Source organism: Orcinus orca, chromosome 9, assembly GCF_937001465.1.
Source record: "Orcinus orca chromosome 9, mOrcOrc1.1, whole genome shotgun sequence".
Classification (NCBI taxonomy): Eukaryota; Metazoa; Chordata; class Mammalia; order Artiodactyla; family Delphinidae; genus Orcinus; species Orcinus orca.
The window spans coordinates 59635656-59779834 of record NC_064567.1 but is presented as its reverse complement, the minus strand read 5'-3'; the positions used below and the strand labels follow the sequence as shown (position 1 = coordinate 59779834).

General features: G+C 37.3%; 1 protein-coding gene and 1 long non-coding RNA gene across 9 annotated transcripts; one reads left to right on the top strand and one right to left on the bottom strand.

The window, feature by feature from the left end:
- Nucleotides 1-55893: 55893 nt before the first annotated feature.
- LOC117199823 (uncharacterized) lies at nt 55894-64595 on the bottom strand. Its single transcript, XR_007479245.1, has 3 exons — nt 64420-64595; nt 59261-59339; nt 55894-56023 (listed from the first exon to the last, which is right to left on the bottom strand). It is a non-coding gene; the product is annotated as an uncharacterized LOC117199823 (long non-coding RNA).
- Nucleotides 64576-105131, top strand: SEM1 (SEM1 26S proteasome subunit). Of its 8 annotated transcripts, none has more exons than XR_007479231.1 (4): nt 64579-64772; nt 81717-81810; nt 86364-86462; nt 87584-87785. XR_007479231.1 is itself a non-coding variant. In XM_049714837.1 (4 exons), the coding sequence occupies exons 1-3, from the start codon at nt 64697-64699 to the stop codon at nt 86415-86417; spliced, it is 210 nt and encodes a 69-aa protein (XP_049570794.1). In that variant the 5' UTR covers nt 64579-64696; the 3' UTR covers nt 86418-86462; nt 87584-87785. The 8 variants fall into 8 exon arrangements, 6 of the variants coding, with proteins under 6 accessions (XP_049570791.1, XP_049570792.1, XP_049570794.1 ...); XR_007479232.1 differs by having other exon boundaries at nt 87324-87638; XM_049714837.1 differs by having other exon boundaries at nt 86378-86462.
- Nucleotides 105132-144179: the final 39048 nt, after the last annotated feature.

Sequence of the window (144179 nt, the reverse complement as noted above, 5' to 3'; positions counted from 1 at the left end):
AGCTTGAAGCTGTTATATGGTGGAGCTTGTTCTCTCTTGGGCCTCTGCCTTTGCCATGAGAAGAACATGCCTCGGCTAGCCAGCTATTCACAGAAAGATGGGGAACAGAGCCTCTTGGTTGACATATAGACCTGCATTTTGAACCTGAGAAGCCCAGTAGATCCCAGCCAGCCTAGGGCAACTGATCTCCCCCTGATTTGCGTATGCATGAGCAAGCCTAGTACAGATCAGCAGTTGACCTACAGATGTGTGGTAAATATATGATTATTGTTGTATGTCACTGAGATTTTGTGATTGTTTATTATTCTGTGTTATTGCAGCAGTGGCTAACAGATTCACTCCTAATTCTCTCTCTCCTCTCTCTCCCTCTCTCTCTTTCTCTCCTTGTCTTTCTTTATCTTCTTCACCCTTGAGAAGTGTCCCTCCTCAGCTGGTGCTGGTCCCTTAGTTATGTCAGCTGTCTGCTAGACAATAAATCCCAGGTAATCTACTTTTGAAGTTTATTACATCAAAGGAAAGGAATCCACATAAAAGGATTTGAGCAGGCAATTCTCATTAGCAATACCTCTTTTCTAACAGGCATTTTTGAAATGTTTTTATTATTCACGTGTACATATCACTATCACTGTGATTAATTTTCACTATAACACCATATAAGATGAATCAAGGTATATAATAAAAATGATATTGAGGGTAACTGACTTGTAAGCCATTTGTTATCCCATATTATGGTATTTTCTAGGATATAATCAATTGTGAGAGGAGTCTCAAAAAATCTGGACTTCCCTGGTGGCGCAGTGGTTGAGAGTCCGCCTGCCGATGCAGGGGACATGGGTTCGTGTCCCGGTCCGGGAAGATCCCACATGCCGCAGAGCAGCTGGGCCCGTGAGCCATGGCTGCTGAGCCTGCGCGTCCGGAGCCTGTGCTCCGCAACGGGAGAGGCCACAGCAGTCAGAGGCCCGCGTACCGGAAAAAAAAAAAAAAAAAAAAAAATCCAAGCCCCCACATGCAATATATAACATCTTTTTTTTCCCCTGATCTCGTTTGTTCTTTTTTTTCCAGCCTGTCTATTATGGAACAGTTTGCCAGGCACAGAGTTACCATTCCCTTTTCTCCTTTACCACGTAAATGTCAGTTGAAAATGTGCCAAGTTCCAGATACAATAGAATCATAATACTACCACTGTGCTTCTGGATTAATTAATCATAATGAATGAAGTTTTTCGTGATTTTGTATGCCAAGCCTGGAAGCATAATTTAATTTCATCTTTGACTTCTGTAGCCTGAAGCAACCACTTAAACTCAGCTGTCATAAAGCTTTTGGAGGGAGATCAAAAAACACTAAACAATAATAAAAAAAGATTGCAAAAAGGCATAAGAGGAAGTAGAAAAGAAATCTTTAAATATATCAAAAGAAGGGCATATATGTATGTATAAAAGAATATATATATACATATATATACATACATACATATATATGTATGTATAAAACAAACAATACAATATTGTTTGTTTCCAAATATGAGAATAAAATGTGATGACACTACCTTAAAAAAATCTTTGTTTTTTTCCTCCCAAACTATCTGGAAATAGTGTTAGACATAAAAAAAACCCACACTGGAACACTGAATGGGAACACTGAGAGCCTCAGTGAAGACTAAACTAATTTGAAATCTATCAGAACTTATTTTCACCTTCAGAACCAGTAAATCATCATGAAACCTCTAAGTTACCCCTGTAACATGGACTTTTAGTTCTGTTTTTGTTTTGTTCTCTTTGTTTGTTTCTAACGTAAGTCCCATCCCCTTGAGGGCTCTCTGTATATGAAGTCAAGTTGCTTGTGGTTTAATTTATAATATATAATATTCACTGTTTTCATTTATTGTGAAAATTAAAATGACCATAAAGAAAAATATAAGAATCCTCTGTAATCCCACCACTTTGAGATATCCCCAGCTAATGTTTGGGTGTAAATAAGTTCATTCTTTGTTACCCAGGGTATGTGTGTGTATGCCTGGTGTGTGTATAACAGAATCAGATCATGGAGTACACATTGTTTTTACTTTTAATAAGATAGCAGGAATATCCTTACTTGTCATAGTGTTCAATGCCCTCCTTTTAATGGCTACCTATTTCAGTGATGTTTCATAGACTCCCAAACTGCTCAGAAATAAATAAATAACATTGATGAACATCTAGCAAGAGAGGAGAGTACTAGAATAAGCTCAGTTTGTGCTTGCAAAGACTTTGAGAATACATCTTGGATCTCCAATATTATTTGAATGACAACCACAGAATTTTAAACTTCAAGCTCATTCACCATGATTATAAGTCCCTGAAAACTAGAAATTCATAAGCCTGGTATTTCTGAGAAAACAGTTCCACTTTGAGGATGTTTTTCTGTATCCTTTGAGAATGATACCTCTGCATTCTTTGCCGCTTTGCTGCTGACACCAGTTAGACACGGCTTTCAGTAATACTCTAAGCATCCACCCGATCCCAGGCATCCATCCCATTGTGACATGACAGAAGCCTAGCGATTTAAATGAACATCTCCATGCTTCTTAGCAGCAAAGAACTGGAGAGAAGCAGTATTAAAGCAGTTGACAATACACAGAAAACATATTGAATAGTCAACACCTTCTATTCACCCGTAGGATGATTTCTGGGCAGGATTAGTAGGGAGGAGACAAGAGGGAGTACGTGTAAGTTTAAATCTGCAACAAAAGAGATGAGGCAAAGAAGCATGAGCAAGATGGGATGGGAATAATTATTTGATCAGAATGATGAAAATATAACACAAAAGCCACAGGAATCTATCAGGGTTGAAGGGAGAAAATGTGAAAGAACCAAATGAGTTTCATTATAGGAATAGGCCTCAATCCAGAGATTACAGGTGCTTAGATGGCAACTGGGGACCCCCGGCAAAGCAAATCCATTTAATCTTTGATTACCACCTCTAGCCACAGTGGAATAACTGTGGATTTAATTTGAGGTTGAATCTACGACTTCAGGAAAAGTATTTGTTTGAATTTTCATCCCATTTAGACTTTTAATAATCATTTTATAAAATGGTGTCAACCCTGCCCAAACCCATTCTCCACTGATGTTAGCAGACAAAGCACTGTATATGGTAGACATTTACTCATACTTTTTTAAAAATGGAAAACTAAACATCAGACTAGTTATAGTTACATATGTGTTCAATTTTCCAAGAAAAAAATTCTTACTGGTTTGTAAGTTGGGAAACAATCATTGTGATGACACTTCCCACCCATCAACCCCAAAGTAGCTGTGAAACAATTCATTGTTCATTTGATGTAGCAATTTTCACAATACAGAACCCAGTGGAAATCTGGAACTGCTTCCCAATGATACCTACCTTATGACTCTAAGAAACTTAAAATAAGTCCCAAAGGACACTCTTAAGGATTAGAAAAGTCTTCCTCTGCCCCAGGATGAGATTATTTACTTATACTGAGGCTTCAATCTGTTTCCAACAGAAAATAGCAGCCAATAGTGCTGTTGACTGACTAGCTAATTGTCCTAATGCAAGGTCTTTGTGCTATAGCACTTGTGTAGACATTTCTCAGAGATGACACCTGTAATCGAATAGAAAGCCCATGACAATACTTTTCCCCATGGCAAATACTTGGTAGCAACTCTGACTCTGTAATACCATAAGACTTGGCAACAAAGTCTACCAACAGAAATCTACTCTGGTCTCATGCATGGTTTGAGGGGCCACTTCTTCCCCGTTAATCAACCTACAGAGGCCTCTCTTTTTGGAGCTTCCAGAGAATTGGGCTTTTTATTCTATTTCACTTGAAATGGAATTTTACCCATCTAAGTTCTTCAAGGACAGGTGCCATAGTATAGGTTTTCCAGCCACAATGGTGGGCGTGGGCTGACTTGCTTACCATGTACTCACTGTGATTACTCAATGATGCTAAGACTTAATGTGATGCCTCCCTTCAGCATCCCTTTCTCTGCCCATCCTGGGAAAAGCATTGCTTGTTAGATGCTAGATAAGTTGCTCTTTACTGTTTCTGTCAGATATCATTCAATGAGGGACAGTAATGTGCCTATGGAAATACAGTGAATTGCCTGTTTCATGGCACTAATCTGAAAGCATCCTTGAATTCAATTCAACAGGCTGACTGCCAGATGGCTCTTGAAACCATGTAAGAAAAATGAAAATGGGATTCTTATCTGGGAAGTGCCATACTATAAACGATGAGCATGATATGCTGACTGACCAACTGACTGGTAGGTGGATTATGTTAACACCTGAAAAGCAGAAAGAGATTTGCTGAGAGGAAAAAGAACAACATTTTACTTATTAAATTTGCCTACTTGTAAGTTGCCTAGTTTTTTTAAATAGAACTTTTTCCATTTTGTTAAAAAGATAAATGGTCTTAATCCAAACAAAACTGTAAAGTAGTTAAATTTATCTCTGTCACTCATCCCCTTTCTACCCGCTCAGAGAAGCCACTTGTCCAGATCATGTTTATGGTTCTCCCACTTTATCTATGCCCCGCCCCATTAAACGTCATTTGAGGGAAGAATTTGATACTTTCATTCACATGGGATTGAAAAGAATTCCACTAGAATGTGAGCTTTACAAGGGCAAAGACATTTTTTTGTCTATTTTGTTCACTGGCACATTCCAAGCACCTAGACAGGACCTGGCACATAATACTCAGTAAATACTTGCTGTTGAATGATAAGTCTCAATGCTTTTCCTGACCCAGAGGTAACTGCAGTTTTTATTTTATATTCTCGTGTGTGTGTAAGAAAGAGGAAGAGGTCAACTGGGCTACCAGAAGCCGAAGACTTGAGATATTTTGAATCTCATACCTTTACAGGTAAAAGTAATGTGTACAAGACAAAATTGTGAGAATTCTCTCTTCCATGGCCTGTTCTCCTGCTCCTGTTGAGAGGAAGGAATGGGCTGCCTCAAAGGTACCCCAGGGAGAAGGTGAGGCTATGTTGTGGGAAGCTGCATGGAAACCATGCTGTGTGCCTGTTCACACCCAAGAAAGAAGATCGTGTCTGAGATTGTAGCAAAGGCTGAACACCTTTAGTATACCATGACCTAGTAGAGCTAGAAGCTCAATGCAAATCACTTAGAGGATAAATGCAAGTTTCCTGGAAAAATTCTTTAGTACCACCTAGACCGTTAATTTCTGACACTGCCTAAGCTTTCTTGGTTTCTGACTCAGTTTCACTCTGAAGTCTGAATTCTAGAACAACATCAGACAGAGCTCCCAATGTATCTATTGTGACTCCCTTTTCCCCTCCCTTGTCTCTGCTTCCCAGATTATAAATATAACCTGACTCTGGTCATGCAGGTGTGACGCTGTGCAACATATTCCAGGGTCTTGGCCCTGCTCTACCTCAGTGCAGGGGGCAGCGGGTAGGTTTAGGAATGTGGGGCTTTTATCTCTAATTCCTAAGGAAAGAATACTCAAAATATTTAAAAATTTCATTTTCTTATAATTATTTGTACGATTATCAATGATTTCAAATGTAAAAGGAAAAATTTTTTTTTAATATTAATTAATTAATTTTTGGCTGCTTTGGGTCTTCATTGCTGCGAGAGGGCTTTCTATAGTTGCAGCAAGCAGGGGCTACTCTTCGTTGCGGTGCATGGGCTTCTCATTGCAGTGGCTTCTCCTGTTGTGGAGCATGGGCTCTAGGCATGTGGGCTCAGTAGTTACGGCACACGGGCTTAGTTGCTCCGCTGCATGTGGGATCTTCCCGGACCAAGGCTCGAACCCGTGTCCCCTGCACTGTTAGGCAGATTCTTAACCATGGTTATGTAAACAAATCTACTATAATAAAAGTTAATGCAACAGAAAAATTTAGGAAATACTTACAGAAATAATTTATAGTATATCATCTCTTTGCAAAATCTTCCCCAACCCCCAAAGTGGAGTGTGGATTTGGTCTACCCAGCATCACTCCTCTTGGTCACAGAACAATCCTTGCCTTTTGGGGGAGCTTCCCCTCCCCTACAAAGACTCATGAATAATGCACATGGGTCTGGTCCCTCATATGACCCTAGCAGACCTCAACACATCACTTCCCAGGGGGATTCTGTTGTCTCCCTCCATACAGTTTCTCTATGAGCTGAGAATATGTTTTATCTTTGTTTCCCTAGTGCTTAGTACAGTGCCTGGTACATAGTAGGTATTCAATAAGCATTTGTTAAATGAATGAATGAATTCAGAGAGAGTACCAACTACTTAGTAAAGATAGTGTGATGATGTTGTTAAGTTATAGGAAGAAAGCAGAATTATTTCATTCTTAATTTTCCCTTCATCTTTTTTGGCAAGAAAAATGATTTCCAAACAAAGTGGTAGATATAGACTCTAGAGCAGTGATTCTCAAAAACGTGGTCCCTGGACCAGCAGGATCAACATCACCTGGGAACTTGTTAGAAATAAAAATTCTCAGGGCCCATCTCAGATGCCCTGAATCAGAAACACTGGGAGTAGGGCCCAGGAATCCGTGTTTTAAAAAGCTCTACAGATGATTCTGATAACGCTAAAGTTTGCGGACCACTGGTCTAGAGAGGTAAGAGAAGTAGTAAGATAAAAGAATATAGTATCTGTCTATTTTAATGAGTGAACATGTCTGCTCCTAGATATTTTATGCTCCCAGGATGCTGAAAGAACTGGCAAATGTGGTCTCCAAGTCAACATTAATTCTTTTGGGGACACTGTAGAAAGTAAGTGAGGGCTCTAAAGGGTCTTGATTTTAAAACAAGGATGAAGATGATCATTTTTGGAAATTACTTACAATGTGAAGTTGATTTCTGGCAAAATAGTAATTGTTTGCTAAACAGACAATATGTGAGCATTTGGGAAGTGATGTAGGAGTCTAGAACTCAGTCTGGATTAACTAAGAAAACTGATGCCTCAGTCATTATTTATCTTTTTTTTTGGATAGGGTTAAACACATTGTTAGTCTATAAACCCACTTATTCTAGAAGTAAACATGCCAAAGACTCTGATGATTATTGTTCCTCTGATCACACTTTATTTTAATCTTTTTTTGTACATCTATCTTCTCTACTAGATTACAGGCTTCTTTGTCACCCCAATGCTAGCACAATTTCTGGCACATAATTTCACATTCCAAATGCTTATGTAAATTGAATCAAAAGATATCCTTGGGTAGAAGATAAAAAATATAGGCTGGATAATAATACATTTAACTGGAAATATAGCCAGGAGTATTAATGAATGCAATTTTATGTTTGGTACCTACTAAGTGTTTGATAAACAATTGTTGAATGAAATTATGTCAACCTGAAGCTAGTTGAATGTCACAACAATTTTTGGTCTGGTATTACTCAATATTTATACAGTAACCTGGATATAAAAGCCAATTTCTTCAATAGCTTAATGTGAAAGATGACAGAATATTCAAATTTATCTCAACAGGGAGAGACAAAGGTGGGAAAGAGAAAAAGCAGTACCATCTACCTGATAAACTCTTATCTCCTTTCATTCTTATTCTAATTCCCTAAGAATATTACCCTCTTCTCTCAAAATTCCAAAACCCAAATCTTAGTCCTCCTTCCATGAAAATCCTACCCAACTGGACTTTTTAGGACTCTATTTTAATAAATGAAGAAAGCAAACTTCTGAGACTACTCTTCCTAATTTTGGGTTAAGGAAGCCCAAAGATGTTCATCTTAGCAGCTTGCCCACCACCTAGTGCCATATCCATAATAAAGTCTCAATAAATGTGTGACAGATGAAGGAAAACACTTTCCGTTTGACTACACAACCTCTTGAACCACCAAATGATTTCTTAAAACATTTTAACAATCATCACCATTTTTTCTTATCTTTACAGCCTTAATACATTTATTTCATCAAAAAGCCAGCTAACTTTGGGGAATCTAGGCCCCAATACGTTAGAGAACAGGAATGATCTATCTCTGCCAGATATAGAAGGGACTCAGAATCAGGGGTTTGCAGTTACAAATGAATACAAGCTTCTTGGTGTTGAAATGCATTTACAGTTGGCAAATCATTGCTCCTTGTTTTTAGAATAAAAGTTTCTTTAAAAGGCTCAAAAAGCTTCTTTGACATCTACTAGCTTGTAAAAAACACCATTTTGATTATTTAAATTTAAACGAATCAAAAACACATGGGTTAAATTTCCCTTAAAATACATATGGTTTTCAAAATGAGACGAAAAGGTGCTTGGCAAAAAGCAGCTTGGGTTTTATTGAACCCAAAACTTTTCAAAAATAGTTTAAGCTGCTTGATGGGCCCAAACCATGCTTATTTAAAATATGATTAAAAAAAAAAAAGAAAGCCAAAAAGATATTTAATAAAAATACTCAAAATATAACTTTTTATAAAATATTTGTAATAAACAGTTTGACTTTAAGAGGGTTCAAATAATTCACTTAATGGATTCCACAGACCTATAAAATTCTTTGAAATTGTGACCCAGGAAAATTACATTTGGCATAATACCTTCATACCTGTTTTCTTTTCGTGAGCTACAGATCATCCTTAACCTCTTTAAAGAATGGCAACATGCATTAACAGTGGAAACATTCTCAGGCAATCTTGACACTTTGTGAAACTGTTTGTAAGGAGTTGTTATGGTTTACTGCCATTTTTTCAAAGCTTTTTTTTTTTTCCAAAGAAGACATTTAATTAATCCAAATTGCTTGGCTAATACCATCCCGTCCTCCTTATCCTTCTCCACTGTTCCCTTTCCCATCCTGTTCTTCCCCCTAACCAGAGAGTCTCTAAGAATATTTTCTCTAGGAAAATATGTATGGTGTTAATTTCACAGATTCATCAGAACTCGGGGAGAAAAAAATGCCTCTCTTTTCTACGGTCAGTACCATTATCAGTCATTCATTTGTCTAAGCATAATTTATTAAGTATATATTATTTTCAGTGTTGGGCTAGACCTACTGGCGGTACAAAACTAGGTACAGTCATCTAATTTCTTACAGGGGTTACTGGATGAACCACATATTCTCAAAAATGGCAAAAAGTTAACCTGGAAGTAGACTCAGAGTTCTGGTCTTTTCCACCTATCAACATCATCCTCTCTTTCACCTTCCCCTGCCTCTCATCCTCCCAGTTGAGGTTACTGTGGAGGAGAGAAATCTTTTTAGAAATTTGAGACATGTACCCCTAGGGCTAGCCAACACAAGTCCCATATTGCAGAGAGGATCGCTACACATATGTGTGGGTGGCTGGGTATATAATGTATTTATGTTTGTGTGGGGCATATATAATGTACACGTGTGTATGTATCAGCTTAGCTTAAGTTATGCTGCAATAGCAAGCAACCTTAAAATCTCAGTGACCTAGACAAAACAAGTTTTTTTTTTGCTTATACTATTTATTTGTCACTAGCCACCTGAGACTCTGTACCCTACGGTCTTCATTGTGGGTTCCCAACCCAACTGAAGGAACAGTTCCTCACCTGGGACATTCCCTGTGGCAGAGTGAAAAGAAAGAAGGAAAAGCCACCAGATGGCTCTTAAAAGCTTTTGCTCAGATATGGCACGTATCATTTTCACCCATGTTTAACTGCCCAAAGTAAGTCACCTGATCAGGTTTGACATCAACTCACATAGGAAAGGGACATTTTGAAGGATGATATACCTAACATACCACATGTAGACCCAGTTACGGTGTCAGAGGTAAAATCTGACCAAAGGTATATCTTAGGTCTATTCTTCAAAGGGTTTGCTAATTTATATTTTGAAACTATATCACAATCTCCTTTCAGGGTTAAGTGAATGAAGTACTATTGAGCTGGTTACCAGACACTTTTGTACAGGGAAGGATTTCTTCTTGGACAGCTGCTTTCCCCCTAGTATCTTCATTGTTCCCTAGCATAACGTTGCTGAATGAGAAGATTTTCTACTTGTCATCTACAGTATCCTATTAGTCTTTCCCTTAAGAAGCTTAAATTTGAGTCAACAATACCGTAGACTAAAAAAATCTATTTTTGCAATGTTGCTAATTTAAATTTTCTGCTTGAGAATCATTATTATGCTCAGACTGAACTTATTTTATGTTTACATTAATTTTTAGATACTTCTATGAGGTTCTTTTTCTAAAGCAATGAAAAGTATCCTTTTTTTTTCCTTTTCCCATAACTCAACAAGTCTTAACTGATTTTATTCATTTGCCTTGGAAAAAAAATTCATGTTTTGGATTAAACCAAGCATGGAAAATCTTAGTCTCAAAGGAATATTTGGGAAGATGGCTATATAAACAAAAGAGCTTGGGATTAGAAAGACTTTTAACATTTAACAACAACAATGTCAGCTTCAGGGCCACAGAATAAATAAAGAGAACATTGGTTTGTTCTTAGTGATGATAATAATAAAAATAGCTAACAATATATGCAACAGTAATAATAATAAGAAAATAGCTAACTTTTATTGCACACTTACCATGTGCCAATACTGGGTATATTATCTCATTTAATCCTCACATCAGTCATATGACGTAGCTACTATTTTTATCTGTATTTTACAAAAAACGAAACCAAAGCTTTAAGAGGTCAAGAAATGCAACCAAGATCTCCAAGTTAATACTATATGGCTGAGTAGATCTAACTAACTCTAGAATTTGAAACTAATCACTGGGATAGCCCAGTGGTTCTCAAGAGTATTTCCTAGAGCAGGAGTGGCAGCAGCACCTGGGAACTTGCTAGAAATTCACATTCTCAGGCTCCACAGCTGACCTAGCAATCAGGAATTCTAGGGCTTGGTCCAGTAATCTGGCTTTCAATAATACAAGCTTAAGTTTGATACACACTGCGTTATCCTATGCTTCCTCCAACAATATTTTTTTTTTTACCAAAAACTTTGTCTTTCTTCTTTTCACTTTTTTATTGAGATACAGAATACATATAGTAAAGAGTATGAAGTACACTCTTTCCTGATTTTGGAATGTCTAAGAATTTTTGTTTGTTTGCCACTTATTATGGATGTTATGTTGTTTAGTGTTGGATTTTGTTACCTTTCTTTAAAGAGTGCTGGATTATTTTTGATAGACTGTTGTTACTTGCATTTTAGTTTGATCGTTATGAGACTTGTTTGTAAGAATTTGTGGAGTGGGTCTAGAGTAGCTGTTTACTGTAGGGATAGTTTAGCCCCTACTACCAAAAATGTGACCCTTTTGTGATCTCTATTGAATACTCCAATTAACCAGTGAGGAATCTCCAGTTTGGCTGACAAAAACAATTTCAAGCCCTGTGTGAATTTTGAGCAGTTTAGCTTATGGCTCTGTTGCTCTTTTCCTGAGCTCAGAGAGTTTTATCCTATGTGTGCAGGTCTTAGTGTTCAGCAAAAAACCAAAAGAAATTCTATGTAGATTTCAGAAGCTCTTTTTCTGTTTAGCTGCCTTCCTGCTGGCATTCTCTGCAACTTCTAGCCACCTCAGAATCCCTGAGCTCTGCTGTGTTCTCTTTGACATCCTTCTTCCTGTTCCACAATTCAGAATGTGCCTCCAAGCAGTAAGCTGGGGTGATCATATGGCTTAGTTTATTTATTTCCCTTTTCTTTGGGACCACAGTCCTGTACTTTCTGTTGTCCAGTGTCTAAAAAAAATGTTTATGTATTTTGTAGAGTATTCCATGTGCTTTACATGAAAAGGTAAATCTAGTACCTGTTACTCCATCATGGCCACTAGTGGGATTTCACCACATCTTTTTAGAATGGAATTGTCAAGTTGATTTCAAATTTTTTTGTAAAATCAAAGGATTTAGAATAGCCAAAATAATTTTAAAAAAACAACAAAGTTAGACTTAACACTACCTCATTTCAATATGGTCTATTAAGCTACAATGTGGTATTAGAATAGACTATGTATTCTCAGTGTGAGTGATATCACCCCTAAGAGGGTGGAAATTAGCTCCTGGAGGGAAATATTCTTATTCTTTTCATGTAAAAAGCATATATATATATATATATATTACATAAATATATTTCAGATATTAAAAATCCATGAGGGAGAGGGGCAATTAGGAATAAAAAAGTCTAGAAAGACTCCTTAGGAGGGTAATAATAAAAAGAGGTTGAGAGACACTGAAAAAGACAATTAGATAAATGGAACAGAGGAGAAAGTCCAGAATAGACTCACACATAGTGGTCAACTGAGTTTTAGTCAAGCCACCAAGAGGAAAGTCTTGTTAAAAAATAGTGATATAACTACTAGATACTCAAAAGCATGCTTAAGGAAGAAAATGAACCTCAACCTCTATCTTAATCCACTCACAAAAATATACTCACAATGGCTCATAGTTCAAAATTTAAAACCTAGAAACCCAAAGCTTCTCTAAGAAAATACTGAAGAATATTTCCACAAACTTGGGAAAATAAAAACAAAGATTTTTTTTAAGGACACAAAAGTACTAACCATAAAAGAAAATACTGATAAACACTTCATGTCTTCAAAAGACACACCATTAATAAAGTGGATAAACAAGCCACAGACTGGGAAAAATGTCTGCAACATACATATCTAATCAAGGGGTCATATGCAGAATATATATAGAGGACTTATAAAAATAACAATTAAAATAACAATAGTGATTTTTAAATGAGCAAAAGACTTAGACAACCACTTAATAAAAAGGCAAATATATTTTAATAAAAACAAGAAAAGATGTTTGATAGCATCAGTAATCATGGAAATCTAACAAAACACTCTTTTACCCTCACTAGAATTGTTAAAATGAAAACGATTAATGATTAACAGTAGTAAATGTAGGCAAATGTGTGGAGCAACTAGGACTCTTCTGCATTGCTGGTGGAAGTGTAAAACGGAATGACCTCTTTGTAAAACTGGTTTTCATTTCCATATAAAGTTAAACATACATTCATAATATGATCCAGCAATTCCACTCAGGTATTTACCCAAAAACAATGAATACAAATGTTTATAGAAGAGGTTCTCAACTGAGGATGAATCTCACCACTCCAAAGCAAGAAACATTTGGAAATGTATGGAGACATTTTTGATTGCTACAACTGGGGACTATTACCATATAGTAGGTAGAAGCCAGGGATGCTCCTTAAAAACTTATAGTACACAAGACAACCTCCACAGAAAGGATTTTCCACTCTAAAAGTCAAAAGTGCTGAGGCTGAGAAATCATGGTCTATGCAAAAACTTGTAAATGAATGTTCAAAGTAGCTTTATTCATACTAGCCCCTAACTGGAAAATCCCAAATATCCATCAACAGGTGATTGTATAAATAAATTGTGATGTATTCATACAGTGGAACAGTAATTGGCAATATGAAGAAGCAAGCTACTGAAATATGCAACAATATGGAAGCATTTCAAAAATATTTTGTGGTGAAAAAAGCAAGACATAGAAGAGTATGATTCCATCCATATATACGAATGTATAGGAAAGACAAAACAGAGAGCAGATCAGTGGTTTCCAGGACCTAGAGGTGGAGAGTGGCAATTGATTACAAAGAGGTCCGAGGGAACTTCTTGGAACGATGGAAATGTTTTATATCTTGATTGCGGTGGTGAACACACTGGAATATACTTTTTTCAGAATTGTTGAAATGCATGCTTAAAATGAGTGCATCATATTGCATGTTTATTTTGCCTCAATAAAGTTGGTTTAAAATAAAAGTCTGCAAGGATAGTATAGTATCTGTAGATCAATTTGGGAAGAATGGATATCTCAAAAATATTGAGTCTTCTAATCCATGGGCATGGTTTATCTCTCCATTTATTTAGTTCTTCTTTAATTTCTCTCAGCAAGGTTTTGTAATTTTTTGAGAAGTTTTACACATCTTTGTTAGATTTATTATTAGATAGTTGATATCCTATGATGCTATCATAAATGGTATTTAAAATTTTTTCATTTTCCAACTGTTCACTGCTATGTCTGGTTGCTTTTAACTTAGAAAGCCCTGTAGAACTACTGATATGAAGGGGAAAAGCTTTAAATAGGTGTAGCAGCACAATTCCAAAAGCATGAATGAAGAGAACTGGTTTTATTTATAGAAAGTAGTTCCAGCAAGTATTATGCATTATATTTTCTATAATGTCTGCTAGGTTTCCAGCACATTTACTACCAGAGCGTATAGGCCAAAGTGTATCACTTACATAGTGAGGCAGCCTCATTTAGATCATGACATTTTGTGTGGCAGCCATGGAGGTTCCCTGCCTTTATCTCCCTTCAAGAAATGCTTCCTGTTCATCTGCGAGGAATGCAGTTAGTAAACAGAGTATCCGTATCTCGAACCAGGTATCTGTGCTCTGGAGCTCCCTGCTGGGTTGGCCAAGACTTTGTTGGATTTCTATCATGGTCTGAGGCTCTTCCTGCTGACTTGGGCTTCCCCGGGCCCTTTTCCTTGCAGATGTATCAGAATGGTATCTCAGTCTGAAGGCTTTCCCTGCCCAAGTCAGATTCCTCCTCCTCGTGTCTTGCACGTGGATCCTTAGCTCTCTTCCCAAAGACTACATTTTATTTTACCGCGAGTCAGTTTACAGCTGCATAGCCCCCAAATTAACATCTCTGCCCATCATGCTAAAACACCACTCTCTCATTGGCTGGGAACACTGTTGAGTTTTCAAGCTCTCATTGTAAGAAGGCTTTTTTTTTTTCAAAAAAAAAAAGTACTGCCAATTCTTTATGCTTGGTTTGAGTTGTAAGGCTGAGATTAAGAAAGGAAGAAAAAACATAGTATTTTTCTTTTCAAAAGTTCTTTCTTTAATGGAATATGTTGTTTGAAGGCTTTTGTCCAAGTCTCTGGGGTCTACAGAGGTAGAAGATTTCTGGATTTCTCATCTCTCATTGGTTTTCTGAAAATGCCCGAGACGTATAGTGGTTCTTATTTAGACTCTAATAACATTGCCATGCTTTCCTTCTATTCCTGTGTGGTCTTTTCAGGAAAGAGTAATTACCCTGTGGCTTCTCTACTACCATTCATTCATTCAACAAATATTTATTCAACACCTACCATTTTAATGCATATTTAATGCTAGGCATTTTAATGCATATTTTATTCTATTAGACAAAATAAAACTAAAGAGAAAAATTAAAGCAAAGCACAATCATTGTGTGAATTTTAAAACCTGGAATAAAAGAGATTTTTTGTTTTGTTTTATAGCAATAGGTCAAGGGAAGGTTGTATAAAGTGGGTGGTAGGGAAAGGGAATAGAGTTAGATAATCTGTTGTTCTTTTAATGCTTTGTATTATAGTAGAAGCATCTACTTTGCCAAACTGCATCTCAAACTTCACCTATCCAAAATGGTGCTCCTGATATGCACACCCCAAGTCTCTCTCTTAAAAAATACCCCATTTTAGTAAATGACAAATCCATTCTTTCAGTTGCTCAGGTAAAAATCCTTAGAGTCATTCTCCACTCTTCTCTTTTATATTTCATATCCAGTCCATCAGGAAATCCTATGGACTAAATTCTACCTTCAAAAAATGCCCAGAAGCTAACCACTTATCATATTTCCCACAATACTCTAGTCCAAGCCACCATGATTTCTCTCTTGGTTATTGCAGTATTCTTCTAACTGATATTCTTTTTTTCAATTTAATTTTATTTATTTACTTATTTATTTTGCCTGTGTTGGGGCTTCGTTGCTGCACGTGGGCTTTCTCTAGTTGTGGTGAGTGGGGGCTACTCTTCGTTGTGGTGCGTGGTTCTTCTCATTGCAGTGACTTCTCTTGTTGCGGAGCACAGGCTCCAGGTGCATGGGCTTCAGTAGTTGCGACGCGTGGGCTCAGCAGTTGCAGTGTGTGAGCTCAGTAGCTGTGGTGCATGAGCTCAGTAGTTGCGGCACGCGGGCTCTAGGGCGAGTGGGCTTCAGTAGTTGTGGTGCGTGGGCTCAGTAGTTGTGGCTTGTGGGCTCTACAGCCAGGCTCAGTAGTTGTGGCATACAGGCTTAGTTATTCCACAGCATGTGGGATCTTCCTGGACCAGGGATGGAACCCATGTCCCCTGCATTGGCAGGCAGATTCTTAACACTGTCACCAGGGAAGTCCCCTAACTGATATTCTTGTTTCCGTTCCTGGCAACTAAAGCTTACTCTCAGGAGTACCCAGAGTGCTCCAGGGCTACTCCTCTGCTGAAAATTCATTGCCTCTCCGTCTCTGAATAAAAACTGGAACCAAAGTCCTTCCAGTGACTTTCACGGCCCTACATGATCTGCCCTCATTTTCTCTCTGATATCTCCTATTCTACTCTTCACTCTCTTCTACCCCACTGATCTCCTCAGTCACGGAGGATGTACCTGCCTCAGGGCCTTTGCACTTGCTAATCCCTCTGCTTGGGCTGCTCTTCTTCCAAAGATCCACCTGGTTTTCTCCTTAACTTTCAGGTTTTACTCAAATTTTGCCTTATCAATGAGGCCTTCTCTAGTCACTCTGTCTAAACTTGCACACACCCTCAAACCCTCTGCCCCCAAAGATACATCCTATCCTTGTTTCTCTTTCAGTTTTTTTCTTAACACTGATATCTAGCTAAAATCCTGTATATTTTTACTAATTTATCTCATTTACTTATAAATAAGATTGTAAGCTCCATGTAGCATGAATTTTTATCTGTTTTGTTCAGTCTTGTATCCCCAGCATCTAGAACAGCTTTTAGTACATAGTACGCACTCAAACAATTTGTTGAATGAATGAATCTTAAGATAATATAAGCAAAATTCCAGAATGGAATGTATTTTGCTTTTTTGCTGTTTCTGTACTGCAAGTTCAAAGTCATCTTTTTGTTGTTATTTTTAAACAAAATGAGAATCAGTGCTTTATAAAGCTTGTATGCCTAGCACCTTTATTTACATATGTATTTTTAAAGGGCCTCACTTGAACCATATACTATACTTAGAAGTCCTACTTTTAAAGGTCTCTATAGAAGGAGATTCCACAAGTCTCTCAGTAACTCTACTATTTAATTCTCATTATCAGAATCTTCTTTTTATTCCAGCCCATCTGCTGTGGTCTAAATGTTTGTGTCCCCTCGACATTCATTTATTGAAATCCTAATGCCCAATGTGTTAGTATTAGGAGGTGGGGCCTTTGGAGATACTTAGGTCATGGGAGTGGAGCCCTCATGAATGAGATTAGTGCTCTTATTAAAAAAAAAAAAGATCCCACAGAACTCCCTTGTCCCCTTCTGCCATGTGAGGAAACAAGGAGAAATCTGTAACCTGGAAGAGGGCCCTCACCCACCCATGCTGGCACCTTGATCTCAGACTTTCAGCCTCCAGAACTGTGAAAAATAAATTTATGTTTTAATAAGCTACCCAATCTGTGTTATTTTATTATAGCAAATGGAATGGACTAAGACACTATTCTAAGAATTTCAGGCCTCTGTTTTGGCCTATTCCTTTTGTCTGTTTTCAGTGAAATGGGTAGAATTGGCACCTTTGTAAGTTAATCTCTTCTCCAGATTGAATCATTCCAGTTCTCCTAACTCTTCCTCCAAGTTTGGATTCACCAGCTCCCTAGTCAGCAACTTTGTGGCTCTTCTGTCAATTGTGCTCAAGGTTGGTATGCTTTTTGGTGAGAAATTCTCTCTTGGGCACAAGCTTTGATAACTCAAAGACCACTTCAGTGAGACAAATGGAGAAAAACACACACACCCCTTCTTATCTGCCACCACAAACTGGCCCCATAATTAACACAATGCGTGGACTTTGCTTTCTATCAATTTAGGATAAATATCACAAAACAGCTCCGTCTACACCAACACTGTCCTTGCTCAGGCCCCCAGCTTCTCCTGATCTGACTTCTGCAGTAGCCACCCTAATAGTTTCCTTTTCTCATCACAACCCCTTCACGTGCTCCTCCACACGGACCACCATTACCTCAGAAAAAATCTAGAGTCTCAGGATGCCACAGAAAGCATTTCTTGATCTGGCCTCCATCTCCCTGTCCAGCTTGACTCATCACCTAATCCTCCCAGGCCTTGTACTTTCGATTCTGCTTACTGAACTAACTAGAGTTTCCTGAGTACACCACAACCTCACAATTGCTTATTTCTGTTTATGATGTTTCCTTTGCCTAACTGTCCTCTCCCAACTTATCTACCTGCCTACAACTCTTAGGGGGTGGGGGAGGGGGGTCTTGGAAGGGACTCAGTATAGAATATCCCTCTTCTCTATCTCAGTTCTGAATAAATTGAAAAATAAAGTAAAAAGATGAAGGAGTTGGGAGATAAAAATAGTAAACAGATTACCCTTGGAGCTCAGACTGGAGGTTGCGGCTTTTAGGTGTATGAACCCAGTGAGGATGCTCATAAAGAACACCAGAGTTGGGCAGCTCACCAGCCCACGGCAGCAGCACTGGGTAGGACTTAGCCTTGCCTGGTGGCCGAGGGAGAGCCTTCCCCAGATGCACTGTTACATGTGTGCCCTGCAGGCTGTGGATCCCAGCAGGAAGAAGAGAGAAATTGAGCTTGGTAAGCCCAGTGATTTTTTGTAAACTTTCCAATTAGGCCAGTCATTTCCTTCTCACTAAGACAGGGTAAGTAAAGAGGCAGAGAGAGGCCAGGAATGTGCTTTGAAACATCCTTCCACATGGACACCAGAAGTGGGAGAAAGGCAGTCCTGTATAACAGTCTTCAGGCCTCACTTCAGTGCTTACTCCCATGTGTATCCTTCTCTAGCCTTTACTTAGAGATTTAGAGGCTCTTTTCCCTTGTCAGTGGTTCTCAACCAGGGGTAATTTTTTGCCCCAGCGGACATGTGGCAATGTCTAGAGACATTTTTTGGTGTCTCTACTAGGAGTGGGTATGCTACTGGCATTTAGCCAGTAGTGGCTAGGGATGCTGCTTCTGCTAAACATTCAACAATGCACAGAATAGTTGCCCCAATAAATAATTATCCGACTCAAACACTCAATTGTGCCAAGGCTGAGAAATCTTGCCTTAGGCATACCCTGTCCCTAGTTTGTGCTCTCCCACCCTTATCTCCTTAGAGTCCCCCAAAGCAGGTATTATGTGTTTCAATTTTGGATTTCCAGTACCTAGAGGTGATCAATAAACATTTGTTGAAAGACTTAATGAATAAATGAGTCAGGCCATAAAAATTAAAACTGCAAGGAAATAGTCAACCAAATTTCTAAATGATATAGAGACCAGTTATATACACCCCAGGGCTTTGAATCTGAAGGTGGAATGCATTTTTCTAAAATTCCGTGTAAAATGATGTATGTTCATATTTGCATTTTTCTGAGTAGATAACCTAGATTTTATCAGATTCCCAAAGAAGGTTATTGCTCCAATAATGTTAACAATCACATTTAACACACCAGTTAAAAATTATACCTTGATAATTAGTGTATCAGTCCCTCTTTCTAGGAAACGTCTGGCTGTACCTGTCTGCCATGAAAGGATTACCTTGTGGTTCTGACTCATTATACTGAAACTTAAGAACCACAAGTGCTTGTTTTTATGCCCAGAGCCTCCCGCCTTTGACTTTCTCATTGTTCTGTTATTGTTCATGACCCTTAGGTCACATTTGCTGTGTATTGTATCCTGAGCGTTTCCTTAATCAATCTCCCTTTATTTTTTCTGTATTTCTAATTATGCATTGAATTTATGAGGACCACATTCGAATTTAATAGGGAGACTAGAAATTATCTGTCCAAAGCAGTCATTTTACAGATGACAAAATGAAGGCCCAAAAGAGATAGGTCAGTTGTTCAATATCAGGGAAACTGCAGGGATCAAAAACAGATCTGTTTCCTGGTTTAACCTGTTTTTTAGCACATAACCTTATGTTTTAACTATCATGACATCATACTCATTGCCCATCTTGATTCTTAAGAAATTTTAACTCTTGTATGTAATAGAAACTGCCTGCCATTTCCTGAGATTTGATCATAGCAAAAGAGAGAGAGACAGAGAAAAAAAATAAAAGAGGACTGACAGACAATACAATGACTGAGTAACAGTTACCTTTGAAGGGGTTCCCTGTACATTATGTCTTAACATAGAGTTCTTGGAAAATAAGTGTTGCTGAGGATGTTCTTTTTTCTTAGGTGAAAACAGAACTTAGCACCAGACCACTGTAGGTCCCCAGGGCTGACTATGCATTGAGGTCTGGCTTGGACAGGTCTAATGAGCTGGGGTCTTATATCATGAGTTCCAGAGGACATGAAAGGCGTGCACCTTCATGACGCCAAAATGATCACCTGGTAAGGAAACTGGCATCAGGGGAACAGAACCTCCTCTCTAACAGGAATGGGCATGTATCCACACATCACCTTCTTTCAACCTGGTATTAACCCTGCAATTCAGAAACTGTTGCTCTGCCCCATTACAGACATATACGAAGGATTTCTGGTGAGAAAGAGGAAACATCTCTTAAAACTGGTTGCTTTTTATCATTTTGGCCACCTAGTAGCTGTGTAATCTTCAGCTAAACGCCTTCCATTTCTAAGCCTTGGTTTCCTCATTTGTAAAAAAGATGATAATGACGGCAACTGCCTTATAAGGTGCATACAGGATGCTTAGCTATTGTAGAGAACGCAGTAAGCTCTTACTAAATGTTAACTATTAACATTTGAATATTTTTAATGGTATTGTTTTAGAGAGTAGAAATACTCTAGCTAACCATTATAATTTTTCAGTTTCTTAGGGAGTTAAATTCTGCTTGGAAACTGAGCTTTCTCTTTCAATAATTTAGATGAAACATCTCCTTGACATTTCAGATGAGAACTTTACCACTGAGCAAGAGGAAAAGTTTGGGGTTTAGTTTCATATTCGCAATTTACTAATCAAAATTGCTGTACCCGATTTTCCAATTGGCCTGTACAGAGATTCAATACCTGGAACAGATACACTTGACTAAATTAATTTAAATTTATCTTTAGTTTTACAAGCTACCTTCAGCATTTAATATTATTGATTCACTAAAGTTGTTCAGAGTAACTGATGTGGGGGTATGGTGCTGACTGTGCAGAGAAATCTGCGTAAGAAGAGGAAAATAAAAGCACAAACCAGCTCAACTGCCCTTATTGATCTGACTAGTTGTTAGACACAAAAATAAACCCTTCCAGTTAAGGCTTTAAAAATAATTTTTTCTGGCATGGTTCTTTCAGGGTGTGTGTGTGTGTGTGTGTGTGTGTGTGTGTGTGTGTGCGTGCGTGTGTGTATGTGTGTGTGTGTGTATGTTTACATACTATATTTTGAGATTATGGGAGAGCCTGTATGAACAATTAGAGAATAAGGCATTGGGATTTATTTCTTTTGGACTCTGGAAGCATGGATGTATTTACTATTATACTCTTGGGTTCCTGGCTCTATGCATATATTCTTTCTTGTTTTATATCTTATGTTTCCCCTTTCGACACCAATACCCACTCCATTCACCAATAGACATTCTAATTTAATATGTCCTTTGATATGCACATATCTTTGAAAACTGCATTAATATGTGCATTGCTTTTGTCACTTAACAGTATGTTTTTGATATCTATACATCTAGAGTATGATTCTAACTGCTGTATGGTATTCCAAATATGCATTTGCTATATTTCATTTATATATTCTAGTAGTTGCACCTGGGTTGCCTCCCACTCTTATCACATACCACCTCATATGTAACTATCTACGGATCTGTGAGAATATTTTGTGAGGTATAAACTCAGGAACAGGACTTACAGGAAACTGAATAGACTATATCTATATACTTTTTACATAAGTAGTGACAGACTACTCTCCAGTATGGCTCTTCCTGTTTCCATCCCTACTTCTAGTTTTCCGCTTGCCTGTTTCCACCTAGACCTTACTTGATATTATGTTACTTCTAATTTTTGCCTCTCAGGTCAGTGAAATATGATATTAAATAGCTATTTTAATTTTCTACTTTTCCCTGATTATTAGTGAGGTTGGGCATCTCTTCATACATCTATTAGCTATTTGGATTTTTCATTTTGTGAATCACTTCTATAGCCATGGTTCTTTTTTCCCCCCAGCATTTTTGTGTTTGTAGTTACCATAGAAGCTCCCAGTTTATTCTAGTTTTAGAGCTAGCAAATATTTTCTTCCAGTGACCTGTTAGCCTTGTTTATGGTGCCCTTCACTAAACAGAAAATCTTAAATTTCGTATAGTTACAGCCATCAATTTGGGGCATCCAAGACGCCATTCCTTAAGATGGAGTTAGAAAATATTCTTTTACATTCTATATATTAGCTTTATAGTTTAACCTTGCACTTTTTGGTTTTTCATTCATTTGGAGTTCATCTTTGTGTATGGTATAAAGTAGAGAGCTACTTTATTCTTCTTCATGTGGTAAACCAGCACAGCCAGAATAATACGTTAAAATTTTATTTTTCTCTACTGCTTTATAATGCTTCCTCAATCATAAACCAGGTTTTATACATCTATGGGTCTGTTTATAAGCTCTCTGTTCAATTACACTGGTATCTTTGTCTGTTCTTGTACCAATACCACATTGTTTTTATTGCTAAGGTCGGGAGTGTATCTTAAAGCCTAAGGTGAGTCATCCAGCTTTGCTATTCTATTTAAAAATTGTCCTAGTAATTTGGGGACTTTTATTCTCCCATACAAATCTTTTTTTTTTTTTTTTTTTAATTTATTTATTTATTTATTTATGGCTGTGTTGGGTCTTCATTTCTGTGCGAGGGCTTTCTCTAGTTGTGGCAAGCGGGGGTCACTCTTCATCGCGGTGCGCGGGCCTCTCACTATCACGGCCTCTCTTGTTGCGGAGCACAGGCTCCAGACGCGCAGGCTCAGTAGTTGTGGCTCACAGGCCTAGATGCTCCACGGCGTGTGGGATCTTCCCAGACCAGGGCTCGAACCCGTGTCCCCTGCATTAGCAGGCAGATTCTCAACCACTGCACCACCAGCGAAGCCCCCCCCATACAAATCTTATAATCTAAAAACATACTGCTGGAATTTCACTAACATTTTCAGGTCAATATTAAGAGAAAAAATGTTATGTTGTCATTTTATCTGTTTACTCAGATTTTCTTTTACATTCTTAATAGAGCTTTAAAATTTTCCATGAGGTCTTGTGTATTATATAGTTAAGTTAGTTCTAAGTACAGTTTTGATTGTTACCATAAATGGTATTGCCTTTCTATTAATATTTTTAGCTTATTATTGCTGGTTGAAAATTTTAAGCTGATTTTGTTTGGCAAACTTGCTGAACTCTCTCAATACTTCTAATACTTCAATACTTTGTTAACTCCTTTGAGTTTTTTTAATGTAGACATAAAAAATGGCAGTTGTTTGTTCCATTCTAATCCTATACCTATTATTTTGTCTTCTAGCACTATCGTATGGCCAGAACTTCTGGTGTCATATCAAATAATGGTGACCATTGCAGCTAACCTTCAAATTTCTCTATAAACTATAATGTTGGTTATAAATTCTAGTAGATAGGCTTTATCTAGGGAAAACTTTTCCTTCTAATAACAGTTTTTAAAATAGTCCTTATCAAATTCTTTTCCCACCACTGTTTGAATAACAAACTTTTTTTCTAGTCCCTTAATATATAGATTCTATGTTAAACCACCTTTGTATTCTCAAGAGAAAAACTTCTTGATCATGATACTATTGTTTTCTTAAAATACACTGCTTGATTCTATTAGCAAATAATGTATTTAGAATTTTCTCACCTATGTTCATAAGTAATATTGTTTCTTATACCGTTCTCATCTGGGTTTGAAATCAAGGTTTTACTAGCTTTGTAAAATGACTTAGGCTGCTTTCCCTCTTCTCCTATTTTCTGGAATAACTCATATAAAATGTAACAGTTCTTTAAAAATTTAGTAAAACTCTACTGTAGAATTGTAAAAATGCTTTTATTACCATAAAATTTTAATTGTGTTAGTCTATTAAACTTTTCTATTTCTTCTTGGGCCAATTATACATTTCATGTTTTTTCTCTAAATTTATATATTTTACCTAGGTTTTGTTGTTGTTATTCTCTATTTCATTGCTTTTTCAACATTATTTCTAATATCCTCACTTCTCTTTTTTTCTTTGAGTTTACTTTGTTGCCCCTTTTCTAGCTTCCTTGGTTGAATTTTTAGCTCATTTGTTTCAGACTTCCTTGTTTGCTGATAAATATATTTAAATCTTTTGAGTTTCCTTTATAGTCCACATTAGCTATGTTTTGATTGCCTTCTAGTTACCCCCATTGGTAAGGGAGGGACTCTCCCACCCTGAATAGTATGAGATGGCCAAACACTAAGACACCTGACACTGGATATATGAGATTGACAGCAGTGCTATCAGTCACATAAACTCACAACCCAGGAGAAGAGGATACTTCATACCATGGAAGGCTACAGGGGCTGTACTCGGGAACACAGTGAACAAGCAGGGGCTGGGGGAGTCAGGCTTTGTAGTATCAAGAGGGAGTGGTGACCCTTGGTTCCCATAGGAGGATATGATTGGCTTGCTTAAATAATTTATGGGCTGACAAGGGAGTGAAGCCAATTTGGTTGAGGATCAGTCCAGCTGATAGGGAAACTAGCCAGGTGGGGAGCCTTTCCCAGTGCATCATATTTAATGAGAGTAGGGGAACTCATGAGTAGGCCTTTTGAAGTCCTCTCAGTTTCAGATGTCAAGGCAGCACATAATATTGCATCTTAATTTTGGGCCTCACACCACAAGCTATGTCCCAGAAATTTTGATATGTAGTGCTTCCTATGTGTTTATAAATTTTCTTATGATTGACTCTTCAACCTAAGAGTTATTTAGTTACATATATATATATATATTTAGTTAGCTTGTTAGTTTATTTGGTAAATATGTATATATACATATATACAGACACATAACATTTTTAAAGGTATTATTTTACTTTTTTCTTAACAACCAAATTTATTTCTTTATGGTCAGAAAATGTAGTCTGTGTAATGTTACATTTTTGGAATTTTTTTGAGGAATTTTCTTTCTTTATGACATAGTCACTTTTTGAGACTGTTCCATTTGTGCTTTAAAAGAATATGCAGTTTGTGGCAGGATCAAGATGGCAGAGTAGGAAGACCCTGAGCTCACCTCCTCCCACAAACACATCAAACCTACAACTACATATAGAGCAACTCTTGCTGAGAATGACCTGAGATGAGCAGAACAGCTCTACTACAGTCAAAGCTATAAAGAAAAAAACAAATAGAGTCTGGTAGGAGGGAAGTGAACTAGTCAGGACCCACAGCCCTAGTGGGTGACCCAGAAGAGGAGGCGGATATCACAGGCTAGGGGATTCTCCATAAGGACTGAGGGGTTTAAGCCCCACATTAGGTACCCCAGCCCTGGGGTCTGACACCAGGAAGACAAGCCCCCTTAGTTGGTTTGAAAACCAGTGGGGCTTACTGAAGGGCTGTAAGAAACCAAGACTCTGCTCTCAAAGCGCATGCGCACAGACTTCCTTGTACCCAGTCCCAGTGCAGGAGCATGAGATTTAAAACTGCCTGGTGCTCTGGCTGGCCTGCCAGGACTGTCCCAGCACGTATCAGCCGGCACCAGGCTCCTGCTCCAGCCCCTCCTGCTCCAGTAGTACTCTTCACTAAGGCAGAGACCACCATTGCCAATGCACATGCTGGGGAAGGAATTAAGCCAACCTGGGCCCTGGCCCTGCCTCTAGCCAGGGCAGAGACCCAGAGCCAGCTCAGAAGTGTGGCTTCAGCCCCTTGGGCCTGGCCATGCCCCCAGTCAAGGCAGAGACTGCCATTAGACACAGGAGAAGCCCAATAACCTCAGGGCTCCTACTCTAGCACCTTGGGCCCTGGTCCTGCCCCGTAATAAGGCAGTGACTGCCACTGAGCCTAAGAGAAGGCCCAGCTCACACCTGGCTCTGGCTCTAGTCTATCCATCTCTAGCCCTACCTCCCACCAAGGCAGCAACTGCCAGAACATCCCTGGAGAAGAGGTGACTTGTGCTCACTCCAGATCCAGCTCTCCTACCAAAGCTACTGGGCACATGCAGACCAAACAGGCACGTTCCCACACAAAGACAAGCCTTCAAGACCGGGACAGGTAACAATTTTGCCTAATTTCATAGAGAAAAACAAGAAAGTCAAACAAAATAAGAAGACAGAAGAATATGTTTCAAATAAAAGAACAAGATAAAACTCCAGAAAAAAACCCTAATGAAACAGAGGTAAATAATTTACCCAATAAAGAGTTCAAAGCAACAGTAATAAAAATGCTAACTGAATTTGGGAAAAGACTAGAAAAACACAGTGAGAACTTCAAAAAGGAACTAGAAAATATAAGAAAGAACCAATCAGAGTTGAAGAATATAATAACTGAAGAGAAGAATACACTAGATGGAACTAACAGCAGATTAGATGATACAGAAGAACACATAAGTGATCTGGAAGATAGTAATGGAAATCACCCAATCAAAAAAGCAAAACGGGGGCTTCCCTGGTGGCGCAGTGGTTGAGAGTCTGCCTGCCGATGCAGGGGACACGGGTTCGTGCCCCAGTCCGGAAAGATCCCACATGCCGTGGAGCGGCTAGGCCCGTGAGCCATGGCCTCTGAGCCTGCGCGTCCAGAGCCTGTGCTCCGCAACGGAAGAGGCCACAACAGTGAGAGGCCCGCGTACGGCCAAAAAAAAAAGCAAAAGGGAAAAAAATTTAAATGAAGATACTTTTAGGGACCTCTGAGACAACATCAAGTGTACTAACATTTGCATTATAGGGGTCCCAGAAGAAGAAGAGACATAGAAAGGTGATAGAAAATGTATTTGATAAAATTATGGCTGAAAAGTTTCTAAACTTAATGAAAGAAATAGATATCCAGCTCCAGGAAGCACAGAGAGTCCCAAATAAGATGAACCCAAAGAAACACACACCAAGGCATATCATAATTAAAATGGCGAAACTTAATTTTAAAGGCAGCAAAAGAAAAAGAAAGAGTCATATACAAGGGGACCCCTATAAGGCTATCAGCTGATTTTTCAGCAGAAACTTCACAGGCCAGAGGGGAGTGGCATGATATATTTAAAGTACAGAAATATTTTATAATAACTTTATATGGATAATAATCTATAAAAATACCAAATCACTATGTGTATACCTGAAACTAATATAATATTTTTTCAACTATATTCAACAAAAATAATAATAAATAAAAATAAAGAATATGCATTTTTTGTTTGATGGGCATAAATTTCTGTACATATCCATTAGCTCAAATGTATTGGTTGTTTAAATATTTTGTTGTTGCTTATTTTTGACACTTGGAGGATCAATTACTGAGAGTTGTGTCTTGAAACTCTAGCTTGCTAACTCTACTTTCAACGGTTTGAAATTTGCCTGATAGGTATTGTTCTAATCTTTCATTTTCAACTTTTTTTAATCTCTTCATTTTAAATTTCTCTCTTCTTACGAACATGCTGCTCAGTTTTGTTCTCTTTTTGAACCTGAACATTTATGTCTTTTGATTGGCGAGTTTACTCAAATTTATTGTAATTATTATTCTACTAGGACTTATTTCTATAACACAATTTTGTGTTTTCTTTATTATTATTTTTGTGTTTTATTTCTTTATTCCCCACTGTATCAGGTAGCTCTTGTGCCCTGCTTTACATACTCTCACTCTACCTTTTACTCCAGTCTTTCTTGTAGTGATCAACTTTACAGGGGTATGACCTAATAGTACCCTGACTCACCTGCAAGTTGTATCTCTTGCTTCTTGCTTTCTGCTCCAAGGCTTATCTGATGCTGCAGCATGGCATGAGCTGTTTATTCACGGGCAGACTGAAAGTGTGAGTTTGCAGCTCACAGGCAATACACTCCCTTCTTTCAATCCTTGGGAAGGCAGACAATTGCAAGGAACATTTTCCATAGCTCCTTAGAGGGTCCCACGAGGACCACTCTTTATCTGTCCACAGCTCCATAATCCATCCTTACGTTGGTTTTTCCTCCTTTCCTTCTGTTTTGCTCCTCCAGTCCCCTACTCCTGCTCACTGCAATCACTTTCCCAAATAAACTATCTATATGTAAGCCCTTGTGTCAGATTCCACTTTCTCAGGAGTATCTAGGCTAAGACTCCTAACTTGCTTTGAAATATGGAATTTTCTTCAACTAGTTTGAAAGTTATATACTGTATAGTTTTATTTTTCATTGATATTTATTAAAATGGATGCTTTCCTCATCAATTTCATGAGCTAATAACATCTATAACTGCCACTCTCTCCCTTCCAAGAAACAGATGTAATTTAGCTTATGTTCACTTTTCTCTGGTTGCTCTGCTCCTGGCCATTTTGGTATCACACAAAATTTTGTTTGGAATTATTATAGACATATCTTGTTTCTCTTCCTGATTCTTGCATTTTAATATGAAATCAAACTTTACTCCCTATACAGATATAGAATCCTGCAATATCTATTTCTCTTCCTCTGTAAATATTTGTCCAAGAGTGTATTTAATGAGAGTCTTATGTTATATATTTTCTCAGTCTTACCTCACTGAGAATATAAAACCCAAAGTTCAAAGATCTTTTTCTTTAACACTTTGTGTTAACCAGTAACACAAATATTACTCTATTATCTTATTCCATCTAGGGTTGCTGTTGAGAAGTTAGATAATAATAATAGCTAACACTTACAGAATGCTTACTATATGCAAGCATAGTATATATATTATATATATATACATATATATATATCTTAGAATATTCTAAGAAATTTATATATATTAACTCATTTAATGTCAATGACAGCAATCTCATTCTTGTTCCTTTGTAGGTATAATTCCCTGTCCCCATCCCCTACCCCCATTTTGAAAGCTTGTAGAATTTTTCTTTTTTGGTTGATGGTCTTAAGGGTTACTATATTGCTGTTAGGTTTGATTTCTTTTTTCACATACTCTATTTATCAGTCCATGGGTCTTTTTTTATCTAAGGTATTATATATTTCCTGAAAAATTCTAGTTTATCATTTCCTCAAATATTTCCTTTCCTCCATTTATTTGGTTTTGGTTTTGCTTTTTTTCCAGCTTATTGATCTATAATTGACATATAACATTGTGTGAGATTAAGGTATACAATGTGATGATTTGATACACTCATATATTGTGAAATGATTTGCCACAGTAAGTTAGTTAACACATCCATCACCTCACATAATTACCATTTTTTTCTTTTTTTGTGGTGAGAACATTTAAGATCTACTCTCAACAACTTTCAAATATATAATGCAGTATTGGAAACTATAGTCACCATGCTGTACGTTAGATGACCAGACCTTATTCATCTTATAACTGGAAGTACCCTTTGACCAATATCTCCCCATTTCCCTCACTCCTCCAGCCCTGCAACTACCACTCCACTCTCTGTTTCTGAGGGTTCAGCTTTTTTACATTCCATATATAAGTGAAGTCATATATTATTTGTCTTTCTCTGACTTATTTTACTTAGCATCCATGTTGTCAAATGGCAAGATTTCCTTCCTCCATTTATTTATTCCTTCTTCCCAAGACCCCTGTTATATAGATCTCAACTTTTTAAACAAATTTCTATCTTCTGTATCTCTTGCTTTCCCAGCAAGAGATTTACTTTAACTCTCATGTTTTGATGCCCGAAATTTCTTTCACTGATTCATTCTTACAATGATTTGTGCCTGTTTTGTGTTCCTAATAATCTCCCTTATTTCTTTGAGGATTTTATTATGCTTAAAAATCTTTTCTTCCCTCTGGTGCATTAATTGTGCTTCATCTAGTGCAGGTTGTTCAGTTTACCTTCTTTTAAAATGCTTGCACCTCAAAAAATTAATACTTTAGCTGGTAATGTTTCCAAGCTGAATGAGCAAAAGCCTAGACTCTGTCTAATACCCATCAGAATGCACTTGGCCTCAGAGAAGAGATACTCCTCAAGGAAGAAGGTCTATGGTGTTATGTCACCATAGACATAACATGGTGTACGTCACCCTCCTATCACTCACTCTGCTTGCTCTGCCATCAACTAGGCAAGCTGCTTTGAAATCTTCCTATGCCTTGGCCTATGGCACTAATCTTTGTCAAGAGCTGCCTCCCTGAATTGCAATCACCTATCCCATGGGAAATAAGAAGGGGAGAGGGAGGGAAGAATACTTAAGGGCTGGCCTCTTGCACGTGATTTTTATTAGTGTCCACCAAAGATAAAAAGCTCTTCCTCAGCTGGCTCTGATCCAGAGCATAGAATGGTCCTCTGCTTTGGGCTACCACGCCCCTCACGCCTGGGCCTAACTCTCTTCTGTCCTCCCAGGAGTTTCTCACAGTTTGAATGTCAGGTTCTAGGATTCCTCAACCTTTTTCTTCTCTCTTGGCATCCCCAGGAGTGGGTCAGGGGACTAGAGCTAGCTCCCTTTCTTAACAGAACCAGCCAAGCACTTTCTGCATCCTCCCAACTGTATCCCACTCCTCACTTATAAAATGTATTTAAGAAAACATTTCTGCTCAGAAATATGTTAAGGCTGAGTCTTTCATCCAGAAAGTTTTACTTCTACAATGATAGAAGAGGGTGTCTCACAGACTTGAGGTGGCAGTTTTGTGTGAAGGTGTTGAGCTTTTAGAAAGAATATAACCAGGGCAAGATGGTTTGATAGGCCTTGACAAGTACATATACCTCAGCCATATGTACTGGCTTCCAATAACTCTGCAGAGAATTTTTCATTCATTCCCCCCTTTCTTTCCTTCTTTTCTTCTTCTTCTTTTCCCTCTCTTTCCCTCCCTTCCTCCTTCTCTCTCCTTCCTTTCCATTCTCCCTCTCTCTCTCTGCATGTAAAATAATCAGAAGCTGCTTGCCCACAGCAATGTGAATCCATACAGTGGGACTCAGGTAAAAGCAGATCTGTAGCAGGAAGTTTGGTGGAAGGGCAAAGAGAAACACTTTGGTCAGAGGATTACGTCTAGACAAGGGTGACTGATTTGACTCCAAAATCAGTGTTGCAATGTAATTTCCCCAACAATAGGTGATTCTTATAAGCAAAGCAAAGCAAAGCATTATATGGTTCTTCTTTGCTCTTCTAATTTTAATGTCCCCTCAGATTTCTACCACTAATGTGCTTCTTGCCAGAAGCAAGCCAGAATGGTTGAGTAAAGACAGCTGGATTAGTCACTCCAAATTACTTAATAGTTTACAAAAGAAAAAAAATTACCAGAAACCTATAGTCAATTTTTGTTTTCTCCCAAAGTGAAAAGGTGCAAGGGACTATTCAGAAAATGTTATTTTATTTGTATTATACATTTATGTAAATTCACAAGAATAAATGTTTTCTAATGACATCATCCTCCCTCTTTTTTTTTTTTTTTGCGGTACGCGGGCCTCTCACTGTTGTGGCCTCTCCCGTTGCGGAGCACAGGCTCCGGATGCTCAGGCTCAGCGGCCATGGTTCACGGGCCCAGCCGCTCCGCGGCATGTGGGATCTTCCCGGACCGGGGCACGAACCTGTGTCCCCTGCATCAGCAGGCGGACTCTCAACCACTGCGCCACCAGGGAAGCCCCCTCCCTCCTTTTTAAGTAGATAATTAATTGACGGGTACACTTTCCAAAAGAAGGATTTCACCAAATAAGGGCCTTTGCAAATGCAAATGCACAAAGCACACACTTACTGAATAAAAAAAAAAAATCTGCCCTCAAAGAGAAAGAATATACCTAAGTAATTGCTTCTTAGAAATAATAATGTTATTCGTTTACTTCAGATTTTCTTCTTCAGATATCTCAATTCATTTGATAAAGGAAAATGGCTTTTAAAGCTGTTCTTTTGCATTTTTGACATCTAAACTTATTTCATTATGGCCAGAACCTATTTCAACCTGTTAATTTGTCCTTCTAAGTATGTCATAATCATTCCCTCCCTGCTTTCTATACCACTATCACATCCTTATCCCCTGTATCAGTTACTATTGCTGCATAACAAAACACCCCAAAACTTAGTGGCTTAAAACAAGTATTTATCATGTAAAGTTTGCAGGCTGCCTGGGGTTAACGGAGGCTCAATTGTGCCCTAGCTCTCTCTCTCTAGGCTAGCCAAGACACGTTCTTCTCTTGGTGATGGCAAAAGCAAGTTCAATCACACAAGTGCTTCTTGAGTCCACTAACATTCTATCAGCCAAAGCAAGTCACATGGTCAAGTCCAGAGCCAAGGGGTGGGAGATACAGGGTGGGAGAGAGAGGTAGCAAATGTTTAAAATAGTAATATAACCTACCACATCCATTTATGTTATGGAACAGCAACCTTTTAGCTGCTTTTGATGAATGTAGAATCATCCTGTCCAATGTTTCCTGTATGTATTTCCCATATTCATCTTCCTTAAACACTACTTTTATCATGTCACTCATCTGTTCTGAAATCATGAATGGGTCACAATTTCCAACTACACTGTATATGAAGTCTTCTTCCTGTCTTTCAAAACCCCTTATAATTTGGCCATTCTTCATTTCCTCAACATATATCCTCCATTCTAATGAAGCCAGACTCTTCAGTATTTCATGAACAGCCTTTTCCTAGTCTTACTTAGATACCTTTATTCACAACAGTTCCTCTCAGCCCAAAATGCCACCTTCTCTCCCCAGTCCTAATTACACCTCCTTCACAAAGTTCCCTAGGTAATTTTCCCTAACTTGTCTCCCTTTTTTGCTATTGAATCAATGTGTTATTTCTCCCAGGGGAAGATTTATTGTTCATTTATTGATTCAACAAAGTTTTACTTAGTATTTACTAGATGCCAACATTATAGTAAGTGTTGGAGATAACACAGGGAAAAAGACCCAGTCCCTGTCCAACAAGACAATCCCTTTAGGGAATATTAGAATGTGATAGAGCTGTAGAGAGGTGAACATAGGCGGTGTGGGAGTAGGCAGGACAGGCATTTAATCCTGTCTTGGGGGACTATGGAAAGATATTTGGAGAACAAGTTGTCCATGGTTAAATCGGTGTGATGAATGAGAGTTATTAAGGTGAAAAAGGAGTGGGAGAAAGCATTAAGGGTAGAAGGAACTAAGATGAGGAAGAAAGGGCCAGAATATCTGGAGGGCTGCCCACAATTCAGTGTGGCTGAGGCACTGAATGTGAGACAGAGAGAGGGACATAAGGCTGGAGAGGAAAGCTGTGTATAATATGAGCTGAAACTCATCTTGAAGGCAGCAGGGAATTAGGAAGTGTCTTAAGCAGGGGCATGACATAATCAGATTATTGTTTGGGGTTTTGTTTTGTTTTTAAAATTGAGATAGAATTGAAATATAACATTATATTAGTTTCAGGTATACAACACAATGATTCAAAATTTGTAATTATTGTGGAATAATCACTACAAGTCTTGTTAACATCCATCACCACACATAGTTACAGTTTTTTTTTTTTTAGGATGAGAATTTTTAAGATCTACTCTCTTATTAACTTTCAAATATACAATGTGGTATTATTAACTACAGTCACCATGCTGTATATTACATCCCCAGAAATTGTTTATCTCATACCACGCTGTATATTACATCCCCAGAAATTGTTTATGTCATAACTGGAAGTTTGTACTTTTTCACTCCCCTCACACATTTTGTACTCCCTCTGGCAACCACCAATCTATTCTCTGTATCTATGAGTCTGGGTTTTTTTAAAAATTCAATTCTATATATCAGAAAGATCATATGGTATTTGTTTTTCTCTGTCTGACTTATTTCACTTAGCATAATGCCGTCAGGGTTCATTCATGGTGTCGCAAATGGTAGTATTTCCTTTTTTACGGCTGAATAATATTACACTATGTATATATATAATAATATTTTATATATATATATACATTTTTTTCTTTATCCATTCATCCATTGATGGATACTTAAATTCCTTCCCTGTGTTGGCTATTGTAAATAATGCTGCAATGAACATGGAGGTGCAGATATATTTTTGAATTAGTGTTTTCATTTTCTTCAGATAAATACCCAGAAGCAGAATGTTGAATCATATGGTAGTTCTATTTTTCATTTTTTAAGGAACCTCCATACTGTTTCCCATAGTGGCTGTATCAATTTACATTCCTACCAACGGTACACAAGTGTTCCCTTTTCTCCACATTCTCTCCTGTTTTAAATCTTTTAAAACAGACTAATTTTTTAAAAGATCACCTTGGCTCCTCTGTGGACCATGGATTAAAGGGAGACAAGAAGAGAAGCAAGAAGACCAGTCAGGAGGCTGTTGTAATAATCCAGGAGACAGATGAGTGTGGATCAAACTAAGGTGGTGGAGAAAAGTAGATGATTTCAGAGATATGTGGAAGTGGATTTAATAGGACTTGGCTATTAAATGAAATAAGGCTGCAAAGCAAATAGTGGTGCCACTAGTTTGGGGAACCTGAGAGGAAGAAGAGGAGAGATGGAGAAGTGGAGAGCAGGGCAGAAGTAGGATGAAGATGTGGATGATGAAGGGCAGTCAGGAGAGGGTGCCACACCTTGATGCAAATTAAAGAATGATGCTTGCAGATATCACCAAGCAGGCATATAAGGAGGACGTTGCCAGTACCCCTGAGATCACTCCACACAGGTGGCCATCTAGCCTGCTCATGTGGTGTGGTGGGGGTGGGGGGTAAATTCAAGCTGGAGTGGGCCTAGGAGGCATGCTTCGCCCATTGTTGCCTGAGACACAGATCAGCCTGGTTGTGGTTACTACTGGCGGGTCACAAAGTTGCTGAAGGTAAGACTATGGGCCTTTGTGCATTTCTCTCCTTATTGGACTTAGAATAGTGATAGTTGTTAACAATTCCTCATTCCTTCAATACATACCCACTGGTGGGGTTCCTGAGAGATGCAGCGCATCCCTACTCATTTGATATTGCCAAACTAGTAAGACTCCATTAAATAAGAAATGAAAGAATTAAGTCTGAGAAAGTTAAAGTCAGTTTTGCATTAAAAAATTACCTTCCTTGTCAGGAAACTGAAATTAATATTTAACCTGTGTACCTTGAGAAACAAAATTTCCTTTACTGGAAGAACAATGAAAATATATGTATTGGATCTTAAAAACAAAGGCAGATTTATAGAGTTTTATGTTAATATAAGTGATACTGGAAGGCTGCCCCAAAAGAAAATAGTGCCCATAGGAATGACAGCTACACAACTCAAGGGAGGCAACTGTGTACTTGACGGCTTGCAGTGTATTCAGTTACTGGGTAGATCAGCAACTCAAAGTCCTCAGCAGTGCAAAGGGGTATTAGATCACCCACCACCTCCCCCCTCCCCCAACCAGGGCAGGATTCTTCCCTCTGGTATGTTCATAAGGAGTCTGTTCAGTCTCGTTTTAAAGGTCTTAAGCTTGGAGGTTTTAATCACCTCCTTTAGAAGAATCTTCCCTCCTATCATAGGAAATATGTCCTTAAGGGAAATTCACTGATACTTAACCCATATTTTACTTGTTATAATTTCCTATTACCCTAATTAAAACCTTCGTCTGAGCCTTTCCTTGTGACTCATTCACCAAGTATCACCTCTTCCTCTGTGGTGTTTTTGCCATTCAGATCCCTTGCATGTGGACAGTTATCCTGAGTCTGTAGTCAGCCTTAATAGTTAGGAAATGTTTAAGCCTGTAGTACTAATAAATCAGCTCAAGGTATAATTAGAGGCTTAACTCTGTGTGGAGAAGATGTAACCCATTTGTTAATAACATCACTTAGGTCTTTTGAAAACATTCTTGCCTAAAATTACTGAGTCAAATTAAGAATGAGCCTTAAACAAAATGTCAAAATAATGGCCTTCTAGGACAGTATGAGCCCAATTCCTTCACTGAAAATGCAGCTAAGAATGCTCTGTAGCTTTCTGCTAGTTATTCTAGAGGCAAGTTGACTCAGCTTCTCCAAAGTTGATTAAAATTAAGATGTAATTAAAATTCACTGATGTGCTAGATGCTTTTATTTAATCCCCACATTACACTCATTTTACAGACAACTATAACAAGACTAAGAGATGTTAAGTAACGTGCCCAACGCCACACAGTTGGAAGTGACAGACTCAGGGTATAGACTCGGGTCTTTTGATTCTAAATCCTGAGCTCTTGAAGTGTCATTCACCTAACTGTGAGATGATAAGATGATTACTTAGTGGACTTGAGTTTCTCCACCACACCAGAGGCCTTATCAAAATACCTGCTTTGCATTTTCTGTTGTGCCATAAAGCATATGGGCATTAAGAACAAACATGTTTATGGATGTATAAGAGCCATGGAATTCATATTTTCCACCTTGTAGTAATCCATGCCTCCTTGCCCAACCTACTTCACAATACTCATTTTGTATTCTTGTATATAGCCATTGCCCCTTTTTATAGATCAGGTGCTCCAAAAACTTTTCCCAAAGATCACAAAGTAGAAAGTGTCTAAGTTCAAAATCAAACAAGTCTCTCTGACTCCAAAGCTCTTCCTTTACTTATTTGTTGAAACTGAACTGAATGAAGGAAGCCCTACTTTGCTGTCTTATTAGGGATGTTGTGGGGAAAATAACCAAAGAATGATTGCAGCATGTTTTGCAAAGTAAAATATGCTAGTGAAGAACTGAGAGTATCGACCTCAGGAATTGTGCACATGATGAACTTTAAGATTCACTAAAACAGTTTCTCTGTTGTGTAATTCCTCCTCCTATCACTGTGCTAAATATGCAATGTCATCTCTTATGTATTGTAACCTGTGCAGCTAGTTCTAATTCTACCACTACTCAGATAAATTATGTTTAAAATTGAAGTATTTTTTTTTTTTTTTTTTTGGCTGCATTGGGGCTTTGTTGCTGTGTGCGGGCTTTCTCTAGTTGCGGCGAGTGGGGACTATTCTTCATTGCAGCATCTTCTCTTGCTGCAGAGCACGGGCTCTAGGTGCATGGGCTTCAGTAGTTGCAGCACGCGGGCTTAATACTTGTGGCTCACAGGCTCTGAAGTGCAGGCTCAGTTGTTGTGGCGCATGGGCTTAGATCCATCGCATGTGGGATCTTCCCAGACCAGGGATCGAACCAGTGTTCCCTGCATTGGCTGGCTGATTCTTAACCACTGTGCCACCAGGGAAGTCCCTGAATTCAATAATTTTTAATGAAGAGATCATTCTGTATAATTACATAATATTTCAAAAGAGCATGTAACCTGACAAACACTACCTGAGCCAGGTGATCAAGGTCAACATCAACAGTCGTAAGTTATGTTGATACCACCTTTGATGTCATGGGATGAAAACTGCACTTTATCTCTGTGGTCTTGCTCCCAAAGATGGTAAATCCCAGTCTAATCATAAGAAAAACATCAGAAAAGTCTCAAAGAGGGACATTCTATAAAATACTAACATAGATATAGATACAGTAAGTCCCCTACATACGAACCTTCAAGTTGTGAACTTTCAAAGATGCGAACGTGTGTTCGCATGTCCAACCACGTAAGGCGTGAGTGAAATTGCAGCTTGCCCTCCATCTCCTATTGCTGATGATCCTTCAGCTTTACCAACTCCCACCTCCTTTCCCTCCTCCAGTCAGTAACCCTTCTTGCCTGTTCACTTGATGCCAGCCCCATATGCCAGCTGCTGTACTGTACTACTGTACTTTTCAAGGTACTGTACTGTAAGATTAAAAATGTTTTCTTTATTTTTGTGTTTGCTTTTTATGTATTATTTGTGTGAAAAGTATTATAAACCTATTACAGTACAGTACTACATAGCCGATTGTGTTAGTTGGGTACCTGGGCTAATTTTGTTGGACTTATGAACAAATTAGACTTACCAACACACTCTCATGATGGAACCCGTTTGTATGCAGGGGACTTACTGTATAGCTAAAACCAAAATACTTAAGTACTCCTCAAAACTGTCAAAGTCATCAAAAACTTAGAAAGTCTAAGTAATCGTCACTGTCAAAAAGGAGCCTAAGGAGACATGATGACTAAATGTAATGTGATATCCTGGATGGGATGCTGGAACAGAAGAAGGATATTAGGTAGGAATTAAGGAAATCTGAATAAAGTATGGACTTTAATTAGCAATAATGTATTGATAATGGTTCATTAATTGTGACAAATATACCATACTAAGGTAAGATGTTAACGATAGGGGAAACTAGCTGTGGGGTACATGGGACCCTCCATATTATCATAATTTTTCTATAAATTTAAAACTGTTCTAAAAAATAAAGTTTACTTAAAATATAACTAAAACAAAAAAGCATGGAAGTAGGATCTTGCTTTGAACAAATTTGTTAAAATGTGTATTCTCCCTCTCTTGTTCTCATGTTTCTTTAAAAATTCTAAGGACACAGAAAGAACAGCATTTTTTTTTTAATTCACAGGAAATAAGTTTATCATGGAAGTGTAATAAATTAGCCTTTTCCCATCCTGCCATCATAAATAGAGATTAAGAAATTCAGGGCTATTTTTCTTTAGCTTTATTATTGATTAATTATGATCTTAAAAAAGCCATTTTTCCATTTGTAAAATAGATAAAATTCTATCATGTGGGAGGCTTATAAAGTTTAATGAAATGAAATAAACAGATAGTCCATAGAAAGAATTACTTTAGGGCTAACATTCGAATATCAGAGCTTTTAAAAATAATCAATTTTCATCCATTTCAACAGCTGACCAGAAGACTTGACTTTCCTGTCAACGAAGAGGCCTATAATGATTTTACTCCTTTGTTGGATTTTCTTCACAAAAATGAGCACGCACTTAAACTTTGCTTAAATACCAGGACTTGCTGACACAAGCCGGGGGCAGAATTGCATAGACAATCCACACCCTGGCTCCTGCTCAGTTTTTAAAATCCAGGACACAGTGTAACCCAGCAAGTTGCTGTTTCATGAATCAGCCCCTTGATGTGAGGGAAAAGTCCTTGGCAACCTGGCTGTGCTGTTCTAAGGTAAGAAAAGTGATTGCCTAGAGAGAAGACATCAAGGCCACCACACGTACAGACTTGCTCTGCCCAGGACATGGGGAATTTTGTTTTCCTTGGAATCAGCCCCAGAATTCAGAATTAAGCTAATTACAGCCTGCTTTTCTAATATCCTAAAAATGCATACTTTTCATAAGACCCTAGGTACTAGCTTTCATATTTGTGCTTGCTTTGCCTCTGCTCCCCATCCCTGAGCCCTTGGAGTTAACACACCATTGCTTGATCTCATCAGGTAATATTAGGAAGAGTGAGGCAATCAGCTGTTCAATTCAGTCACAGGTGTGAGTGTGGAAACAACCCCATGTGTAATCAGAAGTCACAAGACAGTAAGGGCAACTACAGGTTCTGAAAGGAGACCTGATTAGGTCTATGCCAGAAACTAGGAAGCTGGGGTAGGAATGGTCATCAATTCTGTGGTGTCTGTTTTTCTTAGGGTTTCTGCTATCAGTGCCTGATTCAAGAGAATCTCACCAGGTGTGACCAACCAACCAATTACCTCCAGTCTCTGGCCCAAGGAAATTTACAAGTGCTCCTTTTTGTCCCTCATGTAGGCCTGTGAACTCATGCTGATAAAGACTTATGACTTATGGTAGCTACTGACCAGAATTTTACAGAAAATAAATTCACCAAGCTCTGTGGCTTGAGTTTTAATATTACATGACTTGAAAGTTATAAGACTGAACTCTATAGCCTGCATTTCTTTTCTCTTTAATACTGTTCCTACCTCATCTTTCCCTAGAAACTCCTCTCTTCTCATCTGCAAGACTGTTTGTGAGTGAATCATGTACTCTCTCCTACGTTTCTGTGAACTGTATATATATGGACACCATTTCTGCTTTAAAAGTTTAGACTAAGTACTACAGGAATGATGACAACAGAAAAGAATATAGCAAGCATGGAGAAAGTTGTAAAAGCTAATAAATCATATAAAATTCTTCCAGTCATAGTCCCTTTGGCTACGATGACACCCTTTGGCTTTCAGTCCTTATTTGCAACAGTGAAGTTTAGAAGCAATAATAAGGAAAAGTGTTGACTGAGTTCCTATTTGTGGATAATATTTATTTTTCAGGAACTCTCATATGTGTGTTAAACAAATTCAGTGGGCATTTTCACAACACAGGAATCAACCCCCATGAACGTATTATTGGGATACTTACACCCCTTTCCAGAATTCTCTGAATGCTTAGGAGTTAATCAACATGCTAAAAAGGAGAATTTGACTTCAAATTTTATTTTTATCATGTGACTCACAAAAGTAAATAACCAGAATTTTATTAAATATAAATGTGATTGTGAAACAAATGCACAAGGCTCTGTGGCTTGGTTTCTAATTTCATTGTCACCTCTCTACCCAGCAATGTTGCATGGACTCAAAGTTACTCTAGTATCTTCTTCCTCACTTAGTCCTTAGATCCAGAACTCCATCTAACAGAGGCTTATGTTCCATAAAGTCACCAGAATAGTTTATTAATTTATAATGCAAAATATTTACACTAAGAAAGTTAATATTTTCTCTAGGTATAGAACTCATGAGCTAAGGACAACCGCGGGTTTAATGACTGTGCAGCCAGGAAACAAAGCAAAGAGAATGTTTTGAAGCTGAGGATAGCTTGCTGAAACTTCCTCTTACAGTTGAGACATGACAGAGTTCTATCTGCCCAGGAGCCTAAACAATCCTGTCAATGGTCCAGGAGTACTTAGTTTAAGGACATACCAAAAAATTCTTACTTCACAATTTTCGTTTTTCAGATGCCTTATGAACCCACACCTTTTGAATTCTACATTTTCACCCCCATTGCAACCCTCTTAATAACATTTGGATAATGTGTTTTACATTCCATTTACCTGACTTCCTGTAGAAAGGAAGTATCTATGTATCATTGTATTCATTGCTGTCAGTCTACAGTAGAACTCACCTTTTTTTTTCTTTTTCATTTATTTTCTAGCATTCATCTTATTTTGGCCTGTTTTGTGTACCCAATTCTCTAATAGCATATGAGAGTAACGTACCACATTTCAAATTTGTATTTATATCATCATTTGAATGGGTACCATAAGCACAAATGAGCAAAATGGTGTTATAAAAATCACAAAGAAGCATTATCTAGGACAAACATTGCTCTGTTCCTCATCCTATAAGTGTGAATGGGAGAATTAATATAGGATGACATAATGGTGAGGATCTTAGCACTTTAATATGTAACAATAAGTAAGGGAGTACAGTTGAACAAACCTATCTTGTAGTCAGTCATTACTGACGTGAGGTTTTAATTCAGAAGATGTTTGTTTGTTCTAAATACAATGCTTACAATGCTTTGATAGACTAGTAGGAAAGCACTCAAAGAGGAAAAAACAGTATTTTAATTAATATTAATAAATATATTATAATTAATATAGCCTATGAAGTATTTTTACCTAAATTTTAAGAAGATCCTAGAATCAACAAATGGTGCTGGGATAACTGTATATCCACATTTTTTAAAGAGAATGAGGTTGGACCCTTATTATACACCATATACAAAAATTAACTCAAAATGGATCATAGATGTAAATCTTCACAACCTTGGATTAAGCAATGGTTTTTAGAGGTGACTAAAAAGCACAAGTGATAAAAGGAAAAATAGCTAAATTGGATTTAATTAATATTAAAAACTTTTTAACAGTAACTATGTAGATGATATGTTAATTAGTTTAACTGTGGTAATCATGTCACAATGTGTATATATATCAAATCATCACGTTGTGCACCTTAAATATACAAAGCTTTTATGTTAAAATATACAAATAAAAAAGATTTAAAACTTTTTGCTTCAGTGGACATCATCAAGAAAGTGAAAAGACAATCCACAGTATGGGAGAAATTGCAGATCATATATATCTGATAAGGGACTTTTTCTCAGACTATATAAAGAACACATCACAATAAAAAAGACAACTTGAAAAAGCTTTTAGCAAAATTCAACACCTATTTATGATAAAAACTCACCAGAAACTGGGCACAGAGGAAACATACCTCAACATAATAAAGGCCATATATGACAAATCTACAGGTAACATCATAATCAATAGTGAAAAGCTAAAACGCTTCCTCTGAGATCAGGATCAAGACAAGGATGTCCACTCTCGCCACTATTATTCAACTCAGTTTTGGAGGTCCTAGGCATGGCAATCAGAGAAGAAAAAGAAATAAAAGGAACACAAATTGGAAAAAGAAGAAGTAAAACTGTCACTGTTTGCAGGTGACATGACACTACACATAGACAATCCTAAACAGGCCACCAGAAAACTACTAGAGATAACAATGAATTCAGTAAAGTGGCAGGATACAAAATTAACACACAGAAATCTGTTGCAAGTCTGTACACTAATAGTGAAAGATCAGAAAGAGAAATTAAAGAAACAATCCCACATACCATCACATCAAAAAGAATAAAATACCTAGCAATAAAACTACCTAAGGAAACAAAAGACCTGTACTCCAAAAACTACAAGACACTGATGAAAGAAATCGAAGATGAAAAGATATACCATGAAAAGATATACCATGTTCTTTGATTGGAAGAATCAATATGGTCAAAATGACTATATGACCCAAGGCAATCTACAGATTCAATGCAATTCCTATCAAATTACCAATGGCATTTTTCAGTGCTAGAAAAAAAAATCTTAAAATCTGTATGGAGACACAAAAGACCCTGAATAGCCAAAGCAATCTGAAAAAGAAAAATGGAGCTGGAGGAATCAGGCTCCCTGACTTCAGACTATATTGCAAAGCTACAGTCATCAAAACAGTATGGTACTGGTACAAAAAGAGAAATACAGATCAATGGAAAAGCATAGAAAGCCTAGAGATAAACCCACGCACCTATGGTCACCTAATCTATGACAAAGGAGGCAAGAATATACAATGGAGAAAAGACAGTCTCTTCAATAAGCGGTCCTGGGAAAACTGCATAGCAACATGTAAAAGAATGAAATTAGAACACTCCCTGACACCATACACAAAAATAAACTCAAAATGCATTAAAGACCCAAATGTAAGACCACACATTATCAAACTCTTAGAGGAAAACATAGGCAGAACACTCTATGACATAAATCACAGCAAGATCCTTTTTGACCCACCTCCTAGAGAAAGGGACATAAAGACAAAATTAAACAAATGGGACCTAGTTAAACTCAAAAGCTCTTGCAGAGCAAACGAAACCATAGACAAAATGAAAAGACAACCCACAGAATGGAAGAAAATATTTTCAAATGATGTTTGCAAACTTTACAAACAGTTCATGTGGCTAAATATCCAAAAAAAAAAAAAAAAACCCAATCAAAAAAATGGGCAGAAGACCTAAACAGACATTTCTCCAATGAAGACATACAGATAGCCAAGAGGCACATGAAACAATGCTCAATATCACTAATTATTGGAGAAAGGCAAATCAAAACTATGATGAGATGTCATCTCACACCAGTCAGAATGGCCATCATCAAAAAAATCTACAAACAATAAATGCTGGAGAGGGTGTGGAGAAAAGGGAACCCTCCTACACTGTTGGTGGGAAGGTAAATTGGTACAGCCACTATGGAGAATACTATGGAGTTCCTTACAGAACTAAAAATAGAGCTACCATATGACTCAGCAATCCCACTCCTGGGCATATATGCAGAGAAAAACATGGTTTGAAAGAATACATGCACCCGCTTGGCTGCATGAACACAGCCTGAACGGAGGTAGGACACCACAACTAGCCAGGAGGGAGTCCGGGAAAAAGCCTGGAACTGCCTAAGAGTCAAGAGACCACTGCTTCAGGGTGTGCGAGGAGAGGGGATTCAGAGCATGGCCTAAATGAGCTCCAGAGATGGGCGCAAGCCATGGCTATCAGTGGGACACCAGAGACGGGCATGAAACGTTAAGGCAGCTGCTGCAGCCACTAAGAAGCCTCTGTGCAAGCACAGGACACTATCCACACCACCCCACCCAGGAGCCTGTGAAGCCCACCGCTGCCAGGGTCCCGTGATCCAGGGACAATTTCCCCGGGAGAACGCACAGCACACCTCAGGCTGCTGCAAAGTCATGATGGTCTCTGCTGCCACAGGCTCACCCTGCATTACGTACCCCTCTCTCCCCACAGTATGAGTGAGCCATAGCCCTTTAATCAGCTGCTATTTTAACCCCATCATGTCTGGGCGGGGAACAGATGCCCTAAGGTGACCTACACGCAGAGTGGGGGCCAAATCCAAAGCTGAACCACAGGACATGTGAGAACAAAGAAGAGAAAGGGAAATTTCTCCCAGAAGCCTCAGGAGCAGTGGATTAAATCTTCACAATCAACTTGATGTACCCTGCAACTGTGGAATACCTGAATAGACAACAAATCACCCCAAAATTGAGGCAATGGACTTTGGACCAACTGTAGACATGGGGTTTGATTTCTGTGTCTAATTTGTTTCTGGTTTTATGTTTATATTAGTTTAGTATTTAGAGTTATTATCATTGGTAGAGTTGTTTATTGATTTGGTTGCTCTCTTCCTTTTTTTTTAATATATATATATATTTTTTCTCTTTTTGTAAGCGTGTATGTGTATGCTTCTTTGTGTGATTTTATCTATATAGTTTTGCTTTAACCAATTGTCCTAGGGTTCTGTCTGTCCATATATATTTTTTTAGTCTAGTTTTTAGTGCTTATTATCATTGGTGGATTTGTTTTTAGGTTTGGTTGCTCTCTTTCTATTTTTTTATTACATTTTTTTAAATTTTTAATAATTTTTTTATTTTAATAATTTTATTTTTTTCTTTCTTTCTTTTTTTTTCTCCCTTTTCTTATGAGCCGTGTGGCTGACAGGGTCTTGGTGCTCCGGCTGGGTGTCAGAACTGAGCCTCTGAGGTGGGACAGCCGAGTTAAGAACATTGGTCCACCAGAGACTACCCAGCTCCATGTAATATCAAACAGCGAAAGCTCTCCCAGAGATCTCCATCTCAATGCTAAGACCCAGCTCCACTCAACGAAAAGCAAGCTACAGTGTTCGACACCCTATGCCAGACAACTAGCAAGACAGAAATGCAACCTCACCCATTAGCAGACAAGCTGGCTAAAATCATAATAAGTTCACAGACACCCCAAAACACACCACCGGACATGGTCCTGTCCACCAGAAAGACAAAATTCAGGCTCATCCACCAGAACACAGGAACCAGTCTCTCCACCAGGAATCCGAGAAAACCCACTGAACTAACCTTAGCCACTGGGGGCAGAAACCAAAAACAATGGGAACTATGAAACTGCAGCCTGTGAAAAGGAGACCCAAAACACAGTAAGTTAAGCAAAATGAGAAGACAGAGAAATACACAGCAGATGAAGGAGCAAGGTAAAAACCCACCAGACCAAACAAATGAAGAGGAAATAGGCAGTCTACCTGAAAAAGAATTCAGAGTAATGATACTAAAGATGATCCAAATTCTTGGAAATAGAATGGAGAAAATATAACAAATGTTTAACAACGACTTAGAAGAACTAAAGAACAAACAAACAATGATTAAGAATAAATGAAATTAAAAACTTCTCTAGAAGGAATCAATAGCAGAATAACTGAGGCAGAAGAATGGATAACTGACCAGGAAGATAAACTAGTGGAAATAACTACCATAGAGCAGAATAAAGAAAAAAGAATGAGAAGAATAGAGGACAGTTTCAGAGACCTCTGGGACAACATTAAACGCACCAACATTGGAATTACGGGGGTCCCAGAAGAAGAAGAGAAAAAGAAAGGGACTGAGAAAATATTTGAAGAGATTATAGTTGAAAACTTCCCTAACATGGGAAAGGTAATAGTGAAACAAGTCCAGGAAGCGCAGAGAGTCCCATACAGGATAAATGCAAGGAGAAACACGGAAAGACACATATTAATCAAACTATCAAAAATTGAATACAAAGAAAAAAATATGAAAAGCAACAAGGGAAAAGCAACAAATAACATACAAGGGAATCTACAGAAGGTTAACAGCTGATCTTTCAGCAGAAACTCTGCAAGCCAGAAGGGAATAGCAGGACATATTTAAAGTGATGAAAGGAAAAACCTACAACCAAGATTACTCTACCCTACAAGGATCTCATTCAGATTCAACGGAGAATTAAAAATTTTACAGACAAGCAAAAGCTAAGAGAATTCAGCACCACCAAACCAGGTTTACAACAACTGCTAAAGGAACTTCTCTAGGCAGAAAACACGAGAGCAGGAAAAGACCTTCAATAACAAAGCTAAAACAATTAAGAAAATGGTAATGGGAACATACATATCGATAATTACCTTAAATGTAAATGGATTAAATGCTCCGACCAAAAGACACAGACTAGCTGAATGGATACAAAAACAATACCTGTATATATGCTGTCTACAAGAGACCCACTTCAGACTTAGGGACACATACAGACTGAAAGTGAGAGGATGGAAAAAGATATTCCATGGAAATCTAAATCAAAGAAAGCTGGAGCAGCAATTCTCATATCAGACAAAATAGACTTTAAAATAAAGACTATTCCAAGAGACAAAGAAGGATACTACATAAAGATCAAGGGATCAATCCAGGAAGAAGATATAACAATTGTAAATATTTATGCACCCAACATAGGAGCACCTCAATACATAAGGCAAAAGCTAACAGCCATAAAAGGGGAAATCAACAGTAACACAATGATAGCAGGGGACTTTAACACCCCACGTTCACCAATGGACAGATCATTCAAAATGAAAATAAATAAGGAAACACATGCTTTAAATGAAACATTAAACAACATGGACTTAGTTGATATTTCTAGGACATTCCATCCCAAAACAACAGAATACACTTCCTTCTCAAGTTCTCATGGAACATTCTCCAGGAGAGATCATATCTTGGGTCACAAATCAAGCCTTGGTAAATTTAAGAAAATCAAAATCATATCAAGTACTTTTCCAACCACAACGCTATGAGATTAGATATCAATTACAGGAAAAAAACTGTAAAAAATAAAAATACATGGAGTCTAAACAATACACTAATAAATAACGAAGAGATCATTGAAGAAATCAAAGAGGAAATCAAAAAATACCTAGAAACAAATGACGATGAAAACATGACGACCCAAAACCTATGGGATGCAGCAAAAGCAGTTCTAAGAGGGAAGTTTATAGCAATACGATCCTACCTCAAGAAACAAGATACATCTCAAATAAACAACGTAACCTTACACCTAAAGGAACTAGGGAAAGAAGAACAAACAAAACCCAAAGTTAGCAGAATGAAAGAAACCATAAAGATCAGATCAGAAATGAATGAAAAAGAAATGAAGTAAACGACAGCAAAGATCAATAAAACTAAAAGCTGGTTCTTTGAGAAGACAGACAAAACTGATAATCCTTTAGCAAGACTCATCAAGAAAAAAAGGGAGAAGACTCAAAATCAAAAGAATTAGAAATGAAAAAGGAGAAGTAACAACTGACACTGCAGAAATACAAAAGATCATGAGAGATTACTACAAGCAACTCTATGCCAATAAAATGGACAACCTGGAAGAAATGGACAAATTCTTAGAAAAGCACAACATTCCAAGACTGAACCAGAAAGAAATAGAAAATATAAACAGACAAATAACAACCACTGAAACTGTGATTAAAAATCTTCCAACAAACAAAAGCCCAGGACCAGATGGCTTCACAGGTGAATTCTATCAAACATTTAGAGAAGAGCTAACACCTATCCTTCTCAAACTCTTCCAAAATACAGCAGAGGGAGGAACACTCCCAAACTCATTCTACGAGGCCACCATCACCCTGATACCAAAACCAGACAAAGATGTCACGAAGAAAGAAAACTACAGACCAATATCACTGATGAACATAGATGCAAAAATCCTCAACAAAATACTAGCAAACAGAATCCAACAGCACATTAAAAGGATCATACACCATGATCAGGTGGGGTTTAACCCAGGAATGCAACGATTCTTCAATATATGCAAATCAATCAGTGTGATAAACAATATTAACAATATTAACAAACTGAAGGAGAAAAACCATATGATCATACCAACAGATGCAGAGAAAGCTTTCAACAAAATTCAAAAAATTCATTTTTGATAAAGACCCTCCAGAAAGTAGGCATAGAGGGAACTTCCCTCAACATAATAAAGGCCATATATGACAAATTCACAGCCAACATCTTTCTCAATGGGGAAAAACTGAAACCATTTCCACTAGATCAGAAACAAGACAGGGTTGTCCACTCTCACCACTATTATTCAACATAGTTTTGGAAGTTTTAGCCACAGCAATCAGAGATGAAAAAGAAATAAAGGGAATCCAAATTGAAAAGAAGAAGTAAACTGCCACTGTTTGCAGATGACATGATACTATACCTACAGCATCCCAAAGATGCTATCAGAAAACTACCAGAGCTAATCAATGAATTTGGTAAAGTAGCAGGATACAAAATTAATGCACAGAAATCTCTTGCATTCCTATTCACTAATGATGAAAAATCTGTAAGAAATTAACGAAAAACTCCCATTTACCACTGCAACAAAAAGAATAAAATAACTAGGAATAAACCTACCTAAGGATACAAAACACCTGTATGCAGAAAACTATAAGATACTGATGAAAGAAATTAAAGATGATACAAACAGATGGAGAGATATACCATGTTCTTGGATTGGAAGAATCAACACTGTTAAAATGACTATACTACCCAAAGCTGTCTACAGATTCAATGCAATCCCTATCAAACTACCAATGGCATTTTTCACAGGTCTAGAACAAAAAATTTCAATTTGTATGGAAATACAAAAGACCCCGAATAGCCAAAGCAGTCTTGAGAAAGAAAAATGGAGCTGGACGAATCATGCTTCTGGGCTTCAGATTATACTACAAAGCTACAGTAATCAAGATAGTATGGTACTGGCACAAAAACAGAAAGATAGATCAATGGAATAGGACAGAAAGTCCAGAGATAAACCCATGCACATATGGTCACCTTAGTTGTGATAAAGGAGGCAAGAATATACAATGGAGAAAAGACAGCCTCTTCAATAAGTGATGTTGGGAAAACTGGACAGCTACAGGTAAAGGAATGAAATTAGAACACTCCCTAACACCACACACAAAAATAAACTCAAAATGGATTAAAGACCTAAATGGAAGGCCAGAAACTATCAAACTCTTAGAGGAAAACATAAGGCAGAACAGTCTATGACATAAATCACAGCAAGATCCTTTTTGACCCACCTTCTAGAGAAATGGCAATAAAAACAAATATAAATATATGGGATGTAATGAAACTTAAAAGCTTTTGTACAGCAAAGGAAACCATACACAAGGCGAAAAGAGAACCCTCAGAATGGGAGAAAATATTTGCCAACGAAGCAACTGACAGAGGATTAATCTCCAAAAGTTACAAGCAGCTCATGCAACTCAATATCAAAAAACCAAACAACCCAATCCAAAAATGGGCAGAAGACTTAAATAGACATTTTTCCAAAGATATACAGATTACCAACAAACACATGAAAGGATGCTCAACATCACTAATCATTAGAGAAATGCAAATCAAACTACAATGAGGTATCACCTCACTCCGGTCAGAATGGCCATCATCAAAGAATCTAAAAACAATAAATGCTGGAGAGGGTGTGGAGAAAAGGGAACCCTCTTGCACTGTTGGTGGGAATGTAACCTGATACAGCCACTATGGAGAACAGCATAGAGGTTCCTAAAAAAACTAAAAATAGAACTAGCATAGGACCCAGCAATCCCACTACTGGGCATATACCATGAGAATACCATAATTCAAAAAGAGTCATGTAACACAATGTTCAGTGCAGCTCTATTTACAATAGCCAGGACATGGAAGAATCCTAAGTGTCCATCAACAGATGAATGCATAAAGAAGATGTGGCACATATATACAATGGAATATTACTCAGCCATAAAAAGAAACAAAATTGAGTTATTTGTAGTGATGTGGATGGACCTAGAGACTGTCATACAGAGTGAAGTAAGTCAGAAAGAAAAACAAATACCATATGCTAACACATGTATATGGAATCTAAAAACAAAAAATGTTTCTGAAGAACCTAGGTACAGGACAGGAATAAAGATGCAGACGTAGAGAATGGACTTGAGGACATGGGGAGGAGAAAGGTAAGCTGGGACAAAGTGAGAGAGTGGCATGGACATATATACACCACAAAATTTAAAATAGATAGCTAGGGGAAAGCAGATGCATAGTGCAAGGAGATCAGCTCAGTGCTTTGTGTCCACCTACAGGGTTGGGAGAGGGAGGGTGGGAGGGTGATGCAAGAGGGAGGAGATATGGGAATATATGTATACGTATAGTTGATTCACTTTGTTATAAAGCAGAAACTAACACAACATTGTAAAGCAATTATACTCCATTGAAGTTTTTAAAAATAAATAAAACTAAAAAATAAAAGTTCTCTTTGTATATCAAAAAAAAAAAAGGAATACATGCACCCCAATATTCATTGCAGCGCTGTTTACCATAGACAAGACATGGAAGCAACCTAAATGTCCATTGACAAATGAATGGATAAAGAAGATGTGGTACATATATACAATGGAATATTACTCAGCCATTAAAAAGAATGAAATAATGCAATTTGTGGCAATATGGATGGACTTGGAGATTATCATGCTAAGTGAAGCAAGTCAGACAGAGAAAGATAAATATCACATGGTATTTCTTATATGCAGAATCTATTTAAAAATGATACAAAGGAACTTATTTACAAAGAGAAACAGACTCACAGACTTACAGAAGCAATTTATGGTTACCAGGGAGGAAGGGTGGGTGGGGGGGATAGACTGGGAGTTTTGATTGACATGTACACACTGCTATATTTAAAATAGATAACCAATAAGGACCTACTGTATAGCACAGGGAACTCTGCTCAATATTCTGTAATAACCTAAATGGGAAAAGAATTTAAAAAGAATAGATACATGTATATGTATAACTGAATCACTTTGCTGTACACTTGAAACTAACACAGCATTGTTAATCAACTATGCTCCACAATAAAATTTTTAAACAAGACCTTACTAACCAATAAATGTCTAATCTGAATAGCTAAAAAAAGACAACTCAATTTAAAATTGGGCAAAGGATTTGAATAGACATTTATCCAAGGAAGATATTCAAATGGCTCATAAGCAGTTGAAAAATGAACAATATTATTAGTCATTAGGGAAATGTAAATCAAAAGCACAATGAGATACTACATCAAAACCATTAGAATGGCTATAATCAAAATGACAGAAGATGACAAGTGCTGCCAAGATTGTGAAGAAACTGGAACCCTCAAACATTGCTGATGGGAATGTAAAATGGTACCATGCTTTGGAAACAGTTTGATAGTTCCTCAAAAAGTTAAACATAGAGCTACTATATGAGTCAGCAATTCCACTCCTACCGAATCCACTCCTAGTTACATCCTAAGAGAAATGGAAACAAATCCACATAAATTTATAATACCCAAAAAGTGAAAAACCCAAATGGGCATCAACCAATGAATGGATAAACACAATGTATTGTGCCCACACAATTTTATATTTTTTGACCATAAAACAGTAAGAAATACTGATACATGCTATAACATGGATGAACCTTGAAAACATTATACTAAGGGAAAGAAGTCACACCAAAGACCATATATTATATGACTCCACTTGTATGAAATGTCTAAATTAGGCAAATCCATAGAGAAAGTAGATTAGTGGTTGCCAGGGCCTGGTGGAAGGGGAAATGGAGAGTGAATGCTAATGGGTATTGGGTTATCTTTTTGGAGTGATGTAAATGTTCTGGAATTAGATAGTGATGATAGTTGCAAAACTGTGACTATACTAAAAACCTGTGAGTTGTACACTTTAAAATGGTAAATTTTATGGTATGTGAGGTAGGTATATGAAATCTCCACATTTATGGTAAAGAAACTATGGTTCAAAAAGGCTGAGAACTTTAAGACTGATTAAACCCGTAGGTCTCAAAATGTGGTTTGCAAATCACCAGCATCAACATCACCTGGAAATTTGTTAGAGACACACATTCTTAGGTTACACCCCAGATCAAAGGAGCAGACCTCTGGAGGTCAGGCTCAGGATTTTGTTTTAACAAGCCCTGAAGGTGATTCTGATAAACACTCAGGTTTGAAAGCCACTGGGTTAGTTACAACTTTAAAGCCTCATTGCTCTTCCACTCACTAGACTTGTAGTCTTTGGCAAGTTTCTTGACCTTTCTGTGCCTCAAATTATTCATCTGGAGAAATGATTCCTTACAAGGTTATTATGAGGATTAAATATTTAAATACAAGTAATGTGCTTGGAAGACAGCTTGCCACTTAATGAGTTGAGTATTCAATAAGAATCAGCTATTATTCTATCAATCAAATGCAGATCCCCTCATCTGGTGGAATTAAGCCACATATATGTTTAAATTTTCTAGCAGCCACATAAAAAAGTAAAAAGAAACAACATTAACTAATAATAATATAATTTATTTAACACAGTGTTATTAAAAATATTAGCATTTCAACATGCAATCAATATAAGAATTTTAAGATAGTTTACATTCTCTTTTCCAAACTGAGTCATCAAAATCCAGTGTACTTTATACTTAGAGCACATCTCAGTTCGGACTAGTCACATTTCAACTGCTCAATAGTCACCTGTGGCTGGCGGCTATGATATTAGAGAACACAGCTCTTACTCAAATGCTGTGCTCTTTTCCCTCTCTAAAGTTCCTGTGCCTTCAGCACGTAGTAATCTCTGCCTAAGGATTTTCAAAGAGTGGAGGGCCAAATGAAGAGAAGTCAAGAAGCATCCTTTCCTGACCATGTCCCATCTTAACAGGTGATGCTGGGTTGCAGATAGGCCTCCAACCCACGTTCTCAACTACATACTGTTATACAAGAATGATCTGGTAAACTGCCTGAGGAGAATTTTAATGGAGTAACAGATCCCAGGCTTTCGTGTATTGTTCGCTCTGGTATCCACAGGGTCTAGAAAACTTGCCTGGCACAGAGCAGGCACTCAACACATTTTTTTCCAGTTAATGAATGAATATTAACAGTGCTTTTCTAACTTAACCTCTAATTTTATTACCATTTTTTCAAATATCTGAAAACATCTAATAATTCCTTTAATATTCCCTTTATTTCTTATAAGCAGATCCATTTTTGTCTTCCAAACTGATTTTTAAGCTCCTCCTTATCTTTAAATATTTATCAAGCCCCTAGTAAAGATCAAGTTTCATAGAGCATGAGCCCATAATAGAATTGCTATTGGGGTTTATTTTCTGTGACAGAATACATATTTCATATATGTACAAACATCATATAAAAGTCACAGATAAAATTTTGTTTGGATTTTTCTATTGCTGGTCTAAGAATAAATGGAAGCAAATATCTAGAGTTCCAATATTGATGAGCATTCCTCATTCTTAGTAAAACTCTAGGACATATTTATACATTAAGGGCCCACAATGCTGCATAATGCTGACATGATTAAAACTTATAGACTGAAGGAGCATGCAGAAACAGTGCTGATGTGTGGATGGAGTGATTTCCCAGGGAGGCTGACACCTGGTATGAATTAGTTTCTTCACTGAGTTCCTAGGATTCTTGAAGCAAGATAGCGTGTGTAGTTTACTCAGAGTAAGAGATGAGGTCCTAATAACAACCTCCAAGGCCTCCCAGACCTCACTGTAGTAGTCTTCCTTAAGCTTACTCCCCTCCAGCCACACTGGCCTCCTTCCTGCTACTCAGGCACACAAAGTTTGCTCCAACCTTCCAGCTGTGCTTTAGGTTCTCTTGGACTAGAACGCTCTTCCCCCAATATCCACTTGGCTACCTCCTTTTACTTCCTTCAAGTCTTGCTCCGACGTGTTTCCTCCCTGAGTTCTACCCGGATTGCACATTAAATACAGTAAGCTTCCTGGATTCCACCCTTGCCCCTCATTTTCCTTACCCTGCTTTTTATCCTCCTTAGCACCTACCACCCTTTAATTTATATCATCCTATGTTGTTTATCATTCCTCACACTAGAATGTAAAAGCCACAAGAGCAGAGATCTTGTCTGTTTTGTTCACTGATGTACCCTATCCTAGAGCACTGGCTGGCCTATAGTAGGCACTCATATCCTTGTATGATGAATAAATGAATTAGTTCACTCATAGACCAGGCACTTTTATAGATTTCTTTCCCTTTTCAATTTTTTAAAAATAAATTTATTTATTTTTGGCTGTGTTGGGTCCTCGCTGCTGCGCATGGGCTTTCTCTAGTTGTGGGGAACAGGGGCTACTCTTCATTGCGTTATGCAGGCTTCATCATTGCAGTGGCTTCTCTTGTTGTGGAGCACGGGCTCTAGGCACGCAGGCTTCAGTAGTTGTGGCTCATGGGCTCTAGAGCGCAGGCTCAGTAGTTGTGGTGCACGGGTTTTGTTACTCCGTGGCATGTGGGATCTTCCCAGCCCAGGGCTCAAACCGAGGTCCCCTGCACTGGCAGGCGAAGTCTTAACCACTGCACCACCAGGGAAGCCCTCCCTTTTCAATTTACTAAATTTTTTCTAGTATTAAGGTCACCTGGGAGGTTTTGCAAGTCTGTCTGAGAAGTTGAACTCTCCCAACCTGTTGGTTGGTCTTGCTCACTGAAGGGTCCTGTCTCTGGAACTTATTCTGCTGGGCAAGTTGCCAAAGCCTAAATTTGTCCACCTTGGGGTATGATGCAAGATTTAGGTTCTTTTTTTTTTTTTTTGTCTCTTTGGAAGGGTGTGTTTCAATTTTGGCTGACTTCACTGTTTTGTCTGGGGCTTTATTCTTGTGTTGAGTTTTATTTTTTCCTGGGTTAATCAAGCAATTTACCAACTATTCTTCCCAGAGCTATGGAATAGTAGAAATTAGAGCTGGAAAAGACCTCACAGTTGATCCAGTCCATCCCCCTTGCCATTGAAGTCTTGCTCCACACAATACAGTGTCCACGGCTTTGTTCAATGAGGTTTTAAATGTCCTCAGAGATTCCTTTGGGAGCCTACTCAACTAACCTAATACTCTTAACAATTAACAAAAATTCTCACTGTTTGTCTAAACTTTCCCTTTCATATTTTCATTTTATTTTCCCTATTGGTAGTCCAAGGTAGCAAGCCCTTTCTCTTTGGGGATTTTATACCTTTCAGAGAAGTGTGGACTTACATTTCTGCTCTGTCTGTTCCTAGCCAAACTATACATGTGTTCCTCCCTTAATCTTTCTATATTCTCTGTTTAATTTTATTTTTGCTTATTGAATTCCTTCAAACTCTTCATCTTGATTATTAGTATGTGTACTTTCACTAACCATCCATTGAACCACTGTAACATAATGCTTTTCCTTCTGAAACCTGAAGACAAAGCACTGCCGTCTACCATGTGACATTGCAAATATATCCGATTCACTGTCATAAACAACTAGAGTATTTTTATTCACCAGAATATTAAATAAGTTCTGTGCAATGCTCTTCACTTGAGTTTAAAATTTTGATGATAATTGTGTAATGTTGGATATCTAATTTAAGCCCTTTGCCCTTTTCTTTTTATATCTGCAAAAGGAGAGAATATCCGCTTCAGCCTCCTTTACTGTAATCTTAATGAAAGTAAATATATGGTTATAGGGCTAGAAAGAAATCTTTCAGGGATAAAAACCTTTCATTTCCCAGCTGTTTTTCAAACAGAATCACACAGGTTAAATTGTTTTCAATACTATGAAGTTCAAATGGCATTCTTTTTGTTTGTTTGTTTACAGTAATTTATGCTAGATCAATGCATCTCAAACTAATTGTAGTAAAGCGAAAATTTTTTAAATCACCAAATGCCATGGACTGAGTTTTGTAAAATACAAAATCACAGGGTTGGGTGAAGTAGTAATGTCAACTGCTCTAAGATTTTCAAATTTACACTCATTTTCTGTATTTATCTTGTCTCAGATGGGCACTGGTCCATGGACCTCATTTTGAGTAGCCTTGATGGACAATCATATTCCTTATTCAGATTCAGATACTTTTCAAGATAAATATTCTCTTCTGATGATTAACATAATACTTGCTTTTACTTTTCAGCTTGTTTTCTGCTCCCCTTCAAAGTCAACTTTTAAAAAATATTGATAGAAGAACCAATCAATTAATCATTTCCCCAAAACATCTAGTTATATGTTTCCCATTTATTTGTCTTCACTATTTCAACATGTAGTAATCCTTAATTTATTTCATAAAATTAAATCTGAATGAAAAATACTTTTAAGAAAGAAAACAACTTCTTGGAGTTTATACCAAGTCAGTGAGTTATATGATGGTTTCCTGGTCACACATGCTGGTAGCTTCACTTCTGGAACTCTCACTAGTCTCTAGCAATCCTGACCAAGGCCACACTGATAGCAGGCAGAAATCCACCAATCCAGGAAAGATTAAAAAACACTCTCACTGGGGCTTCCCTGGTGGCACAGTGGTTGAGAGTCTGCCTGCTGATGCAGAGGACACGGGTTCGTGCCCCGGTCCGGGAAGATCCCACATGCCGCGGAGCGGCTGGGCCCGTGAGCCATGGCCGCTGAGCCTGCGCGTCCGGAGCCTGTGCTCCGCAACGGGAGAGGCCACAACAGTGAGAGGCCCGCGTACCGCAAAAAAAAAAAAAACAACAAAAAAACACTCTCACTTATTTCACCCTGTCTGGCATTCTGCCATCAACTTGTACTTTTTGGATTCAAGACACAGATTGTATGTCAACAATAACCAGAGTAGCTATTACATAAGCTGGTTATGGGATGCCATGTGCTTTCAACCGGTATCTTTTACAGTTTGGGTATAACAAAAATTTAGTTTTAGCACTCTCTTCTGAAATAAGCTTCTCTTATTTTTAGTGGCTTTTAATTACTTTGAGAGGGATTTAAATAAAAATATACTGAACTATCATTTCTCCAGGGAATTAAAAAAATAAAGTTTATGGGAAAACATGAAATGTGGGGAAATATTAAACACAGTAAACTGCACAAATGTAATACATAAGTTAGACATCGAGCTTTTTATGATCTAAGAATCTATTCCAAGAAAAAGAAAAATTGAAATTCGAAGACTTATGAGCTTGTTTCAAAAAATAGTAAAAATAAGTTCCAGCTGGTGTAAGAGCATAGTAAAGGTACAACACAGTACGAGGGTAAATAATAGCAGAGGATGGGTGAGGCATTGGTAATGGGAAACTTTAAACATAGAACATTTTACACTGCTTTTTAAAGGGATTTTTTCAAAGATAAGGAAAAAATATATACACACACATAATACACAGAAATAACAGAGAAAATGTATTACAACAATATATCAGATGAAGTTTTCTTTACACAATTTTCCAAGAGCAAGCATATGGCTAATATGGATTAATCACTAATGAATTTAATAACGTGAACAGATTATTAGCTCCTAAAGCTAGTTATTTTGTTTTCAAATGTTTCAATGTGCCAGATGTTTCATAAAAACAGTTTTTATTATTTAAAATGATTTATGAAGCTAAATGCCCAACTTTTATTTCTGTGTTAAAATTTAAGAGTTAAAAACCATTTAACAGACAAACAGAATTTGCAGTTCAGTTAGCAGTCACTGAATGTGAAAAGAGTTCTTAAAATGCTCCTCTTTAGAGCCATTCTCGTTCCCATAGAAACCAATGTGAGATCCAGGAAAACAAGGTAAGTTCTAAAATAATCACCATTATAAATACCCATTATATAAATGTAAATACAGGCAATTGAAATGATTTAGATGATTTTGAAATTGCATATCATTTCCCAAACCATAATGATTCCTTCAGAGTGGTTCTTGTCTGTCACATAAATACAGCATTTACTAAATTTTAAAAATTCTTATGATTTACTTGTGAGACCATAATTGCCTTCTCAAACAAGTCTTGGGCATGCAAATATTGATTTTTGAACATGTATTCTGGTGCAAGATGGGTCTTTTTTTTGGCCGGGCTTTTACTTTATGGTAGATTAAGTACTTATCATTATTAGCATTTGAATTTTACGTGACCATTTCTCTATTCATTATTAATTGCTTTACAATGAGATCTAGAGATTTTAGTTATTTTACAATTACAATTTTTCTCATTTTTATTTGTCCAAGCATTTTGTCATGATAAAAGATCCAAGAAATCTTTTATTGGGATTGTAATTCCTCTCAAAGTCTAGAACCAATCATTGAGTATACAGTACTCATAATATTAATGAAGATGTGAATGTGAGTTGTTATAAATCCCTCTAAGAAGAGCTAAGCCTCCTAATGATTAAGGAGCAAGAACATTTCAGAGGAAAAGTTCCAACAATGAGAAGCAAACATTTGAATTTAGTATGGCTGTTGAAGGAGTTCTGGACATGCCACCCCAAAATATGCCGCTTTGTTATATTATTGTGAACTGAACACATGAAAAATGGCAAGAGCTTTCTCTGAACTTCCCTTTACCTGCCTAAAGACAGATCCTCCAAAAGGAATTCAATTGTCATAAACCCCCTCCCAAGGATTGACTCTTATCACCTGGGAAGACACTAGATGTCAACTCCAAACCCAGATAAACTTTGTCACAAACTGTCATCATATCTCCCATCTATTCTTCTAAGAGCCCATTTATCATTCTAAAAACTCATTTACTCTCCCCTAGGTTGCCTATGTCTCCCACCTTCCCCTATTAAGACAGTATATAAGCTCTCAGATCTCACTGCTGTTTGGGGTGTTCACTTTTTTTTTCTGTGATGCCCCAGTATGTTATAATAAAAATTAATAAATTTGTTTACCTTTAATGCTATTAATCTGCCTGTCATAAATTTATTTTATAGACCTAGCTATTGAACCTAGGAGAGCAGACGGAAAGTTTTTTCTCTCCTACAATGTTAAAAGAACCACAACAAGTTATGGACTAGTCACACAGTTTTGTTGGCTGGATGAATTTTCAGAAACTCAGATATTTTCCCTTACATTTCACTGAAACCCTCGATTCTTAAAATGTGGTCTCCAGACCAGCAATGTTGATATCACCCGGGAGCTTGTTAAAAAAGTAGAATCTCAGGTCCTAGGCAGGCCAAATGAATAAGAATCTGCATTTCAACAAGCTTAACATAGATTTGAACGCACATTAAAGTCTGGAAACACAGTCAGTCCCAAATATTTGCTCCAGAAAAATTTAGAAGTTTTATTCTGGTGGACTGATGGAAGCTAAAGAAGCTACCACCTAGGATGTAAATTCTAAGTGGGGAAAGACCATGTCTGCAAGCAATTTTCTAGGACCCCTCAACTGGTAAGTAGCAGAGCCTGAGTTTGAACTCAGGTAGAGCCAAAGCTTTTTACATACCTTGAAAAGACATCATAGAGACTTGAGGTGTAGGTCGGCCTCCTCAGTTCTTCATGGCTGGCCAATTAGCTGTTCCTTCCTAAAGTCAAAAGGAAAGTGCCTTTGAAATCGGTCCTTCAGATATCAGCCATTTAACAATTCCTCACCTGGACATAGATATAGAAAGGTCAGTCTTATTGATCCATTCTGCCCAGTTACTGAATGGTCAACTCCACAGCAAACTTAAGGATTCAGGTATTTGTGATTTAACTTATAGCATGTGGATCCCGAATGGAACTTTTAGGTTTCATTTGCTTGAGACAAATGGAATCACATACTATAAAATCTGCTTCTAACTTGATTTCCTGTGAAGCCAAATGTAATCAACTAATTATAGATATAACCTGATATCTATAATTCTAAAAATCTATAGGTAAAGGCATAGTTTTAACTACAATGCTTCTCACTAGAGTTGTGGAGGCTTTCCCCTCCAGAGAGCTAAGTCAATCCTAAGGTTGTTTTCTTCTTCATTCTATGGCTTTGCCCTCTGCATGTCTATCTACATTTATGTGTTTTTGCCATTTTCCTACATGTGTGTATGTTTAGTAGTGTTAGAAAGAAATGATTCCAGGTGTTCTTGTGTCAACTGTCTGCCTCTTCACACGTTGATATGGTTTGTTTCTTATCCTTTAAGAGAGCCCTTAGGATCTAATAGCTCCACCACTTCTTAGCACTGTGATTCTGGCCACATCACAACTTCTCTGTGCCTCAATACCCATAAGTATAAAATGGATTTTTTGGTTCTCACTTAATAGGGCTGTTGTGAGGAAGATTCAATAAGTAAATACACAGAAAGGGCTTGGCACAGTACCTCATACAAAGTAAACACTAAATACGTTACCTATTATTACTTTATTATTATTATCATTGTTGTTATTATTATCATTATTATTAACTTGTGGAGGGCCTGACTTCCTTGCAAAGTATCACCAAGATACCATCTAAGAAACAAAACCCACGTTTAGAGACTTTTAGGAGGGTTGGTATGCAGGATCTGAGATATTTAAAATGTACTTCAGAGAAATTAAGTGATTTGCCTAAACCCCTGTTTAGTAGGGATTTGGATTGAGTTTGGATTTATATGCGGGTCCATCAAATACATATTCTTATGTGCTTAATTCAATTAAGTAATAATGCTGCTTACACTTTAATAGCTACCATTTTCCAAAGTTTTTCCTTATGCCATGACCATTAAAATGAGAAGTTGTTCATTGTGCCATGTGTCACGATGATTAAAATGAGAAGTTATTTCAGTGGTTCCAGCTTTCTGGATTTAACGAATCAGTAAAATTTTTTAAATTGGGGATTTAACCTAAGGTTGTTTTTTAACAATTTATTGCCCAAAGACATATTAGTACGTATTTTGTTACCCGAATGTTACTGACCAGAGACGTATCAATACGTTTTCAGAGAGTGATACAATTAACATCACCCTGTGAAGTTGTTAGAGCTTAAAATTGATCATGGGTTCATTATACAACTTATGTTGTTATCATTCCTATTTTGCTCCGTTAGGTTTTTGTTCCAACCTTGTGTATATTATAAACACAAATTTATTACCGTAAAATTTTCAAAAATGACCATCATAAAATTTTGAGTGAAGAAGAATTTTTCAGTGTATTTTATGCAGATACTTTCTCTGATTGTCCGAGCGACATATATACTAGTGTCTCAGAAGATGACAGTTTTTCAGAATATAGTCCTGATTCAGATGATGTGACTATTCGACCCACAAAAAGACAAAATACCTTAGTGATTGATTTTGATATGGCAAGTGAAAATGAAACTCACAGTGCTGGAGAATGCTCCTTTGCTTCTACAGAAGAGTGGATTGAAGACAACATTTCATGAAAATTAGAAGATCTTACAGGTGTGTCAGGTGTAACTACTGAATGTAATAACTCGCAAAGTGTTAGTGAAATAACAGAATTAATTTTTGGTAATGACTTTTTCGAGTTGGTCACTTCTCAAACAAACTTGTGTCACCAACAGAATAAAAAAATCATATAAAAAGTATGATAAGACTTTAAAATGGACTGATGTAACCAATAGTGACATGAAGAAGTTTCTTGGATTAATAATTTTGATGGGACAAATAAGAAAGTCACACTGGAAAGAATATTGGTCGACTGATCCCTTACTTTAAACACTTATCTTTCCAAAGATTATGATGAGGCGAAGGTTCAAATAAATAATGACATTGCTTCACTTTAACGATAACTCAGAAACTCCACTTCCTACAGACAGAATTTCAAATGTTAAACCTCTTCTGGATTATTTTCTACCAAAGTTTCAATCGATCTATATACCCAAACAAGAGCTATCACTTGAGGAGGCAATGATAAAGTGGAGAAGACAACTCAGATTCAAAACCTATAATCCTGGAAAACTTGAAAAATATGGAATTTTGGTCAGGATGGTTAGCAAAACTGCAAATATATATGCAACCTTGAGATTTACATGGGTGAAGGAAAGAAACTGCAAGAAACAGTATTATCAGTCCTACAACCTAATCTTGGTTCATGGCACCATATTAACCAGACAATCTTTACAACAGTGTGTCCACATCTGAAATATTGTTGAAAAATAAAACCAGAGTTTGTGGGACTATAAGAGAGAATTGTGGTCTACCAAACCAATTAAAGGAGAAATCTAAAAATCTACAGAGGGGAGAAATGACATTCTTACGGAAGGGAGAAGTGATTCTTCTCATAAGGAAAGACAAGAGGCTAGTCCGCATGGTGACAACTATTCATGATGCCTCCATAGCATCTACAGGAAAGGAAGACAGGAGGACTGGCCATCAGATAACTAAGCCCACTTGCATATTAGAGTAAAATAAATTTATGAAAGGAGTTCATCGATCCAATCAATATCTGGCAAACTTCAATATCCTTTGGAAAACTCGAAAATGGTATAAGAAAGTGGTTTTCTATTTGAGTAATTGCAGTTTATTCAATGCATTTAAAATTTATTGTAGCCTTAGTGCACAGAATAAAATGACTTACAAGCAATTTTTGTTAGCAATAATCTAGAGAATGGGTAACTGACCATTCTGGTGAATGTAGTGGTACTCCCGCACCTGGTCCTTCTTGCGGCATTTCTAAGAGTCCCCTGAAAAGATCCACCTTGTCGACTATCAAATAAAATAAAAGAACATATTCTAGAGGAAATAACACCCACAGGACTAAAAAAAAAAAAAAAAAAAAAAAATGCCACCAGAAAGTGTAGTCTGCTCTTCCAGGGGAAAGCACAGTGAAACACAGTATATTTGTAATAGATGTTCTGTTCCCCTGCACAGAGGTGCCTGCTATACTGCCTATGGCACTCTAACAAAATATTAGAATGCTTTAGTAAGACATGTTTAAAGTTTCAAATAAATACATTAAGTGCAAAAAAAGTTGTTGATATTTACTCAAACACGGGTGTTTCAATATTCACTTACATAACAAATTGCTGGCCACAGGCATTAGTCTCTACAAAAATCCCCGGGTCAATAATATGTTAAAATTATTCCTTTAATTGAATATATTCAGTTTTAGGGGAAAATCATTATACTGCCACTGATTTTGTTCTTTTGCTAAGAGTTAATACAAACGTCATCACATATCAGATTATATAATAGGCCCAGAAACTAGAATTTGAAATTCTTGAGGTCTTGGTCAAAAATTTTATAGCACTTCAAAAATTGAGATATACGTACTTCATGTAACATAAAATTAACCATTCTGAAGTGTACACTTCAGTGGTTTTTAGTATATTCACTATGTTTTGCAACCATCATCACCATCCAGTTCCAGAGGGTTTTTATCACTCCACAAAGAAACCTTCCACCTACTAGCAGTTAGCAAGTCACCCCTTATCCATCTCCTAGTAGTCATTAATGTTTCTGTTTCTTCAGATATGTCCTTGGGAAAATCTTTTATCTCTGCACAAAATGGCTGTCTCAGATCTGTGATTTGTTTTTTATTCTTTGTTGCCTAATCAAACTGCCCAAAACTTTACCTTGGTGTGTGGGTTGTCAGCGGCATATGTAATATGTACAATAGAGGGCATAATAGAGAGTATGAAACTCTAAGAGATCTCACTGTCTACATTTACTTCCAGTTTTAGATCTTCCTCATCTTTTCTTTCATTAATTTGGTATTTACTTATATAACATGCCAAATTACACATACTTTGAACTTAATTTGAAGACAGCTAATGTTTTCAGTAATCAATACAAGTCAAAATAGTATTATAAGAACCATCTTATTTTTTTAAATTTACATCTAATTATAGGTTCCCAAATTCTGGTCCAAATTTGTGCTCTTATTTAGTTGCTCCATTCTCTGTATGCCCATACGCTCTGTTCATTTCTCAGATAATTTTATTTTAAAACAGAGATTCAAATGTGTTACTATGTTTCATTGTGATTTATCTGTTTACATGTCTCTGAGTGGAATATGAACTCCTTGAAGGAAGGTCTTTGTCTCCATATGTTTGATTTTCAGCACAGTGCCTAGTACATGATATAAGTTAATGTTGTTGAATGAAGGAATGGGATTTAAATATACAAACATATGTATCAAAATTTACAATAATACCCAATTATGTATCTATATATTACACACTATTTCTCTATTATACTACATATACCATGTCAAGTTTTATGTAGTTCACAACTATATTCAAAATGACTTATTTTGAACACCATAAAATGTTACATATATCGAGTTTTACACAGTATTATAATAACCTCTAAACTAGTTATTACACACACACACACACGCACACACACACGCAGCACAGTGTTTAACAGGTTATTTACCACAGCTTAACCGCAAGACAGAAGAACACTGAACAATGGAAAAGCTTGGAGATTAAAGTCAGGCAAACAAATTTGCTTTTGGGTTGTCTAGCAGTACCTCAGTGACGTAGGCTATTTCTTTCTGAGAGATGTGGAGACATTTAATACCATGTTTAGGGAACTGGTTTAAGGGTGGAGTTAATCTAATTTAAGGGCCTGGCACTTGGCAGGCTTTTAACGAACTTTAGCCGGTACTTCATCCCTCAGCCTAAACCAAGTAAAGGGTTTTTTTTCCACACGTTATGAGTCTTTTCCAGTCACGGAAACCTACCCTGTTCTCAGTTTGTCAAGTCAGAGGGTCCGCGTAAGACGGTAAACGCACAAAATAATCCACCTTGCTAACTCTGAAGGGCTGCTAAAACCCGCAGGACGCGCTGGGCGGACCTCCAGTATCCCAGCATCCCTCGCGCTATCCGGTTGCTCTTCTCCCGCGTCTCTATGATAGAGCCGGCCTGGGAGGCTGCAACGGCGGTGGGGGCTGTGGTAAGGCGCAGTGAGAGGTCCAACTTTTTTACTGGACTGAGAGGTTTTGGCCGCGGAGGGTCGCGATGTCAGAGAAAAAACAGCCGGTAGACTTGGGTCTGCTGGAGGAGGACGACGAGTTCGAGGAGTTCCCTGCAGAAGGTAACCGGCTCGCCCGCGGCCTCTGGGCCGCGCGGACAGTGACTAAGGCCTCTGAGAGGAGGCGGCGCGGGTGGAAGGGCTCGGCCGGGAGACATCCGCGGGAAGTCTGGACCCCCGCTACTGGCTCTCAAGGCTCTGCACGCGCGACCCTCCACGACCGACTTCGGGTCGAGGTGTCACGGTGGGACTCACCTCAGCGGTGAGGCTAAATGCCTTCTGCTTCCTCACTGGGAGGAGCCACGGGGACCCTGGTTGCCTAGCCCGGTGTCCGGGATGGTGGGGCCTTTTCCTCTTCAGCCCGGTTACCGCCACCTCGTTCATGTCTACATAATCCCTTTTCCCTTTATTTATTGTTATTGTTATTATTATTATTATTTGTTTTAGCAGTCTTCCTTTGCCTTGAACCCTTCCAGAATTAAATTGTTGTTCCTAGTTAGGCCGATGCTGCCTACATTTAGGACTTAACATATGAAGCCTGTTAAGTAGAACGGGAGGATCAGGTGTTAGTGCTTAATTCCCGTTATTGCCTTCCTCTTGTTCCTCATTAATTTTTGATCACTTAACTTCAAACTAACATAAGTTTAAGGATTTATAAGACCCTAAAACGTCTACATTTTTATTAGCTTCATGGTTACCAAGAGGAACTTTAGCTTTCTCATTGTAGGTAACAGCAAATAGCTAACATTGTTTGGGTGGTTGCTTGTCTGAGTATTTTGCTTCTATTAACTTAATTCATTTTCACAAGCCTAGTAAGTAGGAGCTGGTATTTACATTTTTCAGATAAAGAAACTGAAGCTTGAACAGTTAAGAAACTTGCCCAGTGACACGTAACTGGCTAGAAATGATGGACACCTGGCCCAGTTGACACTAGCACTCTTAAACTCTTTAGCTGTACTGCTTCTGTTTGTTAGATCATTGTTGCCAATCAGGGTTTCAAAATTGTTGGTTTTATCAACTAATTGCTATGCGTAAGGTAAACATTTATCTTATAAGAAAAGGAGGTTACTATTGGGTGACCTTTCTGAAGGTGTAGGAAGAGGACTGTGGTTAATGGTTACAAATCTGTTACATTAGTTACTGCTTCACCAAAATGGTCCTGAGTTGTACTCCCTCATGATCCTACTGTGCATAAAGCCACAAAGCTGTAACATTTGTTATTTTTATTTATAGTGTACTGGGTTGTTCAGTGGAAGAAGACCTTGGAGCACATACTACACAAACTCGTAAACTAACCCAAAGCACATCTATTTTCAGTTCTGGGATTCATTATGTATTGTGGGGATTGTTTTTTGTTTTGGTAGTGGATTTATCTGTGCAGACATGTTTTCTTGATCTCACTTTCAAGTTGGTTCATAATCCTCCAACAGTGAGCTATGTAGTAAAAAACTGGCTTGAGATCAGGATCTGCTTCTAACGCAAACTTCATATTTGATATAGTTAGCGTTTATTGTTTATCATATACAAGATACCATGTTAGGCACTTTATCTACATTATATAGTCTATCACATTTCTGAAGAAACTGAGGCTCAGCGATTTTAAAAGCTTGCCATTAAGTGGTCGTCAGGATCTGATAGGTCTTTCTGAGTCCCCAACCCAAGTAAACTTTAACCTGAATCCCTAACGTTTAGCAAAGTGCCTGGCACATGGTAGATGGTCAGTAAATGCTTGTTGAGTGAGTGAACCTGTGTTTAAAATAAGTAGTCGAGAATTGACTGCTTAAAAAGGACCTAAAGATAACCGGGCCTGATGATACATATGATGTTTCAGCAACTTTCATTTCATCAGCTTTTGCAGAATATGTAATTCTTGTACTAAGTTTATGTTGGGAGCATCAATTTGTTCAAAATGTTGGTAGTTACATAGTAAAAAAAAAAAATCTCATTAAAGTTAAAAGGAAAAGCAAAGAATGTTTTTTCTGAAGACAGGCCTCCCACAACAGCCTGGTTTATTATCATAAGTAACTCACCATTTATTGGTCACCTTACAGAAAATCTGTCATCTTCAGGTTTGAATATGTAGAACCTCATTCATTCAGGAGATTTTCTATTTAGAATGAGCGGTAACATTTGAAATGCTTTTGCTTGTTTAGGTTTTTGTGTGTTTCTTCTCTGGTTTTTAATTCAGACAGGTAAAGTTGGAGAAGCAGTACTTTGAAACTGGCCTGTTTTGAATCTTTCAGTATTTGAGTTTTCAGATCAGTTATTAGTGCCCTGAATTACCAAGTCCTTTGCCTTCTTTGGAGATTCTTTTTCTTTTGATTGTCTTTATGGTGAATATGCCATTGACAAACTCACAAGTAGATACAACTTAAAATTGCCTGTAATCATCTAATCAATCTAGGGGAGGTCTTACTTTCAGTGGCCCATTGGGTCTCTGTGTTTCAGAAAGTGAATGATGTCCATTGTCTAGGGTAGCTTGCAGTTAAGAGCCTGTTACATGAAAGCATTACTGAAATTATGTATCCCTGGTTTGACTACAGAATTGTATATTTTTTGAGGGTGTTGTTGCTACATCTTATTCCTGATAAGAACTTGTTTGGTAAGATGTCAATTCAGTCATTATAAGGAAGGGGAATTTCTGTTTTGAAAAGGAAACTAAGATAATGCGTTTTCATGGAGACTTCATTGTTTCTTCTGAATAGCTCTTCTTCAGTGTGAGGTGTGACGTGTGGGGTGATTTTCTGAGGGTGCAAAGAAACAAATGCTCCTTTTTTATCATTTGGACTGTGGATCTGTGTTACATTGGCAGTTCCTCACAATTCTAATTGGTGGGTGTGTGATCTGGTCATTAAGTAGGAACTGTTAAAAATCATGTGTAGGATCTTTGTGAATTCTGCAACTTCTTGACTGTTAGAACTCATTGACTATCAGATTTGTTGGAAGACACTCAACGTTTTGGGAATGATTTAATATAATTTTGGAGGCTTGGCATGGTTAGAATTTTAGAACTGGAAAGCAACTTAAAAGTCTTGAGAAGCTAGAACTTGTCAAGATCATACAGCTAGGTTAATAGTAGTAGGGTGGGGCCTAAAACTGAAATACTCTATAATTTATTTGAAACTTCAAACAATTTTTCAAATCAGACATATATTGAAAAGGTATTAAAATATTTTCATTAATCCCATTTCTCTTACAATTAGAAGTGGATGAGAGTGAAAATGGGAAGAACAAGTGGGCCTTTAATTTCTTTTATTCTGTTCTTCCTATGCCAGAATTGAGAGATTTCTTTCCTTTTTTTGAGGGAAAGAATATTTAAAATGAACCTGAGTTTGCCTTCAGAAGCAATGGTGTTTACAAGAGAATACTATTATACCAAGTAGTTTATAATTTTTCTATAATCACTGGAACTGCTGTGTTATCTGAAGCAGGCTGGTGGTTCCCTAATGCTGCTAGCATTCTGGAATAACTGAAGCACTCTCGCCTGTGCCTATCAAAGTAGGACATCTTATAGTGGTTCTTAACCAAGGAAGTGTTTTGGAATATCACATTCACTTGTCAAGTAAGAAAGTAAAATAACTGCCAGCATATAGTGGGTAAAGGTCAAGGATTTTAAATACTTGCTATGCATAGACCAGTCCTGCACAAGGAAGAATTGTCCTGTGAAAAATGCCACTGAGAAATATTTATGTGCACATTGGATACCAACTGGACTAAATCCTCAACAAAAGAGTTCCTTAGAATCTTAAATGTAAAAGGTAGATACAGTTAATACTGACTATGTCAGATACTGTACTAGTCAGTTTACCTAGAGCCAAAAGGGCTTTGGTATTTTCAGTTATTAAATGTAATATAGTGGACACATAAATAAATAATAATGTCACATATTTAAATTATGTGGTGGTAGCAAGAAATGAAGAATTCATGTTACTAAAATCTTTTAAGAAAAAAGATAAATATAATGAATGGTAAAGTGCCTATTCGATGTCCATTCATGGTAATCATATGCAAGAAGAAAATTTTTGAGCTCCAGGGTGGAATAAGCATGATGAATCTAGGATCAGACCTAGGTTCAAAATCCACCATCCATCAACTTTGTTTTCCCTCAAAATTCACAATTTTATATGTTGTAGAATATGAATACAACAGAGAAGTCATTACCACCAAAAAGGTAACAAACATATCCATCACCCCCAAAAGTTCACTGGTGTCCCTTTATAATAATCTCTCCCTGTCAGTCCTCTCCACATCCCTTCCCATCCCCAGAAAGTCACTGATCTCCTTTTGACATGATAGATTAATTTGCGTTTTCCAGAATTTTATATAAATGGAATCAGACAGTATCTTTTTCCTCAGGCATCTTACACCCAGAATCATTATTTGGAGATTCATCCATGTTGTTGCGTTTATCAATAGCTTGTTCCTTTCTCTTGCTGAGAAATATTCTACTACATGGATATACCACAATGTGTTTATTCTTTCACTTTCTGATGAACATTTAGGTCATTTCCTGTTTTTTTTCCAATTACCCTTTTTTTTCCCCTTACAAATAAAACTACTATGAATATTCATGTAGAAGTCTTTGTGTGAACATATGCTTTCATTTCTCTTGGTTTAGCACCTTGTAGTGAAATGACTGAGCGGTACAGTAGGTTTATGTTCAACTTTAAGAAACTGCCAAGCTGTTTCCAGTGTAGTTATACATTTTACATTCCCACAAGCAGTGTATGCGGGTTCTAGTTACTCTACGTCTTTGTCAACACATGGTCATTTTAATTTTAGACATTCTGATAGGTGTAGTGGTATCTCATTGTGCATCAGTTTTTAACTTGTCGACTTGTACTAGTTACTTAAATCCTTTAAAATATTTTTGCAGCAAAATATGTAGGATAATTGTACAAGTAACTTATTTAAAATTTAAACCTATGAAAAGTTATAAATTAAAAAGTGAAAGCACTGTTTCTCGCCAACTTTCCCCAAAAACATTTCTTATGCTCCAGTATAATCACTGTTAAACAGTTCTTTCAGTGTCCTTCCTGAATTTATATATGTGTATACATATATATATTTATTTGTGTGTGTTTGTATATATCCTCACAAAGGACCATATTACATATACAGTTTTTCTTCTTTTTACATTATATATCTTAGATGTGTGTTCACATTAATATAAACATCTACCTCATGCTTTTTAATAGTTGTGTTCTACTAGTCTACTGTATGCACAATAAATAATCTATAAATATCTATTGATATCTAGGTGGTTTTAGGTTTTTTGCTTATTTTTATGTTTTGTTTTTTTCTGTTACAGAATATGTTGCAGCAAATATTCTTACGTCTTACATCTTTGTTTTTGTTCTTATTTATAAGATAAAGTCTTAGGAAATTGCCAGATCAAATTGGCAGGTTCATTTTAATTTTTTTAATATAATTTTTATTTTGAAATAATTACAGACTTACAGAATAATTGAAAGTACAATACAAACAACCTTTTTTTCCATGAGCCAGCCTGATGTTCATCACCCCTAGATATTTTAATGTGTATTTCCTACAAAGACATAACCTCAGTACAACCATCAAAATAGGAAATTAACACACAGATATATTACTGTCATTTAGTCCATAGGTCCTTTTCAGGTTTCTTCAGTTGTCTTAATAATGTCTTGATTAAGAATCATGGATTACATTCAGTTGTCATATCTCTAGTCGTCTTTAGTCTAGAGCAGGTCTCTGTTTTGACTTTTGTGATTTTGACACTTTTGAATATTACAGGCCAGTTATAGAATGTTTCTCAACTTGGATTTGGCTCACGTTTATATATGATTCGATTTAGGTTCTGCACCTTGGCGGGAATATCATAGTAGTGATGCTGTATTCCCATTGCATCCTGTCAGGTGGAACATGATTCTCATTTATTCCATTGCTGCTGATGGTAACTCTATTAAGGTAGTGTCTGTGAGACTTTTCCATTGTTAGATTACTGATTTTCCCTTTGTAATTAATAGATATTTTACTAGGAGGGACTTTGAAACTGTGTAACCACAGTTTTCCATTCATTATCAAACTTTCAATTTATTCATTTGTGTATTTATATCAATATAGACTCATGAATTCTCATTTGATGGGTTATAATTTGTTGCTATTATTTATTTTGATATTCAGATTGTCCCAGTATGTACATGGGGAATCCCATCAAGCTGTCTTCTGTGACCTTTTGACAAGTCACCATTCTTTGTGCATTTCCTAGCATTCTGACACAAGTAGGTATTCCAAGCTAATCTTATACTTTTCCTGTTCCAGTCCTGGAATCAGCCATTCCTTTAAGGTGCATAGCTTTCAGTGGAGAATGATATTTGGAAAGTAAGATCTTACCTCCAGTTGTGCTGATGGCTTTTGGGATGCTGTCAATGGAAGGAACTAGGAAATAGACAAATGTATGTACATATATACATCTATTTATGTATGTGTTTGTATAAAACCATGAGTTCACATAGGTATCTCTAATTTACAGTTCAACACCACAGGGCTCATTCTAGTTTTTTCCCTTTCCACATTTGTAACTTTCTTCCCCAGCAGTGAGAAACCTGGCTCCCATTATTGTAAATATTGGGTCATTGTCTATTAGGTCATCCTCCTCCCTAACCAATGTTTGTTGTCCCCTACACCCACAGATCCCCTCCTTATCTCACTTTGGCTTCAACATTCTATGCTAGGCCACTGTCACTTCTCCTTACTCCAGCATTGGATGGTTTCTTGACTCTGTCCTGGCTATGACACAACCAACCACACAACACTGCCCCTCCACAGGAATGCCTTCGTGGCTCTGCTTGGGCTCTGACACCTCATTCAGGACCAGGTGCATTTTGAATTTTGACATATTCTCAAATTACCTTTTACAAGGGTTACACAAATTTCCATCTACAGGTCACCTTTTACCTGCACTCCATATTAAACATTTTAGTCATTACAAACCTGAGGGATGAAAATGGAATCACATCATTTTGATTTGGATTGATTTCTTTGAGCAAGATTGACCATTGCGTTTTTCCTTTAATTGTTACCTTCTTAATCCTCAGTTCCTTCATGTAATTTGTGGATAATAATCAGAGTCATGTAACGATTGTATGATTGTATTAGTCTGTTTGAGCTGCCATAACAAAATACCATAGACTGAGTGGCTTAAACAACAGAAATTTATTTTCTCACAGTTTGTAGTTTGGGAAGTCCGAGATGAAGATGTTAGCCTGTTCAGTACCTGTTGAGGGTTCTCTTCCTGGCTTGCAGACTATTGCCTCTCATCATGTCCTCACAAGGTAGAGAAAGAGAGCTCTCTGGATTCCCTTCCTATAACAACACTAATCTCATGAGGACTCTACCCTCATGACTTCATGCAACACTAATTGCCTTCCAAAGGCCCCATCTCCAAATACCATAACATTGAGGGTGGTTAGGACTTCCTCATATGAATTTCAGGATTGGGGGACACAAACATTCAGTCCATAAGAATGATATATGTGTAAAATGTGTAGCATAGAGTTTGGCACAAAGTTGGTATTCTGTGAACATTAGGCTCCTTTTTTTCTCCCTCCTAATCTACTTAGGGATTTGGATTTTGCATGATGTTTGGTATTTATTTAATTTGAACCATTTTCAACAAATATTTTGTAATTTTAGATGTATCCAAAATTAAGCTTGTTGAGCTTGAGGGTTATTTGATTATTTTTTTAATATTAAAAACTTATAAATTAAAAAATATTGTCAAAAGTTTTTCCAAAAGTACTTTAAAAAATAGTTTGATTATTCATATAAAATATAAAGATACATAACACAGTAGTATGTATTGTTTAAGGATGCATACAAATGTACAAGAGGTATAAAGAGACAGTGGAATGAACCCCCCCCCCAAATCAAGATATTAGTGCTTGCCAGGGGGTTGTGAGTGGTGTGACTCAGGATATTAAACAGTAAAAACTACTTTGAAAAGCTATTTGATTAGTTATTTAACTGGTTCAATGGAATGAAGAAGCATTAAGCAATTGTGACTGGTGTTCATTGTTACGTAGTAATGTTTTTAAGCATAACTCATTGAAAGACATGAACAGTGAAAACAATGAGGGGAAAATAAAAGTTTCAAAAACTATACTTACACTCTTCTGAAGTATTAAAAATTTACCAGATATCTTTTTTTTCCAGTTTTGTGCTCTGTTATTGATGTAATGCTTGGTAGAAATGGTATCTTTATTCTGCAACCTGTTTCTCTTTTTACCTCCATCACCCCTTAAGTTTCCTTAGCCCATAATAAATGATTTATTCTTTCGATATATGATTAGCCCATAATAAATGATTTATTCTTTCGATATGTTTGTAGAGTGCTTCCTATACACCTGGCACTGAAAGGTGCAGAGCGAGAATGATTCTAGCTGCCGTTTATCGGTACAAAGTGCTTTAGGTACATTGTTTTATGTAATCCTCATAGCAGCCTTATGACAACTTTATACTTGGGGCTCAGCAAAATAACTTACCAAGGACAAAGTTAAGGCTGCACAGAGGCAAATTTGACTCTTTAGATAGATATTTGTCTTTGGACTTAGTGATATAAATGTCAATGGAGATTAGTAAGTTTTCATGCCAGACTTGAGCTTTTTAGTATTTTGCAAGTGCTTATGCTAGGAGGGGGCACTCCAAGCCTTTCTCTCCCCACACCCAAGTAAACCAGAACACCTTTGCTTTTGACTGTCTTTTTCTGTTGGGTTTCTGGGTAAGATTTCACTTGGTTTCCTTCCAGTGGAAGCAGGTGGTGGTGGTGGTGGTGGTGGTGTGGGGATTAAACCACTGATAGTAAAGTGCAACAGCAGCTGAAAAGAAGGGGAAATTATTTCCAGTTGTGTACCGCATGAGGCCGCAACATTTGAACAGAGCTTTCAAAAGGTAGAAGTGTAGGAAAGGGGTTTCCAGAAAAAGGGAAGAGGAGTAGATGCTTGGAGGTGGAAGATCAATGTGTATGTGTATTTTATTTGGCTGTGAAATAGTAGTTGTAATTACACAGGTAGTTTGGAGCCTAATCATGGAAAGCTTTAAGCCAAATGACCACTTTGGACTTGATCCTTAGGTAGATGAGACGTTGGGGGGGGGGGCGTTGTTTGTTTGTTTGATATGTGTATGTTTCCTTTAGGCAGTAGGCAGTTTAGGAAAAATTAACCCAGCAGAATCTGAAAGGATAGAAAGTCAGGGAAGCTAATTAGCAAATTGTTGAAATAGCTTAGGTGAGGACTAAGGGCCTGAAATAGGTTGTTATTAGGGAAGAGTGATGCAAGAATTACAAGGGAGCTTTGGCAGCTATTTTGATAGTAAGAAATCAGGGATTGTGATTTTGCACTTGCATAATTAATGGAAGACCAATGGTTGAGTTCACATTGGATACTCTTTCTTTTTTTTCTTTAATTAATTAATTTTTGGCTGCGTTGGGTCTTGGTTGCTGTGCGCGGCCTTTCACTAGTTGCGGCAAGCGTGGGCTACTTTTCATTGCAGTGCGCGGACTTCTCATTGCAGTGGCTTCTCTTGTTGCGGAGCACGGGCTCTAGGCACGCTGGCTTCGGTAGTTGTGGCACGCGGGCTTAATAGTTGTGGCTCGTGGGCTCTAGAGCGCAGGCTCAGTAGTTGTGGCTCATGGGCTTGGTTGCTCCGCGGCATGTGAGATCTTCCCAGACCAGGGCTTGAACCTATGTCCCCTGCATTGGCAGGCGGATTCTTAACCACTGTGCCACCAGGGAACTGTCCTACATTGGATACTCTTGCCTCAATAATATGGAGGATCAAAATGAGAGAATCAGTATGAGTGTAGGGCATGAGTGCTTGGAAAAGATTAGAATAACTAATGGCTTTGAGGAATTTTATAGAATTAAAGAGAAATAAAAGCACTAATCAACCAAGAGAACCAAAGTCAGCATGTTTGTAGTGGAATCATTCTGATATATAATATATGCACACACACACACGTGTGTGTGTGTATAAGTCGTTTTGGACCTCTGTTTCAGACTCAGAACCACAAACAACTGAAAGTTCACCAATAGTTTGGTAGCAACATCGTTTAACAGTTGCTTTTGGTTGTTTGCTGTGAAGTACCCCACTGACATGTTTGGTCCTTGTTGGAGAAAATATAAGTATAGTACAATGGTGCTATGCTAGTAGTGATTTCTTAGCCACTGAATAGACATTAGATTTCTAGGGTATATAGATGTTTTTGTATCATGATAACTTACAGAAATGAAATTTTATAAAAAAATTTTAATCTGTTTTATACAGCTTAAGCAGGAACATGTGTAAATTTATCTCAGAATGACTAGATTTAGTGTGGCTTTATTATCATATTTATCAGTGTAATGGTGCTATTTGCAGCTATTGCTGTTTCACCTATAGCGGTGAATGTACAATTTAGAACTTTTTAGAACTTTCCTTTGTTTGTTTTATATTTTTTCTTCATGTAATGTTCTGTATATACATGCACATTTTTTATTTGAAGCAACTTTGTTGGAGATTAGTTTATTTATATTCAGAGTAGCTTTACTGTTAAGGAATGAATGAGAGTTTGATTGATGCTCCTGAAAATCGCTTTAAAGTAGAACATTTGCAACCCTATTTGGTATAAATAGAATTTCCTCTTTAGTTTTCTCCAAAGTGGTATACTTTATACTTTTTAGAAATTTCATAAGGTATGTTGGAGGGTGGGGGAGAGTAAGTACTTTGAATAACATTGAGAGAGAACCATTTTTCACACTTAAATGTTAAGGTGATACTTAGATGAAGTATGTGGGATCTTTGGTAACTCAGATTTGTGAAATTTAAAGCTAGTCCAAGATGTAATTCTCACTGGCAGATGTGAACAAAGTCAAATTTGGGGGCAAAGTCTCAAATAATTTAGAATTGCTAGACACTTATGTATTAGGCATCTGTTATTGGTTATTTCCAATTCTGACTTCTTGAAATATGGTAATTTTTTTTACCAGTACACATCTGGAGGCCTGCACACTGAAGTAAACACAGCTGTGGTTATTTAAATGATTAATCACAATCCTGGCAATGCATTTAGTGTTGAAGATAAAGTGTGTACTTTATAGTCATCTACGTATTGAAGGAAGACATTAGACATAAATCAGGTATCCTTGTTTGATTTTATTATTTTGCCCTTTTAAAAAAAGCTGTTTCTGGGTTTAATGCTTTAAAAGTAAGTGATTAAATAAAATTGCATGGTTAACAGTGCAGTGTTATAATTGAAAAGTAAAACACAGTTCAGAGATGCTTTGCAAGAGAAGTCTGCCAAATCCAGAGATTACAACAGTCACATGTTTTTTATGTTCCCCTTCATTTAGTTGAGTTTACATATATTGTAGTTTATATATATTGTAACATGTATAATATGGAGGACTTATAAGTGTTGGAAATAAATTTGGGGATGTTATACCCTATCACTTAAACATTTTACGTAATATAGTTCAGTACATTCGTAGTTAATAAAGAAAATCTTTAAAGTTTCCACCTAAAATGGATTATAGATTCTGGTTTGTCTTTGTATGCTCAGTAGTGTCATAATTGTAAAATGCTGTATAATAATACGAATGAAATACAGAGCTACTGTCATGAATCTTTTTGTGTGTGTGTTCTACCTAAAATCGTTTTTTTTTTTAATTTATAAATTTATTTATTTATTTATTTTTGGCCGTGTTGGTTCTTCGTTGCTGCGCGCGGGCTTTCTCTAGTTGCGGCAAGCGTGGGCTACTTTACGTTGCAGCTCGCACACGGGTTTCTCATTGCGGTGGCTTCTCTTGTTGCAGAGCATGGGCTCTAGGCACACTGGCTTCAGTAGTTGTGGCATGTGGGCTCAATAGTTATGGCTCGCGGGCCCTAGAGCACAGGCTCAGTAGTTGTGGCGCACAGGCTTAGTTGCTCCGTGGAATGTGGGATCTTCCCAGACTAGGGCTCAAACCCGTGTCCCAGGGAAGTCCTTTACCTAAAATCTTGCTCATAATACTGTTTTCCCTCCATTCATGAGCCAGTTTATTTTTCTTGGGACTTTATTTCTACCTTCTTCCCTTTCCTTTCCTTGCCGTTAAAGTAACATGAGATGGTTGTTACCAGAGGGAGAGATACTTGATGCTTATGCTAAATGATCATCAGAATTCAACTTGATAAACTAAAAATTGTACCAGTTTTAAAATTTTGAAAAAGATACTGTTCAGGGACTTACTTCCCTGGCAGTCCAGTGGTTAAGACTCCACGTTTCCTCTGCAGGGGACACCAGTTCAATCCCTGGTCGGGGAACTAAAATTCCCACATGCTGCTGCGAGGCCAAAAACAAAAAAACAGAAACAAAAAAAGACCGTGTTCAAACTCGTATTTCCCATATTACGTAAAGAATTTGATTGTTTTTTTTCCCCTAGCCTTTATGGAGTTAAGGATTGGACCTCCTACAAAATAAGTTATTGAAGCTGTTACGTTTCTTGTTCTAGATTCTCTGAGACAGTAGGGTACAAATTAACAAGTATGTTTTTTTAGTCTCTTAAAGTTAAAAGAATTAAAGTCAACTTGAAGGTATTTGAATGACATCAGTATTAACAATATTGAAATCAACTTTTTTTTTTTTTTTTTTTTTTGGCCGTACCATGTGGCTTGTGGGATCCTAGTTCCCCAGCCAGGGTTTGAACCTGGGACCTCAGCAGTGAAAGCACAGGGTCCTAACCACTGGACCACCAGGAAATTCCCTGAAATCAACATTTTGAATCAAGCCATAATTAGATTAAAAGTCCTGTGGGCCCTGTATTTTTATTGTTCTGGAAAGGGTAGGCTTACAAGATTAGCAGAGAAATGTGAAATAAATATTCTTGTTTTTTATATTTCTAACTTGAATCTTTTGACATTTTATTTCCTTAAAAATTTAGGAAACTGGTTAGTTAGAAGTGGTTCAGGCTGATATGAGGCTTGGTGTCTTAGAACTTTAAAGTTCAATTGTGACTTGAGTTATGTCACCTTCTTTACTCAAGAGCATATTATACAGTTGTAACATATTCAAATTATTTTGTGGGACATTAAGCTCTGTTAGATATCTTTATAAAGATTCCTTAAAATATCAGTGAAACAAATATTTCGTTTGACAATTCTTATTTCTAGGCTCAACCCAAGTATATTTAAAGTCTAGGATTTGAGGTTGTGAAATAACGGTAGAAAAAAGTTAATAAATATTTTCTTGTAAGACAGTCTTCACTTTCTGTTTTTTTGGTAGTGGTAATGGTGGTGGTTTCAAAGCAAAGTGGGGTATGCTATACAGTGATCTCTAAGGCTTTCTCTGTTTCCAAAATTCTGTAATTTTAAATAATCTTCAGTCTTAGCCATTTTATAAAAACTTGAAGTATAAAGCCAAACTTTGCTGCATTGTTTTAATGAAATAGTTTTATGTGAATTTTTTATACTGGAATGTTTAGTGTCATTAAAACAAATCAAGAAACAAAAACTCCTAAGCTGTCCATTAATATTATTAGATAGCTCAGAACTGTAGGTTATGGGAAGACTGGAGGGAATGGGGAGGAATAGCATGATTCACTTGCTATAAAAGGAATAATGGATTGCATTTTTCCATTATAATAAGTTCAAGGTACAAGAATCTGAATTTCTATGATTTGAAGTGTTTTATTTAATTTTAATTTAAAGAATTAAAATCATGTAGTTGATTCTTGATGATTTAGTATTAGGGAAATATATCTACTTTTTGAGCCTCTTTTTAATTTAAGATCTGATCTTAGCCTGCAACCTGTACCATCTTTACATAATGTTCCTCTCTTGTATACTTAATGCTTCAGTTTCTGCCCCCTTTATTTTTGCCTTAAAGTAGTTCCCTTCTTTCTGAGATTTCTCTGCTCTTAGAAAAACAAAAAAATTTATATACAACAATGTACATATTAAACAGTTTATTATTGATTGCAATGGCAATATGAGAATAACAGTATTGTTTTAGCCCTATACCTAATGATTAACTCTTGACTTAACTAAGTCACTTTGCTCGTTTATAAAAGTTCAGAAATGTTGTTTTTTATCTTTAACTTTGGAAGTAGATATACTATCTTTATTTCTTTTTTTTAATTTCTTTATTTTTTTTTGGCCACACCGGCTGGCATGCGGGACCTTAGTTCCCTGACCAGGGTTTGAACCGTACCCCCTGCATTGGGAATGTGGAGTCTTACTTACTGGACCACCAGGGAAGTCCCCAGATATACTATTTTTAAAAATTTGGTTGCATTAGCTTTCTCATCACTCTTCCATAGACTATAGGAAATCCTAAATGTGATTTCCTTTACTTTAACTTCTTAATCTACTCTCATTAAAAACTATAGGTGGATTCATAAATAGAATAAAAGTTTTCAGTTTGAAAGGTACTTCTATAAGAAAGGAGAACATGTAAGGATATCTGTAGCCCAGTCAGCTTAATTTTGAGATGTAATTAATACTTAGTATTGTTAAGTATTACTACTGTTGAGGACCTCAGAGAATAGTATAGGATTTGAATTTAGATCATTACAATATTTCCTTTTTGAGAATAATAATATTACTGGGAGATATAAGAACATTTAGGCCAATAAAAATCAGTATTTTTGATTATTGAAAGTTTTTATTAATGAATATACATTCACTACCCTATACCAATGATTAAAGTTGAGTATACATTTGACTGAGCTTCCTAGCAACCTGAAATAAATTGCCTAAGAGAAACTTTCATCTTTTCAGGCACTAATATCTTAAAGAAATTTCCCACATGATCTCTCTTCAGGGAGCATTCAAACAGATGATTGCAAGTCTCAAAAGTATTCTTAGAGTAAATACAGTTGAGAATTCTACACGACTCATTCATAATACAAGATATTGTTACTCTCTTCCATCTTGAAATATATACTCTTGACTTCACTGAAACCACACACTGCCCTCTGTTTTCTTGAGATTGACCACTCAGAGGAAGGGAACTTGAGAAACGTAGTTCCATTTACACAACATTTTTTTGAGTGTTTACTATGTGCCCAGTACTCAGCTATAGACATTAGAGTTGCACATTTAATAAAATGTGCTTCCTACCTGAATGTTTTGCATACTTACTTACAGGAATGGTGGTCATTTTGGGCATCAGTGGAAGAGGGTACAGACTGTAAGATTAGAGAGGAGGGGACAGAAAAAAGACCACAATAATAGTCCATGAAGGGAATAATCCCTCCTAAATTAACATAGTGGCAGCAAGAATAGGGAGGAGGAGACTATAACTCTGTAGATTCTTGAGCTGAAATCAAAAGGATATAATGAATGGTTATGAGAGTTGAAGGAGAAAGGATAGCTAAGCTGCCTCCCAAATTTCTGATTTGGGGGGACCAGGTAAATGGAGGTACTTTCTTATATTCTTAAACCATGATGTTGACATATGGCATTTAAAATCTTTTGTTAGATACATATGTAACAAATATAATACCCATATGAACCATTGTTGAATACCTTTAAATCTATATGTGCTTTATAAGAAAAGCCTAAATCATACCTTTTCTTATTGACTTCTTTTTTTTAAAAGATCGAAATGTTCTTAGCCATGTTTCTAATAAGTAATTACTAAGATGAAGCTACTAGGACACATTTAAGAGCATGTGTAACTCATGCTTACTGTTTTTGGAGGGGAGGGATAAGGCAAAAGTACACAAGGTCTGATTTAGAGTTCGTTGCATCTTTCACAACCAACTGTCGTGCATATGCACAACAGGTATTGTTGTGGCTTAAGAATACAAAGGTAAATAAAAGAGTTTTATTCTTAAGGAGCTCAGATACTAGTAATGGACATAGGCATATAACTGATAAATATGATTGTACAGTATGTAGGTGCTGTGATAGATATACACAAAGGAGGGGACCTAATCTCTGAAGGAAAGGAAGAGAGGGAATCAGGAAAGCTTCCAAAGGTGATTTCCATACTGGTTTTTTAAAAACTAGTTTTCTCAGATTTTAATTTTGAAACTTAACCCTATAGAAGTTTTAAATAAAGGACAAATGGGAGTGTAATGGGTGAAGGGATCAAAAGATACAGACTTGCAGTTACAAAAATAAGTCATGGAAATGTAACGTATAGCATGATGACTATAGTTATTAATACTCTGTTGCATGTTTGAAAGTGGCTAAGAGAGTAGATCTTAAAAGTCCTGATCCAAAAAAAAAATTTGTAACTGTTGGTGACGGATATTAACTAGACTCATTGTGGAGATCATTTCTCAGTGTATACAAGTATCAAATTATGTTGTATATTTGGAACTAATATAATGTTATATGTCAGTTATACCTCAAAAAACAAGAAGGCAACAAACACCCATGTTTCATCAGTTGTTACCATTTTGTCATATTTACTTTATTTCTATCATATGTATGATAGACATGTATGATATAAAATATATTTCAGAAGCATTTACAAGTAAACTTGTCAACAAAATGACACCTGATTCTTAAATATTTCAGCATGTGTGTCTTAAAGAATAAGGACATTCTCTAACACAGTTTTACAACCATGTTTAAGAAAATATTTGGTTTACTTTTTGTTATCTGAGTATGACTTATCTTTTTTTATGTTTAGCAGTTTTGAATTCCAGGCCGGTATCGTCCTGCTACTCAACTTACTTTTCTGTTATTGGTGCTGTGTTTTGAAAGATTGTGTAATAGACCTTATAAAAATTATCAGCAAAGTAAATATCCTCCTGAAGTTACAATAAATTTTCACAGCAAATAGAATTTTTTGTACTAACTACTGTTTTAGATCTGCAAATTCAAGAATTGAGAAAACAAGATAACATCAATTGAGATTTAAAGAGGAAGATTACCATTTCTCATAGATATGGTTTTAGATGTTTTGAATTGAGAGAGTTCAGTAGCAAGCTTTCTGAAGTTTTTGTATTTATGGAAATAATGTATGAGAAATATTTAGATGGCATCTGTTTCTGTTTTTAGACTGGGCTGGTTTAGATGAAGATGAAGATGCACATGTCTGGGAGGATAATTGGGATGATGACAATGTAGAGGATGACTTCTCCAATCAGTTACGGTAAGTTTTAAGCCAAATTTTTATATAGCTTAGTATTAATTGTAAGCATGGAATATGTAACTTATATATGACAATTGCCTTTGAAATAGATTTTCGAATTATGAAAAGTAAGATATATTGCCTCATCTCCTGTGTTTCTAAACATGAATACTTTGTGTAATTGCATAGAACTTTTGTTCTTTCTAGTCTCTTTATAAAAGTAGTTAACTAGAAGCATATTTGCTATTTTTTTAAATCCTTGTAGGTTTAATTCTGTCACTGTTAATTTTCTATCAATATTGAACAACTCAGCAGAAATTAGAATCATAGGGTGCTCAGACCCAATGTATTGATGATTCTCAAACTGGAATGGAGAGTGAGGTGTTGGGAGTGTATTTTTCCATATTCATGTACAAATCTACCTAAAATGATTGGTTGATTGATTATCAATCGATTGAAGTAAAATTTATATAATGTAAAAATCGTTTTAAAGTGTACAATTTAGTGACATTTTGTATATTCATAATGTCATACAACTGTCATCTGTATTTAATTCCAAAACATTTTCAGCACCCTAAAGGAAACACCATATCTATTAAGCAGTCACTGCATTCCTCTCCTCCTCCAGCCCCTGGCAACCGCTGATCTGCTTTCTGTCTGTGGATTTTCCTGTTCTGGATATTTCATATAAATGGTATCACATGAATGAGCTGTATGTCTAGTTTCTTTCACTTAGTATAGTGTTTTAAAATTTCATCCATGTTGTAACATGTATCCGTATTTCATTCCTTTTTATGGCTAAATACTGTTTCCTTGTATACATAGGCCACAGTTTGTTTATCCATTCATCGGATGATGGACATTTGGGTTGTTTCCAGCTTTTGGCTGTTGTGAACAATGTTACAGTGAACATTCATTTACACGTTTTTGTTTGAATATCTCTTCAGTTTTGTTGGGATTTAGTGGAATTGCTGGATCATATTGCAATTCTGTTTAACTTTTTGAGGAATTGTCAAACTTTTCCACAGCAGCTGAATAATTTTACATTACTACCAGCAATATAGGAAGTTTCTAACCTCTCCACATCCTCGCCAAAACCTTTTTTTTTGTTTTTCATTTTAACCATCCTAGTGGATGAATTGGTATCTCATTGTGGTTTTGATTTGCATTTCTTTAATGATACTGATGAGCTTCTTTTCAGGTGTTTGTTGTCCATTTGTATATCTTTTTTGGAGAACTATCTGTTCAAGTCCTTTGCCCATTTTCAAAGTTTGTCTTTTTGTTGTTGAGTTGTAAGAGTTCTTATTTATTCTGGCCCTTATGGGACATATTATCTACAGATATTTTGTCCCATTCTGTTAGGTTGTCTTTTCACTTTCTTCATAGTGTTCTTTGCACAAAAGTCCAATTTATCTACTCTTTTAAGAACTCATTGCCAAATTCATGGTAATGAAAATTTATCCCTATGTTTTCTTGTAACAGTTCCAGAATTTTAGCTATTACATTTAGGTCTTTGATCTATTTTGCATGAATTTTTGTATATGGTGTGAAATAGGAGTCCAACTTCATTCTTTTCCATGTGGATATCCAGTTATACCAGCACCATTTGTAGACAATTCTTTCCTCCCTAATTTTGTTTTGATTCAACCCATACATTATCTATCTTGGCCACAAAGATATCTGTGTAAACTATCATTTGCTTTGCTCAAACCATGATATAGAAGTTCTATTGCAATCTTTTAATTTCCTAGTCTCTAGTACATTTTTCTAAAAAGTAGTGAGATAATTTATACTAAATTTTTAAAATTTATTTTTAGTAGTGGTAAGTAGCTTTTGTTCTAAACTGCATTTTTTTATGGGCTCAAAAACCCTACATTCTAAAGACTTTTTAGTATTTTGCTGGAAACTAATAACAGTTTTACCCATCTCATTTCTCCCCTTTTTGGACATAGTACAGTTTGCCTTTCACGGTTATTCTGGCTCTTTTACAATTCTCCATGATTTCTCAAAATTGCTGACTCTCATTTTTTTCCTTCTTTCAGTACTCTGAGATGTAATTATTCAGGCCTTGAAACTTTAAACTACTTTAATGTAGTTTGGAATTATCTCATCTGTCTTAATTTTCAATTTTGTCTTAATGATGTTGTTTTTCTTTTTGCAGTTTTATGGACAAGATAGAGCAGTAGCTGTTGAACAGTAATCTTGCTTTTTCTCTAAAATCTATTCTGAGCATTGAATCTCTCTCTTCTCATTCTTCTTTAGCCATATATGGCTTTCAGAAGCCCTTTTTGTTTTTACAGATCTCATTCCATTCTGGGATTAAATTAATTCTATGTGTACAAGTTTTTGCCACTTTCTTTTTGTATTTATTTTACGTTTATTTATTTTGCCACATCAGAGAAAACCTTGCTGCTTTTTTTTTTAATGCATCCCTTCTTTTCTTTCTCATTATAAATATATGCTGTTAGAATACTTATTTTCAGGCCTTACAACTCTGTTGATCCCTATTTTGTGTTTTGATTTTAATCATGTATCAGTTTTTTCTTTTTGTTATCTTCTTGAAATTTTTAAAGTTGAAGCCAAATGAGTTTTCTTCCTTCGCTATTCAGAAGGGTCGGATTCCTCCCAAGTGGGTTTTGGGGTGAGGGTGTTTTTCATTAGCCAGAAAGTAGCACTTTTCTCTTAACAATTAAATCAAGACATTACTGAATACTTTGGTTTTATTAGGGGACTTTTAGTAGTAAATGTACTGATAATTGGATTTCTTGTCACTACTGCGTCTTGCCTTTTTATTGGTTTTGGAAATAGAACATTATCCTTATATTCTTTGTGGCTTGTTGGTTTTATAATATACCTCCACAGTGCTCTTATGTTCTATGTTGTGTTTCTGCCTTTAGGTTTGTGGATTTTTGTAAGTGTATAAATCTTGATACCTCCATTAGTGAATGAGATTTTTCTTTTTATTTCCCTATTTGTGTTGTGAGTTTTTCTTTTTTAAACAAAGTTTTTGATGTATCATTAGTGCTGTCAAGTAGAACTTACTGTAGTTATGGAAATGTTCTATAAGCTGCACTATCCAGTACAGAAGCCACTAGTCACATGTGGCTATTAAGCACATGAAATGTGGCCAGCACAGCTGCTAAACTGAATTTTTAATTTTATTTAATTTTAATAAATAGCCACATCTGATTACCATATTGGACAAGGCAGCCTCAGATAACATTTATATTCTTGCTTTTAAAAACTGTCTTGATTAACAAGTCTCCTGCAAAGATGTTCTTTTCAGTCTTTGTAAAATGCATCGAGGCCCTTAATGTGGTATTATAAACCATGGTAAAGAACATGTTTTGTTTCGTTTTTTTGGCCGCGCCGCGCTCATCTTTCGGATCTTAGTTCCCCTACCAGGGATTGAACCCGGGCCCAGGCAGTGAAAGTGCTGAGTCCTAATCACTGGACTGCCAGGGAATTCCCCAAAAATGTTTTATTGTTTTCTCATATGATTGAGTCCTAATTCCATCTAAATTTAGAGAGGCAGTTTATACTCTAAAGTCAGTCAGATTCCCTGAGTTCCAGCCCCTATCTGCGTCTTATTTAGCTGCATGGCCTTGGCAAGGACTTAGCCTTAAACTTTCCATGTTTCTCTTTCAGTGTAATTTACCTTCAACAAGTAGAAGTACAAAGAAGGCCAGCAATGTTTCCATGTAACTAAAGATCATTCTGTTTTTACTGCTTTTGAAACATTTGTTTATATACGTATCAGTAGAAATAGGTAGGATTATGAGATTTTTTGGACCTTTATCACATTTTACATAAAAATTCCAAAAAGCCAATAATTCCTGATTTACCATGTCAGATATAGCCAATGTCACATAGCAGAGTAGTTTCTTGGGTAATAAGAGTTCTGAAACCTACTAGTGGCTGTTAGTCTTATTCTTGTTTTGTTGTAAAAGGAATGCTGCTGTTTTTGTTTCAAATAGTGTGTATTCACTATGTGTGCCCTATGATATCTTTCCAATTGTGCTGGATTTCTTTACTTTTTCATCTCTGTTGTATTTTTCCATTCAACAGGCTCATGATATTAGTGTTTTTGTGTTGTTTTGTACTTAGTGGTGTTCATTTATTTTCCTTTTGGTTTCTTACAAGTCCTGAATTCTACCAAAGAACTTTCATCTTTTCTAAGAATTTAGCTAATTGAGAAATCTCTCATACTCTCCTTTGTGTTTGTAAACAATTTATAAATGTAATTGGTCACCACCTCCTGTCATGAAGACAAACAGAGACACAAACTCGGATGGATTTGGTGACTTATTACCTAAATCTTAGGTTGAAGTTTAGGGGTTTTTTGTTGTAAAATAAGAGAAAATGAATAATCTACAATGATTTTGTTAAACGCAGCAGAAGTATTGTTTAAGAAAGTTTAAAATTATCTCCATTTTAAATAGGAAACATGAAAGACAGGTATTATAATCTTTAATTTCCTGGGGAGGAGAGGACAAAGGAAGCATTTTAGTTAAATTTAGCAAAGGAGGCGGTAGAGTCAGAAACTTGTGCTGATCTCTTGACTCCTAATCCAGTGTTTTACCACCAGCCCATACTGTCCTCTACACCTGAGCAGAAGACAAAGATGATTCATATGAATAAGCTCTGGCCTTAATATTATTCATGGACTTTAGGTCAGTATTTGTATTATAAATATCTAAAGATTTTAAGGAAGTGAAGGAGTTTGGGGAAATGAATAATAAATATTATACATCGTTCCTACCATGTATTTTTTGCATCACATTTACATTGGATAGTGTGATAGTGTCTAAGCGAAATTATGCTTGAGAAGAAATGTCTTTTTATCTTACATGTAATGGTGTAATCATGCTTAACATTTGTACAATTTTATCATAGGTTGGTCCTCACATAATTTTATTGTGAACTTTTTATAAAATTCTGATTTTATAAAATCAGAATTGTGGCAGAAAAGTTGCTGGTGATATTTGGAATGGTAGTTTAAATAAGTGATATTGATTACAGGGCTAAACCTTTTTGTGCAAATGTTTATACAAGGCAGATCAACAATTGCAGTTGACATTTTCAAAGTATGACTGCAATTTCAGGTTGAAAAAAAAATTATAAAAAGTATCTTTTTAAAGTGTTTATGTTTATACCAATATACATTTTTGAGATTTTTATCTACATTTAAAGTTAGGAAAGTAAAGTCTTGTTTAATATTTTATAACTTATTTATTATATTTAGCCTATATATATTTAATACAGAATAATTTTCACACACCCTTACATTTGATTAATAATTTTTGATTTGTTTAGGGCAGTATATATGTCAGTATGAAAAGCGATCTGTTTATTGTTTATGTGTAAATAACAGTATTGTAATTATAAAATCTCTAAAAGTTTGATAGCAGTGTCTAGTGTTCTTAGCCATATGGTTAATGATTCTTAAAATTTATGTTTAAATATTATGAACAGAATAATTGTACAGTATTTGGAAAATATCAATAATTCCCTCACATTTCTTCCATAAATAGATCAGAAAAATAAGGAATATAAAACATAAGTTTACTAATGGGAAAACAAAATTTTATTAGCATTATGTGGATTCACATCCAGTTTCTTTCTTATATAGATTTCTTTTTGGGGACTAAAGTAAAGCTATTTGGTAGTATTTTAAATTGATGTTTAGGCTTATTAGCTCAATTATTTATTGTGTTATTTCTAAAAATCATCTGTTTCTTTAATTTATCATGAAGAATGTCTAGTGATGTTGTTCTTTTGTGTTTCTTTATAGAGCTGAACTAGAGAAACATGGTTATAAGATGGAGACATCATAGCATCCAGAAGTGCTGAAGCAACCTAAACTTGAACTGTTTACTAAATTCTAGAGCAGAGAACCCAGGATGGGACACTTAATAAAAAAAAAATGTTTATTTCATTACCTCCTTGGATTTATTTTTGTTTTTGTAACACACAAAATAAATGTTTTGATCTAATATTGGTTTGGTTCAGAAGTCTTGATCTTTTGACTCTCGTCATTAATTTTCTCATACTATTTGTGATTTTTCCAGAGCTTTATTACAGACAGATAGCAAAATTTCCTATTAATGAATTTGTTTTTTTTTTTTAATGTTAACTGAGGCTCCGAGAGGTTAAATGATTTGAGGCCAGAATTCATCTGATTCCAAATTCAGTACTTTTCTTAAACCACATAGACTAAATGTTGGTCTTATTTATAAGGTACTCCTTTTTAAGTTACATTTAACCGTAATTTCATCTGTATTTTGAAAGCTTAGGCATTTACTGACATTTCTAAGGTGACCCTTCAAAACCTGTGTTTTTAAAATATTAATCATTTTAAATTGCTGTAATTAGTTCCTGAGCCATTAATAATATTAATAGTTGATAAAGTATTATTAGTTCTTAAAATCCAGAGTGGTTTGATCACACTTATAAGAATGATGTCTGTGTCAAAACTGGGTAAGTGGGCTCAAGATGCTTTGTTAACATGTGCATATTCTCAGATACTACAGAACAGATTCATTTAGCACAATTAAGTTTCTGCACAGTGATTACTGTTTCTACATCTACTTTTGTGAAGGGGGAGATTTAATTTGATTGGTAAAGGATTCTTATAAGACTTAGAATGGGGCTAATATATACAGTTTTAATTTGGAATATTTTCAAACTTGAATGTGTTACTTATTTAGAAGTAGAATCATTGGTACTGTGGAGTAATTTAAAATCTAAAAGTTATGTAACATGATGTAGTATTGACACCAAAATAGGAGTTGGGCACCTGAAATATAATTTAAGGTATGCCTCGAAATGATTTTGAACATAAATAAGTTTTCTCCTACTAAGACAAACATGAATCTGCCTTGCCTACCAGGCAGGACCACTGTATGATCAGATGGAATAAAAAATAAGAAAGAACTTTGGAAATTATAAAAAAAAACTTATTGTTTTAATCATATAATGAAGCACAGGCAGCCATACTAATGTAGCATTTGAAGAAATATTCTGATGTATATTTTCTCAGTATTCTGGTAAGTGGTTTACAAGGACATTGTTAGACCCCATACCACCTTGACAATGTCAGATTAGTACCCAGAGGTATGGCCACTTCATATACCTTGAATTTAAATTGGTGAGGTACCATTCTGACACCTCATAGGAATTGGGCAGAGGTTTTAATGGGTTACCTCTAGTTTTTCAGTGTTTTGTCCTTAATAAGTTTTCAAAATTTAGTTTAGGTGGCTTTCTCTGTTAAGGATTGAATACCTGAAAATTGATAGTTGGCATCAGGATGATGAAGCACATCATTGGTAGGAAGTTAGACTAGCCAGGCAGCTGAAGAAAATTATTTTTATGGGATTTTGCAGTTAGTAGATATTCTTCAACTTTTGATCTTCACAGTGAACCTGTGAAGCAGGCAGGAAGAGCCTGTGTATTGTAGACATCTCATGAAATAGAAAACTGGGTCTCACAGAAAATAAGTTAAGAAATGAAAGGGTCCAAGGTTGCATAGCCAACAGTTGTCAGATGTGGATTAGAACCCAGGTTTTTTCCTTTGTAATTTTCCATAATCACTTAATTCCATTTGAATCATTTTGAATTCAAATTGTAGATGTAATAATGGTCAGTAATTTTCATCAGGCCTTAGATTAAAATTGTTGCCGTTGGATGCCATGTCCCTTCATACTGTTCCCACTAAATATTTAATTTAGATAACTATGATAATGAGCCAACTCCCTTTTGAAAGATTGTATAGTGTATTAATAATGCTTTTTTTGTGGCATGTCAAGATCTGCCCTGTATTTTTTAAAGATATCCATATCTTTTTTCTCCCAAACTTAACCTTAAGTTGAAAGAAGGAACATCTGCCACCCTTTGGCAGTGAGCTAATAATTTGCACTACTCTCAATCCACCCACATATATGACATTGAAGAGTTGGACTAGAGTTTTCTAGCTACTTTAATGGCTCCTGTTTTACTCCACTTTTAAATCTTCGTATGGGTCCAGACTGCCCTAGGTCCACTTCTTGCTCTATCCATATAGTTTCTTAGTAATCTCGCCTGGTCTCAGTTGCTTAAAACAAACAAACTCTGATTTGATTCTCTATTCTCAGTCTTGGCCTCTCCCTGAAACCCCAAACTCATAATCAGCTAACAACTCCATCACCTCTCCAGTGTCTAATGAGTATCTTAAAGACCACTTGGTGAAAACAGAAACCTTGATAACCTTTCTCAAACCTGATCTTTTCTCTAGTCTGTTGCATCGCAGTGGGTGCCCCCTTTTCCCTAATGCTAAAACCAGCACTGTTAGAACTGTTCTTGAATCCTCTCTTCTCCCAGTATTCAATCCCTTGACAAGCCCTGTCAACTCCATCCCCAAAGAATATCCCATGTATTTGATATCGTTGCCTGCCTACTCAACGTCTATTTCCTCCTTCCTCTTTTCTAACAAATACTCATATTTCCCCCTCAGGTATCCATCCTTCATTCACATAGGCCATGTGACTCAAGGCAAGCCAACCCCATTCCCAGTTCATCTCCTATACAAATGAATGAATGAGGGATGGACAGGCTTAATAAGTGTGGGCCAATGAAACAATGGGTTAGAGTCAAATGGCAGAGGGGAATTCTGGCTCTTGAAATAGCACATAAAGTGAGGCTCTCCCTCTGGATATGAATAAGGGAGCACCTAGTCTCAATTGCTAGTGGCAGTCGTCTAACAACCATTCCAGTTTGAGGTCAAAATGATTAGAAAATCTGGAAGAACATGGTTCTTTGATGTCATTGAACCTACTCTAGCACTAGGCTTCCTGAAAATAAGCTTTTGAATTTCGTTATTTAAGACATCTTAGGTTGGGTATTTGGTTTCTTAGCATATCCAGAATCTGTCTACTTCCACTTACTAGTGTCTTAGTCTAAACCACCACCATCATTGACCAGGATTTTCTGCAATGTTCACCTAACTGGTCTCTGCTGCTATTTTCTCTGCCTTATAGTCTTTTGGGAAAAACAGAGGAATCTTGTTAAAATTTAGATCCTGTCACCCCTTAAATGCCATCAAGGGCTTCTTAAAGCAGCATAAAATCTGAAGAATAAGTAAAAAATCACCTAAGCAGAAAATGATTAAACTGCACGTAGTTGCTTGAACATGCCAGGGGCCTTTGTACCAGTTGTTGCCTGCAATGCTTGCCTTCTTCATCCTCACAAGTCAGGCCTTCCCTATTCACTCAGTCTAAGGTATCCACCTAGTTGATCCGTAAGAGGTTACCAGGAAAAAAATGCTCTTCAATAATACTTGATTTTTCCATTAATGTTGCAATGCTAATGATAAGAAAAGTATGTTTTCAGAAAGTAATGGTGAATGATGACCAGAATATTGACTTGGTTTTACTCTGTCTGAAGTTGTCTTGGGAGGTTGATGGACTGCCAAAAAAGTTAATGCAGGATAAATTTCATTTTATGGTAGATATGGTTTGAATCCACTTGTCAGGTTGAATCACTATATTGTTATTCCTTTTGTTCCACAGATGTCATGGAATTAAATGAAGTTTATACTTCTGCCCTTTTTGTTACCCTTTGGCTACCGTTTATTATTCAGCAACTATTAGAACAATATCAGTAATGGCAATAAGGTAGGATGACATTTTAGAGTAAGGTGACTATTAGATAGTCTTACAGTTTTTTCCCAATGAAGATAATATTTAGAGTTATAGGAAGGACCATTACTAACATTGTAGTCGTACACAGAAAATTTAAAACTATCTAGATTGTTATCTTCATCTGAGCCAGCATACCTTTATTTACAGTGTAATATTGTATATTTTTCCTCTTGGTATCATTTTTGTTCTTTGGTTAGTTTGTTTTGTTTATTATTGGTCTCCTGCTTTAGGTTGTGAATTCTTTAAAGGTAGAACCCCTTTTGTATTCATCTTCATACCTCCTTGTCTTAGTTTGGGTTCTCTTGGAGGCAGACCTAGAGATAAGGATTTGAATGTTTATTACAGAGTTCACAGGGGAATTGGGAGAGTGAGGCAAGAAATGGAGGGAAGCTAATAAAGAGTGTATATCAAGTAAGTTACAACCTTAATTCTACCTGGGAATTCTGGGAGGCCATTTATAACATACCTCAGTTACTTGAACCATGGGACTAGTGGGCCAGGGTATTTACCAACTCCAGTCAGTCATTGGTTGAGGGTGAGTCTGAGAGTGGAAAATTGTTAATTCTCCAGTAACTTATGGTTTGACCCATGTGCATGGAGAGTTCATTTCTCGCTGCCAGGGAAAGACTTCAGGCAGAATCATAGCTGCTGACAGTTGGAAGTGAGGCTGTCCTCCTTGGAAATGGTAAGTGATGAATGAATAAGGGCAGGACACTGACAACATCTGCGCATCCCTAGGCTATACTTGATGTGTCATATTTACTATAAAGTAAATCTTGAAACCATTGATTAGGAGACAGAAGAAGCATTGGCAGAATCAGCATAGACCAGGAAGTAGAGATATCTTTTAATAATGAGAGATGACTTTTGCCTTCCTTCTTGGTTATCAGATACAAATCCATATAAGTCATGTCATCTAATTGGTTGTACCAATTCAAAACTTGTATCCTGCTATAAGAGGTCATTAGGATCACCAATGACGATGAAATATACTTTTAATTGTTACCTGCAGGGAAAATGTCCTGCAGAAAAATTTTCATAACTTTTTGCTTTGACCAAAATAATGGCATCATTGAAGTTCAGTAACTATTCAATAAATTGATCACATGAATCTTGTTTATATTTTCAAGATTAATCTCAAGGTAAAATAATATGCTTTTATCTACATTAGTGTTAATAAGTAAATAAAGATGACCTTAATAAAGATGTTTGAATTTTGCAAACCTCATACTCAAAGACTCATGGTTGGCATTTTATGTGTAGAAACCTGTGGTCCAAGTTTATAGGAAGTATCTTAATGATGTTGATTATGATATTTCTAAGTAGAGGAATGGACAAAACACTGATTTTATGAGAAGAGAAATTGCTTTTCTTTGTTAAGGCTAAGAAGGTCACTATCATTAACCACAAAGTTGACAATTTATGTTTGTATCATTTAATATTTGTCAGTAGTTTCCCCTTTGGTGATTAAAAAAAGGGCAGATGCTAAATTACGTTGGCTTGGGAGACATATGTATCTTTCCTCTGAAGCAGGACTGTAGGAAAAAATTATACAGGAGAAAGATGTCTTGCTGAAATTTATCAAAATTATAAGCAAAATTTTAAATGCTATTGATTTATATATTGGAGAGTTTTCATATTTTACAATTTAGCTTGTTAAATAAGTAGTAAAATGTTTTGGAAGCTGAATTTTCACTCTGACACAATAGTCTTCATCTGTATATTACTAGTTGTCAGTGGTGTAGGGGATTAATTGCTGTTTGATTTTATTTTTCAAATTAAAATTACTTGTTGATAGACTAACAAATTGTCTAAGTCTTTTTAAAGCCACTGGAAGAGAGCGTGTATACTTTTCCTTTTCCGTGGGAAATTTTTTTTCTTAATCTTTCCTGTCTGAAATTGGTTATCTTGTTTTTAGAACTATCATAAGGTACAGAAAAATATAGGGATATTCAGTCAGGAATTAGATGAGTGATGTCAAATGGTGTTCCCAGGAGCCTGTGCGAGAAGGTGTGAGGATGGTGATCCACACATCCGTCTTTGTTTCAGTTGTAGTTTTTTGACCTTTATTTGTTTTAGACATTGGGATTCAGTGTAAGATTTTACTTGAAAAATTGATTCCACTGCCTTTCTTTTAACGTTTGATAACAGAGATCTAGATTTTCTACAATATTGGCAATTTCTCCTAAATACTACCAAGTAAGTTAGGTTTTACTTTCTGTCCAGATTCAGGGTAGAGCCACTTCATACTGTGAAAATTATAAGTATTTTTTTCTAAGTTTGCTGAGTTTCTGTCATCTATATATTTGTGACCATGATGTTAGGCTTATGGAATTGGACAGATTCTTAAAGCGCATGTACCTCTATCACTTCATTTTACAGATGAAGATATAAACCCAAAGCGGTTGTGACATGTCCCCAAGGTCACATTGGGCAGAAGCAAGAAAAGATTATATTCCATTATTCTTTCTACTGCATTAAACTTTCTCTTTTAGAAGTTCCATTTCATCAAATCTTGAATAAGAAGTATTTGTTAAAAGTGGGAAATATTAATGACATACAGGAAAGGATGAGAACAAATAACATTGCAGAAGTTAATCCATTCAAAATACATTTATTGAGGAGCTACCATGCCTCAGGTATTGTTACTTACTGAAACGAGGCTGTTAACTTACATGAAAAATCTACATGTGTTCTATGCAGTATGTGGTGTTAATGTAAGTTAAGCAGATGACTCCTGGCCTTGAGGGTTAAAATAATTTCCATTTTTAATACCATATTGGACATTGGTTTCATCTTGGCCACCTAGGATACCTTGCCCTTTGTGTTAATAACACCCAGATTTCCTTATGGGTAATTAACACCACCACCTCCCTACTCCAACCATCCCCCACCCCCGACTCCACCTTTGGAGGGCCAAAAATCAAGTTCATCCATCCAGCCCTAACCAAAGGGGTGGAAAGCATATGGCCAGTTCTAGGCCAATTAAACTGTTTTTCCTGGGACCTTCTATCTCCGAGAGATACAAATGGGGAAACTGGGGAAACTGTCAGAATTCATTCAGTCTTGACCACTGAATAGTTCCCATTTCGGAGATCCTCTCCTTGCCAGAGCATCTTAGATTCCTTCTCAAGGCTAGCATTTCAGCCTCATCTTTGATTCTCATAACTCTCGTGTTCTTTCACTAAATTCCCTTAAGCTTACGTTAATTAAAGTTGGTTTCTCTCACTTACACTGATACCTTTCTGCAATTCTTTATTGGACATGAAACACAAACTGCTAGAGAAGAACAGGAACTATGAAGTTAGGTTCTTTGTCTCAAAGTCCAAAACCTGAGTCATTGTACCAAGAAATGACAACCCTAATATTCCGCCCCCCCATACACACACCCACTCCACCCCCCACAATAAACCTTTTAGCTCTTTGTTATATTAACAAGCTTGGTATCAGGAGACCTGTTGCACAATAAAGATAATTCCCTTCTCTAACTTATCTTCTCCCATTTAAAGGCTGATTCCTAAGGAGTGGTACTGGGCCTCTTAGGGCTGTGAAGCACTGTCATCCTTTTCCCAGTCTTCATTTTCATCTGTTAAAGTACCATCACACCAGCCCTCTGCTGAGTGCTGTTGACCTTGTTCGCTGATTGCTTTTAGTGATTCCCTTCAATGATTGATAAGATGACTGGACAGTAATGAAAACAGAGCTGATTCACTTTGTTTTAGCAGGATTAAAGCCTGAAAACAAATTTAATTTTCTTTTATGGGGACGGGAAATAGGAACAAAAGATTTTCATCAATGTCTTAAAGTAACATGAAAGGAAGACAGGAGGACTTAATATGGTAAAAGGAAACTTTGTAAAGGAAAGGAAGCATAACTGTTAGATTCCTAACGGAAGGAGTGGTGGTTCTCTAATTTCCTTTTTAACAGTAAATGCCATTCACATGCTAGGCATGTATATATACTAGTTCACAGACCCTCCAGATAAATTTGTGATCTAAACTGGGAGAAAAAGACATGTGGGAGACATAAAACAGTCATGGAAAAATTGAAGAGATTATAATGGAGCTTTGGTCAGCATAATTTGAGATCTTTCCCTTTCCATGATCTCTCTCTATAAAATCGGGAAAATCTAGCTTGTAGAAAATTAAGATATGTAAAAAGTTCTTGAGTTCTTTGAGTTGTTTTTCTGCCAGTGGTGATAATATAAAGGGTTAACTATTAAAAACTATATTGTAGCACAGAATGTTAGATATTTGTACATATTTTTAGTTAAAATTCTAATCCTTTTAATACTTGTATGCAAGTTACAGGTACCTGTGAGTATGGTAGGCTCTATCATAGAAGGATGGACTACTGCAAGAACACTCCTTCTCATTTCAAATTTTCCTTGCAGAATAAATAGGTGGTTCAATCTGTAGGTAGAGAAAAAAGCAGCAGAATAGCCCAATGCGGTATCATTGCATTACTGTAATCACAGTTTACTTGTATGACTTAATCTCTAGGCCTCTGTTTTATAACTGAAAAAGGTAGGTGTATCAGTCAGGGGAAGGGCCACTGCCTGTCTATACAGTGCCTCTGTGGAAATTGGAAAATGCCTCTCTTTCCTCCAGTAGAATGTAGCCCCTTGGCAAGTGGAGCACAGGCTGGATTTCAGCTCTCCTGGTTTCTTTTGCTGGGTTCTCTTATACAAAGTACTACCTACATAGCTATACATAGTAGCCCTGGTTTGACTTTTTGGTTGTGTGCAGCAGAGACTAACCCCAAATATTTTAAGCCAAAGGAGAATTTACTGACAGGATATTAGGGGCTGCAGAAATCTGAGAAAGTGACAAGAGCTAGGGCATCTCTGGTACCAGGAGTTAACCAAGATTTTCAACTCAGGAGCTTCCTGGTCCTTGGGTCCTGAGGGCTGCAATGGATTTGACATCTGCCTCTACCCTCTTCCTTTGTTTCACTCACTCAGGATTTACCATCCCAGGAGTGGTGTTTGATTGCCTGGCCCCTGAGTATTGCAGGGAGCTCGTGAAGGAGCAGGCTTCCCATTTCTGAAGTGGGAAATGGCAGTGAGAGGTGGCACTTAGTGACCTCCCACTGAGACTACACACCATTTGAATTATCCCCAAGGGGAGGCTGGTGTGCTATTAGGAAGGTGGGTATATGTGGAGAGAGTTGGGTGATAAATGTATGGTATAGGGCTTAGGTAATAATATCTGCTATTTTTACCTGGATAAGGTATTATTTAGTCCAAGCTCTGGTACAAAACTGCTGTAAAGACAGTGACATAAAAAGTGTAATAACTAAAGGCACTTACGTAACTAATTTTCCTGACCCAGTGTTGTAGTGCATGTCCTTTTCTCTGTGTATGGAAGTGATGGCAGAAATGGATAACCCAGGAAAGAAGAATCTCAGGTGAAAATGTGTAGTGAAATACTCAGAAAGTAATGTTGTGAATTCATGATTCCTCTTGGTTCTTTGTAGTCTGCCCCATAGGGCAGAAGACAGTTTTCTTTGAGAAAGAAGGAAGGTCCCAAATTTCTATTATCTCCTTTCTTACAGATAGAAATGCATTTATTTTTTACCTTTTCTTTTCTTTCTCTTTCTTTTTCTTTTTTTCCTTCCTTTCTCCATCCCTTCCTCCCTCCCTCCTTTCTTCTTTCTTTCTTTCTCCCTTCATGTTCTTTCTTTTTTTTTTTTTTTTGCAGTACGCGGGCCTCTCACTGTTGTGGCCTCTCCCGTTGCGGAGCACAGGCTCCGGACGCGCAGGCTCAGCGGCCATGGCTCACAGGCCCAGCCGCTCCGCGGCATGTGGGATCTTCCCAGACCGGGGCACGAACCCGTGTCCCCTGCATCAGCAGGTGGACTCTCAATCACTGCGCCACCAGGGAAGCCCCATGTTCTTTCTTTTTTTCCTACTCTTTCTACCCTTTCTTCCCTTTCTTTCCACCCTTTCTTCCCTTTCTTTCTGCCATACTCAGAGATAGCAAAGAAGTGCTTGTTATAATCAACAACGTGATCTGCTGGGGGTGGGGTGAGGTGCTGTGTCCCTAGGCTCTTATAAGATCCAGAGCCTTCCACATGACCCTTCCTGGCTCCTCCCTCCTGGTGCTTTTGGACAGGGTTACTAGAATGGGAGAGAGTATAACAACGATTCTGGTTTTCGGTTCTTGCCCCTGACGCTCTGCTGATTTTCCTCTTAGCTGTGAATTTTTTCATGCCCTTGAGTTTCTTCTGTGTACAAAACTTTTTTGTAGTCAAGTCTCTGTACAAATTTCTGGCCCAGCATGTAGTCCAGTGGAATTTGTCTTTCTTCCAATGCCATTGTCCATATTATGAAACAACAAACTTCCTGCTACTTTATATATACTTCTTTTGATGGATAGATGTTAATTTATTTTTAAAAATAAAAAATAAATAAAAATTTAAAAAATACAAACACTGTTCTAAGACCTAATGATGTTCTAAGCGCTAGTTTATTTTTCTGTTTTATTGGAAAGTACAACCTAGATGTTCTTATAGATTTCTTGTGTATCTTATAGTCTAGTGGTGGAGACAAGGAAAAAACAAGTGGACAAATGTGTAATTATTAATTACAAATTACGAGGGAAATAATATTAACGAAAAACAGCTCAATATTAAGAATAGTAAGGGTGGTACCTACTTAAGAAAGGATGACTATTAGGCTTCTCTGAGGAACAGATAAGTCATGATCTGAAGATTGACAAGGAACCTATTAGACACGTGGATGGGGAGGTGGGAGACGTAAGGTTGATGTGGGGGCGGGATGTAAGTGGTGTGTATTATTCAGGATGGGCCAGGCTTAAGCTAGGGTAGCAAATCATCGTAGCTTAACACTTAAAAGTTTATTTCTTGCTTACGTGGAGTATGTTCTGTGAGACAGCTATACACTTGGTGAGTCAGGTCCATCACGTGGACTTTGATCTTGACACACGGGTGACACGACTTCACCAAAAGCGGGGAGGTTATGCGGTGCTTTTCTCCACTGTTAAAAGACCATTGACCCGATCTGAGTTCACAGCCCTACATAAGTGCAAAGAGCTGGTATGCTCAGGAAGGAGTAGAGAGCTGTGCATTGTTGAGCACGAGTCACATCCACCTCAGAGTCTGTGGGAGTGAGTCAGGAGCTAGAACATTACAGGCAGAGAGAGCAACCTGGAGGAAAGTTTTGAGGTAAGATTATGGTTAGTATACTGCAGTACTATTGAGTCATAAGAGATCATGCCACCTCCTGTAGTTATGTAGAAGATGCAGAGTTGAAGAGTGACACCATTGTTTCAGTTACCAGAGTTCAGTGCAACATCATGTCTTTAATAATATGGCTTCTAAATTTTAGAGTCCTAGATGAGAAAGAGATAACTACTAATAATTACTAATCTTATGCTGTGTGTGACAAATGTAGCATATGCATTTTCTCATTTAATTCTAAGTACTGTTATTCCATTCTACAGATGAGGAAACAGACGCAAAGAGGCTAAGTAATTTACTTAAGGTCATAGAGCTAGTAAGTGATGGAGCTGGTGTTCAAACCCAGGCAGTCTGACTCAGGGCCTATTTAACTACTAACTCTAATGCAGACTGAAAATGTTTTCTTGGTCTTGGCCAGAAAGGGCCTTGGTGACCAGGTGTTTGACCCTGTAGAAGAGAAAGTGTTATTGCGTCTCTCAGACACAGGACGGAGGACAGGAGAAAGGAATGAGTGTAAGGTGCTAATGAAGTTGTATTACCTTTTGGAGTTAGTGTTTATCCTAAGAAATGAATTTTGGATAGTGAGAAGCCATTACATTTTTAGCTTAACTAGATACTGTCCTTCTACTGTTGTTGTTGTTGTTCTTTCATACTGAGTGTTTTCGGAAACTTCATCCTGTTGTAGTTGGAGAGCCAAAGGTACCCTGTACTGCTCTAGTGCCCAAGTCATAGAGGCACCACCCAGGGGGTGGTAGTACCCATCATCAAAGCATAGAAATGAGGGGGACAAAAATTCAATGGGAGGAAGCTGGAAGTTCTTGAACAACTGCCTTTTCCCACCTAGAGTGTCTCCCCTCAAGGCTAAAACCTAGGTGGGTCTGAGGTTCTCTTAATAATGGAGGTTTTCCCCTCCAAACCTTTGAGTAATTGCCTGACAAATTCCATAACTTGGCACCCAATTGTGACCTTGAGGCAGAGAGGGTACCATTCTTGGTTTCCTGCCCACCATTTTTCTTTCCTTATAGCAAGTGACTCTGGGATAGAAGTGCAAAGTACTGCCTAGAAGCCCTGGGAAGAAACGCCAGTGTGCAGGATATTCAGTAAATAATTTTCAGGGAATTATACTTGAGAAGCCATTGGGTTTCTATTTGTCTTACCTGGAGTCACAGCAAGCTTTCACTCAATGAGGGCACTGACCTGAGAACTGGTGTGAGCTGTGTAACCAACCAGGAGACAAACGGAGTATTTTGGTTTTCTAAACATAAATCCATTTTTATAGAAGATAGCTCTAGGACCAAATTCTCCCTCCTGATATGGGCATCATATAGTAACAATAAGTTTCCGAGTTACAGTGCACACTGAATTTAAAGCTTTTAACATTATTCTCCAGATAGTTAATTTTTTCCATTTAGGAAGGCATGAATTACAATTTTCAGGTTAATTCTGCTCTGTATCCCCATAGCATGTTTTGCCAGCATATTCTATGATATTTCCTGCCTCTTGGCTTTACTCATGCAGTTTCCCAAGCTGGGATGCCCTTCCTCCTTTCTTCAGTTGGATAAATCCTCATTACCATTTTAGGATTCATTTTAGGGCACTATCCCCTCTTGGAAGCCTTCTTTGGACCCCCACGTTGGGCTCAGTGCCCCTCCTCCAGCTTCCCATTGCACTCAATACCTTTATCTTATTTTTTAGCTTCATATAATTGAAATTATCTGCTTTGAGGGTTTTTTCCCCTCCCTTCATTAGAATCTCAAGTCCTCATGGGTGGGGTCTGTCTGTATTCAGCCTTTTCACCTTTAAATCTAGTAAAGTCCTTAATAATGTCAGTTGAGCCAAACTAAATGGGCAAAAGCTGGTCATAAGATGTAGTGAGAGTTCCATAATTCATTCATTTCAGCTTTGGAAGTGAGAACTGATTCTATATAGCCACCATTGAAACAAGGGAACCAAAATTAAGCTCCAGCCATCCCAGAGAAGGTAAATAGAAGACACTGAAGCTAGACTTGAATCGTATTGCTGACTTCTAATTCTAACTTGTTTTGAAGCAAGTTGTTTATTCCATGTGTCTTAATTTGCACAACTGCAAAATGACTATATTATATTCACTGAAATCTGTGAGGCCTGCTATTCTTATTGAACCATTGGATGTCAACCATTATGAATGCAGCTCATTATGCCAAAAACATAGCACGTGCAGTTTAATCAATGCAGAAGTGAAGACCAAGAGTCTTGGAACAGTTGTACTGATTTGACATTTTCCTGGAATCGACAAGGAGATATACTTCCATGTGGCAAGCTACTGGATCCCCCCCAACCTCCTCCTTTTTCAAGTTATAAACACTTTCCTCATTGACATTTATTAGAAAGTAACACAAAGCAGATTGCTGGGTTTGCATTCTGTGGACGTTTCATATTGGGCATTTTGTAAGCTCTCTGTGTGCCAGGCATGATGGCATTCTTGGAGGTTAAGCTTTTAAATCCTGTTCTACCACTTAATAATTTCATTGACTTAACCTTTATATAGATGAAGTGTATAATTTCCTCAAAGAATACTTTGGTGCCCCATGCTTGCCGAAAGAATACTTCAGGTTGGAAATTCGGTCTGTGATCTGTCAGGTGATGAAACAAAAGGTTTAACTTAAACACAAACGCTAGGTCACAAAGGGACCTAGGTCACAAAAGATCCAGATGATTTTGTATTTGGTTACAACATCCTCCATCTCCCTGGCATCTCTATCCTTTCGTCTCTTTTCTGCCATCTGTCAATATACTTGAATGAGGAACTTAATCACATATGCTATCAACAGGTTGGTTTGGGTTTTTTTCCACCTTCTTTTTGATGAGGTGGTAATAAAAGAGTATATCATAAAACAGTATCCAGTTTTATATTGTTTTCAATTTTTTTTCCAGAGCTAAATAGTTTAAGACTAAGGCTGGACCCATTAGTAATTCCAGTATTTGAGTCAAAGAAATCAAATGTTATATTTGATCTAACTTAAAGAGGAAAATAAAATATAATTTTCTTCCATTTTTTTGTTCTTTCTGTTCTATCCATTCTTTCCATTCTATGGTGAATTGTATATTTGATTATTAATTCGTTCTTATTTATTATTAATAAAATTGTAGGTTTTGTTATTAATTATAATAATACAATTAATTATAGTAAATTACCACATTTGGAAATTGAACATTTGAAATTAACCAGTATAAGAAATTAACAACAGTATATAAAGTGGCTTTATTTATGAACCTTGGAGTCAGAATCACCTGATTTATTCTGGGCTCAGTTAAGTACTAGCTGTGTGGCCTCAGGTGCATTGCTTAATCTTTCTAAGCCTCATCTGTAAAGGGGATATAGGCCTATGTAACTTGTGGGATTATTGTATGATTAATGAGATAATTGTATACAACATTTAGCAGAGAGCTTGACACTGTAAGTGCTCAATAAATGATAATAGTTTTCATTTTTAATATTTATTCTATTTAACTTTGACCACTAAAGAGATTAATGAAATGCAGTTTTTAAAAAACCTACTACTCCATTTTTAAATGTGATTCTCAGATGGTTTTATAAAAACTATTTTTATTATACATAGAGAGATATAGCTCCATGAATACAATTATTATTATCTGCAGAAAGTCATCCACTGCTTAGCTTATGTGTCTTGGGTAAAGGCTGCATATTGCTCTTCTATCATGCTTTCTACCAAGTCCATTGTACTAATGTCAACAACTTGGAACAGGATTCAGCAAACTGCAGCCTGCAGACCAAATCCAGTCCCCTGTCTGTTTTTGTGTGGTCTGAGAGCTAAGAATGGTTTGTACATTTTTAAATGGTAGGGGAAAAAATTTTTTAAAGAATAATGTTTTATGACTTAGGAAAATTATATGAAATTCAAATTTCAGTGACTATAAATAAAGTTTTATTGGAACACAGCCACTCACATTTATTTACATATTGTCTACGACAGCTTTCCATCAGCAGACTTGAGTGCTTGTTATAGAGACTGCATGACCTGCAAGGCCTAAAATATTTATTATCTGGCCCTTCACAGAAAAAAGTATGTTGACCTCTGACTTCAAATGATAAAAATATATTTATGGATAAGTCTTTCAGAATCCAGTCTTCTCAATTTAAAGATTGTATTTTCGTTTGCTAAGGCTGCCATAACAAAGTACCACAAACTGGGTGGCTCAAACAATAGAAATTTATTGTCTCATAGATCTGGAGACTAGAAGTCTCAAATCAAGATGTGGGTAGGCCATGCTCTCTCTGAAACCTGTAGGGGAATATTTCCTTGCCTCTTTCTAGCTTCTAATGGTTTGCTCACAGTTTGGTGTTCCTTGGTTTGCAACTACATAAATCCAGTCTCTGCCTTTGTTGTTGCATGACGTTCTCCCTGTGTGTCTGTCTTCAGTGACTGTCTTCTAATAAGGACACCAGTCATATCGGATCATACCCTACTCCAGTATGACTTCTGGAGTCATACTTCTTAACTAATCTCATTTGCAAGGGCCCTATTTCCAAATAAGTTCACATTCTGAGGTACTGCGGGTTAGGATTTCAAAACATCTTTTTATTGGTTGATTGGGGAGACACAATTCAACCCATAACTGTCAGGAAACTAGATTCCAAAAATATAAAGGGATTCCCTCAAAGTCACAAGGAGAGTTAGTGGCAGAACAAAGAAGAGACTTTGAAGTCATACAGACTTGAAGCAGAACCTGGAAAGCTGAAATTCTAATTAATGAATAATCTTTCCACTACACTATATGGGTTCAAAGTGAATTAATCTCCCATACCTAATGTATATGCAATATAGAACTTTTTTGAGTCCTTTTTAAGACATATACATGTCTTATATATATATAAGCATTAATAATGAAACATACTATTTAAATTTCTGGACTATTATTGGCTCAAATTCCCAGTACTATAATTAATTTGTGTTTATTAACACTAAGAGAGAATGAATGTGATGAGTTTTTTCTTTCTATTTCATATGTCAGTTAACCATTCCAGAAAACAGAGTAAACTGTATTCATAATCTACATTATGTAGTGATGCTTCAATATTCTGCTAAACTGTCAAAGTTTACATTTTTATTCAGAAGTGACATGCATACAAGACAATATTAAAGAGAAAAATCAGTAATTAAATAATAATTTAAGTTCTTTTAAAAATAACATATATAATTTTTTTCCTTTCCCAATGGCTATCACTTTTATCAACCACAAAAACTCAAGCTTAAAGTTATTTCTCTCTCAAAGACACTCTAAAAGTAGTATCTGTAGGTAGGTTCTCACCTCCAGAGGTCTGTTAGTGGTTGTATGCAAGGGGCTAATAGAATTTCTCAGTGTTAAAATATCGTTAAAATATGGATTATGGGAAAAAGGATCCCTTTAGAACTAAAAGTAATAGAAACATGGCAAATAAAAGAAATATGTTGGTGTCACACAAGGGCAGGAAGCAGAGTTGGGAAACTTCGCCAGACCTTGTTTGCCTGTGAATACCAACTATTCTACAGAGTATTTTTCAAACAGTATCAGATGCTTATGTTATGGGGAAGCCAGGGCACTTGAGGTTAAAGAAAGCCACCTGTGCGATTTAGCAATGCTGTCCCCTTGAGCTAAATCCAGGCTTTTTGGTTTAATGTTTTAGAACATGATTCTGCCTCCATCAGCCAGTATTAGGGCAATGGGGTACATGGCTCAGTAACCCTAGATATTAATGCCTCCAAATGAGCCTCCAGGTGTAACACTTGGACACTCAAAACATACAGTATTTTAGGATTAAATTACTAGACTTGGAAGGAAAAAGCTGACAGTAGCTTCATTACTGCACGGAAAGTTCCAGGTTTAGTGGGCCATGGGGTAATTAATTGTCATAACCTTTGCCTTTGAAGTAGTTGGAAGAAAGAAAAAGTTACCCCATTTAACTGACAGAAAAACTGAGACAAGGGCAGCTAACTTGCTTGTGGTTACCCAGGGAATAGTTGGCTGAGACTCCAGGATTCCTGACTCCACATTCATTGCTGTAACCACCAGACTGAAACCATCTGCCAAAAGCTGTAATTTGGTCTTGAGGCCGTGGCCATAGTTTAGAACCACAGTAGTGAGGGAAACACACTTAAAGGAGAAACTTGAAAATCTTTCAAGGGAATTATGCCTCTTTATCTATGTTGCTTATGCAGTGATTGGAATAAATGCGGGTTTGGGCCCCACCACATTTGTGGTTTGGGGTTAGGCTAGGGTCCCTTTCAGGAAACTGGGAAGGTTTGCCTCACCCTCGGGCCCAAGTTTTTAAACCAATTGTGTTGAGTATATGATGCACAAATCAATGTGTTAACATTATGCTTTTTATTTGGCAGAAGTCATAACATGGGTTGCCATGGATGTAACAAGATGGGCCAGAGAGGAGAGGATTGGAGACGTGGAAACTGAGAGAGCACACTTCTTGGGACCACACGGCGGTCTGGAACGGCCCTGAGGTGGGTGATTTGCAGGGAACTGAATGGGCATAGACTTTGCATTGAGAAAACCTTCAGTGTTTCCAGGAGAAGCAGCAGAAGTAGGTTCTGACCGTGGGTACCAGGCTGAAGTTCTGGAAGGCAAGCCTCAAGCATCATGGAGGTTGGGCTGTTCATCTTTGAGGTTGAGGCTCAAAGAGTGGGTTTCAATGTCAACATTCAAGTTATTTTTGAAAGAATAAAGCAACACACTCCACTGGAATGGTATACCAGGTAATAATAATCATCACAGTAATATTAATAATAACTATATGACATCTACTCTTTATTGAGCTTCTATAGGATGGGTATTATGCTACTAGCTTTTTATATTTTTTATCTTGTTCATTCCTAACTATGGCCCTGCAATAGGTTTTATTTTTTATATTCTGTAAATGTGGAATTGAGACTCAGCAGGGTTAACTGACTTGTCCAAAGTCACAAGGATACAGTAAGACAGAGAAGGGATTTGAACCCAAGACTCCAATACCACTGTGCATGCTTTATGCTCCTCCTTACTGGAGTAGGGGACATGTCAGTACTTCAATCCATAGGCATAAGGTGAGAGCCTAGTTATCAGATCTAGGAGGCAAGCCTGATGGATACAGTTGGCAAACTCTTAATGTGTCTTTTAAGAACAAGATTGATTCTAGAGATTAGGCCTTGGCGTGTTCATTCAAGTAGGAATGAAATGGCTCTAGAGTAGGAAATTGAAGTTGCTAAGCAGGTCCTTATCCATATGTAAGTGCCTTTCCCCATAATAACAGCTTTCCCTCACTTATTAATGGTTATGTGCATGGACTTTGAAGTCATACAGATTTAATTTCAAATCTTGTTTCAGACCCTTACTGGCTGTGTGGTCATGGGTAATTTACTTAACTTCTCTGAGCCCTAGTTTCCTCACCTGCAGGGCTGGCAGTTCACAGGATTGTGAAGAGTCAATAAAGTCTTGTATACACGTTTAGCCTTTGACAGGTTGTCAGCAGTCCTCAACATTACATTACATTTGTTATATTAATTACTTTAGAATCACCCATAGGGCTGTGAAACCCCTGATGGCTGGGCACATTCCAGATCACTCTTTTTTATGCTTTCATTTTATTTATTTTTTTTATATAGCAGCTTCTTATTAGCCATCAATTTTATACACATCAAATTGTGTGTATGTGTGTACATACACATGTGAATACATGTCAATCCCAATCTCCCAATTCATCACAACGCCACCCTCACCCAACCTGCCGCTTCCCCCCTTGGTGTCCGTACATTTGTTCTCTACATCTGTGTCTCATCTTCTGCCCTGCAAACCAGTGTACCATTTTCCTAGGTTCCACATACATGCGTCAATATACAATATGTGTTTTTCTCTTTCTGACTTACTTCACTCTGTATGACAGTCTCTAGATCCATCCATGTCTCAACAAATGACCCAATTTCGTTCCTTTTTATGGCTGAGTAATATTCCATTGTATATATGTACCACATCTTCTTTATCCATTCATCTGTCGATGGGCCTTTAGGTGGCTTCCATGACCTGGCTATTATCAATAGTGCTACAATGAACATTGAGGTGCATGTGTCTTTTTGAATTATGGTTTTCTCTGGGTATATGCCCAGTTGTGGGATTGCTGGATCTTATGGTAATTCTGTTCTTAGTTTTTTAAGGAACCTCCATACTGTTCTCCATAGTGGCTGTATCAATTTACATTCCCACCAACAGTGCAAGAGAGTCCCCTTTTCTCCACACCCTCTCCAGCATTTGTTGTTTGTAGATTTTCTGATGATGCCCATTCTAATGGGGGTGAGGTGATACCTCACTGTAGTTTTGATTTTCATTTCTCTAATAATTAGTGATGTTGAGCAGCTTTTCATGTGCTTCTTGGCCATCTGTATGTCTTCTTTGGAGAAATGTCTATTTAGGTCTTCTGCCCATTTTTGGATTGGGTTGTTTTTTTTTTTTAATATTGAGCTGCATGAGCTATTTATATATTTTGAAGATTAATCCTTTGTTGATTCATTTGCAAATATTTTCTTCCATTCTGCAGGTTGTCTTTTTGTCTTGTTTATGGTTTCCTTTGCTGTGCAAAAGCTTTGAAGTTTCATTAGGTCCCACTTGTTTATTTTTGTTTTTATTTCCATTACTCTAGGAGGTGGGTCAAAAAAGATCTTGCTGTGATTTATGTCAAAGAGTGTTCTTCCTTTGTTTTCCTCTAAGAATTTTATAGTGTCTGGTCTTACATTTAGGTCTTTAATCCATTTTGAGTTTATTTTTGTGCATGGTGTTAGGGAGTGTTCTAATTTTATTCTTTTACATGTAGCTGTCCAGTTTTCCCAGCACCACTTATTGAAGAGGCTGTCTTTTCTCCATTGTATATTCTTGCCTCCTTTATCAAAGATAAGGTGACCATATGTGTGTGGGTTTATCTCTGGGCTTTCTGTCCTGTTCCAGTGATCTCTATTTCTGTTTTTGTGGCAGTACCATATTGTCTTGATTATTTTAGCTTTGTAGTATAGTCTGAAGTCAGGGAGCCTGATTCCTCCAGCTCCGTTTTTTTCCCTCAAGATTGCTCTGGTTACTTGGGGGTCTTTTGTGTCTCCATACAAATTTTAAGATTTTTTGTTCTAGTTCTATAAAAATTGCCATTGGTAATTTGATAGGGGTTGCATTGAATCTCTAGATTGCTTTGGGTAGTATAGTCATTTTCACAGTGTTGATTCTTCCAATCCAAGTCAATGGTATATCTCTCCATCTGTTGGTATCATCTTTAATTTCTTTCATCAGTGTCTTGTAGTTTTCTGCATACAGGTCTTTTGTCTCCTTAGGTAGGTTTATTCCTAGATATTTTATTCTTTTTGTTGCAATGGTAAATGGGAGTGTTTCCTTAATTTCTCTTTCAGATTTTTCATCATTAGTGTATAGGAATGCAAGAGATTTCTGTGCATTAATTTTGTATACTGCTACTTTATCAAATTCACTGATTATCTCTAGTAGTTTTCTGGTAGCATCTTTAGGATTCTCTATGTATAGTATCATGTCATCTGCAAACAGTGACAGCTTTACTTCTTTTCCAATTTGTATTCCTTTTGTGTCTTTTTCTTCTCTGATTGCTGTGGCTAGAGCTTCCAAAACTATGTTGAATAATGGTGGTGAGAGTGGACATCCATATCTCGTTCCTGATCTTAGAGGAAATGCTTTCAGTTTTTCACCATTGAGAATGAGGTTTGCTGTGGGTTTGTCATATATGGCCTTTATTATGTTGAGGAAAGTTCCCTCTATGCCCACTTTCTGGAACGTTTTTATCATAAACGGTGTTGAATTTTGTCAAAAGCCTTTTCTGCATCTACTGAGATGATCATATGGTTTTTATTCTTCAGTTTGTTAATATGGTGTAACACATTGATTGATTTGCATATACTGAAGAAATCCTTGCATCCCTGGGATAAATCCTACTTGATCATGGTGTATGATCCTTTTAATGTGTTGTTGGATTCTCTTTGCGAGTATTTTGTTGAGCATTTTTGCATCTATATTCATCAATGATATTGGTCTGTAACTTTTTTTTTTTTGTAGTATCTTTGTCTGGTTTTGGTATCAGGGTGATGGTGGCCTCATAGAATGAGTTTGGGAGTGTTCCTTCCTCTGCAATTTTTTAGAAGAGTTTGAGAAGGATGGGTGTTAGCTCTTCTCTAAATGTTTGATAGAATTCACCTGTGAAGCCATCTGGTTCTGGACTTTTGTTTGTTGGAAGATTTTTAATCAGTTTCAATTTCATTACTTGTGATTGGTCTGTTCATATTTTCTATTTCTTTCTGGTTCAGTCTTGGAGAGTTATACCTTTTTAAGAATTTGTCCATTTCTTCCAGGTTGTCCATTTTATTGGCATAGAGTTGCTTATAGTAGTCTCTTAGGATACTTTGTATTTCTGTAGTGTCTGTTGTAACTTCTCCTTTTTCATTTCTAATTTTATTGATTTGAGTCCTCTCCCTCTTTTTCTTGATGAGTCTGGCTAATGGTTTATCAATTTTGTTTATCTTCTCAAAGAACCATCCTTTAGTTTTATTGATCTTTGCTATTTTTTTCTTTGTTTCTATTTCATTTATTTCTGCTCTGATCTTTATGATATTTTTCCTCCTACTAACTTTGGGTTTTGTTTGTTCTTCTTTTTCTAGTTCCTTTAGGTGTAAGTTTAGATTGTTTATTTGAGATTTTTCTTGTTTCTTGAGGTAGACTTGTATAGCTGTAAACTTCCCTCTTAGAACTGCTTTTGCTACATCCCATAGGTTTTGGATCATCCTGTTTTCATTGTCATTTGTCTCTAGGTATTTTTTGATTTCCTCTTTGATTTCTTCAGTGATCTCTTGGTTACTTAGTAACGTATTGTTTAGCCTCCATGTATTTGTGCTTTTTATGTTTTTCTCCCTGTAATTGATTTCTAATCTTATAGCGTTGTGGTCAGAACAGATGCTTGATATGATTTCAGTTTTCTTAAATATACTGAGGCTTGATTTGTGACCCAAGATGTGGTCTATCCTGGAGAGTGCTCCCTGCGCAGTTGAGAAGAAAGTGTAATCTGCTGTTTTTGGATGGAAGGTCCTATAAATGTCAATTAAATATATCTGGTCTACTGTGTCATTTAAAGCTTCTGTTTCCTTATTTATTTTCGTTTTGGATGATCTGTCCATTGGTGTAAGTTACTGTCCACTATTGTTGTGTTACTGTCGATTTCCTCTTTTATAGCTGTTAGCACTAGCCTTATGTATTGAGGTGCTTCTATGTTGGGTGCATATATATTTATAATTGTTATATCTTCTTGGATTGATCCCTTGATCATTATGTAGTGTCCTTCTTTGTCTCTTGTAACATTCTTTATTTTAAAGTCTATTTTATCTGATATGAATATTGCTACTCCAGCTTTCTTTTGATTTCCATTTGCATGGAATATCTTTTTCCATCCCCTCAATTTCAATCTATATGTGTCCCTAGGTCTGAAGTAGGTCTCTTGTAGACAGCATATATATGGGTCTTGATTTTGTATCCATTCAGCAAGCCTGTGTCTTTTGGTTGTAGCATTTAATCCATTCACATTTAAGGTAATTATCGATATGTATGTTCCTATTACCATTTTCTTAATTGTTATGGGTTTGTTTTTGTAGGTCCTTTTCTTCTCTTGTGTTTCGCACTTAGAGAAGCTCCTTTAGCATTTGTTGTAGAGTTGGTTTGGTGGTGCTGAATTCTCTTAGCTTTTGCTTGTCTTTAAAGCTTTTGATATTTCTGTCAAGTCTGAATGAGACCCTTGCTGGGTAGAGTAATCTTGGTTGTAGGTTCTTCCCTTTCATCACTTTAAGCATATCATGCCACTCCCTTCTGGCTTGTAGAGTTTCTGCAAAATCAGCTGTTATCCTTATAGGAGTTCCCTTGTATGTTATTTGTCATTTTTCCCTTGCTGCTTTCAATAATTTTTCTTTGTCTTTAATTTTTGCCAGTTTGATTACTATGTGTCTCAGCGTGTTTCTCCTTGTGTTTATCCTGTATGGGACTCTCTGTGCTTCTGGAACCTCGGTGGCTATTTCCTTTCCCGTGTTAGGGAAGTTTTCGACTATAATCTCTTCAAATATTTTCTCTGGTCCTTTCTCTCTCTCTTCTCCTTCTAGGACCCCTATAATGCGAATGTTTTTGCGTTTAATGTTGTCCCAGAGGTCTCTTAGGCTGTCTTCATTTCTTTTCATTCTTTTTTCTTTATTCTCTTCTGTGGCAGTGAATTCCACCATTCTGTCTTCCAGGTCACTTATCCAGTCTTCTGCCTCAGTTATTCTGCTATTGATTCCTTCTAGTGTATTTTTCATTCCAGTTATTGTATTGTTCATCTCTGTTTGTTTGTTCTTTAATTGTTTTAGGTCTTTGTTCAACATTTCTTGCATCTTCTTGATCTTTGCCTCCATTGTTTTTCTGAGGCCCTGGATCATCTTCACTATCATTATTCTGAATTCTTTTTCTGGAAGATTGCCTATCTCCACTTCATTCAGTTTTTTTCCTGGGTTTTATCTTGTTCCTTCATCTGGTACGTAGCCCTCTGCCTTTTCATCTTGTCTATCTTTCTGTGAATGTGGTTTTTGTTCCACAGGCTGCAGGATTGTAGTTCTTCTTGCTTCTGCTCTCTGCCCTCTGACATTCCAGATCACTTAAATCAGAATCTCTAGGCATGGGATCCAGACATCAGTTTGTTTATTGTTTTTTTTCAAAACTCCCTATGTGATTGCATTGTACAGCCAAGGTCGGGCACCAACGTGTAAATGCTGAATAATATTTTTCTCTTGTTTAGGTGAAAAGTAGTTTTCTTCCTTAGTCTAGCAAAAAGCATTGGAGGAATTCCTTAGTAAAAATAACTATGGCTAAGCTAAATATTAAACATAAAAAGAGTGCTTTCCCTCTCATTCTCAAAGGTGTCCTGATTTGGCGAAAAGAAATTGTATGGCCCCCTATTTATAATTAGAGGAGTAACTTTTCATATTTACCTCTCAGGAGTTCAAAGTTTCTACGTTTCCTTTATTTTATTAGGTTTCCTGTTTAGCTATTAATTTGAACAGTGAACAAGAATGAGAAACCAGGGGCATGTTTTTAAGGATGCGTATCTTTCTCTAAAACAGATCATCAAGCATTGCTCCCCTGCCCAGAAACCCCACCAACATATGTTTTTCCCACTTTGGGAGCTCCTCGTGTTGAGGATTGGCAGTGTCTGTGACCAAGTTGTATCTGAAACCCACCCCTGGGTTCTGGTAGGCCAGGGGGCAGTCCAACCAGAGGCCTGGGTCTGGGACTGGCTCCCAGTGATGGGTGGGTGGAGAATAGTGTAGAGAGCTGCCTTTCTGGGGTAGAGAATTGTGGAGACAGCCAGTGGGAAGTTTTGAGGCCATCGCCTACAGGGGCACTGAGAGTTTCAGAATTGAGAGCCCACATGCAAATGCTGAGTCCACTAAGCAGGTGTGGGATTGTAAATGAGGGAAAAGTGAATGGAAACTGGGTTGAATTAGGAGCAGACTGGAAACCAGTAAAGAGGTTGCCTAATGATTGTCTCAAACATCACTGTGTATCCCATCCACTGCTCAAACTGTGAGTGTCAAGCTGGTTTATTGGTCAAGGTGGGCTTGTAAAAAGATGTATGTCATGATCCTTAAGTCACTCTATGACCAATAGTTTTTTTAAAAGTATTGGTTGGCTTAGAAATAGTTGGCGTAACTGATAGAACAAACTAGTTGTTAAAAGAGCAAAGAATAGAGTGAAAGTAGGGTGTCTATCCTGGTTTGACAGGTATAACTTAATTATAAATAGGGCTCCCTCTCATTCTCAAAGGTGTCCTGATTTGGCCAAAAAAAATTGTATGCCCCCCTCTGTAAAAGAGTCTTGGTGTTCCATATTCTTCTAAATTGGAACTGACCATACTAATTATATCAATAGACTTACATAGAATTGGAAAATTAGTGTCTGTGACCACCTGTGAGGATAAAAGTAAAAATGATTTACCAAATTCATTCCTTAATATGAGGGAGCAGTTGTTCCACAGGTTGAAAGCTCTTTATAGCCAGGTGGTAGAAGCAAGGTTTAGCAGAAATTAAGTTCACTTTGGTCAAATTTATCTATTTCTATGCCAGCCCCATACCACTCTAATTAATAAACTATACAGAAAGTCTTTATATCTGGTGGGACAAGTCATCTCATCTTACTCTTCTTCTCTAGGAATATCTTAGCATTATTGACTGTTTGTTCTTTTCATATGAATTTTAGCATCACTTTGTTGAATTCCTAGAAACAACTTGTTGAGATTTTGATTGAAATTACATTGAATTTAGGGAACAATTTTGAGGGCAAATTGATATCTTAATGATTTGCGGGTCTTTCTAATCAGAAATGTGGTATATACTTTGACTTATTAGGTCTGAATATCTTTCAATAAAACTTTATGGATTTACCCAGAAAGATCGTGCATGTCTTTTGAGAAGCAGTAAAGAATAGAGCCGTAGTGTTTAGAATCTGGCACCAGACTGCCTGGATTTGAATTCTGCCATTTACCAGCTGTGTAATGCAAACTTATATAACCTCACTGTGCCTTAGTTTCTTCATCTTTAAAATGGGGATATAATTATGCTCACTTCAAAGGGCTATTATAAATAGTAAATGAATTAATATGCAAAACATATAGGAAGAGGTCTGGGAAATAATAAAAACATATAAGTATTTGCTTCTAGTATTCCTATGTTCCTTTTTTTGTACTTACATTTTCCTACATAAACATGTAATTGACTTTTATATAATATTATTTTAAACTTAATTATGTTGTGGTCAGATACCATTTATTAGATATTTCTTGAGAATTACTCTATGGCCTACTCTTGGTCAATTTTCATAAATATTCCATGCGTTCTTCAGAAGAATGTGTAATCTTAAATTGTTGGGTACAGATTTGTCTATATGTTAATTAAACTGAATTTATGAATTATGTTGTTCAAATCTTCTATGTTAATACATTGAAAGTGTGTGGGTTTCACTAGATTAGTGGATGAAATTGAGTTAGTAATGTAGAAGATCTCTAAACAATTTAAAATTTTCACAATGCCTACTGGAAATTATACATACAACAATCATGAGGCTTCTCAGCTTAAATAAAGCATAAGGTTCCTTTGCTTTTTACTGGGACTAGATTGAGGCCTTATCTTCAGAGTAGCAGTTATTTATATTTCTGATTTTTAAAAATAAAATTATTGTACAACAAAATGCCGCTATATTTCTACTAGTGTTTTGTTTTCTTAGTCTCTTTGACCTATTCATAATTGAAGGAGGTGTGTTGAAATCTCCCACTATGAGAAAGGACTTGTCCATTTCTCTCTATGCTTCTGTCAACTTTTGATTTATATCATTTGAAACTATTTGTTATATGCAATTTTAGAATTGTTATATCTTCCTGGGGAGTTGAAACTTTTGTTGTTATATTGGGACATTCTCTATCCATAGGAATGGTTTTTTGTCTCAAAGTCTATCTCATCTGTATTATTATAGCTAGCCCAACTCTATTTTGATTAGTATTTGCATGGCTAGTTTTTCCTGTCCTTATTTTCCACTATTTCATGTCCTTAGGTATGTTTTTGGTATACTACTTGTAAACAATATATAGTTGAATTTTACCTTTCATCCAGTCTGATACTTCTATTTTTAACTGGCAAGTGTAAGACAATTATGCTTACTGTGATTACTGATATATTGGGGCTTTTTTTTTTTTTTAACCATCATACTTTGTTTCTTCTATTTGATTCACATTTTCTTTGCTTCCTCCAATTATCTTCCTGCCTTTTGGGGGTTGATGTAATATTTTGTTTTTTCTTTCCTCTATTTTTTTGAAAGTTTTTCATTGTAATTCTGTTGTTTTAGTGATCACCCTTGAAATTTGGAAATAAGCTTAAAGAAGTCAGTAATCAGTGCCTTAGTCTCTCTCTTGAAGAATACATATATCCTTAATATATTTTAATTCTAATCACTCTCTCACCATCTTTAGTGTTTCTGTCTTCTTTTAAGCCACCAAATTTGAATTATTACTATTTTATACAAATAATTTTACTTTTCTTCTTGTGGCTCCCATATTTTCTTTCTTGGGATCATTTTCCCTCTTCCTGATAATCGCCTTTGGAAATTCCTTTAGTAAAGATGTTTTACTGATGACTTCAATTTTTTTTTTGGCAAGTTTCAGGATATAAGTAGGTTTATTTTTATTATTTTTAAAAATATTTTAGTTTTATAGGGATATAGTTGATTTAAAATGTTGTGTTAGTTTCAGGGAATATAGTTGATTTAAAATTTTGATTTCAACTTTTGTTTGCCAAAAATGTCTTTGTTTTGCCTTTATGCTTGAAAGACAATTGTTCTGAGGATATAAGTTGGCAGTTATTTTCTGTCAGCACTTTGAAAATATTATTTCACTGTTTGCTGGCTTTCCTCATTGTGCTGGAGAATCTACCTGTAATTTGTGGATCGTTTTTTCCTGTTGCTTTTAAGGTTTTCCCTTTGTCTTTGGTGTTGTGTAGTTTCACTAAAATGTATTCAGATAGGGATTTCTTTTTATTTATTTATTTTTTGGCACATGTCGTGCTTCCTGTGTCTGTGAACGCATATTTCCTCAATTCTGGAAAATTCTGGGACTTTATTTTAGATATTGACTTTCTATAAGTCTCTTTTATCTCTTTCTGGGGTTTGGTGCAATACAACTCTGCAGGTACGGACATCTACCAAGACTTTCACAAGACTTTCAATGAAGTTGCTGTATTGTTAGAAGTAGTTTAGAGACAACCACAATAATGCAACTAAGCACGTCTACAGGACCTCAGCTGGGTGGGTTAGTGCCTTAGTGCAAATTAGAAAAAAGTGCCCCCTTTAGGCAGGGGTAGGGCATTTGATTTAGTGAGCAGAGAGCATGGCCTGGGGAGTAAGGCTCAGGGTAGGTTTTGGTCACTTGTTGCGTCCTTAGCTGGGTGTCTTTAAACCAGGGGTCCCCAGCCCCTGGGCCATGGACTGATAGTGATCCGTGGCCTGTTAGAAACCGAGCCGCACAGCAGGAGGTGAGCAGCGGGCGAGCGAGAGAAGCTTCATTTGTATTTACAGCCGCTCCCCATCACTCGCATTACCACCTGCGCTCTGCCTCCTGTCAGCATTATGGTGAGTTGTGTAATTATTTCATTATATATTACAATGTAATAATAATAGAAATAAAGTGCACAATAAATGTAATGTGCTTGAACCATCCCAAAACCATCCCCCCACCAAGATCTGTGGAAAAATTGTCTTCCACGAAACCTGTCCCTGGTGCCAAAAAGTTTGGGGACCACTGCTTTAACCAATCGCAGCACCCCTGAAATGGTAAGACCTGTGGTGGCTAGGTGCAGGGTTAGGGTCAGAGGCACAGGGAAGGAGCCCAAAAGGGCTACAGAACAACAGGGAAATCTTCATGTTGTGCATAGAGGAAGATGGCTTGATGACAGGCCAGTCTCTTCAACAACACTTACACACAGAGACTCTGCCACCTTTTGTGGCTCACCTTCTAACATGGGGATAAGTTATGGGCCCTGTCTCCTAGGAATTGCATAGTTCCTGTGTATGGATTTAACCTTTGTTTCTTTTTACCTACACACTTTATTAAGGGGGGCATGTGTTCATATAAAAACAAATTATTTGGACATTTTTACTAATGAAAAACATCCATGTGATTTAAGCATTTAATCAGTAAAGAAATGAAAACACTGTACATTAGAGATGTTCAGCATACTTTCATTATATAAAATATGTACACCAAGCATTCCTGATCACCAGAGTGGGTGCTTAGATACTGACCAAATTCAGAGAAAAGAGAGGCATGAAGATTTACACTCAGCCATTTTTTGTTGGGCACTAATACTGTGCCCAGGACTGGGCTGGCACCAAGCTTTGCACTACAAGGGTACAAAGGGAATATTTTAGCAAAATAACCCTTGAGCCCTGAAGCTAGGAGAGATGCAGGCCATTGAATCACACGTCCCATCCTCTGATTTCACTTGGGATTCATCAGCCTAAATAACCTAATTGAGTGTCATAATTGATTTGGGAGACTAATTTCCTTCCCTGGAAATCATTAAAGGTGGCCACGGCTTGCTTGAAGCAACACTTTCTCTAATGGAATCCCCTGGACTCCTTCATGAGGAAGAAAGGCCCTGTCAGCAGGTGGCTGCTCAGCCCTGCTGGCCCAAGGCCTGCCCAGACCTGCCCTCTCCACAAAGGCTACCAGTAGCTCCTCAGGCCTCCCCACTGGGCGCCTTTCAGAGTGGACAAAAAGGGCATATTGCCAATGGAGGCAGCCACCCTGGGCAAAGGGCTGGCTACTAGCATCCTCTTGGCCATCACCCCAATTAGCGAGACACACTCCTTACTACTAAAGAATTTTCAGCAGGAAACTCTTTTGTGAGTGGTTCGACTTCTCCCCTGTGTGAAATACTTAGAGATTGTGACTTCTTTTTCGAAGCCAATGTTAAATTCCTAATTAAATCCTTACCTTTGAGGTTTTCCAGCCAACTGAGAAAACCCACTAGAGGTGGCCCTAAAGAATTTGCAATTCCTTCTGTTTGATTTCATCAGTGAGAGGTGAAGCTGGGAGCAGCCACCCTGCTCAGAATACCTTTGGAGTCACAAGAGGTGGTTCTCCTTTTCCTAGATTTTAATCCTCTTCTATTTAGGGTGGAAATAGCCTAAACCAAAAATCTGAAAGAGTGGCATCAAGTCCTGATAAAGATGCTGAATTTTAGAGTCACAAATTGAAAGATGTCCGGGATTTAGTTTTATGACGTTCATTCATCTCTGTAGGTACTCTCTTCTTAATCATGCATCTCTGTCTGCAGTGGAAATTTCCATTTGAAATACTCCCCCTACAGGTGTAAGCCATCCCTAATTTAGAATCACCTCCATAGTGCTAAGATAGCCTCAAGTCTGTAAATGGCATTTCTAAAATCATCTAAGAAAAAATGTCCATGTCATTGGTAAGATAGAAAGGCTGCCCTAACTTGCTCCTTGGTTTAACCATTCTCACTGTTTTTGCATGTTCTCCCACACATCCAACTTAAATTTTCTTGCTGCTGTTTAAATTTCTTGTCTCTGTGGAGATGAATAACAGATGTTTCATAGTTTTCAGGGCTTAAAGACAACATTTCTGTTGTAATCACAATTTAATATTGTAGATTGCATATTTTTATAGTAACAGCTACTGCCCAATTTATAAATTGGCTCAAATTATAAATAAGCCCAACTTATATATATTTTTAAAATTTCTTTTTATATTTTATATATTTTTAACATGTGCACTCTTCAGTTGGGCTACATCAGCCCCAGTAGTTGAAGAGCACACATGTTAAAAGTGCTAGAGTGTGGCATTCTTATTCAACCCTTTCTCACTTACAGATTTTATGGGACTCAGATGTTATTTTTCCCACTTGATCTTGCATTACTAACTAAATAAATATAGATGATTTTTGATGTGCAAGGTGGATTTCTTAACACTGATCCTGCATTTAGATGAAAGAATCTTACTTTTATTTTACTAGGTCTACACTGACTCTTAAGGACTAAAGAAAAAAAAGTATAATTTATCATGGAAGCTGCTTAAATGCAAAATTAATTAGGCCAGGGGAGGATGGACATGGGGATTAAACTGTCATGCTGGGATTTGATGGTTGGTGACAGATCAGGTGGGCCAGGGAGGCCACAATGTGGTGGGGGTTGATGTGTTTGGTATATCAGAGGCTGCAGGACAGAATTCAGCAAAGCAGTGATGATCATACAAGAGAGTCAAACCTGGGGAGATGAGCCAAGCTGCAAGGGAAGAATGCTAAGGAATAGGGGACTAAGAATGCTAAGGCTGTAGGAATGGGGGACTCTGGCTAAGAGACTGGGGACGAGTGGGTTTGGGCAACCTAAGACCAGAACTGAGACCAGAGAAATTAGGCTGCATCTTGTATGTGTAGCAGATGCTAACACCACCAGCAAGAATGGAATTTGATTTTGAGCTCTGAATTTGGGTGGAGGGAGACTTTATATGCTTCTATCCAAGGCCAGACCTTGTCTCTGAGAGAGGTCTAATCTGAGCCTAAGGAAGAAAGGAGACTTGAGATAGGGAGCAAAAGGACAGGGAGCTGGAAGTACCCTGCATAACAAGTTTCCTTACTGAATGAGTCCATTAAAGCCTGTGTAGAATCAGTGTGGGAATCTGGCCCAAAGTTTCTGTCATCAAGATTAATGGCTAATTAATATATAGCCAGTTCCATTTTTACTTTCCACTAGTATTATAATAACAGTTGTATCTCTAGTCCTTTGTTTTATAATCACTATCCCTCAAAATGTTCTGGTTTTGAAGGTAGCTTTATATTTATTAAGGAGATGATAAAATGGAAGCTGAATAACTTAATCAAAGCCACATGCACCTAAGTAATAAAACAAAAAGGGGGAAAGGACCAAATCTGTTGAGATGAAGGATGGACTGGATTACCAAGCGTCCTGGGAACACTTCTGAGGGGGATGGACTTGTTCATTATCCAGTATTAGTTTCATAGGTGTGGACATATGTCAAACCCTTTTAGATTATACAGTTTAAATATTGGCAGTTGATTATGTGTCAAATATTGTTCTATAAAGCTGTTCAAAACATGAAATAAAATAACAAATGGTACCAACAGTTGATGAATGTAAGTGAATATAAGCTGCAGTTTTTGTACAACCACATGACAATGAAAATGGGAGTCTATTGGTATTAGATACCTCTCTATTTTTTTCTGTCAACAAGACTGAGGGAGAAATTTGAATAAAAGGTAAGGGCTAACTTGTCCAGGATTGACCCCCTGCTGGCTGGCCTCCCTGAAAAGGAGTTGGCCTCCTGAAAAGCTCCATGGAGAGAGACTAGGCCTCTAGTGCTTAGAGCAATGAATCATCTCTGGTCAACTCCGAGGCATGGAGCCTAGCCTCTCCCTGTCCTGCCGGGGGAAGGCATGGTGCTTCATAACCATAACACTGACATGGTGAATGCTCCACATAACTTGCCACTTGTATCACTGTAACTCAAAGTGTACACCTCAACCTCTGATCATACCAGGGAAGAAGCCAGTGACCCTCAGTCATGAACCCTGACCTGACAGTACAGGCTTATGCCAAGATTCCATTATACTATTTAGGTTTTGTATCCTTGCCCTTCATTATGCCAAGGGAGGGATGATGCTTTCTAATGAAGTAGCTTAAAAGCCTCACAGCCCGAAGTTCAGATCCCTCTCCTCGAATTTCAAACCTGGCCTGGCTAGGTCTCTCTATGATACTGTAGAATTAAATGTGAGATGGGGACCTATGTCTCCTGTCTCCATGAATTTTCCTCAGTGAACACTGGTATGAGTGCTTCTTGGCCAGTTGCCATTGTTTGCACAATACTGAGTGACGATACTGATGTGTTCAATTACAAATGCAGGGCTTTCTTCATCAACTTCACTCTCATGGTTCTCTATAAACCACTTACTCTTCTCTAGTCAGCTCCTAGCTAGATGTGAAGGTTTACAATTCTCTTCAAGTCTCCCACCCAATCATACTCCCTCATTTGGGGCAACTTTGTAGAGAAACAGACAACATTATGTGTAATTTCTCCCCACAAACATATCCTCTGTCTTTTCCCACTACTCCTTCATTCTTTCCTATTTCAGAAGAGAAAGAGGAGACTATATTGTATAACGGGTAGGAGGAAGGAGGAAGGTGGCCTGGGTTCCTGTCTTGTCTGGTATGTTGACCTCGGAAAGGTTATGTAACCTGTCTCAGTGTCCTCATCTGTAATGCAGAGGTAATAATGCTATTGATTTTATAAGTTATGGGGAGGAATAAATGAGAAAGTGAATGCTTAGCACAGTACCTGGCCCATAACACGTACTCAGTCCATACGGGCTGGTATCAACACTATGATGACTCCTTTCTAAGGTGAACTCTGCATTCCCTCCTGACGCCATTCTTGTTCCCATTTCTAGTTCCTGGTTACAATAGTCGCTGCCCTTCTACATCTCCTCCCATGTTTAACTGAAATGTCACCTCCTCTGTGAAGCTATCCTCCCTGGCAAAATAAATTACATTTATTTGTTTGTGTGTCTGTCTCCTCTGTTACAATCTGAACTCAGGGGCCAGATAATCATTTCTGTAGACCCTGATACTTAGGTGCTTACTTTGTTAAGTAAGTCAGATTTAGAAAACAGTCAAAATTCCTCCTTTTTTTCTATTAGGAATCTGCCTCCTGTGTTAAAAAGCCAAACATGATCATAATTCCCTTTATTGTTTTGTTCTGTGTTTTGAGAGGCAGTGTGTTTAAATGGTCAGCACATGGGTCTGGAGCCATTGAGCCCTGCATGGGAATCATGGCCCTGCCATTTACAAGCCACGTGACTTTGGTCAAATGGCTCTTTAAGCCTCTGGTGCCTTCATTTGTTCATGTGTAAAGTGGAGCTAATCACAGTACCCACCACCACAGAGTTGTTGTATTAAGTCAGATAAGGCACAGAAAGCATGTAGCCCAATGCTTGGCACACTAGCCATTTCTATCATTATTGTTATTAGAATTGAGGTATCTCCAAAACCATGGTACTCTAGCTGCTAGAAAATCCACCTGGATCATGCTTGTAGGTCAACACTAATGGTACTGTCAAAACTACGGAAAGAGTGGAAATAAAAAGAGAAAAGGAGAAAAGTATTTGTTCTTTTCTCTTTTCAATGAATGCTTAAATGGTCATCTGTATGAGTATGTGTGTATTCATACAGTTAGGTTTTTATTTCACCTCTCAAACAATTGGAGTACAAAGAGGAAAAAAACGACACTTTCCTCTTTTGGGAAATACAACTGAAGATGAAAAAGAAAGTTTTTCTAAGGTAGTTTAAATTTCACTGGGAAAATCTTTATGCTTACAACGTGTTAAAAAAATGGTATTTGATTACCGTGAAAATTGAAATAGCCCAAATAATGGATTGGATTTTTTATGCAGCATATACCTTGAAATGGTTAATTAAATATAAAATCTTCCCTCTTCTTTTTGTGTTGGTGATTATTTTTTTGTGATTTTCCTCCATTTTTAGCAAAAAAGAAGATATTTCATCATGTCTGCAACATGCCCAAACTAGTTTACCAAAATATATGCAACATATATAAATGCAAAGGATTTTTAACCTTAAAATAGAATTAGCTCATAAAAATTAACAAGAAGTATACAAATGCTCTCATATAACAAATGGGCAACAGACATGAGCAGGAAATCCACACCATAAGAAATACAAATAGCCAGTAAATAATACAGTAAGAAATATTATTTTAACATTAAAAGCTTATTTGACTTGAGTATGCATTTTACCACAAAGTTATTCATTATTCAATTGCATTGAAACCAAACCTGCAGATTAAGAGAGAGATTCTGTCTTTTCAGACAAGTTTATTATGTCAATTTTACATGCTGTTCAAAAACGATGAAAAAAAGAGATAGGAAGAGATATGAAATAAAATAAAAAGTAGAAATATGTTAAATATTCAAACATGAGGCCCCTCTGCTCTGCTCTGAAGTTTCCTAGATAAAGTAATTTTCAGCCTCTTCCCAGGCTTTGAGTTTGGTAAAACTTTTGACCTTAACTTTTTGCATCCTAAAACCCTTTTGTCATCTTGTTCTTGGTCATCCCTGTAGGTTGAAGCTTCTTTTTCAGTCTTGATGATCACAAGTGCCCTTGTCCATGAGCAGAGACCGTGGCATCCACCATGACCTGGTTCTTGACAGTGTCTGTGGTTCTTTCTCTCACGTCCACCTAACATGAATTACATTTGATAGTATGTAATTAGTATGTAATTATGATATTTAATTAGTATGTAAATATCAAATTACATTTGATATTATACTTATTTTAAGTAATAATAGTTTATCTTTGAAAAATATCATCTGCTACTTTAATAAGATATGGGAATTCATTCACATATATATATAATATTTTAAATAGGAATCTTAAAGGAAGAGCCTAACACCTTCTTCAGTATGGAATTTTAAGTTCTCTTAATCCCTAATTTATTAACACTCTGGCTACAGAGGTGACATTTCCTATGAGGTTTGGGAAATTTATGGCAATACTAATAAAAACCAATCCTTGACGTGCCACCCACGTGCTGTTTGAAGCTGTTCTTTTGGAAGACCTGGAGACTGTGGCATCTTAGATTCCTGACTTTGTTGTTATTCATCCCACCCACCCTTCATATTCCTCCATGAGTAACTGGTTTCCTCTCAGTCCTAGTAACCCAGAGGCAAAGAAGTCCAAAGGCAACAGTCAAATGGAAACATAAATCCCAGACCCTCACACCTGAACACACCACAGGCAAACTGACTGCCAGACTAACTCTGGGAAGCGGCTGCTATCAAATTTCATGGATGAGACTAACCTTATACCAAAAAAGTCTTTGCCTAAAAAACAGAGAAATTTATGTATTTTGAAATGGTTGTAGCTGTCATGCAAGTTTTTTACATGGTGAGAATATTGGATCTTATCTGTAGCTCTGAGTGTGTGAGTGGTGTAAGTTCTTCCATTTGTTTTTTTCATTTAGAAGTTACTGGTTCTCATTGGAATTCTAAGTAATGCCTTTCAGAGACAGAACAACCCTACAATATTGTTGTTATTATTAATCTTTCCTCAGATTTTTAAATCTTTCTATTCTTTCATGTTAAAGCTACCAGAACTCAGTCTTCCCAAATGGCTTTGCCTCCTAGCATTGGCTTAGTAAGAATGAGTCAGAAGAAGGACCTGCTGGCAAGGTGTCTCCCCCACTGCCAGGAGAGCATTCCTGGGAGGCTGGGAACCATTGCCTGTCAGTGATGAAAACCTGTCTTCTCATCAACTTGGCAATAGTGTAACATGCCAGGCCAAAGAGGACTTTCTGACATCTGATTAAAGGAGGATTGTGCATCAGTTTCCCATCATTTGTGCCAGGGACCCTTAGTTTTTTGCAAGATGCCCATAGGAAAAAAGATTTTTGTGGTCAAGTCAGTTATGGAAACCTCTGCCTTTGAGCTGTTTATAGATTCACAATGCACATTAGCACAAACATGTTCTGAGACTTCCTGTGTTTAAAACAAAATACTCTGTTTAACTTTGTTTAGCTTAGTGATTTCCAAATTTGTTTGACCACAGAATCTTTTGGGGGGGAACATTATTAATATTTCATAGAACTGGTGAGCTATAGAAAGCACACAGGATGTACTGATGGACAGTTAGAAGGATGGATCTGATTAACAATGGGAAGGATAGATTTGGAGTCACAGATCTATGTTCACATTGAACGGCTGTTTACCAAAATATATATAATAATTTTAACTTTAGATCTCCAGACCTCTCTCATTCTCAGTTTGGAAAAAAGTGGAAATAGTAATACTATTTACTACACAGAGTGCTGGTGGAATGAAAGGAGGCAGTGTGTGAGAGGCTATGGGACTAGTGTTTGGTACAACACTAGTTGATCGAATCTTGACTCTTCTTGAGGAATGAACCCTGGGGCCAAATGGCACACTGGAATACATGGCACAGAGTGATTGACTGAAGCCCTGCTGCTGTCTGACATGCACATACATGCTCTGCATATGATGGCTTCATGCAGGGTTGGGAGTAGCAGCTTATTGATGAGCTGGTGCAGTTGAAAGAGATACAGGCATTTCTGTGCCACCAACTTGGCCTTCTTCACAGTTGGTCAAGACTGGCCATCTGAAAGTGACAAAGGATCAGGTTAGCTGCTCTTGTGACACTGGACCAACTGTATTTTCCACTAAAGGCCAGCAAGATCATTGATTGTGGAGATTTGGTGGACTCTTTCCTCAGAAGGAAAACACAGATCTTTCAATCCCAGCTTTGGCTTGTGATATTTTTCTTATATAACCAAGCAGCTAACATTGAGTAGAGATCTTTTGTTGATGATTTTGAGACTTTTTCATAGTTTGGAGGAATATTTTCATCTGAATATCTTGTCATAACTCAAAAAAAATCTTAGTTTTCTAACCTCTACCTTGAATAAAAACACATTAGTTTATGAGCTATCTCTATACTAACCTATCTGAAGACATGTAGTACTCAAGCTGTATATAGTTAACTCCTCAGGAGTCCATTGCCAGCTCTTTCTGCTGAATTTCCATTTACCTCCATTAATAGAGGCTTTAATTAGAAGTTCTCAAAGAGCCTTACAAATGAATTGTGGTAGACATGGAGCTGCTCCATCCAGAGCTTCTTTCCAGCATGTGCTGCTTACTAACATCTAGAAGGACCATCAGCAGAGACTTCAGTTCTCAGCTCCTGAAGGGTCCATCTCAGTTCTCCACCTCAGGTCACACCCTCCTCAGAATTGTCCACATCCAATGACTTATCCAGGCAGGGGTAAAAAGACTCCCTATTTTGGCCCAATGTGAGACAGCTTTGATGGCCAATATGTGTTTCAGCACCCCCCGCTGGGTGGGCCACGGCTTTGTCAGGCCTGAATTGCAGTTCGACCTGCAGTGGTCTGCAAAAAAATTGACCTGCCAAAAAACTGCAATTTGACCTCTGCTCAGTCCTACTCCCTTAACTTCTTTTTACAAGTATAGATTCCAAAATCTCAGCATCTGCTTCTGAAGAAGCCAATCTGTGCCAGAGGTTGGCACTTTTTATGCCTCCTAAACATCTATGCAGTGTTTCATGAACACGTTCTCTCTCTAACTTGATTGTAAGTTCTTTGTGAGCAAGAAATATATAGAGACTTGTACATATATGCCACAGTTTCTACTGTTGTGCTATGGACAAAGAATATAGCTGTTAAGTATATTATGAATGGAATGATATGTTTTTTATGCAGATGAACAGCATGCTTCTCTTTCTGAGAGACTTCTATACTAAGCAAGTGGTCATAAATTAAGAGAGCCATGTTAGAACTCTGGAAATTCTGTCAGTCTTGTTCAGCTTTTTTAGTGAGTCTCTCAGTGTCCACTTACTCTGTGGAAGTTTTCAGGATGTGGTTCTCGCTTCCTTCCCTTTTTCCTTTTTTCTGGGTCCAGAGCTAAAACTGATGTCCAATATTCTTCCACCTATATCCTTCCACATTCTTCTATGATAGCTAAAATGATATTTTTCTTTATGAATTGTTATGCACAGCAGCATTCTTGACTAATACATTCAAAACTGTGAATGCCATTTTCACCTTAAATAGGCCCCTTTAAACAAATAACTGCTAAGCATTCTTTCCTGTGAATATATAAATAGGTTAAAAATAAAGATGCAGCCAGTGCTGTGTGAATATTATTCCAGCATTACACTTAAGATCCTTTCAGCCCCATTTGCTAACATTTTGTACTCCCAGCCAAAGTGCCAAAAATTGCTCTCTCCTCATGCAATTTTCTAAAATTTTGCTGGCACAAAATGAAGTAAAATCTCTGTCTGCAGGAGAGAGCAAACTTCATTTAGTGTGTTTTACAAAGTGCTAAATAGGTTTTCTATTTCGGGAGTGGAGTGGCAGAATGTGTGCTTCCTGCTATCCTGATCAAACATTTGCAATTCCATTCCCTCACGGATCACACATGCCAGGTTGTCTTTGGATATATTAACATAATACTTGTGATTTTATTCCAAAGAAAAGGAAAACAATTACAATGTGATGTCAGTACTGGAAGGTTATTTTTCCTTGTTTTTAATTTTTTTCTATTATTTAAAATAAAATAGTGGTTACAGTCCTTACAAGAGGCTTTTGTATTCAACTGATTTCAAAGTTAGAGCTCTTATTTCCTATTTTCTAGTGCATCCTCCAAAAGAAAAAAGTGTCATGGTCTCACTGCTGAGAAATTTAGGGTCCTAGATCACTAGCATTATTATTTCAAGTAGTCCATCAAATCTGTGTCTGGCAGAAATCATACATGACTAAATAGTCACTGAATATATTTTCTAGGAAAAAAAGTACTTGCCTCATAACATAATAACAACAAAAAGAATAGTAAGTAATATTGATGGATTGTTTAGAGTGTTCCAGGCCTTAGTCTAAGAACCTGACATGTATTATCTCATGGAAACTGACTTCCACCTTCTGAGATAGTACTGTTACTATCCCCATTTTTCAGATGAGAAACTAAGAGAAGTTAAGGAACCTGGGCAAGTTAGTGAGCAGATGATCTGGGATTTAGAACTTGGCTTGGCTCCAGACCCTGCATTCTTTACTAATATACAAAACTTATCTCACAAATAAGGGGAGGGTGGAGTGATAGTACCTCACACCCCTAGCAGAGTTTGCCATTTAGTCCATAAGGAAACTTGACTGAGAGAGCCTGGAAACAAATAATTAGGGGTGGAAGCTGGAGAGCACACAAGAGGTTGAAATATGTGACTTCTTTGTAAACATCTCCATATGTACAGCCTAAAACACATATGCTGAGAGTATCTGTACACTTTTCCAGCTTTTCCCAATGCTTAATATGTGGCTTTTGTCAACACCCAGCTCCTGCTTGAAAGGAAAGGAAGTTCCTTCAATGCCAGTGAAGGTTGGAGAATTGACCCAGGCAATTAATTTGTGGAGAGTAATAATGCAGTGAGCACTAGCCTTTTCAGATATCTGCTAATTCACCTTTTCAGAAGCAGTTAACAAAAAGAAGAGGTAAATTGTGAGGTTCTTAGATGGCTCCAATTGCATCATTAATCCACAGAGCCATCTCCTAAATGTATCTCCCTTTGTTTGGAAGTATCCTAAAGTAGTGTTGCCTATATCATTTGGGGTAAGGCTGGCAGTAGGGGTGGGGGTAGGAGTGGGCACACAATGGCAGTGTGGAATCTAGAGGCATTCCCCACAGTACCTAGAATTGTGCCTTGAATATTGTAAACAGCCAGCAAGTACTTTGCATATATAGTCCCTCTTTTCAAAAAAGTTTACATTTTTAATTGGTGTAAAAAAAAAAATCTATGCTTATAGGAAGAGAAGAAACACAAAGACAATATATTGTAAGAGAACTAAAATAACGTGTGCTCCAGGCAGAAACAATTACTAATTCAGAGGAAAGAGAAAGATCATTATGGTCTGAGGACTCAAGAGGAACTTTGAACTGAGCTTTTAGGGATGAGCAGGATTTGGATAAGTCTAGAGTAGATGAAAGGTAAGCAAGCTTTTTTTCTGTAAAGGGCCAGATAGTAAATATTTTGTGCTTTGTGGGCCACTTATGCTCTCTGTTGCAGCTATTCAACTCTGCCATGTAGTACAAAAGCAGCCAGAGACAAATAGGCAAATGAATGGGCCGGGCTGTGTTCTATCAAAACTACAGAAAGAGACAGCAGGCCAGATTTTGCATGCAGGCTGTAGTTTACTGACCCCTGGTCTAGACCATGGAGAAGGACATACATTGTAAGGAAGGACATACATATACATCAAATGTATAGGGAGAGATATATTCCTGGGACAGTGAAGAATGGACGAAAGATTATGAATCCGTAAAACATTCTAATGTGTGAAAGAAACCATACATGATTAAATATTCTCAGAATATACTTTCTTTTTGTGGAAGATAGGTGTATCATCATTTCTACCCATGAAAGATGGCATGCTGCTAGCCTGAAAAGATGCTACCTCTACTCCCTGAGTCCAGACCTTCATCGTGTTACACTTGAACTACTGAAGCAGCTCCCTAGTCCCCCTACTAGCCTCTCATTCCTACCTGCCTCTAATCCATCCAGCCATCCAGAGTAGGCCATATGAAATGCACATCTGAGGTTACTCCTCTTAAGCTCACTCAGTGTCTCCACGTGGCCTAAATATTGAAAACTAAACTTCTGTGTATGGCATATAAACTTAACCTCTCAAGTCACGTCAAATCATTTGCAATTCCTTGTGCACACTCTGGTCTCTCTTTCATGATTTGTACAAACTGTTCTCTTCTCTTCAAATATACTACCTTCCCACCCTGGCTCCAGCACCCAACTTGTCCACCTAAAGGGCACTTAATCATTCTTAAAAACACAGTACAATTTTCCCCTCCTTGGGAATACTTCCCAGACCTGCTCTGTCTGGGGGTGCTCTTTACTGTTCTCAGTGTTCTCTGTGCCTGCCCTAGAGTAGCACAGATATTCCACTGTACAGTATTTACTCATTGACCTGTCCGTCTTCCCTGCCAGATCTTCAATGCACTTAGGGCAAAACCGCTCAGATTTTCTTTTTCTTTTCTTTTTTTTTCACATTTTCAATCTCTGCATCCTCTCCATCTAACATGGTTCTGACAAAGTTTAAGAAATAGTAAGAGAATAGAGATCAATCAATTTATTTATCATTGAATGAATGTCAAAATCCTGTTTCCTATTTTTGAACACAGGAGCAGTTCTCTTATATTCTAACACTTATATGATAAAAGGATAAAGATAGCACTAAGAAAAACAGAAAGAATATGTAGCAGGAAGCCTTAATAGTAGTTATCTTTGGGTGGTAGGATCATATATGATTACATTTTTGTTTCAATCTAACTATATTTTCTATGGTAGAAACGTATTTCTTTTATAATTGAAAAAGAGCAATAAAAGATAAAAATGTGGAATTGAACAGGCTGCCTAGTGGTAACCTCTTCCCACTTCCCCCTTGAACACCTATGAAGATACAAAAAATATAAAAATAGCAAGACTGAAAACCAAGCCTTGCAGAAATTCTACTGAGAATCTGGGTGCAGTCTCTGGAATCTACTAGGCTGATAGAGCTTGGTCAAGACAATCTAACCCTCTCCTTGATTGGTAACATTGCCAAGCTTTCCCTCATGAGACAGGGACCATAACCCAGAGAAACAGAACTGGCTCCAGCCAGAAATCTCCATCACACAGTTGCTGCTTCTGGAGGCTTCCTGAGCACTGTCCAAGCTGCCTTCCAACCTTCGGTGTCATGTAGAGGAGCAAGCCCCAGGAAACCATGGGCCAGTAGGGGTTGTGGCCAGTGGTTTATTACATCCTAGGAGGTGGAGTCACCACAAAGATGTTGGGGGTAGGGACAGAGACTGTTAAAACTTGGGATTGAGCATGGGGCAGTGAACATCGTCACCCAGGCTTCCAGCTGGAGATTTAGATATATGCAGTTAACAAGGAAAAAGAGGTGAGCAAAAGGCAGTCCTTTATTGTCAAATACAAGCTCTTTGTTGTTCTTACCTTACTTAAGAATAACTAAAGGAAAAACCAAACAAACAAATGAGAGACCATGGAAAAACAGTACAAAATAAGGGAAAGAAAATGTCGTGCTGAGGACTTGGAAGAACAGAAACAGCTTATCACTGAAAAAGACTAACTGTATGATCCTGGAAAAAAGTTCAGAAAATTGTTTGGAATTTCCAGTTAAAATCAAGAAAACATAGCCTCTATGAAACTGGAAGTAAAAGTAATAAAGAAAAAAACAGATTAAGAAAAAAAGACAGCAGGATAAGATGAAGAAATAGATCTGATGAGAAGGAATTATAAGAACTAAAAATATAATAGTGGGACTAAAATCCATATTACAGAAAAAAACATAATTTGGCACATAGGAAATAAATTCAGTGATATGAAGGACTAACTTGAGAACCTTTCCTGGAAAGATAAAATAAGAGGCAAAGGTGAAAATTTTATGAGAAAAAAAGAGGACAGAAAACAGAAACCCAAACCAAGGAAGAAGCTAGAATAGCTGGAGGAAAAATAGCAATTTTAAAAAATGTAATTGAAGAAAGTTTTCCTGAGATGAGACTACTTGGAATATGTAGATTGATATCCTAAACTGAAATCTACATAATTACAAACTTTTAAAATTCTATAATTTTAAAATTAATAAAATTTAAAATTCTATAAACTTCAGGTAGAAAAATTTTATCCTATAAAGGGATAAAAGACAGTGTCTTCAACCTCCTTCTCTGAACTCTAGAAGTTAGTAGATCAATATTTAGCTTAGTGCTGTCCTATAGAACTTTCTGTGATGACGGAAATGTTCTACATATGTGCTATACAGTATGGTAGCCACTAGCCACATGTAGGTATTTGAGCCTTCGAAATGTGACTGGTGATCTGAATTTTTAATTTTATTTAATTTTAATTAATTTAAATTGAAGTAGCTGTGTATGATTCGCACTTATATATTGGACAGTGCAAATTTAGAGTTTTGAAGTTAAGAGATTTTGACTTATATTCTTACTCCTATCAAGGCTGTCTTTCCCATATGAAGGAAACAGAAAGACTTTTTCTCATATTGAGGAACTTAGAAAATATACCATCCATGAACATTGTAAAAACAACCTTCAAAGATCTATTTAAACCATAATAAAAATAAAAACTAAGAGCTCAAGAATGGGGAAGTTTTGAGAGGGACCTTCAAGATGGTGGAGGAGTAAGACATGGAGATCACCTTCCTCCCCACAAATACATCAAAAATACATCTACATGTGGAACAGCTGCTACAGAACACCTACTGAATGCTGGCAGAAGACCTGAGACTTCCAAAAGGCAAGAAAATCCCCACATACCTGGGTAGGGCAAAAGAAAAAAGAAAACACAGAGACAAAAGAATAGGGATGGGACCTGCACCTCTGGGAGGGAGCTGTGAAGGAGGAAAAGTTTCCACACACTAGGAAGCCCCTTCACTGGTGGAGATGGGGGTGGGCGGAGGGGAAGCCTTAGAGCCATGGAGGAGAGTGCAGCAACAGGGGTGCAGAGGGCAAAGTGGAGAGATTCCCCTACAGAGGATTGGTGCTGACCAGCACTCACCAGCCTAAGACATTTGTCTGCTCACCCACCGGGCCGGGTGGGGCTGGTAGCTGAAGCTCAGGCTTCAGAGGTCAGATCACAGGGAGAGGACTGGGGTTGGCTGCGTGAAGACAACCTGAGGGGGCTAGTGCACCACAGCTAGCTGGGAGGGAGTCTGGGAAAATGTCTCGGCTTGCATAAGAGGCAAGAGACCATTGTTTTGGGGTGTGCGAGGAGAGGGGATTCCTTCTGCCTGTGCCCACAGAAGGCAGAGCACCACCTAAGTGACCTCCAGAGGCAGGCATGAGCCATAGCTATCAGCTCGGACCCCAGAGATGGGCATGAAACGCTAACGCTGCTGCTGCTGCTGCCACCAAGAATCCTGTGTGCAAACACAGGTCACTATCCACGCACACACACACACACACACACACCCCAACCAGAGCCTTTGCAGCTTGCCACTGCCAGGATACCGTGACCCAGGGACAACTTCCCTGGGAGAACACATGGTGCACCTGAGGATGTTGCAACATCACGCCAGCTTCTTCCACCACAGGCTGGCCCTGCATTCCAATTATGATGACTGTACCCCTCCCTCCCCCTGGCCTGAGTGAGCAAGAGCACCCTAATCAGCTGCTGCTTTAACCCCCGTCTGTCTGGGCGGGGAGCAGATGCCTGAGGGTGAACTACATGCAGAGGTGGGGCCAAAACCAAAGCTGAACCCAGGAGCTGTGCAAACAAAGAAGAGAAAGGGAAATCTCTCCACACAGCCTCAGGAGCAGCAGATTAAATCCCCACGATCAACTTGATGTACCTTGCATCTGTGGAATACCTGAATAGAAAATGAATCATCCCAAAATTGAGGCGGTGGACTTTGGGAGCAACTGTAGACTTGGGGTTTGCTGTCTGCGACTGATTTGTTTCTGATTTTTATGTTTATCTTAATTTAGTTTTTAGCGCTTGTTATCATTGGTAGATTTGTTTATTGGTTTGATTGCTCTCTTTTTAATTTTTTTATATTTTAATAATTTTATATTTTTATTTAGTTTTCTTTCTTTTTTCTCTGCCTTTTCTTCTGAGCCCTGTGGCTGACAGGGTCTTGGTTCTCTGGCCTGGTGTCAGGCGTGAGCCTCCAAGGTGGGAGACCCAAATTCAGGACATTGGACCCCCAGAGACCTCTCGGCCACATGTAACATCAATCAGCGAGAGCTCTCCCAGAGATCTCCATCTCAATGCTAAGACCCAGCTCCACCCAACGGCCAGCAAGCTCCAGTGCTGGACGCCCCATGCCACACAACTAGCAAGACAGGAACACTAACCACACCCATTAGCAGAGAGGCTGCCTAAAATCATACTAAGTTCACAGATACCCCAAAACACACCACCAGACATGGCCTGGCCCACCAGAAAGACAAGATCCAGCCCCACCCACCAGAACACAGGCACCAGTCCCCTCCATCAAGAAGCCTACACAAGTCACTAAACCAACCTCACCCACTGGGGGCAGACACCAAAAACAACAGGAACTATGAACCTGCAGCCTAGGAGAAGGACACCCCAAACACAGTAAGTTAAACAAAATGAAAAGACAAAGAAATGTGCAGCAGATGAAGGAGCAAGGTAAAAGCCCACCAGACCAAAAAAATGAAGAGGAAATAGGCAGTCTAGCTGAAAAAGAATTCAGAGTAATGATAGTAAAGATGATCCAGAATCATGGAAATAGAATGGAGAAAATACAAGAAACGTTTTACAAGGAAATGGAAGAACTAAAGAGCAAACAAACAATGATGAACAACAAATAAATGAAATTAAAAATTCTCTAGAAGGAATCAATAGCAGAATAACTGAGGTAGAAGAACGGATAAGTGACCAGGAAGATAAAATAGTGGAAATAACGACCACACAGCAGAATAAAGAAAAAAGAATGAAAAGAATAGAGGACAGTCTCAGAGACATCTGGGACAACATTAAACGCACCAACAGTTGAATTATAGGGGTTCCAGAAGAAGAAGAGAAAAAGAAAGGGTCTGAGAAAATATTTGAAGAGATTATAGTTGAAAACTTCCCTAACATGGGAAATGAAAAAGTCAATCAAATCCAGGAAGCGCAGAGAGTCCCATACAGGATAAATCCAAGGAGAAACATGCCAAAACACACATTAATAAAACTATCAAAAATTAAATACAGAGATAAAGTATGAAAAGCAGCAAGGGAAAGCAACAAATAACATACAAGGGAATCCCCATAAGGTTAACGGCTGATCTTTCAGCAGAAACTCTGCAAGCCAGAAGGGAGTGGCAGGACATATTTAAAGTGATGAAAGGGAAAACCTACAACCATGATTACTCTGCCCAGCAAGGATCTCATTCAGATTCGATGGAGAAATTACAACCTTTACAGACCAGCTAAAGTTAAGAGAATTCAGCACCACCAAGCGAGCATTACAACAAATGCTAAAGGAACTTCTCTAGGTGAGAAACACAAGAGAAGGAAAAGACCTACAATAACAAACCCAGAACAATTAAGAAAATGGTAATAGGAACATACATATCGATAATTACCTTAAATGTAAGTGAATTAAATGCTCCAACCAAAAGACATAGAATGGCTGAATGGACACAAAAACAAGACCCATATATATGCTGTCTACAAGACACCCACTTCAGACCTAAAGACACATACAGACTGAAAGTGAGGGGATGGAAAAAGATATTCCATGCAAATGGAAACCAAAATAAAGCTGGAGTAGCAATTCTCATATCAGACAAAATAGACTTTAAAATAAAGACTATTACAAGAGACAAAGAAGGACACTAAATAATGATCAAGGGATCAATCCAAGAAGAAGATATAACAATTGTAAATATTTATGCACCCAACATAGGAGCACCTCAATACATAAGGCAAATGCTACCAGCCATAAAACAGGAAATCAATGGTAACACAGTAATAGTAGGGGATTTAACAGGCTACTTTCACCAATGGACAGAGAATCCAAAATGAAAATAAACAAGGAAACACAAGCTTTAAATGACATGTTAGACAACATGGACTTAGTTGATATTTATAGGACATTCTATCCAAAAACAACAGAATACACTTTCTTCTCAAGTGCTCATGGAACATTCTCCGGAATAGATCACATCTTGGGTCACAAATCAAGCCTTGGTAAATTTAAGAAAATTGAAATCATATCAAGTATCTTTTCTGACCACAACACTGTGAGACTAGATATAAATTACAGGAAAAAAACTAAAAAATACAAACACTGGAGGCTAAACAACATGGTACTAAATAATGAAGAAGTCACTGAAGAAATCAAAGAGGAAATAAAAAAATAAGTAGAAACAAATGACAATGAAAACATGACCCAAAACCTATGGGATGCAGCAATAGCAGTTCTAAGAGGGAAGTTTATAGCAATACAATCCTACCTCAGGAAACAAAAAACATCTCAAATAAACAACCTAAAGCAATTCAAGAAAGAAGAACAAAAAACCCCAAAGTTAGCAGAAGGAAAGAAATCATAAAGATCAGATCAGAAAGAAATGAAGGAAATGATAGCAAATATCAATAAAACTAAAAGCTGGTTATTTGAGAAGTTAAAGAAAATTGATAAACCATTAGCCAGACTCCTCAAGAAAAAAAGGGAGAAGACTCAAATCAACAGAATTAGAAATAAAAAAGGAGAAGTAACAACTGACACTGCAGAAATGCAAAGGATCATGAGAGATTACTACAAGCAACTCTATGCCAATAAAATGGACAACCTGGAAGAAACGGATAAATTCTTAGAAAAGCACGACTTTGTGAGACTGAACCAGGAAGAAATAGAAAATATAAACAGACCAATCACAAGCACTGAAATTGAAACTGTGATTTAAAATCTTCCAACAAACAAAAGCCCAGGACCACAGGTGAATTATATCAAACATTTACAGAAGAGCTAACACCTATCCTTGTCAAACTCTTCCAAACTATAACAGAGGGAGGAACACTCCCAAACTCATTCTACGAGGCCACCATTACCCTGATACCAAAACGAGACAAAGATGTCACAAAAAAAGAAAACTACAGGCCAATATCACTGATGAGCATAAATGCAAAAATCCATAACAAAATACTAGCAAACGGAATCCAACAGGAAATTAAAAGGATCATACACCATAATCAAGTGGAGTTTATCCCAGGAACACAAGGATTCTTCAGTATATGTAAATCAATCAATGTGGTACACCATATTAACAAACTGAAAGATAAAAACAGAATGATAATCTCAATAGTTGCAGAAAAACCTTTTGACAAAATTCAACACCCATTTATGATAAAAACTCTCCAGAATGTAGGCATAGAGGGAACTTACCTCAACATAATAAAGGCCATATGTGATGAACCCACAGCCAACATCATTCTCAGTGGTGAAAAACTGAAACCATTTCTTCTAAGATCAGGAACAAGACAAGGTTGCGCATTCTCACCACTATTATTCAACATAGTTTTGGAAGTTTTAGCCACAGCAATCAGAGAAGAAAAAGAAGTAAAAAGAATTCAAATTGGAAAAGAAGTGGTAAAACTGTCACTGTTTGCAGATGACATGATACTATACATAGAGAATCCTCAAGATGCTACCAGAAAACTACTAGAGCTAATCAATGAATTTGGTAAAGTATCAGGATACAAAATTAAGGCACAGACATCTCTTTCATTCCTATACACTAACAATGAAAAATCTGAAAGAGAAATTAAGGGAACCTCCCATTTACCATTGCAACAAAAAGAATAAAATACCTAGGAATAAACCTACCTAAGGACACAAAAGACCTGTATGCAGAAAACTGTTAGACACTAATGAAAGAAATTAAAGATGATACAGACAGATGGAGAGGTATACCATGTTCTTGGATTGGAAGAATCAACATTGTGAAAATGACTATACTACCCAAAGCAATCTACATATTCAGTGCAATCCTTATCAAGCTACCAATGGTATTTTTCAGAGAACTAGAACAAAAAATTTCACAATTTATATGGAAACACAAAAGACCCCGAATAGCCAACAATCTTGAGAAAGAAAAACAGAGCTGGAGGAATCAGGCTCCTGGACTTCAGACTATACTACAAAGCTACAGTAATCAAGACAGTGTGGTACTTGCACAAAAACAGAAATATAGATCAATGGAACAGAATAGAAATCCCAGAGAAAAACCCACGCACATATATACAATATACAATGGAGAATATACAATTCTCCAGAATATACAATGGAGAAAAGACAGCCTCTTCAATAAGTGGTGCTAGGAAAACTGGACAGCTACATGTAAAAGAATGAAATTAGAACACTCCCTAACACCATACACAAAAATACACTTAAAGTGGTTTAAAGACCTAAATGTAAGGTCAGAGAGTATAAAACTCTTAGAGGAAAACATAGGTAGAACACTCTATGACATAAATCACAGCAAGATCCTTTTAGACCCACCTCCTAGAGAAATGGAAATAAAAACAAAAATAAATGAAACGTAAAAGCTTTTGCACAGCAAAGGAAACCATACACAAGATGAAAGAGTACCCTCAGAATGGGAGAAAATATTTGCAAACGAAGCAACTGACAAAGGATTAATCTCCAAAATGTAAAAGCAGCTCATGCAGCTCAATATCAAAAAAACAAACAACCCAATCCAAAAGTGGGCAGAAGACCTAAACAGACATTTCTCCAAAGAAGATATACAGATTGCCAATAAACACATGAAAGGATCCTCAACATCACTACTCATTGGAGAATTGCAAATCAAAAGTACAATGTGTTATCATCTCAAACCAGTCAGAACGGGCATCATCAAAAAAATCTACAAACAATAAATGCTGGAGAGGGTGTGGAGAAAAGAGAACCATCTTGCACTATTGGTGGGAATGTAAATTGATACAGCCACTATGGATAACAGTATGGAGCTTCCTTAAAAAACTAAAAATAGAACTACTGTATGACCCAGCAATCCCACTACTGGGCATATACCCTGAGAAAACCATAATTCAAAAAGAGTCATGTAACACGGTGTTCATTGCAGCACTATTTACAATAGCCAGGACATGGAAGCACCCTAACTGTCCATCAACAGATGAATTGATAAAGATGTGCCTCATATATCCAATGGAATATTACTCAGCCATAAAAAGAAATGAAATTGAGTTATTTGTAGTGAGGTGGATGGACCTAGAGTCTGTCATACAGCGTGAAGTAAGTCAGAAAGAGAAAAACAAATACCATATGCTAACATATATATATGGAATGTAAAAAAAAAAAAAAGGTTCTGATGAACCTAGGGGCAGGACAGCAATAAAGACACAGACGTAGAGAATGGACTTGAGAACATGGGGAGGGAGGAAGGGTAAGCTGGGACGAAGTGAGAGAGTGGCATGGCCATATATACACTACCAAATGTAAAATAGATAGCTATTGGGAAGCAGCCACATAGCACAGGGAGATCTGCTTCGTGCTTTGTAACCACCTAGAGGGGTGGAATAGGGAGGGTGGGAGGAAGATGCAGGAGGGAGGGGATATGGGGATATATGTATATGTATAGCTGATTCACTTTGTTATACAACAGAAACTAACAGAACATTGTAAAGCAGTTATACTCCAATAGTTTCAAAAAAAAAAAAAGAATGGGGAAGTTTTATTATAAAAGGCTTTATAGTGATCACTGAAAATAGAAAATATGTAATGTAAAACTGGAACATTTAAGAGAATGATCTGTGCCTACAACTCCAAATTACGTTAGCAAAAACAGAAAGTGAATAAGAGGTAGGTGTAGGAGGCATTCTAAATTCTTTGCTTGTGTGTGTGTTTTTAAAAATGCACTTTACTTTTTTTTTTTTTTTCCCGCGGTACGCGTGCCTCTCACTGTTGTGGCTTCTCCCGTTGCAGAGCACAGGCTCCGGACGCGCAGGCTCACGGGCCCAGCCGCTCCGCGGCATGTGGGATCCTCCCGGACCGGGGTACGAACCCGTGTCCCCTGCATCGGCAGGCAGACTCTCAACCACTGTGCCACCAGGGACGCCCGATGCACTTTACTTTTTAATCAGACAAGAAGAGAAATATAGAATGGCTTTATATAGGTACATGTTGAATTTAAAACATGATACATCTATAAAAAACTGGAGAAGATAAAAGTAAAGAAACATTCTTCTACACTCAGAAAAATCCATAGCATTCGATTCTTTCATTATTAAAGAACAAACAATTAATAACTTAGGCGTTCAACTCAAGAAGTTAGAAAAAGTGCAACAAAGCAACTCTTAAGAAAAGCAGAATACAGGAATACTAAAAGGTTAAAGCAAAATTGATATACTAGAAAATAGAAAGATGGTAGTATAAAAATGAGCCTGAGAACTGGTTGTTTGAGGGAAAAAAACAAATAATCTCTAGCTAACTTAATGAAGAAAAAATAGAATAAAATAGCCAAAGTTATGAATAAGAAAGGAAATATGATGGTGGATATAAAGTAGATTTATTTTTAAAGAAATAGAACACTACATTAAAATCTTGAAAAATTTTTTTGGGAAATCATAGTATAAAAATTAATTTAAGAAGAAGTAGAAAGCTTGATAACTATAGAAACAAATTTTAAGTTTTTAAAATGTTACCTCAGAAAGGCTGGTCTTGGAGGTTTTGAGTAAGCTCTTTCAAAACTTTAAGGAAGACAGTTCTTTTTAATTGTTCCAGAGCATAGGGGAAAGATGGGAAACTTAAAATTCATTTTGTAAAGACCATAGAGTTTTGATACTAAACCTGACAAAATTTGAGTAATGGAAAAAAACCTGGACATCATTCCCACTTCTAAATACAGATGAGAAAACTCAGCAGTATATGAAGAGGGCATGACAAGTAGGGTTACTTTCAGGATTAAAAAGCAATTGAAAACACTTCCTTAGGACTGGTTATATTCTAAGATCTGCTCATGTATTAACTCAATTCTCACAAAAATAAATGACATGTGTTCCATTACTGTATCCCTTTTACAGATGAGGAAATTAAAGTACAGGAAGAGTAAGTGACTTAACCAAAGTCACACAATGAGTAAGGGCAGAGCCAGGGTCAAAACCAGGTGGTCTGGCTGCAGAGTCACACCCTTACTACTGTATATGGCCTTTTATTGTCAGTAGATTATTGGAAAAAACCAAAGCAGACATCTCAATAGTTGTAGAAAAGGTGTGTGATAACATTTAGAATCCATTCCTGACTTAAAAAGAAAGCGCTTTAACCCAGGAGACAGTTATGTTTTTCTTTATGTGATAAAATCTATCTGAAATCAGTGTCTGAGAATATAATTAATAGGGAGACTAGAGCCATTCACTCTAAAGTCATGTACAGGCAAAGATTCCCATCATTATTTAATATTGTTATGGTAGTTCTACTGAATGCAACCAGACAAGGGGTGGGAGAGGGAATAAAGAGTTTAACTTTTGGAAAGGGGAAAAACAAATTATTGTTATTTGCAGATGATATGATATTCTACCCAGAAAACTAAAGGGAATTAGTTAAAGATGTAGTAAAGCCAATGAAAGAGTCCAGTACAAGTAATATATAGAAAATAAATACAGAAAAATATCAACTTTCTTGTATATCAGGAGGTACAAACTCAAATGCCTTTAAAGGCTAGGTGGTAACCTAAATGCATGACCTCTCCTGGTGTAGGGAATATGCTGTTCACAATAGCAAGAAAAGTATAGACTAGCTAAGACTTAATAAGAAATACAGAATCTTTATTCTGAAAACCATGAAAACTGAATACAGAAATATATACTATGTTTCCAGATCATTTGGAGAGTAAACAGGTGATGCTAGCCAGGAAAGTTTATAATAATGAGAGTAATGAGGGAGAACTTTCACTATCCTTATCAGATATTAAAATGTATATGATAGCTGTAGCAATTAATAGTGTATTTTCTTTCTGTTTGGCTTTGTTTGCTTGTTTGGTAGAGGAATAGATTAGAAAAGAAAACCCAGAAACATACTGAAGTATAGGTAAAATGCTAATTTATGGTACATTCATTCATTCAAAAATAATGTCCTAAGCTCTAGTCATTGAGGATACAATGGTGAATATGGTACACAAGATTCTGTTTCTCTTTGCATTCTGGTGGGAGAGATAAGCAACGTATAAATATACCAAAATAAATAAGAAAAATAAAGATAATTCAAGTAGGGTGGTAATAGTGACTTGAGGGAACATTTAAGCTGATAAATGAATTACTAGAAGGAATGAGCTATGTGTAATTCAGGGGAAAGAACCTTTTAAAGTAAGGAAATATCATGTGCCACTCAAAGGTATCAGGTTCAGTATGTTCAGGAAACAGAACGAAGGCCAGTTTGGGTGAAGAAGAGTAGACAAGGAGGCAATAATACAAGGTGACCTCTGCAGGAGCTAGGTCTCGTAGGACTTTGCACCCAAGATAAGGAGTTTGAATTTTATTCTTTAAGTATAATATGAAAACACTGGGAGATTTTTAAGCAGAGGAGTGACATAGTTTGATATAGTCATTTATAAAGATCACTCTGGTTTCTATTTGTAGATGCAAAGAGACCATCAGAGAAGCAGGTGACCAGTTAGGAGCCTGTCTGAGTAGTCAGGAGAGAGGAAGATGGCTGGATTAATGTGGTAGTAGTGGAAGTAGAAAGAAGTGGATAGGTTTGGAATATGCTTTGGTGGAAGAGTCAAAAGCACTGGATTGGGACACTGAAGAAAAGAAAAGAATCAAAGGTTGTTCCTAGTTATGGGCTAAAAGAACCGGATAAATGATATTAGGAAGACTGAAGGAAGACCAGGATTGGGATTAGTATAGGGAATTGAGGGTTTCAGATATATCAAGTTTTAGATGTTGTCAGACATTGTGAGGAGATAACAAGTAGGCAGTGGAATATACAAATCTGGTTTTCTGATGAGAAGTTGGGCTCAAGGTAACCACTTGGGCAGTAATTAGTCTACCGATGATATTTAAAGCCAGGTCACACGTGAGAGTGTTAGAGAAGCAAGGAGGCCCAGAAAGGAGCCCTGTACACTCTAATATTTGGAGGTAGGCAGAAGAGGAGCAAGGCAGCAATGGAAATAGGGAAGACGTAGCCAGTGAGGCCGGAGAAAAACCAGGCAGGCATTGAAGCTGAGAGAAGAAAGCACATCAGGGAGGGTAGTCAACTGTGATAAGTATGGCTGGGAGTTCAAGTAAGACAAGAACAAAATGGAGGTCACTGATTAGCTTGGAAAGATAATCTTGGTGAGGTTGGTGCATATGGGATTCCTACTAGAATGAGAGGTGAGGAAGTGGAGACTGCTACTTTCGACAACTTTTTCAATATAAGTAAAGTGGCATTTCAACCATTTCAGTATGATGGCAGTTCAAATCGGTTGGAAGAACAAGGATTATTTCATAAGTGATCTTGATATTATTTCTTATTTGGGAAAAAAATAAATGGTTTTATTACATTGTTTTAGAAAAAAAGAAAGTAAACTTCAAAAAGATAATGTCATCTCTCTAAGTGGTAGTTTAATGGGTGTTTTCCTTTTGTAGTTATACATTTTTAATTTTAATGTTTTCATAGTATATACTCTTTTTTAGTCAAAGAATTAATGTCTTTTCATGAAAACCAACCACTTCTAGCAGGCTACTAGGTTCCAAACCAAACTAAATCAAGTCAGTTCAGCAGACTATTAGCATTGCATTACGAGCCTACCATCTAGAAAGGTGTGAATTATAAGAACCTTAAGAGTTATGATACAAAAGTGAAAGCGAGGTGAGTGTCCTAAGTGAAACACAAACACCTAAGAGAAGTCAAAAGAAGGGCGTATAACTTGGAATTACAGCAAGTGATTAAGTGCAACCATCAAGCTGTCTTTCCTTTTGAGCATATACGTATGCTTCTCTTTGTGGAAATGGTAGGTGAAGACTGGCTTTTCATTCTCAATATGATAAAAGTCTGCTATGATTTCTTTATCTAGGCAGTTATAACTCATGGTCACTGATCATCCAGTAAAACTCTGAAAATGGAAGGACTTGATAAAGGGAAGATCATGGTGACTGGACCATTATGAGCAACATCACTGCAGTGGGAAGGCAGAATTTGTACCTCACTGAGTAACTCTGTGGGAGAAATTCACAGGACATGGTAACCAACCAGCAGTTACCCAAAGAGCTTGTCAGAGCAGTTAGTAACAGGGGAGAAACCCAAAAAGCTCCCCTTCTTTCCCCTCAGGAATGTTTGTTCATCAATTCAATAGAGAATAAGCAAGTAGCACGTATAACCCAGAATCTCGAAAGTGTGTGCACACACGTGTGTCTCCAGTCACCACAGATCATAATCAGCTGTTCACAAATGGCCCTGGATTTTTTCTGGATCTTGTTTCCAGTGCTCAAGTAGCTTGTCCAAGTCTAATTAGAGAAGGGTTAGTTTTGATTAAGTTTAAGGAAATGTGGTTAGTGAAAGAGACCACACAAGGGAGATTTCAGAACTGGAGTTGGGTGGAGACACCACTCCTCCCTGTTTTATATGGTAGCTGTGATTGCTGTGGGTTGTGCTTTGCTGGACTCGTCCATTATTCACCTTAAAGTCCACCTAGTACTGCTTGTTACAAAGATGAGATTTGGAGATCTGGATTTTTGCATCTGGCTCAGCAGAGGATGGAGGTGCCTCCTTGCAATCGAGACAAGTACTCTCTGGGTGGGAAGGAGGAGTAAAGTGGAAAAAAGTATGTAAGCAAGAGGTGATTCAAAATTCTACTCATTTGTGACTCAGAAGCAATAAGTCTAAGGCTACTGTTAGCTACCGTCCCTGGCTCTCCACAGTCCCTAGGCAAGTGCCACAGAGAAAACGATCTGATGTGGAGAGGGAATGACTGGACTGCTTCTATCAGGAAACCATGAGTTCGCCAGGGTGTACTTAGACATAGAAAAAGATTTTTAAATGTAAGTGGCATTACTCACATGTCTTTTCTGGCTGTCTCAGTATGCTCTTCACCCTCACACAGAGATTGGCACACGTTTCCCTTGTCCCTGATCAAAAATAGAACACAGTACTCATTTCAGCTCTCAAACCATTGAACAGTGTGTCGCAAGCTTTTGTGATCTTCTTCAATTCACAACCTAAAGCCAACACAAGCAAGGTGTCATCTGGGTGCTTTTAGTATGTTTATGTCCTTAGAACTTTCATTAAATAAATTACTTTCTTTTGAGGTCCTTCTCATTGCTGGCAAGTCCCATTTTTCAGCTTATATTTCCCTTTATTTAACTTTATTTTGATGCCAGTGGGTTATGTGCTTGATTGTGTTTTCTGTTTAATTTCAGGATGTTGGGTTCTTAGCAAAGCATAATTAGCAGCCCAGTTCATTCTCAGTTCAAGTGCAGGATAATGTGCTTCTGCATAAGATGAAATGAAAGCCTCTCTTATGGCTGCCCTCAGTCTAGTTCCGCCTGTGAACCAGCTGGGCATGGGCTTATGGCCCCTGTTTGAACTGAGTGCTCCCTTCCTTTCTCTGGCTATCATCTCCTTCTCTCTTATCACACTGACTAATTCTTACTCTGACTCCTGATGTGTACCTCTGGCTGTCTCTGTTTGCTGGTTTTATTCAGACTTTCTTCAAGTCGATAGCCGCCTTTTTCCTCTACCCTCGTCCTCCCTGAACTTCCAAGGAGAATGGCAAGCTCATCAACTTACTTCTCTAGCAAACCAGTCACAGAGACCGC

Bases quoted from the DNA above. Each gene is read 5' to 3' on its own strand.
- SEM1 (XM_049714834.1), top strand. From the start codon at position 64,697: ATGTCAGAGAAAAAACAGCCGGTAGACTTGGGTCTGCTGGAGGAGGAC. The intron at 64,773-81,716 runs GTAACCGGCTCG...TTCTGTTTTTAG, and splicing joins CGAGGAGTTCCCTGCAGAAG to ACTGGGCTGGTTTAGATGAA. The intron at 81,811-82,417 runs GTAAGTTTTAAG...CTCCTCCTCCAG, and splicing joins GACTTCTCCAATCAGTTACG to CCCCTGGCAACCGCTGATCT.